We start from the raw sequence: 144,179 nt of genomic DNA, 5'->3' as shown, positions 1-144,179 counted from the left end.
ATCTTCCAATATTCTTGCATACGAAAATATCTTTACCATTTAACCTACTGCACTGTTATCTATTTTTATGAATGGTTAGTTTGTCATTACATTCATAAAGCAGTTGACCTAGACTAAACTTTCATTTTCATTTTTATCTATAACTTCAGGCAAATCATCAAAAGAAATGTTCATCAGTTCTTCAATTTCTGGAGAGATCTCAGCAGCAGCAGCAGTTTCCTCAATCAAGTCCGGCCTAATCAACCGAATTCTACCAAAACGATCTTTAAACCAGTCGAAATCTGACCTGTCAGATTACCGCCATGTTTACTCTGTGCTTCACACACGCTTTCAGCGTCCAGTTCTCCGCAATCCATTTACTGTCATTAATAATAAAACATAAAACCAGATCGATATTTTCAAAGTTTTATTGTTCAGTCGTTGCTTTAACCCCAATAAATATAAGCTTTACTACAGAAGAGCATTAATGGCGTTGTGTAACCTATTTTCTAATACCTGCGGAAGATCCACTAATGCATATGACCTACAAAGCCCGTTTCTGGAAAATTAATTTCTGATTCAATTTGGAGTAATGTCAAGCAAGGGACAATATTTTGAAAAACTATTCCGAATTCTCACAAGTTGTATTATTTTATTTTCTTAAAACAGTGCTATATTTTTATTCATTTATTTTAGATTTGATTAAGCCTATGCTCATGAGACGCTGCGGAAATCTTCACTCTCGTAATCAAAAAATAATTCAAACATCTGCTTAAGGTGTAACATTTCTCTCTTTCTGCTCTGTTAGGGAATTCGCGCAGACTAAAGGCTTTAACTCTTCATTTATTAGTTACTAGCTATTTTGCTAATTCTTTTCTCCTATGGCCTACCCGTCCATATATATTTGCTAAATGACTGTTATGTTGATACTGAATTTAATTTGAGACTTCAAGATTTCATAAATGATTTGTATTCAAATATTAGACAAACCATGAATTAAACTCAAATCATCAAATGCTTACTATGTCTATTTTTTATTGACTACAAATACACTAATGACGGGTCATCTCAACTATGAAGCTACAACGGACTTAACACAATCAAATATTACTTAACTGGCCCTAACCGTCCGACCCAAGCTAGTTAAACTTCACCGTAGAAGTTCATGTAACCATTTACACTTCTCTGTACAGTACACTAGCTTTTTTCAGCTCGCCAACTAGTAATCACATAAGAGCAGAGACGCACAAACCTTCGGCTTTGTTATCCTGCGATCTCCTAGGAGCTCTGGTGCAGTAACGCTACTTTTGGTTAGATATCCCTTCAAAAACAAGCAACAACAGAAGAAAAATTTGATCAGCTACCTCCCGATCTTCAAAAAAGTGATAGCTGTGTTAGCTGTTTCATAAATATTTCAGACGAGGTGGACAGCTTGACATCCTGCGCAAGAATGAATGTATAAATATGGATGATTGAGGCGATTCCATCATTTGATGCATCGTCTGTTATTTATCTACTTTATTGTGTGTTTTTTTTATTCTTTTCAAACAAAAATCCGATTTAAAACAACAATAAAACTATGTAATCAATATGCGTCCAGTTATCTTATAATACTATTCAATATCAAAACATATTCCCTTTCTAACATCATTGATAAAGAACAACGCATTATTTTGATTACTAAAATAACTTTAATTCAATTTCTAAATGAAATGAGCCATTACGACTTACAGAAAAGTGTTGCCAATAAGTTAATATTTTGGAAAATATCGTTTATTTTAAAATGACGGAATAAGTGAATACTTATCAATAATAGAAGTGACTTTCAGTGACCAAAGGATTTGTAGGTCAACGAGCATTATATTTGTCGCAAAGGGTGATATATATAATTAAATGATGCACACATGTGTTTTCGATTGTCTGCCAAATTCTAACTTTCAAAGCCACAATCTATAAAAATGCACTTTTATTAAGTCTTTGGGTTTTTGGCTAGACACATATCACTTTGATCAAATAGTTTTTAAGTATTTTCTAATATATCATTAAAGAATTGTCGTGCATTGTAAATTTTAAAAGTGTAACAAAATAATTCACACATTATTCACCCAGTGTTAAAAGGATTGATCTTATTGATGTTTATTGATAAACAGATTATTTAAACCTTACAAGAAGACATATGTTTAAAATGTTAACCAAGCTTTAATTAAGACCTCCTTTATTTTAGCAGAATCATCATTAACGTGACCAAATACTACTTATAAAATAGTAAAACATGTAGCTATAATATTCAATAAGCATCATTTCGATAGACTTCTTTAAATCTTTTCTATGAAAAAAACGTAAATTAAAAATATCGTTAGAATCGATCTAAATGTTCATCATTTTTCAAGGAAATTCAAAAGCTTTAATGCAATCTTGTTGTTACTCGGCACGAGAATTTTGTGCATCCATATATAATAATCCATATGCATATCAATATAAAATATAAATATTTAATTTTGGATAATTAGTGCTATATTTGTGTCATAGTCAGCGGAGAGATTTTCAGCCATAATTGCCGTTAGATTAAAATAAATATGACAATTATTACCAAAATTAGGGTTTAAAAAGACTTGCTTCATTTAAAAACTATTTTTCCCACCCGGCATTGCATCTGAAAACACATATATTGCAATTACTTTACTGTTTAAACCCAAAATTGCAAAACAAATTAAATGCGGAATCATTGGAAGAGGTTTCTAGTTATTTAAAGAGTTCTCTTATTATTTGAAGAGTTCTTTAAATATTTAAGCTGACGTTGATTTGGCATTTGATACGTACGCTCTCTAAAATAAACATATACACGATTATTAAATATTTAAGTGTTTAGGTGGTGCATTTCGATAGGAACATAGGTATGGTGTTTGAAGCTCAGTATGCCCTGTCCATTTGATGACGGCTGGATACCTCTTAATCTTCCCCATCCATCTCTACGCCAATGATACTGGAAACATAACAATTAAAAAAAATGATCGTAATAAATGACACAATAAGGACATATCTGAAGGCCAAGTAGGATTGCGATCGACGTCTGGATGTATTTAGTCCAGCAAGGGGTACAACTCAATCAGTATTTAAGCAAAGTATGAAATCCTTGCTAAATATGTGCATGTTGTCCCTGGTTACATATTCACTGGTTCACTTGAACATTTCTTAAATCATTACAAAGGCCTTGATCAACGACGCCGACGACACCAAGCTATGTCAATAATTCAATTTTTATTTGAAAACCAGAAAGTCCTATGTTCACCCCCCCCCCCCCGCCCCGTCGACAAGCGACAAAACATGTTTCAGCCAGAGTTATGTGCTTTATTGTGCACATGCGTTTTATCCCTTGCAAAAATTATTTTATAGATTATACAAAAATGTCAAAACTACAATAGCTGTGGTCTACTACCATTTGGAAACTAACGCAATACGCTTCAATTACTCATCGTATAGTCAATTAAGTTTGTATATGACTTTTGGTTATGACCTTAAGTTAAGCTTTTGTATGCTGACTTATAATGATACGATCTCAGGTGGACAATGGCACAGTTTCGTGTTGTATGATCATAGGTTAAACTGTGCCCTCAATGTGTGCAGATAGAGGTGTTCATCAAATAAAATCCGTAGCCCTTTAACATGCCCTTAATCTTAAAAACAAAATGGGTCATCCTTTACCAAGAAGTTCTCAAATATTAAAAGGCAATCAACTACTGATCAAAACCGTTTGTACGAATATTATGTGTAGTGGCAGATCAGTGTGGTGGTAAAACGCTTGACATTGTCACCTACAAATCCCGTTTCTTGAGAATTAATTCCTAATTGAAGTTATGTGTCGCAAGGACAATACTTTTACATTTTTCTGATTTTTTACACGTTGAGTTGCATATTTTGAACGCGACGCTTTTAGCTCTTTTGGATTGGATTGCGACACTACGAAAATCTTCACACTCGTTATTCAAACACAATTAATATATTTGATGAAGTGAACCTATTCAAAACTTAAAAAATGAACAGTTTTATAATGAGTCCGCAGTTGTTCATATAGTCAATGGGTTGATTTTCATTATTATTGCGTTTAGTTTCCACACAGAATATTACAATAACTGTTTATCTCATTCGCAATAACATTCAAATCCATTCTCATTTCAACTTTCTGTCAAGAGAAGTTTAAAGACTGGCTTCTAAATGCTTTCCTGCAATGTTGATGACAAGACGCCGGTACAAATCGTCAAGAGAATCATTGCTAGCCATCCAATGCTTAAGAAGTATGAGCAACATCGTGTAGGTTCACATATTGCTTTTCTTATAAGAAATACTTGCAATTAACAGAGGGATAGCTAGCTGGATATATATAATACCTGCTCATCTATTCATTTCTTTTCACTCAATGTTATCTTTCACATACACCGTTGTCATTCTATACTTATCAAATGATAATTATGATGCTGTTTCTAACCATTGATTAAAAAGTATTGACAAGGAGGGGAAGTCGAAGAGTCAAAAAATGATTATTAAGTCAATTATGTTGAATTCAATCAATCATTAGGTATCTGGACAACCCGCTGAATTAATTGAAAGTATTATAGGCATAGTAAAAAGGAAGTATGCTTAAATTATTACCCAAACAATGCTCTAGATCGTGTTGTTATTGTTCAAAACTCATGATATAGGTCTCCATTTTGCAGAAGTTATGGACTAACGATAATGATACAATGCAAAAAGGCCGTTTCAACTGATTTGTTTTCAAGATTTTTTACCAGAAATTCACTCAAATGAGTTCATCACTTCATTTTACCATGGGCAATAACTAAAATACTACAAACGTAATTGTTATAAAACTGCAATGCTTAGTTTTACAAATCCAAAATTATGAGGCAAAAGAAATACTGTTACCTTAATTATGTTTATCGTTTCAGTTATTGAATGTTGTTATTTAGTATTTGAAATGCGCAATGCATGTCTTACTGTTGAACATATATCAATTTCAGAGATAGCATCATGGCATTTTAGTATGTTTTCCAGAAATATCAATACATTAAAATTCTCAATTAAAAATAAGAGCAAAAAGAACGACTCAATGCGGATCATATGTCGTTATTATCACAGACTAACCTAACAGATGTAGATTTCCGGAGCACGATTTATGCTGTGATTGACCTATGTAAGTCATACACACACTGGTCAGACTTGTTGTAGTTGTAAATGTTGTCTGAAATATGATGCAAAGGTAAATATTCCTTGCTGACAATTGCAAAAGTTCAAAACTATCGACCAAATATTGTGTTTCTTGTGAACGTTAACTTGGCGTCTCTCGAAAGTAATGTTTGACCTGTCAGAAGCAAAATTGTTTTAATGAAACAGCCGATAGCTACATGTATGTATGTATGTGTCGTTAACGTTGTCCCTCTATTGACCTGCATAAAGGCAATTGTCCGGGTTTTTTTCGTTGTGTTGAAATATCTTTAAAATCAAGAAACTAAAAGTTAGCGACTTCAAAAGAAAACATAATGCACTAATGATCACATTAATGATGGAAAATAAAATACAGTGACAGTAGCCAGACAAACGACGAGGATCAAAAGCGAGAAGAAAAACACCATTAGGAATGAAACTAGACAAAACAAGCAATCTACATAAAAGATGGCCGCTAATTTTGGTGTTTCAACTTGGAGAGCGGCAGTGTTAAAAGAATACAATGGACATATAAAACACATTTTGGCATGATCTTATATTTACGAGCGGTCAACGGTAAAACGTGGAAAATAGCCAATAGAAAAGTACAAGTATCATCTCAAATCATAGCTTCGCATGAAAATAACGAATCCATGGTAATCGTTGTATCCGTTGCAGTCTTTGCATTCATAAATATTTTCACAGTATCTTGCTGAACGTTTGTGATAGTGCAAGACACGGGTGCACGCTAAAAAGGAGTAGCTCCACCCATTGTTATATTACGTCGGTACACTATACTAGCAACCAAGAAAAGACTGATACTCCCACTGGGGCCGACGCCCAAAGATGAGCCCGGTGTCGTCATTAAGCAAACGTACAGCCACACTCCCCACTGCTCAGTCAACGTAGCAAAATATCTACACTTTTTCATATACTCTTACCATTAGGGATAGCTGCATTTCATCACCCTTCATCACCTCACCGTAATTGGGATCGCGTGTCTTTGATATTTAATTTCCTCGCATCTTTGTTATGAAAAGTGTGAGGGATTTTAAAAATCCTTTTGAACAAACAATAATTAAATCTCAGGAAATTTTATGAACGCGGAATTCGTGAGCGCTTTAGTATAAAAGAAAAAATCGAAAAATGATCATCCGTCATGATATTTCCCGATTTCCATATGGAACATTCTGTCCTAAAGGAGGAGCATATGGAGAGCTGTAAAACAGTGTGATTCTTCACGAAAAACATAATATTGACAAAACAACTTGGTGAGACCACCACACAGGTTGCATTGAATTCCCTTTGGCAATCGTGGACGTTTTATTAGAAAGGAGGGAATTCATAATACATTTTGCAAAAGTGTTATTTGCCTCTCATCTTCACATTTGTAATGTTAGTATAAGACCAATACAATGTTACAAGCTGCTTTGCAGTTTTTGGTCCTAAATTGTTGGACACCATCGTGCGCATTCATAATAGAAATATCCATCAAAGTTAAATACGTTAAAGTGGAAACACTGAAGTTGCATGGTCAAAGTATCGGTTATATAGTTTTTTAAGCAATCAAAACAGTTTCAAAATGATATCGATATTGCATTGGGTTACTAGGTACCAGAACATAGTATCAGGATCAGTAGGTCTCAAAATGTAAAATGCACGCCATTTGAGTGCCGCATTGTCCGATGCATGTTTTAGTCTGCATTAATAAATATATATATAAAATTCAAGCAATGTTCATTTGATGACCTTGTGACCCTATAATCAATCAAGGTAACCTTTTGTTCCACTACACTTTATCTAGTAATCAATATCAATGTCCTAGATCAAGCGGTTATCGAGTTGTTGATCAGAAGAATTTGCCCAAACTACATTGGCTGTATCCTTATACATTATGCTACCAATTGCAACAGGCGTCATCTACTGAATGCTTAAGTTGCTTTCCCTTGACCAAATTATCAATTATTATTATGTACAAATTATGGACAAGTAAGTTGACATTCAATACCGCTAAGCGCCTAGACATATTCAATTATGCTCGATATATAGAATATCAGCCTTTCATCATTTTGAGCTACAGTATGGTTTCAGTCATTTATTATTTTAAGTGATTGTTAAAGTTTTTTCGACAGCTATGTCATTATGTTTGGGAAAATTAAAATGCCTTCTAACAGAGCTTTATCTCATTTCTGAATGAGTGTAGTAGAATATGTCTTATGTGAAACACCACACACACAAAAAAAAACATCTCTCGTCATTTGCAGCCACTTGAGGATATAAGAGGATATACGAGTTAAAATCCCTTTTCTAAATTATTAATTTGTTGACTGCTAACCGCTTGATCAGGGATGTTTCGAGAAGCAATCTGTTTGTCTAAATATTCGTATCGTCAACTTCTTTCTTCTTTTTTTATGTTTTGGTATGTATTGTTGTTTTTTGTTGTTGTTTTTGTTTATGTTTTCTAATGTTTTATTTATATTTTTGTTTTGTTTTGTTTTGTTTTTTGACTCGGTCTAATCATAACATTCACTACATTAAAACTTTACTTAAAGAGAGTTAATGCGATGGAAGTTAAATTTGTGTAAATGGTTAAGGGCAAATTCAGTGACTATAACGGAGTTTATGAATTGGAGAGATAATTGATTGTATATTTTAATTGTATATAGGTTGTTACAATCTATTACATGACGAAAGGATAGTCTCTTGCATTAACCGTATTTACGCATCTATGACATAAATAGTTGAGGCCCTTATAACTAATTAACCATTATATATTTTACTCACTGGACACAACGTATTGCATATGATCTTCAAACAAGTTAATTTAAAACTATATTTTAAAACGACCTCACAAAGATTGTTACAATTATGAAGCATAACACTTGTGCATATAACAGTGAACACTTTCAATACTCAGTTCCGTTAGACATAAAGAGAACATCAATATCAGAGACGTTTGTCTTTCAATTATAAAAAATGCTGAATTCATCGAGCAAATTTCATAACCGGTAGCTATTCCACTTTTATTGCAATTGAAACAGTTTTGTTGTTGCTTCAAATGATTAAAGACCAAAACCTGATTTTAACTAAAACAATAATTACAATTTCTATACACTGGATACGCATTTCTTACTGCTGTTCAATAAACCACCACTTGGTTGAAGTATTTGAATTTCAAATGCTTTTCAGACAAAATTGGAAATGCCAATCAAATGTTTTTCTAACAGTTTCCATATTTAAACAGGAATCTCTTTATATTTACAAACATGGATATTTAAATGATGCAATCAGTATTAGATTAGATAATATCGTTATAGTTTAAGATAAGGAACTCAAATACATTATCCGTTATAACTTCAAACCTCAGTCGAGAGTTGGGTATGCTGATTCGCAAAAAATGAACAACATAATAGGAAAATACATTAAATAAAAAAACACAAATGCGAAACCATTAGGAAGACTTTTAGAGTTTTTCCCTTGCGTCACATTACACTCAACATGAATATCTCAAATAATGTGTATGTTGGTCATAAACCTTGATGGAACGTCCGGAGCCGTTAGAACAATTGAACAGAGCAATTTACGACGTCATTAAAACCATGAACAAAGAAATTGAAATACACTTCCGATATCATGTGTATAAGCAAAGCAGCTCCATGGAAATAGTTTAAGGACATTGTTGATTTAACAACATTGGAGGGGGCAAACAAGTATTAAAACAAGTCTTTGTAAGGAGGGGAAATGGTACCGATCTGTAAAGGTGATACAAGTTTAAAATATGCAATTGTTCATTCTATAACATTACTGGATTTCGTTCGTTCACAAATGACTGCTGCCTTGTAATGACAATCTTACTCTGACCGTTCAAAGGTAGTGACAAACATTTACCTCTAAATATATACGTGTTGTTTTGGTGTTTTTATTGTATGTTTCGTTTTCGAAATTTGTTTTTCGATCCTTTTAACATTAACCAAATTTAAAGTAAGGTTTTGCAATATGTCATGTTTCTAAAACTTCTATGCATTATTTACTGGGCCACCTGATAATGTATTGCTTTTAGGATAAAGCATAAAATGATTCCATGTTTCAGACTTAATCAACATAATGTACTAGATTAATTTCATCTCCGAAAATATATTATATTTTACGCCCCTCTTTAGGATGGCCGCAAGCCAAACATGATCTTCTATTGTCCTTAATGCTTCCAAAGATAATCTGTTCATTTCTCCCTTGCTTCTTACATTAATAGACATGATTTATTACTACGAAACAATTTTGCAGATCATAAATACACCGAATGAAAAGTGTATTTGTTTAATGCACCAGTATAACTTGTCGAAACTTCACTCGATTCTTTTCAAGTGGTCATTTTGAAAAAAACAAACACTTTTGGTAGAACAAGGAATGCAGTTTTGATTCAACACCAACATAAATAGCATGCTACTGTTTTCAGATGAAGATAGCAGTTCAAGTATGTGATGCATTTAATGATCGTGGCTTTAAAAATTTCCAAACCGGACAAGTACATTTCAAATCATGGGCAAGATCTATAGCCTGTCGATCGACTATCCACATCAAAGGATACCGACTGCAGTCTTAAGAGTTTGGCACCCACAAAAGTAACTTGATGTTAACAATATCACGCGAAATTTGGAGTAACTTGAGGTTATACAACTGATAATCCGTACTGTAGATAATTTATTTGTTAGCTGCTTAACTCTTGAACCAAGGTGTCTTGAGAAGCATTCTGATTGCTTAAATTTTCGAATCGACAGCTGTTTGTTGGGGATTTTTTTTAACATTTACCTTATTCAAAGGTTATATTTTAGCTAAGGTGTATAGCACCTCACCAAGCTTGTCACGATAAACCATTTTACATAGTTTTCTTTCAATATATCATCATTAAATGTATTTTCGTAGTGGTCGTGTATTATTGAGTATTCTATTAAATGTCATACTCCCGAGTTACTTTCCCTTTTGTACCAACATTCCATGTGAAAAATGTGTTACACTCATCAACTTAAAAATAATTTTCATCTGATCAACAATCGTTTTGCAAAAACTCGTAGCAATTTAAACAAAAACTGAGTCAAATTTTACGAAAAACTTAAATGTTTAATCACTTTCCTTTATAATGAAAATAGAAGAAAATTACCATTTTAATAGAAAATGTCAGTCAGATTATTGCAACGTTCCTCAAAATATTTGTGGACCATTAATGTTATTGATTTTCCGAAATTCCGAATTCCTTTCAATTTAAACGTTTCGAAAGCTAATTCATTTCCAATTGCACTCATTTTACTTGAAAAGCAAATCTGTTAAATTTCCTAGAAGTGTTAACCAATTCTTAACAAATGCAAAACATGTATCTGTTCTACGCTTAAAATATGCTTCATTTGCAAAATATGTATTGTTTTTACTAAAATTATATGAAGCTCTATTTGAGGTTATCAAATTATCTTAAAAGCTTAAAAATAACAATCATAATGAGACGTCAGCAATCTGTTGTGCAGACATATCTTATACGTATACACGTGAATACCTGCATTACAGTTATATGGATTATTTCAGTTTCAGAATAACAACATGTTGCGAAGATTGTTTGGTGAAAATATAATACAAAAATGAACGTGAGTAACACAGACATGTATAAGAAGTAAATATAAACGCATTACAAATAATTTATTAATAATACAATATTCAAGACTTTGTCCCCCCAAAAGTCGATCAAACAACTTTATCAGTTCACCGGTATTAGTGCTTCCTAGAGCCTCGTTACTCTAGAGACGTTGAAAAGGAAATTTATAGGATCTATAATATTTTAATCACATATAACTTTGCATACAAACATACAACCATTACCCCTTCTCTCCGTAACAGAATAGTTTTATATAAATAAATTCAGGATAGTTGATGCATATATGGTATGGCTGTGTTTGTTTTGTATGTTGAATGACTGTGTTGGTTTGTACGTTCTGTGTTTCTCATTTAGTGTATGTTGGGTTTCGACCTTGTGCCTTTAAACAGGGTCATTTGTAAATGCTTTGATACTGAGCTTGTCCCTGTAACTTGCATTTCATTATTATTTCAACCCTAAATACCATCCCCTTTGTCAACCTGAGAGTACAGACAGCGCTGAATGGAAGGCTTTTCCCGCAGGATAGCATGTGAAGAGTTTGAATATAAGCTTTACTCAAGAAGAGTATTATTGCCGTTGTGTAACCTATTTTCTAATGCTTGCTGAAGATCTATCAATGTTTATGACCTACAAAGCCCGTTTCTGGAAAATTAATTTCTGATTCAATATGGAGTAATGTCAAGCAAGGGACAATATTTTGAAAACTATTCCAAATTCTCACACGTTGTATTATTTTATGTTAAGCTTATGAAAGCTTATCTCCATTCTTATTTTCTATGTATTTAAATGATATTGAAGAGTATTACATGTTAAATGGTTTTGATGGTATTGATATAGGTATGCTGAAACTGTTTCTGTTATTATATGCAGATGATATTGTTATTATGGCTGACTCTGAAGACCAGTTAAAAAAGGGTTTATTGTTACTAGAGCAGTATTGTAATAGATGGAAATTAAGTGTTAATTCTACCAAGACTAAAGTTATGATTTTTAAAAAGGGAGGCAGGTTAAGGAAAAATATTGTTTTTTCTTATAAGGGGGTCAATTTAGAAATAGTTAAACATTTTACATATTTAGGTATTATTTTTACCTGTGGTGGTTCCTTCACCACCACCTTTAGCAGGACAGGCATCCAAGGCTATTTTCAAGTTAAACTCATATTTAGCTAAGTTTCCATATATGTCTATTAGTAATAAGTTAGATTTGTTTGATAAATTAATCTTACCAATTTTAAATTATGGATCAGAAGTATGGGGATTAAAGGATTCTATTGTTTTAGAAAGAGTACATTTAAATTTTTGCAAAAGATTATTAGGTGTTAAAATTCAAACTCAGAATAACTTTGTATATGGCGAACTTGGTAGAACTACATTGTACACTAGGAGAGTTGTTAATGTTATAAGATATTGGTTGAAAGTTATAAAATTAGATGCTCATGAATATGTTAAAGGTATGTATTCTCATATGTGTAGTTATATTGCAACAAGACCTAATTGTAAATCTTGGGCAAATGATGTGTGTTCTTTATTGCAATCTCTAGGCTTTCATTATGTATGGTTAAACCTAGGAGTTGGTGATGAAAATATGTTTATATCATTGTTAAAAACAAGACTAAATGATATGTTTATTCAGAATTGGATGTCAGAATTAAATAACTCATCTCGTGCAAGATCGTATACAATGTTTAGTAATTTTATGTTACAACCTTATCTGACAAATGTTAATATGTACAAATTTAGAAAAGACATGTGTAGATTGAGAGTTTCTTCGCATAGACTGTCAATAGAGTCAGGCAGATGGCACAAACCTGACCCAATACCATATATTGATAGAAAATGTTTGTGTTGTTATGTATTAGAAGATGAATTTCATTTTATTTTAGAATGCTTATTGTAAAGTGATTTAAGAAAAACTTATATTAGTAAATATTATTGGACTAGACCAAATGTACCAAAGTTTGTTGAGTTAATGCAATCGGACAATGTTAAAGTGAATAGAAATTTAGCTATGTATATACATAAGGCATTAAATGTTAGAAACCAATACCATTATTACTATGAATAATATGTGTTTTTCATGTACACAATGATCTCTCGCTGTCATATACATGTACATAATGCTATATTGTGTCTCTATTATGACATGAAACATGAATATTTATTTAGATGATCATTGGTGATTCATTTGACCATTTGATTACTTACATGCATATAATTCTCTATTTGTAAATGTATACTCATGGACATAGTGTCTATTGTATTTGTTAATAAACTAAAAAAACTAAAAAAAAAACTATGTTTTGTACACGAAGCTTCTTAAAACAGTGCTATATTTGTATTCATTTATTTTAGATTTGATTAAGCCTATGCTCATGAGACGCTACGGAAATCTTCACTCTCGTAATCAAAATATAATTCAAACATCTACTTAAAGTGTAACATTTCTCTCTTTCTGCTCTAGTAGGAAATTTGCGCAGACTAAAGAGTTTAACACTTCAGTTATTAGTTACTTGCTATTTTGCTATTTTTTTACTTTCTTTGGCACACCCGGCCATATATATTTGCTAAATGACTGTTATGTTGATACTTAATTTAATTATATTTAATACTTAGGCAATGATTTCATAAATGATTTATATTCAAATATTAGACAAACCATGAATTAAACTCAAATCATCAAATGCTTACTATGTCTATTTATTAGTGACTACAAATACACTAATGACGGGTCACCGCAACTATCAAGCTACACCCTAGCTCACCTATACTAAAATATCTTCGGCGACCGGACTTAACACAATCAAGTATAACTTAACTGGCCGACCCAAGCTAGTTAAACTTCACGGTAGCAGTTCATTAACACTTCTCTGTACAGTACACTAGCTTTTTTTCAGCTCGCCAACAAGTAATCACAAACGAGCAGAGACGCACAAACCTTCGGCTTTGTTATCCTGCGATCTCTTAGGAGCTCTGGTACAGTAACGATACTTTTGGTATCCCTTCAAAAACTCGTAAGCAACAAAGAAACTCTCAACTTTTGATCAGCTACCTCCCGATCTTCAAAGAGCAATGATACAGTTACTTTAAAAAATGTTGGCTGTTTCTTTAATATTTCAGACGATGTGGACAGCTTGACATCCAGCGCAAGAATGAATGTATAAATATGGATGATTGAGGCGATTCCATCATTTGATGCATCGTCTTTTATTTATCTATTTCATTGCGTTTTTTTTTATTCTTTTCAAACAAGGAACCGATTTAAAACAACAATAAAACTATGTAATCAATTTGCGTCCAGTTATCTTATAATACTATTCAATAACAAAACTTATTTCCTTTCTTACTTCATTGATAAAGAACAACGCATTATTTGATTACTTAAACAACTATAATTCAATTTCTAAATAAAATGAGCCATTACGACTTACAGAAAAGTAATGCCAATAAGATAATATTTTAGGAAAATATCGTTTATTTTAAAATGACTGAATAAGTGATTACTTATGAATAATGGAATTGACTTTCAGTGACCAAAGGATTTGTAGGTTAACGAGCATTATATTTGTCGCAAAGGGTGATATATATAATTAAATGATGCACATATGTGTTTTCGATTGTCTGCCAAATTTTAACTTTCAAAGCTACAATCTATAACAATTAAAGTTTCAAAAGGATAAAATTGCACTTTTATTAAGTCTTTGGGTTTTTGGCTAGACACATATAACTTTGATCAAATAGTTTAAGTATTTTGTAATATATTATAACAGAATTGTCGTGCATTGTAAATTTTAAATTGTTACAAGTGTAACAGAATAATTCACACATTATTCACCCAGTGTTAAAAGGATTGATCTTATTGATATTTATTGATAAACAGATGATTTAAACCTCACAAGAAAACATATGTTAAAAATATTAACACTTGCAAGACTCTTTTTTTCGGGCACCAAGCTTTAATTATGACCTCCTTTATTTTAGCTGAATCATCATTTACGTGACCAAATACTACTTTTAAAATAGTTAAACATGTAGCTATAATATTCAATAAGCATCATTTCGATAGACTTCTTTAAATATTTTCTATGAAAAAAAAAACTTAAAAATTAAAAACACGAAAATATCGTTAGAATCGATCTAAATTTTCATCATTTTTCCAGGAAATTCAAAAGCTTTAATGCAATCTTGTTGTTACTCGGCACGAGAATTTTGTGTGTAGAGTTATGTTTGTTTGTTGGATTATCAAGACTTTAAGATTAACATTTTTTAATCATCCATATGCATATCCATATAAAATATAAATATTTAATTTTGGATAATTAGTGCTACATTTGTGTCATAGTCAGCGGAGAGATGTTCAGCCATAATTGCCGTTAGATTAAAATAAATATGACAATTACTGCCAAAATTAGGGTTTAAAAAGACTCCTCGCTTCATTGAAAAACTATTTTTCCCGCCCGGTATTGCATCTGAAAACACATATATTGCAATTACTTTACTGTTTAAAACCAAAATTGCAGAAAAAAATTAAATGCGGAATCATTGGAAGAGGTTTCTAGATATTTAAAGAGTTCTCTTATTATTTGAAGAGTTCTTCAAATATTTAAGCTGACGTTGATTTGTCATTTGATACGTACGCTCTCTAAAATAAACATATACACGATTATTAGATATTAAATAAGTGTTTAGGTGGTGCATTTCGATAGGAACATAGGCAGGGTGTGTGAAGGTCAGTATGCCCTGTCCATTTGATGACGGCTGGATATCTCTTAACCTTCCCCATCCATCTCTACGCCAATGATACTGGAAACATAACGTTTAAGAAAAAAAATCGTAATAAATGGCACATTAAGGACATATCTAAAGGCCAAGTAGGATTGCGTTCGACGTCTAGATTTCTTTAGTTCCAGCAAGGGGTACAACTCAATCAGTATTTAGCAAACTATAAAATCCTTGCTAAATATGTGCATGTTGTCCCTGGTAACATGTACACTGGTCCACTTGAACATTTCTTTAATCATTACAAAGTCCAAAGCTATGCCAACAATTCAACTTTGTTTCTTTGAAAACCAGAAGGTCCGTATATGCCCCTCCCCTGTCGACAATCGGCATAACATGTTTCAGCCAGAGTTATGTGCTTTATTGTGCACATGCGTTTCGTCCCTTGAAAAAAATATTTTGTAGATTATACAATGTCAAAACTACAATAGCTGTGGTCTACTACTATATGGAAACTAACGCAATAGGCTTCAAATGTTCATCGTATAGACTAATTAAGTTTGCATAAGACTTTTGATTATGACCTTAATTTAAACTTTTGTCTTCTGACTTATAATGATACGCTCATATGTAGACAATGGTACAGTTTCGTGTTGTATGATCCTAGGTTAAACTGTGCCCTCAATGTTGTGCAGATAAAGGTGTTCATCAAAAAATTTCCGTAGCCATTTAACATGCCCTTAATCTTAAAAAATGGGTCATCCTTTACCAAGAAGTTCTCAAATATTAAAAGGCAACCAACTTCTGATCTTACTTCAAGCCATTCTCAAGTTATTGTGACCGATCGACCGACGGACCAACCAACCTACAGGCATTTGCAAACGCACTTGCTTTTACGAAGAGGGCGTAATAAGATGGTTACTATTCCTTCAAGCGCTTAAAATAGTTCGATGTCTTAGTAAATGTGATTGATTATGTAAAGCAGAGAATTTTGTTCCATTCCCCCTAGAGAAATTTAGACAGAACCGTTTGTACGAGTACTATGTGTTTAGTGGCAGATCAGTGTGGTGGTAAAATGCATAACATTGTCAATGGTGTCAGATTCAATCCTCGCTACAACAATTATATTATTTCCCGAAGGAGTGATGTTACCGAGATAGCGCTAACAAAATATGCATAATCCCTGTGCATCTGTACCTCAAAGACTAACACGACGGAACAACTTACTAGGATCGGCGCTCAATGGATAATATAGTAGCGTCGTAAAATGTGCATAACCATGTGATTTTAAGAAATATTTAAGCATAGAATAACCTTTATATTGTGCCTGTATATAGTATCTTTGCTTCATGTTAAATGCACATAATCTAATTGATGATTAGGATGCGCAATGCGATCGGGGATATACAAGGCAATATAATTGAGGGTATATCAGATCCTTCTTACGCTGACCGCGTTTAAGGGATTGCCTGAACTGCTCTAGCTTCATAACAAATCTCAGATGGTTCTAGGCAATGGAAAGCTCAAACTGACACTAATTGTTGTTCTCAAGTATGCAACTTATAAAATCATTGCCAATTGTCTGTAAACATGCAAAATATTACGTGTTTGACATTTTCCATGTTAAGATAATTGATAATATAGTCGTTCTATAAAAACTCACTAGGATTGACATATCTATTGTGGCATACATACACCCTAAAAACTGACAAAAAAGACGTTGGTTACAAATAATTTACATGGAAGAACGATTAACAATGGATTTGACCTTGAGGTTGCACATCTACGGGCGGTATAATTGTCTTTGTTAAGCACACCATAATAGTACTTAATGTGCACATTTTGTTAATTGAATTATGTAGTATTGTATGATTAATAATAAAACATATAATACCAAAATGATTGTGAGGACAACAGACATGTTCAAGAAGTAGATAACTAAAATGATGAGTATAATTATATATATATCTTTACAAACCAATATACTGCAATCACCCCTTTTCTCCGCTTTCTTCGAATTTCATGTGAAAATATGATGCATGTGTCGTATGACTGTGTTGTTTTGTATGTTGTTTGTCTGTGTTGGTTTGTGCGTGTCTCGTTTAGCGTCGATAAGGCTGTGGCCGTTAGCTATAAAACAGGGACATCAATAAATATTTGGTTACTGGCCTGGGTCCTGTTATTTGCATTTCATTATTAGAGCTCCCTTACACTGGCAGTTGAGACACAATTGTATGGGAAGCTGTTCCCGCACGATAGCAGTATGTTAACGAGGATGGACATACATTTTGCAAAAGATAATCATTATTTACTCGGTTAAACCTTAAATATTTACACTCGTAATTCAAACACAATAAATATATTTGCTGAAGTGTACCTATTCAAAACTTAAAAAATGAACAGTTTTATAATGAGTCCGCAGTTGTTCATATAGTCAGTGGGGTGATTTTCATTATTATTGCGTTAAGTTTCCACTCTGAATAATACAATAACTGCCAATCTCATTCGCAAAAACATTCAAACCCATTGTCATTTCCACTTTCTGTCAAGAGAAGTTTAAAGACTGGCTTCTAAATGCTTTCCTGCAATGTTGACGACAAGACGCCGGTACAAATTGTCAAGAGAAGCATTGCTAGCCATCCAATGCTTAAGAAGTATGTGCAACATCGTGTGGGTTCACATATTGCTTTTCTTATTAGAAACACTTGATATGAACAGAGAGATAGCTAGCTGGATATGTATAATACCTGCTCATCTATTCATTTCTTTTCACTCAATGTTATCTTTCACATACACCGTTGTCATTCTATACTTATCAAATGATAATTATGATGCTGTTTCTAACCATTGATTAGAGGAGTATTGACAAGGAGGGGAAGTCAAAGAGTCAAAAACAGATTATGATGATCATTTTGTTGAATTCAATCAATCATTAGGTTTCCAGTATAGGCATAGGAAAAGGAAGTATGATTAAATTATTACCCAAACAATGCTCTAAATCGTGTTGTTATTGTTCACGATTTATGATATAGGTCTTCATTTTGTTGAAGATATGGACTGATGATAATGATACAATGCAAAAATGCCGTTTCAACTGATTTTTTTCAAGATCTTTTTACCAGAAATTCCCTCAAATGAGTTCATCACTTCAAGTTGCCATGGGTAATAACTCAAATAAGACAAACGTAATTGTTATAAGACTGCAATGCTTAGTTTTACAAATCCAAAATTATGAGGCAAAAGAAATACTGTTACTTTAATTATGTTTATCGTTTCAGTTATTGAATGTTGTTATTTAGTATTTGAAATACGCAATGCATGTCTTACTGTTGAACACATATCAATTTCAGAGATAGCATCATGGCATTTTAGTATATCTTCCTGAAATTTCTATACATTAAAATTCGCAATTAAAAATAAGAGAAAATATACGACTCAATGCGGATAATATGATGATTGTCGTGATTATCACAGACAAACGGAACATATGTAGATTTCCGGAGCACGATTTATGCTGCGATTGACCTATGTGAGTCATACACACACTGGTCAGACTTCATGAAGTTGTAAAAGAAAACCAGTTTACAAATTCTTTTTGTGAAAAACGTTTTGTGTTTATTTGTTAATTCTCTGAAAAATGATGAAAAGGTAAATATTCTTTGCTGACAATTGCAAAAGTTCAAAACTATCTACCGAATATTGTGTTTCTCGTGAACGGTAAGTTGGCGTCTCTCGGTAGTAATGTTTGACCTGTCTAAAGCAAAATTGTTTTAATGAAACACCTGCATAAAAGCACTTGTCCGTTTTGTTCGTTGTGCTGAAATATCTTTCAAATCATGAAACTAAAAGTTAGTGACTTCACAAGGAAACATAATGCATTAATGATCACATTAATGATGGAAAATGAAATACAGTGACAGTAGCCAGACAAACGACGAGGATCACAAGCGAGAAGAAAAACACCATAAGGAATGAAACTAGACAAAACAAGCAATCTACATAGAAGATGGCCGCTAATTTTGGTGTTTCAACTTGGAGAGTTGTAGTGTTGAAAGAATACAATGAACATACGAAACACATTTTGGCATGATCTTATATTTACGAGCGGTCAACGGTAAAACGTGGAAAATAGCCAATATAAAAGTACCAGTATCATCTCAAAACATAACTACGCATGAAAATTACGAATCGGGATAGCTGCATTTCATCACCCTTTGTCGTTATTGGGTTCAAGTGTCTTTAAGATTTAATTTTAGAAAAAAAAGTATTCCTCGCATCTATGTTATGAAAAATGTGAGGGATTTGAAAAATGCTTTTGAACAAACAATAATTAAATCTCAGGAAATTTTATGAAGGCGGAATTCGTGAGCGCTTAAGTATAAAAGAAGAAATAGGAAAATGATAATCTGTCATGATATTTCCCGATTTCCATATGGGACATTTTGTCCTAAAAGAAGAGCATATGGCGAGCTGTAAAACAGTATGGTACTTCACGCAAAATATAATATCGACAAAACAACTTCGTGAGACCACCACACAGGTTGCATTGAATTCCCTTTGGCAATCGTGGACGTTTTATTAGAAAGGAGGGAATTCATAATACATTTTGCAAAAGTGTTATGTGCTTCTCGTCTTCACATTTTTATTTGTTAGTATAAGACCAATACAATGTTACAAGCTGCTTTGCAGTTTTTGGTCCTAAATTGTTGAACACCATCGTGCGCATTCATAATAGAAATATCCATCAAAGTTAAATACGTTAAAGTGGAAACACTGAAGTTGCATGGTCAAAGTATCGGTTATATAGTTTTTTAAGCAATCAAAACAGTTTCAAAATGATATCGATATTGCATTGGGTTACTAGGTACCAGAACATAGTATCAGGATCAGTAGGTCTCAAAATGTAAAATGCACGCCATTTGAGTGCCGCATTGTCCGATGCATGTTTTAGTCTGCATTAATAAATATATATATAAAATTCAAGCAATGTTCATTTGATGACCTTGTGACCTTAAAAACAATCAAGGTAACCTTTTGTTCCACTACACTTTACCTAGTAAACATAATCAATGTCATAGATCAAGCGGTTATCGAGCTGTTGATCAGAAGAATTGCACAAACTACATTAGCTGTATCCTTATACCTTATGCCACCATTCGCAACTTGCGTCATCTACTGAATGCTTAAGTTTCTTTCTCTTGATTTAATTATCAATTATTATTATATACACATTATGGACAAGTTGTCATTCAACACCGCAAAGCGACTAGACATATTCAGTAATGCTCGGTATTTAGGATATCAGCCTTTCATCATTTTGAGCTAGAGTATGATTTCAGTCATCTGTAAATTTTAAGCGATTGTAACAAGTTTTTCGACAGCTATGTCATTATGTTGGGGGAATTTGGAATGCTCTCTAACAGAGCTTTATCTGATTTCTCGTCATTTGCAGCCACTTGAGGATATAAGAGGATATAAGAGTAAAACTCTCTATTCTAAATTATTAATTTTTTGACTGCTAACCGCTTGATCCGGGATGTTTCGAGAAGCAATCTGTTTGTCTTAATATTCGTATCGTCAACCTTTCTCTTCTTTTTTATGTTTTTGTATTTAATGTTGTTTTTGTTGATGTTTTTTTTTACTATTGTTTTATTTGTATTTTTGTTTTGCTTTGTTTTGTTTTTGGTGTGGGTCTAATCATAACATTCAATACATCCAAACTTTAATATTTACATCCGTACTTAATTTTCTGAACGATAAAATTTGAGTTCATTTTGCATGAACCGGTCGACCTTTGATGACCTTTGTAGGCGGAGTTTGGCAAGAAAGCAACGCTCTGATTGGGCGCTCGTGAATCGCCGGTCGTAGTGATCTAACTACGATCTATTTTATTTCTAAATATAGCAGGGCATATTTTCTGTTGAATGCCGGCTTGTTTACATGTTTCTTTTGATGTTTTACGAAGAATTTAAATATTAAAAGACATCATTTGAAAAATGCTTGATTTTGCATTTGATAACAAAAAAACACGCATTGAACAGATAATAAAAACAAATTAAAATTGACGCGTCGTTTTACTACAGTTCGTCTACATCAACTGTCTGATGATTCTGAGTTCGGCGATTTCTTTCTAGAACAAATGTATGATCCATTTTCGGATTCAGACAATGAATATCTTTCTAGGATAGAATTAGGCGATATCTTCGTCTTGATTAAAAAACATGAAATGACTGGAGACTGTAAAGGTTTCGTGTATTTTCGCGAGTTCGAACAAACGTCTTAATGTGGACAATTCGAGAAGACTAGCACATCACAACACTTCAATATCTTCGCAAAAGTTAAAAGACAACAAAAAATGAAATTATGACGTTATAATAACCTTAAACTGGAAGTTATCCATTAAATCACCATGACCACTTTTTTATGCCCACTCACATGAGTCATGCATATGTAAAACAGGAGTTAAAATGAATCGAATGTTCTCTTGATTAAAATGAACATATTACAAAAAAATCATTATTACCTCCACATATTTAACAGAAACTACCAAATTATTACAAAAAATCTTTGACTATTTATTTTTTTCTGCATATTACTTATGGACTATTTATTATGCGGAGGATAAAATAACACAAGTGCTCTTACCATTTACCTTCGCTCTACACGTTTTGTTGACTTGTTCGCAAACACTATTACAGCGAAAAAAATAAACAAATAAAAAGGAAAAATATAAATATAAAAGGATTGATTCTTACTTTTGGTGCGTTCATGCAATATGAACGCTCGGCCGCGATTTTGCATATCGCTAGCGCGAATCATGGATATGCAAAATCGCGGCCGAGCGTTCATATTGCATGAACGCATAAAAAATAAGAATCAATTCTTAACTAAGGTGAGTGTTAATGCAAAGAAAGTTAAATTTGTGTAGAATTAAGGGCAAATTCAGTGACTATAAAGGAGGGTATGAATTGGATGATGCAAATATTTGAGGCCCTTGTAATTAGTTTACCAATATACGAGTATATTTAACTCAATGGACAGAACTTATTGCCTATGACCGTCAAACAAGTTAATTTAAAACTATGTTTTAAAATACGCCTGATATTGTATTGCTTTTTAAGTTAAAGCATAAAATGGATCCATGTTTCAGACTTAATCAACATAATGTAGATTAATTTCATTTCCGAAAAGAGATTATATTTTACGCCCTTTTTTGGATGGCCGCAGGCCAAACATGATCTTCTATTATCCTTAATGCTTCCGAAGATAATCTGTATTCATTTCTCCATTGCTTCGAACATTAATAATTTAGACATGATTTATTTCTACGAAACCATTTTGCAGATCATAAATACACCGAATGAAAAATGTATTTGTTTAATGCACCAGTATAACTTGTCGAAACTTCACTCGATTCTTTTCAAGTGGTCATTTTGAAAAAAACAAACACTTTTGGTAGAACAAGGAATGCAGTTTTGATTCAACACCAACATAAATAGCATGCTACTGTTTTCAGATGAAGATAGCAGTTCAAGTTTTTGATGCATTTAATGATCGTGGCTTTAAATATACTCAAATTGTACAAGTTCATTTCAAATCATGGGCAAAATCAAATAGTCTGTCGAACGACAATCCACATAAACGGAAACTGCAGTCATAAGGGTTTGGCCAATACTTGGACGTATCCCCTTGAACTAACGACTAAAGAGTCCCACATCCCAAGAATCCCCAACCACACCCCCGACCCCAAATCTAAACGTGTAAAGTTTGGACTGCATCAACCGAAAAATTAATCATAGCTTTTTATTACGCTCACAAAAAATCAGGGTCAAAAATGAATGCCTTTGAGGTGCAGAATAACATTGTTAACGTGTTTTATAAACTGACTGCGTTGGTTGTTATGTGCACTACAAAACAAAATAAGTAAACCTTAAGTATACCGAAATAAACTAACGCGACATTATACCGTGGGTAAAACCATGGTTATGCAAAGAATTACAACGGTGACATAAAGGAAACATACCATCACGCGGTAAAACCATGGTCATGCTAATACATGAATTAATAGTAGTGAAACAAAAATGAAACATGGCGTCGCGGCCTTATACTTTTTGTGTATTCTGTTTATGCGAAAAAAAACAGCAGTATAAACAGTTGATAACGGCATTCAGTGTGCTGGGCGATGAAAATGATACGAGTAGATCAGCTGCTATTAACCGTCAGATCCAGATCAAGACGGATATAAAAATAGAGGTTGGATGATCTGCTGCTTTTCATTGACATATCCAAACCTTACAAATGGGACAAAATGGTAAAATATAAGGTTGATAACGGTTAAACAGGAGTACGAAAGTTGCTTTTGCATGCGGTTGATTTCGCCGGCCATGTTTTGGATAGTGGAAAGGACATGTTTTTGTTGTTCACTTATGCGCAACACAATTGGATGTTGGCTTGTGTGGATAAAGGTGACATGCTAATAGACATATGCAACCAGAATAGTGGTGTGGTGACCGATTGGCCAGAACAGTGCACGAAATGGTGGCCGTTGCAATGCGAGGACTAATGTAAATACTACAATGGGGTTACAGGGCCTGATATGGGCATTGATAAGTGATTTCCTGACGGCTTATTTCTGGATGTTTTTTAAAGAATAACAACGTATTGAGTATCATGCCTTATGTGAAACACCATTAACAATAGTAACTTGATGTAAAATAATATAACGCTTTGGAGCAACTTAAGGATATACGACTGAAAATCCGTATTCTAGATATCTTGTTTGTTAGTTGCTAAACGCTTAAACTTAGGTGTTTTAAGAAGCATTCTTTTTGCTAAAATTTCGAAACGACACCTGTTTTGTTTTTAATTTACTTCATTAAAACGTTATGTTTTAGTTGAGGTGTATAGCACCTCACTAAGCTTGTCTCGATAAACTATTTTACATAGTTTTTTTTCAATTTATAATTATTAAATGTATTTTCGTAGTGGTTTTGTATTATTGAGTAGTCTGTTAAATGTCATACTGCCGAGTTACTTTCCCTTTTGTACCAACATTCCATGTGAAAAATGTTTTACACTGATAAACTTCAAAATAATTTTCATCTGATCAACAATCGTTTTGCAAAAATTCGAAGCAATTTGAACAAAAACTGAGTCAAATTTTACGAAAAACTAAAATGTTTAATCACTTTCCTTTAAAAAGAAAATAGAGCCATTACCATATTTATAAAAAATGTCAGTCAGCTCAATGCAAATTTGCTCGTAATAGTCTTGCACAATTATTGTTATTGATTCTCTGGAATACCGAATTTCTTTCAATTTAAATGTTTCGAAAGTTAATTCATTTCCAAGTGTAATTGCACTCATTTTACTTGAAAAACAAATTTGTTACATATCCTGGAATTGTAACCACCAATTCTAAACAATTGCAAAACATGTATCTGTACTACGCTTAAAATATGCTTTATTTGCAAATTATTATTTTTAATTAAAATTCTATCCTGCTCTTTTGAAAATTATCAAATTGTCTTATAAGCTTAAGAATAATAATCATAATGAAACATCAGTTATATGTTGTGCAGACATATCTTGTACGTAGAAACGTGATTACCTGCATTAAATTTAAATGGATTATTTCTAGTAGTAACAAAATGTTGCGAAGATTGTTTTGTGACAAGATAATACAAAAACGAAAATGAGAACCACAGAAATGTACACGAAGTAAATACGTATGCATTACAAATAATTTATTACGAATACAATATTTCAGTCGTTGTCCCCAAAAAAGTCGTTCAAACATCCTTTTACCAGTATTAGTGCTCCCTAGACCCTCAGCCTCTGCTCTTTAGACGTTGAAAAGGAATTTTATAGGATCTACAACAGTTTAATCACAGATAACTTTGCATAGTAATATACCACCAGCACCCCTTTTCACTGTGACCAAAGTCCTGTATATAAACATATGTTGATGCATATGTGTTATGGCTGTTTTGTATGTTTTGTTTCTGTGTTGGTTTGTACGTTACAGTTTCTCATTTAGTGTATGCTGAGTTTTGACCTCGTACCTTTAAAAAGGGCCATATGAAAATGTTTTCATACTGGGCTTGTCCCTGTAACTTGTATTTTAGTATTATTTCAACCAAACACCCCATCATCTTTGCAAACCTGAGAGTTAAGACAGCGCTGTATGGGGGGCTTTTCCCGCAAGAAAGCATTTGAAGAGGTTGAATATAAGCTTTACTACAGAAAAGCATTAATGGCGTCGTTAAACCTACTTGCTAATGCCTACGGAAGTTCCATCAATGTTTATGACCTACAAATCCTGTTTCAGGAAAATTAATTCCTGATTCGAGTAATGTCACGCGAGGGACAATATTCTGAACTTTTTTTTCGAATTTTCATACGTTGTCAGTTATGTTTTGTGCCCGAATCTTCTTAAAATAGTGTTCCAATTTTATTTGATTCTTTTAGATTTGATTAAGCCTATTCATGAGACGCTACTTAAATCGTTCTCGAAATTAAAACATAATTCAAACATCTGCTTAAGGTGTAACGTTTCTCTCGTTCTGTACTAGTAGGGAATTCGCGCGGTCTAAATGCGTTTACTGTTCAGTTATAAGTATATATATTTTGCTTATATATAAAATTTATCCCCTTGCGCCTAACTGGCCATAGTATCTTTCTGCGTGACTGTTATGTTGATATTTAAATTAATTTTTAACAATGATTTCATAATGATTTGTATTCATATGATAAATTAACATGAATTTAACTCAAATAATCAAATGATTGCTATGACTATTACTTATAGACTACAAATGCACTAATCACGGTTCACCTTTATGGCAACCGGACTCCACACAGTCAAATATAACTCAACTGGGACTAACCGTCCGACGCAAGCTAGTTAAACCTCACAGTAACAGTTCATGTAACCATTTACACTTCTCTGTACAGTACACTAGCTTTTTTCAGCACGCCAACTATTAATCACATAGGAGCAGAGACGCACAAACCTTCGGTTGTGTTATCCCCGATCTCCAAAGAGCTATGGTACAACATCGCAATCTTTGGTTATATATCCGTTTAAAAACTCATAAGCAGCAACAGAAATAACTCTCAATCTTTGATCAGATATCCCCCACCCTCCGTTCTCCGAAGAGCCAAAATGTGTTCGCTGTTTCATTAATATTTAATACGATGTGGACAGCTTGATATCCAGCCCGAGAATGAATAATATTTACTTGATATTACTTGATCATGTGACCCAACGGCACGCACATTCTGATAAGATAAAAAAAATGGAACAATCCATTAATAACATTACGAAAAGTAAAATTCAGCTTACCCCTCTTTACATGTTTGTATAAAAATGGATGATTTAGGCGGGTCCATCATTTGATGCACGGTCTATTATTTATCTACTTTTTTCATTTCAAACAGGAAACCGATTTATAACACCAATAAAATATGATATCAATATGCGTCCAGTTATCGTATAATACTACACAATGTTTTTTTTTTATTTCAGCACTAACTTCATTGATGCATAGGCTCTCTCAGAAAAAAAACGTATACACGATTACCAGGTGTATAAGTGTTTAGGTGGTGCATTTCGATTGGAACATAGGCAGGGAAATATAGAACTTCAGTATGCCCTCCTCTTTTGATGAGAAGTGATATTTCTGAAGCTTCCTCATCCTCCTCTACGCCAGTAATATCAAAAAACAACATTTAAGAAAAGTGATCGTAATTAATTGCACAATAAGGACAATTTTGAAGGCCAAGTAGCGGTGCGAACGACGTCTGATTTTCTTTAGTCCAGCAAGGGGTACAACTCAATCATTATTTAAGCCAATTTTAAAACCCTTGCTAAATGTGTGCATATTTTCCCTGGCAACACGTTCACTGGTTCACTTGAATGTTTCTTTAATCATAACAAACCCCTTGCTCAAAGACGCCGAAGACACTAAAGTTATGCCAATAATTCGACTTTGTTTATTTGAAAACCAGGAGGTCCGTATTCCGCCCCCTTTCAACAAGCGGCATAACTTGATATATATTTAAGAATTATAGGCGTTATTGTACATATGCGTTTTGTCCCTTGCAAAGATTTATTTTGTAGACTAAAATGCCATAACTACAATAGCTGTGTCCTTAGACCATCTGGAACAAAACGCAATACGCTTCAAATACTTTTCCTATTAACAAGGAAGTTTGCATGATATTTCTCGTTATGACCTTAAGGTAAGCTTTTATCATCTGACTTAAACTGATACGATCTAAGGTAGACACTGGCATCGCTTAGTATAGTTCGTGTTGTATGATCCCAGGTTAAAATGTGCCCTTAGTGTTGTGCAGATAAAGGTGTGTATCCGAAATTGTCCGTAGCCTTTACCTTTGACCAACCCACAAAACTATGGGGGTCATATGCTGATCAAAAGTATTATCTTACGTATAATAAGTCAAACCGTACATGCATTGATCAAGTTATTTGGCAGAAAAAGATTTTAAAACACAGTTGAACATGCCCTTGACCTTTAAAACCAAAATGGGTCATCCTTGACCAAGTTTTCTAATCAAGGGCAACCAACCACTGATTATACTTTAAGCCATTCTCAAGTTATTGTGACCGACCGACCAACCAACATACAGGCATTTGCAAACGTACTTGCTTTAACGAATAGGGCATAATAAGATGGTTACTTTTCCTTCAAGGGATTGAAAGAGTTTGATGCCTTAGAAAATGTGATTGATGTTGTGAGTCAGAGAGTTTTGGTTTCACTCCCTATAAAGAAATGTTAGACAGAATAGTTTGTACGAGTATTATGTGTTAAGTGGAAGATGTGTTTGGTCGTAAAACGCTCGACATTGTTAAGGGATCAGATTCAATCCTCGCGTAAGAATTTAATGAATATTAAAGCATAACATTACCGCTACATTGTGCCTTAATATAGTAGTTTTGCTTCATGCCAAATGCCCAAATTTCAATTTATGCTTAGGGTGCCCAATGCGATGGTGGATATACAAGGCAATATAATAGAAGGTATATCAGATCCTTTTCGGTGACCGTGTTTAAGACATTGCCTGAACTGCTATACATTATTCCTTACAAATCCCAGACAATTCTAGGCAGTGAAAAGCCTATTATGGGCATTGATTGTTGTTCTTAAGTGTACAACTGATAAATTACTTGAAAATTGTCTGTAAACGTGCCACGTATGACGTGTTTGACATTTTCCATGTTATTATAATTGATAACATAGTCGTTCTAAAGAAGCTTAAAAGGATTGGCATATCTATTGTGGCGTACACACACCTGAAAGCTGACCAAAAAGACGTTGGTTACAAATAAGTTATATGGAAGACCGATTGACAATGACTTTGACCTATCACATCTACGGGCGTTATTTTTGTCTTGTTAAGCACACCACGTACAGTTTCACTCTAGCATTACATAAGTCAATGTAGTACTTATGTGCACATATAATTAATAAGTAAATAGGTGAATGTATACTACAAAAAAGATTGTAAGTACAACAGACATGTTCAAGAAGTTCATATCCTCGACATTTTTCTTGTAGAGTACTTTGCAAACAATAAAATGCCATCACCCTTTTCTATTTTTACCAAAGTCGAATTCTTAATAAAAAAAACATTTTATGATGCATGTGTCGTATGGCTGTGTTGTTTTGTATAGGTCTGTCTGGGTTGGTTTGTGCGTGTCTCGTTGAGCGTCGATAAGGCTGTGACCGTGTTCGAACAAAAAGGGTCATCAATAAATGTTTTGCAACTCGGCTAAGCCCTGTTATTTGGATGGTATTATAAGAACACCCCTACACTGGTAGTTGAGAAACAATTGTATGGGAAGCTGTCCCCACATGATAAAAGTATGTTAACGAAGATACACATACATTTTGCAAGAGATTATCATTATTGACGTCGTTAAACGTTCTGTCATATTTTCGAATGACTGCGAAGAGTCCATAAAATGAATGTTAACGACCTACAAATCCTGTTTTATGATATTTAATTTCTAATTGGAGCAATGTGACGCCAAGAAAAATACTTACACTAAAAAACACTATTCTGAATTTTCACACGTTCAGTTGAATGTTAAGAACACGACACTTTTAGATTTGATTGGGACGCTACGAAAATCTTCACACTCGTAGCTCAAATACAATAAATATATTTGCTTAAGTGCATCTATACAAAATTTTAAACATAAAATGTTATTTAATGTGTCCTCATTTTTTTATAGTCAGCCGGGTGGTTTCCAGCAATGATGGCCGTTTAGTTTGTACTTAGTTTGTACAATTACTGCAAATCTCATTCCAATTTGCAAGAACATTCAAATTCATTGTCATTTCCACTTTTTGTCAAAATAATTTTAAAATCAGGCTACTATATGCTTTCCTGCAATGTTGACGAGAAGACGCCGGTACTAATCGTCAAGAGAATCATTTTTAGCCATCCAACGCCTAATAAGTATACGCAACATCGTGTAGGTTCACATGCTGCTTTTCTAATTAGAAACATTTGCAATGAACAGAGGGAAAGGTAGCTGGACATGCATAATACCCGTTCATCTATTTACTTCTTTTCACTCAATTTTATCTTTAACATACACTGTTGTCTTCCTTTACTTATCAAATGATAATAATGATGATGTTTCTAATTATAGATTGAAGGGGTATTAAAAAAGGAGGGGACGTCGAATAGTCAAAAATGATTATGAAGACCATTTTGTTGAATTTCATCTATCATTAGGTTGGTTTTCTGGTAACCCCGTTGAATTAATTGAAAGTGTTATAGGCATAGGAAAGGAGTATTTTTAAATTAAAACCCAAACAACGCTCTAGATTTTGTTGTTATTGTTTATAATTCATGATATAAGTCTCCATTTTGAGTTCACGACTAACGATAAATGATACAATGAAAAAATGCCGTTTCAACTGATTCATTTTCAAGATCTTTTTCCAGAAATTCACTCAAATAAGTTCATCACCTGATTTTCCCATGGGCAATAATTCAAAAACGACAAACGTAAGTGAAATTATACTGCAATGCTTAGTTAAACAAATCAAAAATTATGAAGTAGAAGAAATGCTTTTACCTTTATTATGCCGATCGTTTCAGGTACGTACTATTTACTATTTGAAATGCGCAATGCATGGTCTTTCTTTCGAACATGTATCTAAGCAATTTCAGGGATAGCATCAGGGCAATTTTAGTATTTTTTTCCTGAAATATCAGTTTATTGATATTCTTAATAAGAATAGGAGAAAATGTACGACTGAATGTGGATCATATTTTGTGATTATCACAGACTAACGGCACAGATGTAGATTTCTGAAACTCGATTTATATTGCGGTTGGCCTACTTGAGTCAGACAGACAGACAGCATGAAGTGGTAGAAGAAAACCAGTTTATTTTGTGTGCAACGTTTGTTTATTTGTTAATTCTTTGGAATATGATGCAAATGTGAATATTCTTTGCTCACAATTGCAAAATGCAAAAGTATAGACCGAATATTGTGGTTCTCGTTATCTGCAAGTTGGTGTTTCTCGAAAGTAATGTTTGAGCTGTCAGAAGCAGAATTGTTTTAATGAAACAGCCGGTAGCTACATGTAATTATGTGTCGTTGTCCCTCTATTGACCTGCACACAGAGAAACGTGTCTAAGTTAACTGGGTTTTTTTCTTTGTGCTAAAATATCGTTCTAAGCATAAAACTAAGAGTGTGCCACTTTAAAGGAATACGCAATGCATCTGCTGACCAAATTAATGATATATAAAATACAGTGACAGTATCCAGTCAAACGACGAGGATCAAAAATGAGCAGAAAACACCTTTAGGAATCAAACTAGACAAAACAAGCAATGTACATAAAAGACGGCCGCTAATTGTGGTGTTTCAACTTGGAGAGCGGCAGTGTTTAAATTATACGATGATCATATGAAACAAATTTTAGCATTCTCGAATGTTTACGAGTGGTCTACAGTTAAACGTGGAAAATGGCCTATGGAAAAGTACAAGAATCATCTTATATCTCATGCAAATTACGAATCAAAGATAATCGTTGTATCTGTTACTGCCTTTGTTTCATACATAATTTCTCAGTATCTCAGTGGCGGGTCCATGGTCAGGTGATAAGACTGTTGATGGACAACAGAGGTGTAGCAGGTTCAATCTCGCACGTCACCACTTAACAAATACTAACTTTTTGCTGAAAGTTTGTGAAAGTGCTAGACACTGATACATGCTTAAATAAGAGCAGCTCCAACCAGTGTTATATTATGTATGTATACTATGCTAGCAACCTAGCAAACACTGATACTCCCACTGGGGCCGACGCCCAAAGATGAGCTCGGTGAAGTCGGAAAATGAATGTACATCCACACTCACTATTTCTCAGTCAAGATAGCAAATTATCTACACATTTTTATATACTCCTTTCATTTGGGATAGCAGCATTTCGCCACCCTTTATGGTAAATGGGTTCAGGTGTCTTTGATATTTATTTAAATATATGTTTATAGTATTTCCTCGCATCAATGTTAATATGAAAAGTATGACGGATTTTAAAAATGCTTTTAAACAAACAGCAATTAAATATCAGAAGATTTAATGAAGGCGGAATTCGTGCGCCCTTAGTATAATAAGGAAAATCACATTGTCAGATGCATATTCTAGTATGCATTCTCTAATATATTTAAGGTTCAAGGAAAGGTTTTTTGAAATCAGACCTACTGATTTTAAAAGAAATCATGATCCCAGATCAAGCGGTTTTTGAGTGGTTAACCAGATGAAGTTTCCCAAACTACATTGACAGTATCCTTATACCTTATGTCACCAAACATAACCGGCGTCATCTACCGACTGCTAATGTTCCATTTACCTTGATCAAATAATTCCTAAATTCATGAATGGACAAGTAAGTTGACATGACACTTTCGACTATGACCTCGATTTAAAAACATATTTGTGCTTACCAATGACATCATTTAGTACGTTTCATGACCCTCAGTTAAAGTATCATCACATTGTTGTGCAGTCAAAGTCATCAATAAAGTTCTCAGTAAGTTTAACCTTTTATCCTTTTACCCACACAACGATAGTGATCATCTGCTGGTCAGAGACAACCTAAGCAGAAAGGTATCTTGGTCCTAAGTCAAACCGTTTAAGAGTTATCGGGCGAACAAAGTTTCAAAGTAAGGTCGAACATGATATTAACCTTTCTATTAAAAGGGACCGTCTTAGGCCAAGTTGTGATAATGTGGTCAAGGGTAACCTTACACTTAGGTTTCATCCCACATTAGACTGCCAAATTACAGTTACCGACGACTGTAGTGTCGTCAACGTAGCATCATCATCTTTTAATACAGGGTTTTTAAGATATAAAAGTGTTTCTTCTGCGGGTTCGGGTTGATAAATTGTTTCAAAGTTATTTCTACAAGATATGAACGAACTTTTGTAATGAAGGCAAATCAAACGTTTGTGAGTACTATAGTTATTGTTTTCTACAACACACTCATCGCTTTGTCAAACAAGAATTTATGTCCCTAACCGCCGCATATAGGTTGTCTTGATACGAAAAATATAATAACATGTTATAAGTTTGTAGCGAACTGTATGGAATGACGAACTGTATGCGGCAGTATAATCAACCGACCGACTTGACTGGTCCTTTAATATCTACCACAAACAACGAGTAATTGCAGTATGAGATACTTTATTGTCAATAGGAACTCCATGGAAATTTTCCATCGCAAACAACTCTGATGTATACCGGTACATTAGTATATATAGGTTTGATTATTCAATATTATAAATAATTACATTAATTAATTCCAGTATTTAAGCGTATAATTTGTATAACGATGTTCAAATTTATTCCCAGAGAAGTTTGTTATTTCATAAATAATTAGTTCTCGTAAGATTAAAGTCCTTAGTTGTAACTGTAAATTGAAATTGGAATAACAATTCGATCTACTTGCCGTGTAGTTCAATGTAAAGAATTCTGACATTGTAAACCTGCCATAAACATTTGTTGCTGTTTTCGATAGAAACTGGACAAAGAGTTCCAATTGGCTTTATGGTATGTAATCACATAATAAAACAACATATCTAATAGTTTTGTCATCTAAGAGCTTTTATTCAAACTTATTTAATTTCTCTGATTACTTCTCTTAAAATTCAAAACGTTTAGGCAACTAAATAGTAAACATAAGTTAATCACTACGCATTTTATTCTCAGATGTAAAATACATCTTTATAACTTATCATTATCAATCGTGTCAGACACTCGCATACAAATCGGTCCAATAACAAGGTGCCGTGAAAAGTTTATTAGTTTACAACGATGTCTATCTACAGAAAGTTGGTTATGTGACGGCAAAAACTTCTTTTCTAATCTGAATCAGAAAATCTGCATGTGTACTTACCCCACCCGCAAATGCTGAAATGTGCAGCATTCATTCAAAATTAGTCAATTTCATTTCTGTGGAGAATGACAAAATGTCACTTACAACAATAATGAATTCTCTCTTTGCCGGCGTTGTTCTGAACATCCAACACTTAATCTTTAACAGCAACATCAACATGAATTAAATCCATTGAACATGTGGTGATTGTTTGTAAACTCTCGTGATCTTGAACTGTGTAGTCTGCGTCTTCTGCCTTGCCAGATAAACTTCCTCCACCCACAGCACTTACTTAGTATTGTCTTTGTCCAAACATACTATTGGACACCTGCAACTGGGCTTGTTTTTTGGAAATTGACAAAGACTTGAGGGTGAATATTTCCTCTGGCAATAGCATTCTAATTATCAAATGGTGGTCGTCCCCTTGGAGCATAAAAAATAAAATATAGAAATGTTTTTATTCGTCAAAACAAGATTTCTTTACATGGAAAAGATTATTACATTTCTATGTCGATTTCGTTCTTTGCCAAGCTTTTATTTATATATGTTAACAGCATTTCGGCTATAAAAAATGTATTTTGATGTGCCTTGTTTAGAGGCAATAAACTTCAAACGCCCAATGAAAAATGTCCTAAAGCAAAAGTCCAGTGTTGCAAAGCAATACTCTGTGTGTTGGTCCCATGAAATCTGCAACTACCCAAACAGGCCTTGTAGTCAAAACACAACTATGAACTTGTCTGTTGCCAATAATAAACACAGACCTGAGACTGTTCATAAATACGGCCCGATATTTGATGAACTATCATGGCAGAAATTAAGAGTCTTATTGGTGGTTGGTAAATGATTTTTATCATCATGTGCGTATGAGTGAAAAAAGATCAACAACTTAATAAATTGAACCTATCACATGATTCTTTACATATAAGCACTCAAATCATAAAGGTACAAGTATAATAGTTTACGAGTGGCATTTCTCTATGTTTTCTTATATATTATATTTGATATATTCAATATTTCATTCAACACAGAAACACAACTAGACATATTGAATTAGTTTCGTTGTTTGGTATAGCAGCCTTTCATCATTCAGTACTAAAATTGGGCTTCAGGCTTCTGTGAATATGAAGCGATTGTAAAATGGCTTTACATCAGCTATGTAATTAGATTGGGGGATTTGAAATGCCTTTTAACTGAACTCAATCTATTTTCTGCATACTTTAAAAGAAAACAAATATTGTCAGAAAATGTAGTTCATGTCTAGAAACAAAAAAGAAAAGGAAATAAATGTAAAATTTCTCACTTCTCAATTAAAAAAGAAGGCGTCATTTGGAGCTACGTTTGTCGTAATATTCGAAACGTTACTTGCTTGTTTTTGTCCGTTTTTAAATTGTTTTTTATTGTTTGTTTGTTGTTGTTGTTGTTGTTATTTTGTTGTTGTTGTTTTTTGTTTGTTATTTTTTTTTTGGTCTTAATAATAACATTTATTAATTAAAACGATACTTGGCTGATTTGTATTGAACCTGAACAAGTCTCAGAAAAGCATCTTACCAAGCTTCCTTAAATATATCGTATATTTTTCTTAAAAGAATGTATTGGTCTGACGATTTTCTGAGTGTTCTTGTATTTATATAATGTTCTGTTCAATGTACTTTTTCCCGAATATATGCCGCTTTCGTACCAAAAAAGTCTGTCAAAGTATCGACATTAGTAGGGTTTCAGCTAAGCAGGTGAGGTGCTGCACAATTTAACAATATCTAGTCCGAAAGGTGTCCAGTGATCGTATTTCGTTGTTGTTTTTCTCCTATTTTGAGTAAACGATATTGGGGGGGGGGGCATAATTCTATTAGCTTTCAACGTTCGTCAAAAGGTCGGGCTGAATAAATTTAAAAACATATCTCTGGCCCTAATGTATTTTATTGACAATGTGACCTTAGAATTCATACATAAAATGAACTATATACCATACCTCCTTTGCCTTGAAGAGATTCAGTTGCAGTTGATTTTGTAAGTCCACTAATTGAATCTTAACTTATAATTTGTGCAATGCACATACGCCCTGTTGACGTAGTGAACTTTACGTAGTCCATACTTACATGTTCCTGTACCAGTAGAGTTTCGAAGACTCTCTACGCTGAATAAGCTCCTTGTATACAGTATCCACAATTTCCATTATGGTCTGCAATTAGCTGTCGGGGCCACGCGAAAAGTAATAAACATAAAATCTACTTAGGATTCACGTTGATGTATGACTGGGAGTAATTTGATAAAAATGGTGTTATATTCCTGTCTTAAATAAGTATCTTGGTTTGATTGATGATGTAAGGGTTGTTGGTTCCCTGGTTGGTTCTGCAGAGGCGGTTATAAATCTGTCTTTTTAAATAAGTTAGTTCGATGGATGTTGTAAGGGATTGTCGGTTTAAAATGCTGTACATGAAACAAGTTGTCTGAAATGAACAGCAAAAAGCAGAAATTGGTCATGGATTTTCTTACACATACACATTTTAGGGGATTGGGCCGAAAACATATTCGTTTTAAGAGTTCGTGCCTTGGCAGTTTTAACATTAAGATTAGCCATTAGAAATACTATAATTTATAAGGAGATGTTTAAGAAAAATAAACGTTCGCCTAGCTGTATTAGGCTGGAATGTTTAAATTGTCCATAATGGAGGTTCGCTGAAAAAGCCTCGAAAATATAAATACTGGCGGGACTGACCTTAACTTGATGAAGATCTAACCATACCTTAATCTTGTCCGTGTTGTATGCACCTAAACCTCTCGCTGGGACCGAATCACACCTTAAATCTCCAGCGGCGCTCTAAGATAATATATACACGATTATTAAGTATAAAAGTATAAAATTTAAAAGGCCTCGCTTATGTTTTGGCACTAAAACTAGTTTTCCTGGTAATGCATCCGAAAACACTTACATTATAATCATTTTACTCTTTGATACCGAAATGGCAGACAAAAAACAACAAACAACCTGGTTGAAGATGGGTGCGAACCGACTCCAGTACAGTGGGAACACAATAGGTAACTGACCTTTATCCACACGACCACGTGGACTCATACTGAGTTGATGGATAATTTAACCTGTATAAAATACATTGGTTTCACCACGGGCTAATGTCAATCAACCAATCACACTATGTGCAGCCTTTTGTTGAATTGCTTTAATAACGCATTTCAATGTTGTTGACTTTAACGACAATATTTGAGCATATATCAACATTTGTTGATGGGTTTCAGCCTTCTTATCTTATTTTAACAAAACTAATGATTTGCGACACATTTATTTGTAATACGAAAGTGCATTTTATTAAGAATTGAACATTATTGTTCTGCGTTTCATTGATGTATGAAGTGTCTGAAAAATTACACCTAATCCAATACTTATAATTAAAACTATAATAAAACAAAAGATCTTTTTTTTCTATAATCCAAGAACCGTAATTCATCACTTGATAATTACAAGTAGTTTGTAACCTTCCCACGCGTATGTATATATCATCGTGTTGGAGACACGTTGAGCTTAATGTAGTAACAATAAGACCAGTAATGGCTCACGACTCCTCATTTTTCCCATTTCGATGCGGATTTATAGCACTTTTAAGGTAAGATATTTACGTAAAGGCGACTTGTTTAAGCTCTGAAATGTTCATTTTCACTTTCATTTTTATTTGTAACTTCAGGCAAATCATCAAATAAAAAGTTCATCAGTTTTTCAATTTCTGGAGAAATCACAGCTACAGCAGCAGTTTTCTCGCACAATTCCGGCACAAACAACTCGAAACTACCAAAACGATCTTTAAACAAATCGTAATCTGACAAATCATCCACCATGTGTACTGTGTGCTGCAGAACTTTCAGCTTCCAGTTCTCAGCAATCAATTTATTGTCATTTATAATAAAAATAATAAAAGATCAATATTTTTAAAAGGTTTATTGTTCCATTGTTTCTTTATTTTAACCCCAAGGAAAATGCACATCTTTATTAATCAACTATTACGTATTTGACGAGATACAGAGACAATTGCTGTACCAATACCAGACAATTGAAGACAATATATGCCAGAACTCGCTCAATATCGACCAAACTCGGCCAATATCAACAAAACTCTAATATGAGTTTTCTCCGTTTTGATTGGCTACAAAACTCGCCTAGTATAGGATTTAAGAAATGGGCCATTTTCATTGGCCGTCGAAACTTGCTTAATATGAATAATATGAAAGAAATTATTTTTAAAGGTAGCCGTTTTGTTTTCCGTCTTCCGACTGTTTTGAAAATGTTGTGCTTCGTATAATTCTATGTGGAATACTTCAACCTAGTAAATACTTAAACCACGTTGTATGGTTTGATATTACAGTTGTATTTAACCCGTTGGTGGATTTCACGACTATTATTATTTTGTACACCGACAAATGGATGCAGAAGGTAAAACTTTTGACGTTTGAGCAAACGATTTACGAAATAAAGACGAAAAGACATGCTTCCTTACACTGTACAGTGCTTTATTTACAAGTATGTGCAATGTCAATTTAAGGATGCATGTAAAAACAGCAAAGTCAAGTCTAGAAAAGCAGACTGACACCATGAATGGATAAGGGATAAATACGGCTTCAATGTGAACTGAAGGTAAGTTATAAGAATGTTTTCAACTGAAATGGTAATAGTTAATTAATAAAATACTTATTAATTAGGTGATTTCATATTGGCCCAGTTAAAGCTGGGTAAGGGCAAATGATGATGCAACAGGAACAAGCTGTAAGCAGAACCTCTCAATGCCCTTGTTTAGAGGCAGCAAAGGTCAAACATCCATAGCATAATTAAAATTGGCAAAGACATTCATCATCCTGCGTGTTTGAGTGACAGTGGGTCAACAACGCTATTCGATGAAAAATATCCAGTGCACCTATACAAATACGCTTTTAAATCATAAAGGAAAAATTATAATTGTTTACGAGTGGCATTTCTGTATGTTTTCTTTCATATTGTATTTGATATATTCAATCTCTCATTCAACACAGCACACAACTAGACATGTTGAATTAGTTTTGTAATTTAGTATAGCAGCCTTTTATCATTCTGTACTATAATTGGGTTTCAGGCTTCTGTGAATATGAAGCGATTGTACAGGGCTTTTCTGGCAGCTATGTAATAAGATTGGGTTTTGAGTTTTGAAATGCCTTTAAACAGACATTAATCTCATTTCTGTATATTTTGAAAAGGAACACAATGTCGATTGTCAGAAAGGTATGTCGTGTCTTATGAGAAACATCATACAGAAAAAAAGGAAATTGAGGTTAAACTGTCTCACTCCTCAGTTCGAAAAGAACGCTTTATTTGTAGCAAGTTCAGCCCATGAGACTTACAATCTCTATTCTGAATAACTTATTTGTTGGCTGCTAAACGACTGACCGGAGGTGTTTCGAGAAGCCTTCTGTTTATCTTAATTATCGTTTTGTCACTTGTTTTTCTTTGTTCTTAATTGTAAAATTTATTCAAATAACGATACTTGGTTACTTTAAAAGGCACCTCGCCAAGCCCCGGGAAAGCACATTTCATAACTTCTTTAAATATAATGTATACCACTTTTAAAAGAATGTATTTGTTTGACGATGTTCAAAGTGTTTGTTTATCCATATAATATCTTGATCAATGTATTATTTACCGAATGCTTTCCGCTTTTGTACCAAAGAAGATTTTCGTTCTTTATATGTGGAATGTTTTACACTTATATAATTGAAGTATATTTTTTCGTACTTTTCATTTTGCCAAAAAAGACACCAGAACAATGTGAACACCAGCTGCGTCAAATTAAGATCAGTTTTACAGAAAACTTAATTGTAAACTTACTTTCCAATTGCATAAGAATAACATTTAACCCTTAAAACAAGTTAATTAGTGAATGTCTGACCAGTGAAACTTTATTAAATCTATATGATGGCGATTATTGTTACTTTAATAAATCCAATATTACTTTCCGTTTAAACTTTTAGGGAGCAAATAATCTCATTTCGTTGCTACATACATTCTACTTGAAATGCATTTTTTTAATTATGGTGTGTTGTTTTTTGTCCATCTGATCGTTAAAATGTTGTCTTTTAAGGACAGCACTTACAGTTTCAATCCAGAGTTAAATTAAATTTACATCACTTAATGCTCGCCTTTTATAAATTGCACACTGTAATGTTGTATACTTAATGAATGAGAAAATGTTTATAATACAAAACATGACTGTGGGTGACATAGACTTGTAAGAGATTAATATAATGATCAGTTTAATATTTTTAAAATCTAATACTTCATAATTTTACAAAAATATCTTAATTCTAGACTTTCAATCACTGCTTTATAGACGTGTTTTTAAAGTAACTATGACAGTTGAATTGTAGAGAACTGTGTGTACAAATATACGGCCATCAACCCTTGTTTCTGTCACCGTAGTCGAGTGTTATAATTTGATAGAAATATCTTTCGATTTAATGAACGGTATGTCTGTGTTGTTTTGTATATTAGGTGTCTCTCGTTAAGTGTCTGTCGCGTTAATGTCACATGCCTTTACACTTGGGTAGCGTTTAATGTTTGGCTTCTGTGCTTGTCCCTGTAGAATTGTAGCATCCGTAGCCCACACCACTTTGACAAACTGACAGTGAATTCACCTTTGTAAGGGAATATGTCCCTGCATGATAACATTTTAAGAGGCTGCACACTAATTTTGCCGGAGAAGATTATTGATGATGTCGCTAAATCTTATTTCCTATTTGCTAATGCCTGCGGAAGTTCCATCAATGTTTATGACCTACAACTCGTTACTTAAGACTAAATTCCTAATTTGAGTAATGTGAAGCCAGAGAAAATACTTTGAGTACTCTTCTGATCTTCACACGTTGTGTTTTATGTTTAGTGCTCGTAGCTTCTTAAATTATTGCTTTAATTTCTTTTTTTTTCTTGTAGATTTTTCATAGAATATTCTCATGAAATATTGCGACAATCTTCATTCTCGTTATTCCAAAATAATTCTAATTCTGCTTTAATTTAGAAATCTAAAATAAAAATAAATTTTGGTTTTGGTAGTTTCCTACATTTTTGTTACAGTCGGGAGATGATTTAGGGGCATAATTGCAGTTCGACTTCTAATCGGAACATGACAGTGATGCCAATTGTATTCAATTTTACAAAGCATTTACCATTTCCACCTAAATTTGAGGATTTAAAAGTCTGAATATTGAAAGGCGATTACTAAATGATTTCGTGAGAAGTTCATTACAAAACGCCAATACAAATTGTCAAGAAAATCATTGCCAGTCCTCAAGTGCATAAAATTGACACACAAAATCACGAAGGTTCGCAGTCAGAAATCGAATTCCACAGCAGCAGAAACATCATTATTACAACAACAGAAACACTTGCAATGCACAGATGGATAGCTGGCTTGCCATGCAGCACCTCCTCATATTCGTACTTCCTTTCACTTAGTTGTATCTGTTGTGGCGGATCCGTGGTCTAGTGGTTCCACACTTGACTATCAATCCAGGGGTCGCAGGTTCGATTCCCCGTCGCATCACTAAAAAATATTAATCGTCTCTGGGAGAGACGTTAAATGGAGGTCCCGTGTGAGAGTGTTATACACTGGTGCACGTTAAAGAACCAGGGTAGGTCTAACCTGGGTTACATTCTGTCTGTGCTCCAAAAACCAAAATTACTAACACTCTTAACGGAGCACTCGCCGAATGAGCAAGGCCCGAGTGCGAGTATAAATAAGCTTACACACACACACACCGTTGTATCTGTCAATCACACTTGGGTCTTTCTGTACTTATTGCGAATGAATCAAATAAACAATATTTTGAGGGATTGAAAGGGAGTGACGCGCCCGAAAGGATTACGACCAGCAGTTGTAAGGTACTCATCCATGTTAAGTTTCATTTTAATGTAGTCAATGTGTAAGAAAAGGAAAATTTGAGTTTTTTATGACCCAAATGCTGAAGATTGTTGTTTTGTGTGTATGTGTTTTCGTGTTTTCTTTTTCGATGGAGGGCGGTTTAGTTTAATTTAATAGTATTGACAATTTCCCAATGATAACCAACAGCTTCGACTTACATCTCATCTACAGAGGTACTTCATTTTTTGTAGTTGATATTGACTAGAAACACTGATGCAACGTTTATTACTTCGTTTAAAAATAACTTGTCACAAATGTTTTACTAGAAATTCAATTGTGAATATCACGTGATAATGCAATGGACCATTAATCAAATATGACTTACGTTAGATTCATGAAACCGCAGTGTTAATTATTATTTTTGTCGTGTATATATGTGTGACTAACGATAATAAAAATTCATTTGCTTCTTTTTGATATGTTGCAGTGGTAATTATTAATTTTATCTTGACATTACTTAAGCAGTCATTTCTCTTGCTATACGTAATCGTTATAGACAAAACAATTATTTTGTTTGAAAATAATTGACTTATTTCTTTTATTAACGAACAGACTGGTAGTTAATATTGCCTATAACATATATATAATTTGAAGCAAAATAATTATAGATAATGCTTAGCAAACTTTGAGAATTTAAAAAAACTATCGAAACTTAAGGACAAACCTGGTACCTCCAAAGTTTGACAAGGATCTCATTTAAAGGCAGAGCTATTAAGGCCACACAAACACATAACAAGAGACACGACGCCATAAAACAAAACAAAGCATGCCAAAATATCGTCCTAAGTAAGATGTCTTTTTTCAGAAGCACACTCATTACCAGCATGTGTAACATCCTGTATTCACAGAAATACCCAACAATAATATGATGAATATCATCAAATATATTTATTGTGTTTTTATGAAGCAAACTGATACAAACTTGACATATTTGGCAATTGAAACCAACCTAGTATTATTTCAATTTAGCACAATTCCTAACATGTTCTAAATTCTTAAGTCCGAATTTGTCGCAGCACGACACAATGTGCACTTTGCCCCTTAGCATCATGTCCTTTTTTACAGCACCCAGTCCTTTTTAAAACCTGGTTAACACTCTAGTCATATGTAAATGTTTGGTTAACCCCCTTGGCACGGTAGGTGAAAGCTAAGTTAAAACTCACTATGGGCGGTTATTGGGGGGTGGGGATTTAAACCAAATAACGAGCACTCAACCTTACACTTGTGTCACCATTTATATCGACATTGAATTTTGATTGTAGCGTGAAATATATTAATGGGCGGTTCCAGGATTTTTGTTGGGGGTGGGTGGGTAAATTAGGGGTTTGTGGTTTAAAGTGTTAAGAGGGTGGTTTTGGGGGTACTTCAAGGGTAAGAAAAATTAAACAATTTCTAGTCCTATACCTCCTATATTGAAACAAAAATAGAGTTGGACGATTTCTTTTTTTTTTCTTCTTTTTTTTTGGGGGGGGGTGTGCACGCGCCGATGCGCCGCGCAGCCTAGATCCGCTCATGTATATTTTATTATTAATAAGCACTAAAACAATAATATTATATATAAGCAACAAAACACTATATTTTTAACTACGAAATTATCGATGTTCACATGCCCTGATGACGTAGTGCACAAAAGGAGCACATACAACAGGTGATTTGCAAATTCTCTATTATATATAAGTTCCTTGTATACATGTTACCACGGTTTGCATAATGGTCTGTAATTAGCTGTCGGGGCCAGGCGAGAAGTAAAAGATATAAAATCCATTTAGGATTGACGTTGATGTATGACTGGACGTAATGTTCTGCAAATGGGGTTATATTCCTGTCTTGATTTAGTATCTTGGTTTGATGGATGTTGCCAGGAGTTTTTGGTTGCCTGGTTGGTTCTGCCGCGGCGGTTTTAACTCTTTCTTTTTAAATAAGTTAGTTTGATAGATGTCGTAAGGAATTGTCAGTCTCCAAGTTGAGGAAAATTAGAGGTCACAAATGGCTGTACAAATAACATGTTGTCTGAAATGAACAGCAACAAGCAGTGATGGGTCATACAGTTTCTTACGCGAATACATTTCAGGGGTAGGGGCGAAAACATGTTCGTTTGAAAGGGGCGTGCTTTAATTTATTAGGAGTTGTTTAGCAAAATTAAACGTTCGTTTAGCTGCGCAAGGCTGGAATGTTTAAATTTTCCATGAGGACCTCAAAATAAAATAATCAGTTAAGACATCATATCAGACATGTTTTAAATTATATAAAAAGCATGTACATTTCTTTATTTAAAAAATATCTATAAGTGGTATATCCGTAATCTAGCGGTTTTGTAAATCATCACTTGTTAACCCAGTGGTACGCAGAAACAACCTTGAACGGGAGGGATGTTAATCAAAGGAAGTTCTAACCAGGGCTTAATCATGTTCCGTGTTTTATGCGCCTAAATTTCTCACTGGGATCGAATCACTCAAGTCCACTCTGCTCGCGTTTAAAATAAATGTATAATATGTTTTACAATTATTAAATATGAAATGTAAAGGGACTTAATCGCTCATGTTTTGGCACCAAAAATATTGTCCCAGAAATGCATCGGGAAACACTTTTTTAGTATTTTCTTCTCTTTGCTACAGAAATTGCAGAAAATTACAATTAAATTATAAAACAACCAGCCTGGTTGTAGTGGGGAGCAAACCCACGCCGGTAAAGTCAAAAACAAAACAGGTAACCGTACCTTTATCCACTCGGCCACGGGAGCTCATACTTGGATGGTTTTACCTTTATTAAACACATTGGTAACGCCCTGAAAAACTTCGAAAGATTATAAGTATCTTCCATGGCCGAGAGTGTAAGATAGGTTCATTCCGACCCGAGCGTAGGGTGTACTTAATTTTGCTTAAATGAGGTGGGAGAAAAGGCATCTTCCATAGCCACTCGTGTAAGATAGTTTCATCCAGACCCTCGCGCAGGGTGTTTTGCGGAAACTCGGTAAACCTCGTTTCCGCAAAACACCCTACGCTCGGGTCGGAATGAACCTATCTTACACTCTCGGCCATGGAAGATACTTATAATCTTTCGAAGTTTTTCAGGGCGTTACCAATGTGTTTAATAAAGGTAAAACCATCCAAGTATGAGCTCCCGTGGCCGAGTGGATAAAGGTACGGTTACCTGTTTTGTTTTTGACTTTACCGGCGTGGGTTTGCTCCCCACTACAACCAGGCTGGTTGTTTTATAATTTAATTGTAATTTTCTGCAATTTCTGTAGCAAAGAGAAGAAAATACTAAAAAAGTGTTTCCCGATGCATTTCTGGGACAATATTTTTGGTGCCAAAACATGAGCGATTAAGTCCCTTTACATTTCATATTTAATAATTGTAAAACATATTATACATTTATTTTAAACGCGAGCAGAGTGGACTTGAGTGATTCGATCCCAGTGAGAAATTTAGGCGCATAAAACACGGAACATGATTAAGCCCTGGTTAGAACTTCCTTTGATTAACATCCCTCCCGTTCAAGGTTGTTTCTGCGTACCACTGGGTTAACAAGTGATGATTTACAAAACCGCTAGATTACGGATATACCACTTATAGATATTTTTTAAATAAAGAAATGTACATGCTTTTTATATAATTTAAAACATGTCTGATATGATGTCTTAACTGATTATTTTATTTTGAGGTCCTCATGGAAAATTTAAACATTCCAGCCTTGCGCAGCTAAACGAACGTTTAATTTTGCTAAACAACTCCTAATAAATTAAAGCACGCCCCTTTCAAACGAAAATGTTTTCGCCCCTACCCCTGAAATGTATTCGCGTAAGAAACTGTATGACCCATCACTGCTTGTTGCTGTTCATTTCAGACAACATGTTATTTGTACAGCCATTTGTGACCTCTAATTTTCCTCAACTTGGAGACTGACAATTCCTTACGACATCCATCAAACTAACTTATTTAAAAAGATAGAGTTATAACCGCCGCGGCAGAACCAACCAGGGAACCAACCACTCCTGGCAACATCCATCAAACCAAGATACAAAATCAAGACAGGAATATAACCCCCTTTGCAGAACATTACGTCCAGTCATACATCAACGTCAATCCTAAATGGATTTTATATCTTTTACTTCTCGCCTAGCCCCGACAGCTAATTACAGACCATTATGCAAACCGTGGTAACATGTATACAAGGAACTTATATATAATAGAGAATTTGCAAATCACCTGTTGTATGTGCTCCTTTTGTGCACTACGTCATCAGGACATGTGAACATCGATAATTTCGTAGTTAAAAATATAGTGTTTTGTTGCTTATATATATAATATTATTGTTTTAGTGCTTATTAACAATATAATATACATGAGCGCTCTAGGCTGCGCGGCGCATCGGCGCGTGCTACCCCACCTCCCCCCACCCCCCAAAATAAAACAACTAAAAAGAAAAGAAATCGTCCAACTCTATTTTTGTTTCAATATAGGAGGTAAAGAATCATGAAATACGTTACCGATGCACCATTTAGGACTAGAAATTGTTTAATTTTTCTTACCCTTGAAGTACCCCAAAACCACCCTCTTAACACTTTAAACCAAATAAATTATAACTTTAAGATTCTTGGGGCTGTTTCAATAAAGGGTTTTAGTCGTAACTTCAATTATCTTAAACCTGTATAAAGATTATCAATATTTGTACATCAATTATTTTTATTTACTCAATTGGTGTTCATTTTCAATGCTGACTAGAGTTCAATTCACTCAAATATGTAACAAAATAATGAAACTATGACACTAAGATAATTTCAATTTACGATAAAAATCTTGATTGAAACGCGACCCTGAGGTAGAGACAGAAGTAAAAAGGTCACAAACTCCTTATTTACCCCCCCCCCCCAACAAAAATCCTGGAACCGCCCATTAATATATATCACGCTACAATCAAAATTCAATGTCGATATAAATGGTGAGACAAGTGTGAGGTTGAGTGCTCGTTATTTGGTTTACCCCCCCCCCCTTCCCCGCCCCCAGTGAGTTTTTACTTAGTTTTCACCTACCGTGCCAGGGGGGTTAACCAAACATTTACATATGACTAGAGTGTTAACCAGGTTTTAAAAAGGACTGGGTGCTGTAAAAAAGGACATGATGCTAAGGGGCCAAGTGCACATTGTGTCGGGCTGCGACGTATTTTGACACAAGAATTAAGAACATGTTAGGAATTGTGCTAAATTGAAATACTGCTAGGTTTCAATTGCCAAAAATCTCAAATTTAATTCATTAATAATATTATATTAAGATTTTATAAAAACACAATAAATAAATTTGATGTATTCATTATTGGGTAGTTCTGCGAAGACCGGATGGTACACATGCTGGTCTTCAATAGGACAGGAGTGTGCTTCTGAAAAAGGATACCTTACTTATGACGATATTTTGGCATTTGTGCAATGCTTTGTTTTGTTCTTTAGCGTTCTTCTCTTGTTATATATGTGTTTATGTGACCTTATTAGCTCTGACTTCAAATGAGATCCTTGTCAAATTTTAGGGGTACCAGGCTTGTCCTTAATTTTCGATAGTTTTTTAAACTTCTCAAAGTTTGCTAAGCATTAACTTTAATTATTTTTGCTTCAAATTATATATATGTTATAGGCAATATTAACTACCAGTCTGTTCGTTAATACAAGAAATAAGTCAAATATTTTCAAACAAAATAATTGTTTTATCTAAAATGACTTTGTGCCTAAAGTGAAATGATAGCTTAAATAATGTCAAGATAATATTAAAAATTACAACTGCATCATATCAAAAAGAAGCAATTGGATTTTTATTATCGTTAGTCAGACATATATACATGGCAAAAATAAAAATTAACACTGTTGTTTCATGAATGTAACGTAAGTCGTTTCTGATTAATAGTCCATTGCATTGTCACTTGATATGCACAATTGAATTTCTAGTAAAATATGTGTGACAAGTTCTTTTAAAACGAAGTAATAAGCGTTGTATCAGTATTTCTAGTCAATACCAACTACAAAAATGAAGAACCTGTATAGATGAGATGTAATTGGAAGCTGTTGGTTATCATTTGCAAATTGCCAATACTAATGTATTAAACTAAATCGCCCTCCACCGAAAAAGAAAACACGAACACACTGACACACAAAAACTCAACAAAACAACACCATTTGGGTCATAAATAACTCAAAATTTCCTTTCTTTACACATTGACGACCTTAAAATGAAACTTAACATGGATAAGTGCCATAAACTGCTGTTCATAGTCATTTCGGACGCGTTGCTCCTGTTCAGTGTTTTTTAAAACCAATCACTCAAAATACTGTTATTTTTATCATTCGCAATGAGTACAGAGTGATTGACATATAAAGCTAAGTGAAAGGAAGTACTAACATAAGCAGGTGTTGCAAGCCAACCAGCTATCCCTCTGTGCATTGCAAGTGTTTCTGTTGTTGTAATAATGATGTTTCTGCTGTTGTGGAATTCAATTTCTGACTGCGAACCATCGTGATTTTGTGTGCCAAATTTATGCACTTGATCTCACGAAATTATTTAGTAATCGCCTTTCAATATTCAGACTTTTTAATCCTAAAATTAAAGTGGAAATGGAAAATGCTTTGTGAAATTAAATACAATTGGCATCACTGTCATGTTCAGATTAGAAACGAACAGCAATTATGCCCAAAAATCTCCGCCCGACTGTAGCAACAATGTAGGACACTACCAAAACAAATATTTATTTTTATTTTAGATTTCTGAATTAAAGCAGATTTTGAAATATTTTGGAATAACGAGAATAATGATTGTCGCAATATTTCATCAGAATACTCTATGAACAATCTACAAGAAAACGAAAAGAAATTAAAGCAATAATTTAAGACGCTCCGAGCACTAAACATAAAACACAACGTGTTAAGATCAGACGAGTATTCAAAGTATTTTCCCTGGCTTCACAATACTCCAATCTGTAATTTAGTTTCAAGAAACGGGAGTTGTAGGTCATAAACATTAATGGAACTTCCGTGGGCATTAGGAAGTAGGACAGAAGGTTTAACGACGTCACTAATGATCATCTCTAGACTAGCAAAATTAGTGTGCAGCCTCTTACAATGTTATCGTGCAGGGACAGCTTTCTTTACAAATGTGTATTGACTGTCAGTTTGTCAAAGTGGTGTGGGTTACGGATGCTACAATCATTACACCCTACAGGGACAAGCACAGAAGCCAAACATTAAACGATACCCATGTGTAAACGCGACAGACACTTAACGAGAGACACCTTATATACAAAACAAGACAGGCAAACTTGATCCAAAATAACACCGCCTTACTTGAACCAAAACAACAAAGACATCATTCATTCATGCATCAAAATATATTGATATCAAATTATAACACTCGACTATGGTAACAAAAATAAGGGTTGATGGCAGTATATTTGTACACAAGGTTCTCTACAATTAAACTGTCATAGATACTGTAAAAAACCCAAACTTTTTAACGTCTATCAAGCAGTGATTGAGAGTCTAGAAATAACATATATTTGTAGAACTATGAAGTATTAGTTATTAAAAATATTAAACTTATCCTTATATTAATCTCTTGCACAAGTCTATGTCACTCTAAGTTATGTTTTGTATTATAAACATTTTCTCATTCATTAAGTATACAACATTACAGTATGCAATTTAGAAAAGGCGAGCATTAAGTGCTGTTATTATTATTTAATTCTAGATTAAAAATGTAAGTGGTTAACATTTTAACGATCAGATGGAACAAAAAAACAACAGACAATAATCCAACAACGGATCCAATGCACTTCTACAAAATAAAAACAGATTTGCGTTTCAAGTAAAATATATAAAATTACAATATGAAATTAATTGCTCCCTAAAAGTTAAAACGGGAAGTAATTTTGGAATTATTTAAATAGCAAGAATCGCCTTTATATTAATTTAATAAAGCTTCATTGGACTAACATACACTTATAAACCCGTTTTAAGGGTTTAATGTTATTCTCTTGCATTTGTAAAGTAAGTTAACTAATCAGTTATTTGTAAAACTGATCAAAATTTGATACAGCTGTTGTTCGAATGGTTTCAGTGATGTTTTACATAATGAAAAGTAAAAAAGATGCACCTCAAGTGTATGAGAGTAAAACCCATTTCACATATAATGATTGAAAATCTTTGGTACAAAAGCGAAAATAATTTGGGAAAAAGTGCATTGAATATTATAGTATACAAATACACGAACACTCAGAAAATTGTCAAACAAATACAATCTTTTAATAATGATTTATTACAATATATTTAAGGGAGCTATGTAAGGTGCTTTCCCGAGGCTTGGCAATGTGCCTTTCAAGTCAACCAAGTATCGTTTTAATTGTATAAATTTTACCATTAAGAAACAAAGAAAAATAAAACATGTGACGAATGATAATTAAAACAAGCGGTACACTTCTCGAAACACCTCGAGTCAAGCGTTTAGCAGCCAACAAATGAGTTGTTCTGAATAGTGTAAGTCTTATGCGCTAAACATGCTCCAAATGATGCGTTCTTTGCGCACTGAGAAGTGAGAAAGTTTAACATCTAGTTCCTTTTCCTTTTGTGTAGTGTTTCTTATAAGACATTGACTTCTCTACTGACAATCAATATGTTTTCGTTTTAAAACATACAAAATGAGATTAAGGTCGGTTAAAAGGCATTTCAAAACTCCCTAATCTAATTTCATAGCTGCTGGAAAAGCATTTTTACATCTGCTTCAAGTTCACAGATGCCTGAAACCCAATTATAGTACAGACTGTTAAAAGGCTGCTATCCCAAATAGCGAGGATAATTCAATATGTCTAGTTATTTGTTGTATTGAATGAGAAATATATCAAATATAATGTGAAAGAAAACATACAGAAATTCCACTCATAAACTAATATACTTGTTCCTTTATGATTTCAGAGCCTTTTCGAAAAGGTGCATCGATATTTTTATCGTTTAACGTTTAACGATCTTCTATCACTCAAACACGCATGATGATGAGAAATGTTTTTTCAAACCACCAATAAAACTTAATTTATGCCATGATAGTTCATCATATCTCGGGCCATATTTATGAACAGTCTCCTGTCTGGGTCTACTTATGCCATTAGACAACTTTATAGTTGGGTTTTGACTACGTGGCCTGTTTTGGTAGTTGCATTATTCATGGAACCAAACTACAGAGTATTGCTTTGCACCAAACATTTCGCACTGGGCGTTTGACTTTTGCTGCCTCTAAACAAGTTCATTGAGAGGTTCTGCATAAAGGGCAAGTTCCGGTAGTTTCTATTGCATCATCCTTTGCCCTTGCCTAGCCTTAACCACTATGAATTAATGCTTAAATATCTAAACTTCGGGTTCTATGTTGCAAAAGATTGCTTGGTACATCAAAAATGATTTATATAAAATAACCTTTATTGGGAATCAAAAATGAAAATACACTATAAAACACTTCAATAATTAATATCAGTGTTATTAATTTTACTTTTACTGATGAACCGGCATACATCCGAGGTTGTATTCAACAGCCAATGGTCGAGGAGTTTTGATTAATTGTTATGTCACAAATGCAGCCATTAATTCTGCTGTTTCTAAATTCGTTTCAAAGGAAGGGTACGCGCAAGGCAAGCATTTTAAGAATTTTCCGAAATATGATTGTATAATAAGGACAATAAAATGATCTGGCAATGAATCTGGCATCTGTTTTGTATAGCAGGACTGTTCAATTTCATATTATCCTAGCATGGAAAATGTCAAACAAGAAATATATTGTATGCTTAATGACAACTGTCCTGGGATATTCATTGAGCAGGTTGTATACTGCAGACATCCGAACAACATGTTAAGCCCCATTGGCATATCTCTGGCGACGTTAGCAAGGTCATTATTGAAGAAACGTATAAGATGGAAGGGGACACTTACCGCTTTTTGAGTAAGTTTTCGAAAGTTGGTATACAAATTAAACAGCATATACCCCATTCGGGACCGTTTTTACATTTTCAATATTCAAAACATATTGAGATGTCTTTCATTTTTTTGCTTTAAAGTTGCATAAGCTGATATGTTATTATTGAAATAAACTTTGCAAATAAACACGTTGCCAGAGACAATATGCGCATATTTAGCAAGGCTTATAACTTTGGCTTCAATAAGTGTCGAGTTATATTTAAAACATTCCAAACGGACGTTCGTACCGTTGCATTAGCCAATTGCTAGCCATGTTTTACGAGTATTTTTCTAGAACCAGTATTATTGGTGTAATAACGGATGGGGAAAGTTCAGAAATATTTAGTCCTTTTCTAAATAAGGTAGGGCTCCACTATTTTGTCTTGATTCTTTTCATCGTAGTGCAACACCTACAACTTTAAAAGGAATCGTTCATGGTTTGTAAGATGCGCTTTCTTATTACGAATTAAAGTGTGGCAAATCATAAGTGTTAAAACTAAGATAAAAATCATTTCCTGTTCTTGGAGGACAAAAAGAAACCGACAATCCCGTACAATATCCATCAAACTAACTTATTAAAAAAGACATTGTTATTACCACCGCTGCTTAACCAAACAGGGAACCAACAACCCCAAACAACATCCATCAAACTAAGATTCTAAATTAAGACAGGAATATAACCCCCTTTGCAGAGCATAATCCATTGCACTGGATTGCACTTCGGCGGCATTCGTCAATTACTTTGACAGTTCTTGTTCGATTTTCTTTACGGTAAGTTTACTTCCTATGATGTAAACAAAAAACGAAAAAAATCTAACCAATCGGAGCACCTCGACCATTTTCCATCGAAAACAACCACGGATGTATATGGACGATTTACCATGTCAGAATTCTTTACCTTTAACTACGCTGCAACAAGATCGGGTAGTAATTTCAATTTAGCAAGTAGGCATAAAGACTTAAGTCTAAAAAATCTTAATTCTTTATGCAATTTACCTTTCAGTAGGAATCAATTTGAACTGAGTTAAACATTTTAACGCGTTAAGATATTACAATTAATTAATTTAATTAGTATTAATTGTACGTACTACTTTTACGAGGGGTGATTCAGAATTACGTGGACTTCTTACATATTTTCTATATTTTTCGTCTAAATCATTTAAAAATTGAAGAATATCTTATTCAAAGTGTTCTGCATTACCGATACTCGGATGTTGTTTTCGATGAGATGTTCCGATTAAAGTACAACCCTTAACACAGGGAACAGTGTGAATACCACGTGATAAATTGCGTCATAAATGCTACGTCGGAAGACAATATTTGAAAAAAAAGACTTTAAATAAAGATAACTTTACTATTTGTTCACCATTTTAAATGAAACATAGCACAGTCAACGCCGCTTACGGAGCCTCGCCTTCCGTCTTTTACTAGAGGTTGATTGAGAGTTTAGCTTCATAAAACACTTCGACAAACCTTTTCACAGTACGGCCGTCTGACGGAGCACTGCCAAAACATTCTTTTGGAAACAGATTTGTAGAAGGTTTTGATGAAATTAATGACCTTATCAAACTTCGGTAATAAAGCAAATGCGGGGCTCTTTAAGCGTTTTAGACTGCCCTTTGTTTCATTTAAAATGGTGTAGTAAAAGAAAAGTTAGCTTTGATTTAAGTCTTCATTTTAAAATAAGCAAAATGTTGCATTCCGACGTAGCATATAGAACGTAATTTATACTGGGGAACACCAAACAAACATTCAAAAACACGATGTTCCATGATGCATAACCTACAGAATTTGAAGATATTTTTCACAACATTATATGCATTATTTAATCGTCTTTCGAACGCCTGTACACATTTAAATGTTTTATTTTCAGATTTCAAGGTCATTGAAAACCATACTCCCATAGATCTTTCTTTAAAATAGGTTTGTCAGTTTATGATTGTATAATTAGGACAATAAAATGATCTGACAATGAATCTGCCATTGTTTTATATAGCAGAAATATTCAATTACGTATTATCCTTGCATGGAAAATGTCTAACAAGACATTTATTGCATGCGTAAAGATGATTGGCATGTGATTAGCATTTAGCAGACAAGTTGTATATTGCAGACGCTGGGCAAATCATTCGGAGCTCCTCGGCCATTTTTATCGAAAACAATGTATGCCAGTACATCAGTTGAAGTAGTTCGTAAACTTTTGAATTACATCATTATTTAAATTTAGTGTTTTATAGTTGTATTCATTGATCTAAGTTTAAATTGAATACCAGTGAATTGTATTATTGCAAACATAATAAAGATTCCCAAGAGTTAAGTCATTAAGTTTAACTGCTAAATAAAATTACTACGCGAACTACTTGCAGCGGACTTAAACGTACCTCTTTTTGAGTTTGTAAACCGTCCAAATACATCCGAGGTTGTTTTCGATAAAAATGACCGAGGAGTTCCGAATGTGTGCAAATACGCGGTCATAACTGAAAAACGTTTAAGTTATTGAAATGAGCCTTGGCCTGTATAGTGCACACGTTGCCAGAGACAATATGCGCATATTAAAGGCTTAGTTTAATCCATCTTTAAGTGACCCCCCCCCCCCAAAAAAAAAAAAAAAAAAAAAAAAAAAAAAAAGTAAACGAACAAAAAAATAACAACAAAACTGTGTATAGTGCACAACCTCTGTGTATTGATCTTAATCTAAATGCCTAATTGTCTTATCAGATCTCTGATCCGAGTATCCTGCTGTGCAGTTTTGAAGGTTTTTATTATAGAAATGGACCCTTAATGGCCCTGAGCCAATAAACAAATACACAGGAAATTGGCCCCTACTGTGACAACAGTGCAATTAGTAGGAGATGCACAGCAGGGGATTGTCATGCCAAACATTCCTTAAACTAGGCCTTTAAGCAAGGCTTCTAACTTTAGCTTCAATAAGTGTCGAGTTATATCCTTTCCTGGTCTAAACCATCCCAGACGGGCGTTCGCACCGTTGCGCTAGCCTATTGCACAATTTATTACTAGTATTTTTCTGGAATGTTCTGGACCCAATATATTTAGCGTAGATACGAAAGACGTTAAAAGTTGGTACAAGTAGCTCCCTTGCCTGGCGCTCGGCATTTAAAGGGTATTGCTAGGAAATGTGGTGTACTCAGTACTGGTTCAACCCAGGAAAGTTGTATCCCGTGTATCGGTGCTTTACACCGAGCACGTTAAAGAACCAAGAGGTATCTTCGCAAAGAGCTAGGGAATCGCACCCAGATCTCTTGTATCTCACTATGTTTCTTCAAGTCTTCCAGTGTCTGGATTTGACTGCGAATTTCTGTCTATCTCATGACACTTATGACATTTAAACACAATTTAAGACGTGATGGCGTCACGGCGTGGTCAAGCCATAATGCAGTTGTATCCCGTGTATCGGTGCTTTACACCGTGCACGTTAAAGAACCAAGAGGTCTCTTGGCAAAGAGCTAGGGAATCGCATCCGGATCTCTTGTATCTCACTATGTTTCAAATGCTGATATATGCTCAAACATTGTCTTTAAAGTCTACAATGTTTAAATGCGTTACTAATGCAATTCAACAAAAGGTTGTATATAGTGTGATTGTTTGATTGACATTAGCACGTCGGTTCAAGAAATATCATTTGAGTCCCAATTAAAATGAACAATTTTAACGGTATTTTTTACTGAGAGGTCCAGTGATCGTGCGCCGATGATGATGATGATGATGATGATGATATAGTCGATGATATTACTACATTGCTCCTGAAATTTGGACTTCGGTTCCGGCCAGTCCAACCATTATTTTTGTCTAGCGATTGAGTTTTATTTTGTCCTACATTTCCCTAAAAAATCAATCGCTAAACTGTCCGAACCAAGTCCAACATTTAGGTAACTTTGTGCCTAGGTTTGAGCGATAGCTTGCGCCTGACACAAAGGTAAGTGAATTATAAAGCTGTCTTTCATAGATAGAAATGTTTATTATGTATTTAATGAATGGAATTAAAAAGTCTGAGTGGCAGGATGCACTCCTCCCGCTCACACCCCATGTTACATACGGAGACTGAGCTATTGGAAGATTTCCACATATCCATAGCTCGCTCTTGTGTGCGTTCGTACGGCGTTCAAAAATTAAATGCTTCAAGTACGCCCTGTTATAAATCTGTACTTATTTATTTATAAATGCATTTATTTGCTCACTAATATATGCAATACACTTATCGTCGTGTACTAGTATGTCAATACACAGATTATTGTTATTTTTTTGTTCGTTTTCTTTCTTTCTTTTTTTTTTTTTTTGGGGGGGGGGGTCACTTAAAGATGGATTAAACTAGGCCTTTAATATGCGCATATTGTCTCTGGCAACGTGTGCACTATACAGGCCAAGGCTCATTTCAATCACTTAAACGTTTTTCAGTTATGACCGCGTATCTGCACACATTCGGAACTCCTCGGTCATTTTTATCGAAAACGACCTCGGGTGTATTTGGACGGTTTACATACTCAAAAAGTGGTACGTTTAAGATCGCTGCAAGTAGATCGCTTAGTAATTTTATTTAGCAGTTAAACTTTATGACTTATCTCTAGGGAATCTTTATTATGTTTGCAATAATACAATTCACTGGTATTCAATTTAAACTTAGATCAATGAATACAACTCTAAAACACTAAATTTAAATAATGATATAATTCAAAAGTTTGCGAACTACTTCAACTGATGTACTGACATACATTGTTTTCGATAAAAATGGCCGAGGAGCTCCGAATGATTTGCCCAGCGTTTGCAATATACAACTTGTCTGCTAAATGCTAATCACATGCCAATCATCTTTACGCATGCAATAAATTTCTTGTTAGACATTTTCCATGCAAGGATAATACGTAATTGAATATTTCTGCTATATAAAACAATGGCAGATTCATTGTCAGATCATTTTATTGTCCTAATTATACAATCATAAACTGACAAACCTATTTTAAAGAAAGATCTATGGGAGTATGGTTTTCAATGACCTTGAAATCTGAAAGTAAAACATTTAAATGTGTACAGGCGTTCGAAAGACGATTAAATAATGCATATAATGTTGTGAAAAATATCTTCAAATTCTGTAGGTTATGCATCATGGAACATCGTGTTTTTGAATGTTTGTTTGGTGTTCCCCAGTATAAATTACGTTCTATATGCTACGTCGGAATGCAACATTTTGCTTATTTTAAAATGAAGACTTAAATCAAAGCTAACTTTTCTTTTACTACACCATTTTAAATGAAACAAAGGGCAGTCTAAAACGCTTAAAGAGCCCCGCATTTGCTTTATTATCGAAGTTTGATAAGATCATTAATTTCATCAAACACTTCGACAAACCTGTTTCCAAAATAATGTTTTGACAGTGCTCCGTCAGACGGCCGTACTGTGTGAAAAGGTTTGTCGAAGTGCTTTATGAAACTAAACTCTCAATCAAACTCTGGTAAAAAGACTGAAGGCATGGCTCCGTAAGCGGCGTAGACTGTGCTATGTTTCATTTAAAATGCTGAACGAATAGTAAAGTTATCTTTGTTTTTTTCCCAAATATTACCTTCCGACGCAGCATTTATGACGCAATTTATCACGTGGTATTCACACACTGTTCCCTGTGTATGGGTTGTACTTTAATCGGAACACCTCATCGACAACAACATCGGAGTATCGGCAATGCAGAACACTTTGAATAAGATATTCTTCAATTTTTAAATGATTTAGACGAAAAATATAGAAAATATGTAAGAAGTCCACGTAATTCTGAATCACCCCTCGTAAAAGAAATACGTACAATTAATACTAATTAAATTAATTAATTGTAATATCTTAACGCGTTAAAATGTTTAACTCAGTTCAAATTGATTCCTACTGAAAGGTAAATTGCATAAAGAATTAAGATTTTTTAGACTTAAGTCTTTATGCCTACTTGCTAAATTGAAATTACTGGTCGAGGTGCTCCGATTGGTTAGCTTTTTTTCGTTTTTTGTTTACATCATACGAAGTAAACTTACCGTAAAGAAAATCGAACAAGAACTGTCACAGTAATTGACGAATACCCCCGAAGTGCAATCCAGTGCAATGGATTATGCCATTAAATATACACCTACATTCTGGAAACGGAGTCATAAACTATATTAAAGCATGTGCTAGCCGCTTTAATTGATGGTTCACGTCCAAGTGTGGAAGAGTGATTCAGTAAGATGTAGAGACAATGGTCTTGCACCCGACACATCGTCCTTATGTACCAAACAAATATGCAAAGTAATCTTAAAATATATGCGTGAAAGACAAAGGTACTGCCCGGACAGACCAGCTATATTCTATGTATGTGTATATAATATATATGAAGCATTCCATAATGATTAAACTCTAAGTGAGTCCTTGAACTTTTTGGTCTTGCAAGCGACACGTTATGTACCATATAAATGTGCCAAGTAATTTTAAAATCCTTCCATGCGTGACTTAGTTATTGCCCACACACGAGCAACAATACTTTACTGTCTACTAGGCAGAATTCAAACATGATTAAACTTTAAGTGAGTCCTTGAACTTTTTGGTAGGGTCTTGCACGCGCCACATTTTCATTACCAGATAAATTTGCTAAGTAATTTTAAAATCCCGCCATGCATGACAAAGTCTCTCATCAAGCTCTTAGTGTGACCTTGAACTTTGAGGAAGGGTCATGAGTCTTGCCATAGGTCCGTGGTCTTGCACTCGACATATCGCCGTTATATACCGAACACATGGGTAAATTTATTTTAAAATCCCACTGTGCCAAACAAAGTTGGATACGACGAACTACATTGTATATGCATATATGCAGCATTCCATGACGATAAACCAGTGGCCATGACCTTTGTGGTAGGGACGTGGGTCTTGCATACGACACACCTTCTTTATTTTTTAAACACATGTGCATAGTAATCTTAAAATCCTTCCCTGGATGACAGAACTGAAAGTTACAGAACTGACATGGAAAAATTAAATGGGCCTAAAAACCTTGGTTTATTAACACAAATTTAGAAACACAAACTGTAGAAGACGTATCATATATTACTGTATACGTAAGATATTAACAATGTAGTTTCTCAATAGCATAAACGCAGTTAAGATACCTTAGTGATAGCCGTAAATAAATCAAGACTGCCATGGAGCGAACTTTGGTCAACGTTCACCAGTTTTTAACCCTTGGAACAAGAGACATAACCCAACAATTATTAAAGCCAGAGATAAAGGCTTTGCTATACATGCATGTGTAATGTGTTACATTTTGGCATATATGTGTGTCATTTTTATACCTATGGATAACGTTAAAAGTTTTGCATTACAGCACCTAAAACGCTGTCACTCAAACCTGGCTACAATTATCACAAAAATACCTATGTCAAATCTAAATCTCAACTCATTTTAACGCAAAACATCAAAGGTTTATAATTTAAAAATATCATATGTTATTTTCGCTTTTTAAAAGCAAAATCTCTCAAAGAATATGTTGATTAAAATCTTAGATGAAAATTCCAAAGAAAACATATTCTACAGCAAAAATATAACTGATGTGGTTATATCAATTACTCAAGTATATCTTTTGCTCTAGACTAGTTTCCTTTGAACATTGACAAAAGTCTCCAATCATCACATCTTATGAGAAAATACATGATTAAAAATAGCTAGAACATACATAAATTTTAATCATACTATGCATTTATGTGGAAAAATTAGTTAAGATTTGAATTAAGTATTTATGTGATATTTGGGCTGGGACTTTTTCCTTGAAAACAGACGAGCTAATAACACATATATGGAATAACTTTTTTATTTCTTAGATATTTCATACCAAAACAAATATTTTACTTCTTCAACTACATCTTTCAAAATCAGAAACTTGCATATCAACCAAATTATTCATGAGTGCAAATGATCTGTTTCTATATATATAATGACTCTTAAAATGCTTGCTGTGCACTAAGACAAAGCATCCTCTCAAATGAACTATAAATCCATTCACCTTTAAACAATTGCATTAAATTTCTCCTTTAAAGTTGACAACTTTTATAAATGTAGTTGAACACATAGCATAAATTCCATCGCCAAACTACAAATCTCCCATTAAAATCATTTTCTCGCAAGCAAACTATATGAATGAAGACACTCTTCAATTAATTCTTTCATCTAATCAAAGCGCGTTCACATCAGTTTTCTTTCTCCTCAGTGAACTGTATAGTAGTATCACCAAAATTAAACAGCTCGTCATCATAGATGTTTTCGGGAATATCCTCCTTTATATCGTCCTTATAGAATGTTGGCATGACAACGGGCCCGAGTCTCTCTTCCCGTGTTTCCTGGCGATGGCGAAGTCCGGTGTCGTAGATTCGCATATAACCATGGTGAGGTCCAGGACAACCCGTGCCCAGGTACAGAATGTTCAGCTTTGTATTGATACGCCAAATCTGAAAACGAGATATATATTGAAAGGGACATGTTTTGCCAATTTTTTTAATCTTTGGTACCAAAATTGGCGAAAAAAAATCACTGAAGTATAAAAATATCAACCTGGTTTTAAATAGTGAAAACACACACCGGTACAGTCAAGAAAATATAAGAAAAACAACTGACTCTCCCACAGGGAATCATACTAAGCTGACAGAAACCTAAACTTTATTGAAAACATTGCTAGCATCCGGTGTTAATCAACTAATCACACAACAGCCTTTTGTTGAATGGTGTTTAGTAATGCATTTCAAAATTGTGGACTTCAAAGACAAAATTTGAGCATATATCAACATCATCAACAACAATTATCCTCCATGTTAATCTACACTACCTTAATCCCCTTGGTGATTCTCCACCGGTTCCCCATCAGCCCCGGCATCTTGGTTCCCTTCCACATACCGGTCTGCTTCTGTAAACAGGATAAAAGGAGATTACGTTTAAGGTTCGTGGTGTCATATGATTGAAGGCCAGATATAAAAACATCTAATTTTCATTCCCGCCTGTGAGTGCCACATAATGAATTGATTTCTTTACAAGCAAATGAAGCAATATCAAATACAATATCCAATAAACATTGCCTTTGAATTTACCAATAAAGTTATTAGTATTAAAATAGATATTACAACTACTCAGAAATACCACTTCCTGTTCGAAAGGGCAATTGAACAATATGTGCATTGATAAGCTGGCCGCATTGAGTCTTAAATTCCTGTGAAACTAGGATGCATTGTGTGAGGCTGGTCCGCCCTTTTAACCTCATATATTCATGATTCTTTAAACTTAGGGTCACCCTAGGATCATAATAACGATGTCATGAAAGTAAGAGTTACAGTCGACTACCCCTGCGGACATTGACCTGGGTTTCTGGTGGAAATTGGTTCCACCGTGTGAGGCTAAAACCCTTTTGAAACTCAATCTCTTCATGACTCCTTGAACTAAGTAAAAATCACAAGTCACCTACTCGGCTGACACTGACCCGTGTTCACAGTGAAATTTAGGATGCACTGCGTGAGGTTAGACCACCCTTGCAACTCAATCTCTTCATCACTCTTTGAGCTTAGGGCTACTCCAGGATCATATTAACAATGTCATGAGAGTAAAACTATAGTCACATACCCCTGCGGACATTGACCCGGGTTTCCGGTGGAACTTGGTTGCACCGTGTGAAGCGGGACCGCCCTTGTACCCCCATCTCTTTACGACTCCTTGGAAGCCTCGAGCCACACTGAAAATATATAAAAAATAGTCCTAAAGACCGTGTGAAAAATAAAATGTCAGCACCTCAAGCCATTGTCAATGTTTGTCTTTTATCTGTAAAGTAAGTAGCAATTTATAGGTGAAATTGAAGTGAAAATGTCGCTGTCAAAAGTTGTCAAGTGGTTTTGAAAATAGGCTGGCAATCCAGCAACACTGGTTCAATCCCTTGCAAAGATAGCTTATTTTTCACAGACTATAAATATACATAGTGCGTTTTGAGTAACAGCAAAATTCAAACTATTGATACAAGGGTTGCACATTTAATTGCAAGAAACTGGAATGACATAGAATTGAAGCAGGTGCCCGATGCTACTTTTTCCAGTTAATTATACTAAAAAATATATATCTTGATTGTGACCATAGCTCTCAGCTGAAATGAACAACTCTCAGGTCCTAAACCAGTACTGGTTCATTTGTGAGAGGCTAAGAGAGCATTCTTCTGGTTGAGATTGAACCCATGGCCTCTTGGAAGAGAGCCGGATGGCTAAGCCACAAGACCACTCTATAGAAGTCTAACCTGTGTATTTTTCCTTTTCAAACAATTACTACTAATTCTTTATGTAAAAAAAACATGTCATTTTTTTATATTTTATAGACAAAATTGTTTTCTTTTAAAGGGACTAGACACCAGATGATATAATATGCACGAAAGAATAAGAAATTGTCAAAAAACTACATAAAATTAATATCGTTGTTTACAACACATTAAATCTTACTTACTGATGTATCCCGTCGCTTACGACACATGAGTGCATCTTTTGCAATTTTTAGGCATTTTATCAATTGGAAATTTACTGTGGTTGTCTACCACTAAAATCCATTAAGTTAAAAAATAGCGTCGGTTTATTTATTTGAACTCATAATGGGACTTTCACATGCTTAATATACACATTTCATGGCTTCTTGGAAGAACAGACATTGCAAGGAAGGGGAATACTGCAGCTGCTAAACTATGTAGACACAGAGCACAACAGATCAACATCAGAGATGACATTGATGATTTAAACCTTTGAAAGAGGTTAAATCTGCTGAATATGACAGTGAGTGGCTAAAATGCTTATTGGCAGTTTTGTGTATGAATTAATCACATGACTCAGACTTCAAGGTGTTTGGAAAAAACATTCTGTGCTTTTTTAAACTTGAAAACCATTATTGGCTACATTTAACAGGGAAATTAAGCTGAGACAGCAACATGATTGTTGCATTTATTCTTTTAAACATGTCAAATGATGTATCAGCCTTATACTAGCTCATATTGACAGTGCTATGCTTGTGTTTAGGAAATACTGTATTTGCCGATTTTAGCACCATCTGGTGTGTAGTCCCTTTAATATCAAACTACAGTGTAAAACTGCATTCAAAACCATGTGTTTCAATAAAGAATGCTCAATGGTAAATCAAACACAAGACATACGTTTTCGCCGACACATCCACATAATCTCCAGGTTTGAAATGCATCACAGATAAAGGTGTACCTGAAACATTAACATGTGTAGCATTTAAACCGTAACAAATACAGGCTCTTACATGAGTTGCTATTGAAAACACAAAAGTTATGAAAGTTTAGGAAACTTCATTATGGGAGTCTTTGATATTTTTTACGGTAATCATAGACACATTGATTTTAAAAATTAAGATTTTTTCAGTTTCGACAGTTTGACGCTAAATTAGTAGGATGAAATAATGCAACGTCAAAATGAAAATATATAATGGTTGTAATACACTCAACACAAGGTACAATATATAATGAATTAAACAATACAGATACTAAAGCCTATTTGAGCATGTATGATGTATTGTAATCATTAGACCTTGATGCTCCAAGTAGGTGATGATCAAGTCAGAGACACCAACTGGACTTTTTTCAGTTACTCCAAGGTTGCTTTCAAGTAAAAATCTTTAATCATCTTAAATGGCTCTAATTAATGTCATTATGTAGGGTTTTGCATGATGAAACCAAAACAATAAAAACCATCAGTGTTACACAATATTTTTGTATGGACCAGCAGTGGGGTGGGGACAAGGGACCCACTAGAGCTAATATCTGCCTCCTCCCCCCATCCCCATCCCTAAATCCTCTGAACAAAATGAGGTTATCAATATAGACGCGCGCTTGTAATATAGACTTATTCTTTACCTGGTTGAACAGCTGCGTCTGGTGTGATCCAGAATCTGGACATGATCCTCTTAGGAGGAACACCGGCCTCTAGGAACAGGTTTGTGTACGCTTTTGTGAACTGTGAAAGAAAGGTTAACAAATGCTAGGACATGACCTTCTATCCTTGTGTGTTGATTGGACTCTTGCCTCCTCATACAGGTTTGTATATGGTTTCATAAATTGTGCTTTACAAAAAAAAAATGTATTGAGGATAAGGCTTGTGTACGCAGCTCTTAAAGATGCACTCTTACTCCCAAATAAGATTTACCACAATTAATAATATTGTTTTAATATTCCAAAAAGGATTAATAAATGTCGAGAACAATGGTTCTTATGAAGGATACCAAGTTTCATTTGAAAGAAATGTGCACAAAACACGGTATTTCTACCTTAGGAGACTATAGCAGATCACAGTAAATCTTTTAGCATTCACCAATCATTTAATATTTTAGCGCTTTCTGCTATTAAATTCACGGTTACAATCTTTTGATCAGTAATTATTTTTTCCATAAATGCATTATTTAGTAAGAAGTAAAAGGTTTATCAGTCAAAATTGATTTTCGATTTACATGTTTATGTATTGATTTTAAATAAGAGTGTCACTTTAAAACAAACTGTAGAACACAACCATGATGCACATGTCCACAAACGTTGAACAGAAAAAGTGTTACCACAATATTATGTACTCAAAATAAAGCTGAGAGAGGTGCAGAGCTTACACCATATCAGTCCTGCTGTTTTTTTGGAAAAGCAACAATCATTTAGGACAGAATTAGGGGGTTTGCTGTACATGTGCATATTGTATCTGGCAACATGTGAACCAAGTATCATTTAAATATCGTGAATTGTTTTGGATAAGTGATAATGTTAATGTTTTTGCACAACAGCAATGACGCAGAAACCATTGACAATTACAATGACACCCAAGATATGACAAGACATTGTACCTTGACCTTTTTTTCTCTTTAAATATACACCAGCTAAAGATTTAAAATTATCTTTGTCAAGGAATATGCACTTTCATATACAAACAAGATTGATTTAAGAAATTCCATAATTTAAGGATGATAACTCTCTAGTGAATTGAGCAATGTGGCTGGTAATTGAACTTGTCTGAGATATTATGCCCATACACATTTGACCGAATTTAGTAATGAATGAACAATTTGCATCTAAAGTTAATGATTGCCGCAGGAGTATTAAAATATTATTAAAGTATTAAATATGCCCCTTCTATAAACGGGCATTTAAAAATGAAATTCACTTACATTGAAGGGTGTACAGCTTAAGGCTCCCACGACAACAGAACCAAATCCTTTCCCTCGCCAGTGGGGGTTGAAACCAAGGGATTTCTCATATTGCTCCGGAGGTGTGTATCGTATCACATGGTTATCAACAACCTTAAATAAATGTTAACACAGAAGATATAGAAAGAGTTTACAGTGGTAGCATTAATGCTCAGGGGTTGTCATTTCTTCATAACAAGGGCTCTAAAACAAGCATTTGTCAGTTCAAACATATTTATTTGCAATTTTCAATTTATGCCAGGGGATTGGGCAATAAGTTATTAATGCTCTAACCATGAGAGGCAACAGCATTTGAAAAAAACCTTATCTGATCCAGCCAGTGTGACTGGTAACGTTTTTGCCAAATTTACTCCCGCCAAACAACAAGTGTTATACTGAGTTTCCCAGCTGGTAAGGCTGCGAGTCTTTTTTAATGTCTGATAAATGCACCACATATGTTACAAATGCCAAAAATCACTGATTTAATGAAGGTGGCAAAGACATGACTGAATCATCATTTTAACCAGACAATCTTATAATATGAATAATGAACATGTGTACCAAGTTTCAAATCTTCATTTACTCTTGCTAATGACAATACTTATATCAGTTAATCCTTACTTATTTGTAAAGATAACGATTTATTTCATATTCTGCTACTCAAAAATTAAGTTTTTTCTGTGAGGGATATAAAAAGAAAATTCTCAAAAAGAAACAGATTATTTTATAATTTATTTGTCACGTAATAGAAATCTTGCCACAGTTAACCTACAATGACCATTTTGATAAACTTCCAAGAAAATAATGCAAATTATTCATACTTGAACTAGCTGGCACAGTATCTTTGTTCCATCTCTCTTCCACTGTGGAATGACTCCAATTTTTATTCCTATCACCCCTGTCCGTCTCGTACTGAAAGAAGTGAAAGGACATCAAACTTGCATTTGAAGATTGTAACAGAAATATTCTATAATTATAATGGAAAACAATTACTGTTAAGAAAAAAATCAAGCCCTTCTCAATTTTTGACAAAAAAACAATACCATAGGTGCACAATATAGGTTGATGTAAAAATATATAATTTCAACTGTCTTTCACTAAGCTGACAATTTATGTTACTTTTATTGTAAAAGCTGCACTCTCACAGATATACCATTTATACAACTTTTTTATATTTTGTCTTGGAAAGACCAATTTTTTTGTGTAAATATCTGAAAAACAATGATAAAAGATTGCTGACAAATGATCAGATCGCAGATTTTCATATTTCCATTTGAAAATCAATGTTTTATGGCTTAAACTGTTACTAATGGTTTAAGAAAAATGCATAAAACATCAATTTTTTAACTTAAATATATAAATCTGCAATATAATGTTTTGTCAGCAGTCTTTTATTACTGGTTTCCATGGATTTTTGCTAAAATTGGCTTGTTCCAAGACAATAAATAAAAAAGTTGTCAAACCGTTCAATCTGTGAGAGTGCAGATTTAAGAACACTTTAGGCTTAATTCCGTTCAAACAACAAGTAAATAAATAAAAATGTACTACCGGGTATAAATGGTAAAACAAAGGGGCTAAACTCAACAATTACTAAAGCAAGAGTTGTTGGCCTTGCTGTGCATGTACATATTGTCCCAGGCAACATGTACATATTGTCCCAGGCAACATGTGTACCAAGTTTCCTTTGATTATATTGCTTTGAATGTTTTGATTTTTTTTTTAGCTATTGCCATGGTTAAAGCTTGTGCAAGATAATAACAAAACCTAGTAATTGTAATATGGTGAACTAACTTTGGTGTGAACGAATTTCTCTCCCATGGTTCATCTCTGAGCGGACTCGGAGTTGTGTTTTTGTACTTAAACAATGCCGCCTGCCTCAGAAACGCCTTGCTTTCCGGGGTTAAGTCATGCTCTAGTGGACTCGTTTTCTTCTTCACAAGCCAGGGGGCTTTGTTGTGACGTGGGGGTGTACGACTGTGCCCATGACGAACTTGTGCAAAACAAACTGAGGGTCTGAAATACATTTAACAAAATTAAAACAAGACTGTTGAAAGATAACTAAAAAAATAACTTCATTGAGATCAATTTTCAGTACCAGTAATACAGTAATTTGGTAAATCCCATTAGCTGTCTTCTGATTGCTATTATAACAGCTATTTTAATGTGATTTTATATTTTTCCGAAAATATTTCTTATTTGGAAGACAAGGACAAGGGGCAATGATATTTTGGTTCCAATAATTACTGTATAACTGAAGTGAAGTAAGATCATTACCTTAGTAATAAGTCAAACACATTGTGTAAAATCTGAATAATAAAGAGGTGAGCGTGACTTGGATTTATTGGACCAAATTGTGATGTCTTGACATATAACAGCACTTAATAACCACAAGGCTTTTTCTGCCAATTTTGGGAAAAAGACCCTAGATATTTTGTGAAAAATTTGCGTCACGAAATATGCCTAAATTTGGAAATTTTACAATTATAGAACAAGCTTTTTAGTCACCTGCATATAAGGAAATTATTAAATATTAGTTCATTTCCCTTTCAAAAGACCTAAAATACCTGAAATATCAATCCTTGGGGTGTAAATATCTATTGCAATAAATCTGTTATTAAAATCATGACAGATAATATTTCATATTGATCTCTGAATGTGATGGAAATCAATGATCTCTGAATGCAATTACTCCCATCACAGAATTTATTAGGATGTTAAATGAACCAGCACAGGTAAAAAGATTTGCATAAAAAAATCATAATTTTGGTACTATAGAAAAAAGCCCTGAACCATAAAGACAATAATGCATGGTACTTCTTTGAAATTATATGATTTCTTTGACTGTAAATGTAGGTTATAATCTAATCATCATAAGTGTCATTAAAAACATTATGTAATATTGCATAACAATGTCTGGCACCAGTGGCTGCTTAGGCCTAAATAAATAAAATGTGTGGTTCGGGTAACATGGTCCCAAAGAAAAGGTAGGGTAGGTCGGGAATTTTTTATTTTTTTTTAGTTTGGTACAGGTTTGTTTGCTTTTGTTTGGTCCTTTTTCAACATAATTTCAGTTATATAAGGACATTGCTGAGCATCGCTGCAGTTAGGTGGTGTGTCATTGCTAGTTTTGTTGTCATTCGTCACACACCTTCCGAAAGCAAAACATATTGATAATTAAATGTGACAATACTGACCTGCTTCAGCATCTCAAAAACATTTCTCTGCCATTATCCAAGAAGTAAAGTTAGGAATAATTTATAAACTGTACAAATGGCAACAGACCCAGGTTTCAGTCCCAGTTTAAAAGAAAGTCACAATTTGTCAGGCACCAGCCCATGTCAGAACTCCCAGTATTTTATATTTCCTATCTATACTAGTAATATGTTTGCCCTGCTGCTATTTTATTTAAACTGTTTTTTATGATTGCATCTGACAACATGACAAGAGAAAAGGGTCATGCCTTGTCCTGCAGTGGTGGGTGGGTTATATCAAAATTAGACCGGCATTCAATCTTATGTGTGGGAAAACTTATACTATTATCTAAGAGACATTTTGTTCCATTGTATATACGTTACTCTGAAGAGCGAAAAGTCGGAGAATTTCTTGATAAATTGTTCGACTGGAATATCATACAGCTGTTCTTTATACAAACGGGTCCATGGCCCCTTGTCGGATGTTGACATGTCAATCTCGGATACAGATCCCGGCTCGAACAAAAAAATGATCTCTACATCTTCGAAACTCATCTTGGGTGTTATGAGCTTAAACTCCCGGCCCCAATTTCTCGAAACTTCTTAAGTCTCCTATAACAGGATTAAGCTTATCTCGGTATTTTTGTTGTTCTATAAAATGTGTGATATTAAGTTCTTCAATTATTTTTAGAAATTATGTAGTAATAACCTGTATAATTATCAGAATAAACCAATTGTTATTTATCTAAATCCATTTGCAGTATGTATTTTGGCTAACTGAAATAAGCGACTTAAGCCTGTTTAGCTTAAGAAGTTTTGAGAAATTGGGGCCCAACGTTCTGGAGTGGTTTTTTTTCGCAAGTCGCACCAAAAAAAACACAGTAGGGTCGGCGATATTTTCCAGGTAGGGTCGGGTGACCCGAACCACACAATTTATTTTTTTAGGCCTTATCAGCACAGACACCACAAGAATGCAAAAACTCAATAAATGTGTCTATTAATCATTGGCATTTATTGGGTTCTAGCACCAAAGGAATCAGATATATAAATTTACCATTACTGCTTGCTGCAACAGAAACTGGTGTTGATAAAATAAGAAACATTAAAGACCTGACCTGGGATTGAGCCACACAAATTGACAGTATTGGTAAGAGCCTCTTTTTGTTTTGTTTGGCTTATATTCTGCTATTTAAGATTTTATATTCTTAAACAAATTTAAAATTTCAAGTCAACTATAAAAACATAGCTTTGTCAAGGTTTACTGATAATAAAATAGTTTTTGGCATGCTCTGGCTGCATTATGCATAAATTTAACATGTGGATATATATTAAAATATTTGGTAACTGTCTGACATGAGATCCGTTCAAATTAATGAATTTCAGACTAGCAAGTTTATAAACTGCCAAGGAAATACATGTTATACATGTAAACTGAGCCTAAAAAAAGGGAAAATATACCATGTAGGTCTTTTATTGATATACTATTCCTTTAACCAACATGTTAAAATTGTGATGGGTATTATCTTAAGACAATATTTTTATATAAACAATACTGATTTCTTTAAGATGCACTTTAACTCCCAAATAGATTTACCACAATTAATACAATTGTTTTAAAATTCCAAAAAGGATGAATAAATGTCGAAAACAATGGTTCTTATGAAGAATACCAAGTTAAATTGAAGGAAATGTGGATAAAACAAGGTATTTCTACCTTATGTGACTATAGTAGACCACAGAAAATCTTTTAGCATTCACCAATCATTTATATTTTTGTGTTTTCAGCTATTAAATACACTTACAATATTGTTATCAGTAATTCATATTTTCCATAAATACATTATTTAGTAAGAAGTTAAAAAAAGTCTATCAGTCAAAATTGAGGTTTATTATATGTGTATGTATCCATTTTAAATAAGAGTGTCAACTGTCTGACACAATAGCTTAAGCAGTCCTGTGACAAATCAGTTGCAGCGAACCTTTTTGCAATCAGTAAATTATGTCTGGCTTCAAAACATGTGCAATGCTTGCATGCCCCTGCCAACTACAAATAACCTGAAATTTGGCTATCAAGAAATTGTACATAAAGGACACTAAAATCGACTTAAGTTATCTGATTACATTAGTAGGTGACTTTTCAATGACTGCATGGTGACCTTATATCATTTTGGTATCATTTGATGTGTACATAAAAAAAATATGTAAACACTTTACCAAAACAATTATACAAAAAGCTTTTATGGCCTTGAAAGATTATTTTACTTCCAATTATATTTCAACTGACAAAGAACAAAAAACTTAAAATTATGTGGGGTTACAAGGCAGTTAAACTCTGCATAATGGCCAATGGTGCGTATTTTGAAAAATGTTCAGAGTAAGCATTCTTTTTTTAATACCCACATTTTATAAGTGATTTCCCATTTAAGAAATGATTGGATAAAATTACTCAAAGAAGATTAATTTCAATTTGTTTTGATTATTTTGCTGTTATGCAAAGTGACTTTATTCATGTTAATAAACCATCCAAACTCATATTTCAAAAAATCAACAACAAAAACAAAAAATCAACAAAATAATATATTATAATTATAATTTTGCTTTACTATGTCCGATTTGTTTGTCCGAAATATAATCTACTTTGCAAAAATTAAAACCATTTGGAAAAAGTGCAAGCGGTATTACAAACAATTTCAATCACAATCATGAAATAAAAGTTTTATATATCGTTACCGTGGTAGTCTAAGCGTTATATTTGCAGTAAAACATTGATTTTGAGAAAATATTTGAAGGACATGTTTTGCCAGTGACATTTTCGTAGCAATCAACAGTTTCTTGCTCGGAGCACACATTATAGACACTAGCTTTTAACGTTACTCTTCATTTGGGAGATACGGCTCATATATTTGACAGACAAGTAAGTAAAAAATGGATCGATTTAATTATTAATTTGCAACGATTTGAATTAGACAGTGTCATTTCCTAATTATGAAATACATACTGTACTAAATGCATTTTTCTTTAAGGTTAAACAGATCTTTGTAGTTGACATGCTCTTTTGACTAAATTGATTAATAAATTTAATAAATGGTACGTGACTATTCATCTGTTTACTACTACCAGCTCGATATGCAAATGCACATACTATCTAAAATAGCGGAGGTCGCTCAGAGTTCATTAAACTTCAAGTAAGGTAAAATAAAAAAAAATATGTGATGTCTCTTTCAGGTATGATTTTGTCTATCTAAACTTCCATTTATATATTTGACATAAGAGATTAATTATTGAGTTTAACACTGAATCCATTTCTTATATATGCATATATTTATATATGGCTGATCGATAAGAACCTTGTTAAAGGTTGACAGCAACATCATTTATAACTTTTAAACATGAAATATAAAATGATGTGCTCACATATTTATAATTCAAATATTAATTGAGTACAGCTGAAATAGTTTTCTCAAATCTGGTTAGTAATACAGCAGATCACAAATGTATCCATTTAACTTCCAGAGCAGTAACTACTTGAATGTTATCAATGATGAAGTAATGCACCAGTCAATTGTAACCAAGGTCCCCCCGGTCAGGGGGTTTACTGGGGATAGCAAGGGAAAAGGGCCCATGTTTTTACTTTCCAGGTGTCTCCACAGTGCCAAGAGAATGCGGTGGTTTTGTTTTTGCACAGAATATAGTGGGGAATGGGCCTTACCTAAGATGTCCCGGGGTAGCAGGGGCATTTGGCGGGGATTTTACCAGCAATTTGTCCCCGCAGGACAGGGATTTTACTCGGGACTGGCTCGACCGAAAGTCGAAGTCCCCGCTATTCCCCAGAGCTAGGGGGGCCGTGGTTACAATTGACTGGTGCAGCTAACACCAGCATTAAATGGGCTGCTTTAACAGTTTAAATGATTGTAAAAGAAAAACCCTGCCAGCTCTTGAGCGGTAAATAGTGATCAGTCAAATCCCTAAGCCTGGTTGTCATGGAAGCCTTCCAGAAATATTGCATGGCACAAATGATATATCACCCAAGTGTTTGTAACATAAAACTGTTTTCATACAATTTTTGTTCTTGATGCCATACATTTCTGCTTCAGAATTCTAAATGACCATGTCAGAATGTCAAAAGTTCCGTTTTGCGATTGACAGAGGAGGCACGTTCACTGACATCTGGGCACAGTGTCCATCTGGCGGAGTAAAGGTGCTGAAACTGTTGTCTGAGGACCCGCAAAACTATTCTGATGCCCCCAGGGAAGGCATTAGAAGAATTTTAGAGCAGGTAGGTTATAAGGAACAGAGTGAGATGGGTATAATTTTTGGACATTGTTCAAGTCGTTATTAGGCTGTAATCCCAATGCCAAAAAGTATGTTTTCTGTGTTGAATAAGAATTTGCTATCAGAAATTCTAAAAAAAATACAAATTCTGTTTAAAAAACTGGAGTTTATTGTTGTTTAAGTTATAAAAGACCACCAATAAATGGTTAAAAAGAGTATTTGAATATACAATGTATTCAACTCACCTAAATATTCATAACACATTCTGAATGGTGTGAAAAAGCTATGCAAGAATTCCCAATTTCATGTGTACAATTAAGGGTATAGGTAAATTCCAAAAATACTATAAAATAAGTCTGATTGATGTAGTCATCCATTTTTGGCCCCACCAAGGAGGTGGAAGGCATTTAGGAGACTTAAAGGGCCACCATGCAGATGTACTCATGAGATGCAAACAAGTTTCATTTTTATTTTATTGCATTATATTTTACTTCTTTTGACTTTAGTGATCAAAACAAAAAGAGTATGATTTTATTGTGTGAAGTTAAAAAGCACGTTCTCAAAATATGGCGACATGGCCACAAACTACCCTGTCCCAGTTTAAAAAGCACCAAAATATCACTTATTAATAGCTTCAGCTTTAAAGCTGCTCTTTCACAGATTGACCGTTTTGACAACTTTTTGATCTTTTGTTTTGGAATGAACCAGTTTTTGCGTAACCAGTTAAATAAGATTGCTGACAAAAGATCAGATTGCAGTTTTTTTATATTTATGTTTGAAAATCATTGTTATATGGCTAAAAGCAATACTAACACTCTAAGAATTTATTTTTTTGGCATTTTTTTTTTTTTTTTGAAGTATTTGTTATCTTGTAACTGAAATAAATTAAGTCAAAAATAGCAGATTTTGAGACAATTTTGATTATGGTATGTCTATAAACTAGATCAGGTTTTTCACCCCCTATTCCTACAGTGCCAGGAACATCCCTCTGAGGTACCCGGGCTTATTTAAATGTGTTTTGTTGCATTTGTTAATCCTTTATAAGTATAAGATTAAAGTTTGATTAACAATAGTATCATGTTCTTTATTATGTTCTAATTTCTGTTTCTATTTCATGCTCTTCATCTGTCAACTATAGATTTATGTTCTTATTGTTTGCATATTGCAGTTCAACTGAGAATGCCTTTTTTGTAGGCTGTCCTTATCATCAATGAAGGAAAGTTCATGTAAAGTTGCCATTACTAGCAGATTAAAGGGAGGGAAGGGGTATCATGACCTTATGGCACACCCAGGCACAATCCTTCCTTTAAACAGAACAGATTATCTACAGGTTATCATCATCATCATCATAATCATAATCATCATCATCATCATCATCATCATCGTCGTCGTCGTCGTCATCATCATCATCATCATCATCATCATCATCATCATCATCATCATCATCATCATCATCATCATCATCATCATCATCATCATTTTCATCGTCGTCGTCATTGTCATCGTTGTCGTCGTTGTCATAATCATCATCATCATCATCATGAAATGATTTCTCTAATCTGCATGAAATCATTTTAGCGTAATTTTTACACAATTTTACCCCTCTCACATCAAACTTGAAGATGAATTTTTCATTTTTTCAGTTAGGGTATTTTTCAATTTGCCCACAAACATCAAATAATTTACAATTAATAAAAATATGATTGGGCCTAATTTAGCACAGAATTGGGGAGGGTTGAGAAATCAAAATCATTCTCTGGACTTATACTCAATATGTATCATATGATAACGTTTTACAGGAGCTTGGCCACCCAGTCCAGGCTGATAAGCCGATTGATGTGTCGCAAATAGAATGGATCCGCATGGGAACCACTGTGGCAACCAATGCCCTTCTTGAGAGAAAGGGAACCAAAATGGCGCTTCTCATTACTGAAGGGTTTAAGGATCTATTGCATATCGGGAACCAAGCGAGGCCAAGCATATTTGACTTGGTTAGTGTATGATTTAAGGATTAATTGTCATTAAGATCTGTCCCCAATTTTTCGAAACATCAAAAGCTTAATGCACCAGTCCATTGTAACCTCGTCCCCAAGGTCCAGGGATAGCCGGGGAAATGGGGGCCTGGTCAAAGTTACTGGAACAAGCTCACTAATAACAGGATTGAGATGAGCTCACTATTTTTGCTTTAATTTAGAACCACAATAATGTGACCTGACTTTACCATGATTTCAAACCATACTAATATTTAGCATACCGGGGTAATGTCCACACATTTCAAGGAAAGGTATGAAAGTGGTTTGAGGTTTTGATATGAGTTGAATTTTGAAATCAATTCTGTGTTTTAATTGCATGCATGAACTTAACACCAATTAATTCTTTTTAACAGACTTACTGTAACTAGTTTCTATTAAGAATGACCTTATGATTTAAAGCGTGGGTGAGAATATAAAAGTTTCATGATTTAATTCAGCCTAAGAGTATTAAAATTGGAGGCACTTGAAGTCATGTTTGTAAATTAAATTTTGTTTTCAACAGGAGATCAGCACACCGTCACAGTTGTACGAGCGAGTGGTAGAAGTACGTGAAAGACTTGTTCTCCACCAGGACCGATGTCAGATACAAAAACAAGTGCCTATTGTGCAGGGAAAAACCAAAGAACAGGTAGCCTAAAACTGTTACTCCTGACTAAATACCGTGCCTGAGTGTTTCATACCTCCTGCCTTCCTTAAATCTGCTTGTCATGGAAACTAGACATTAATGTTCCTGGATTAACAAACAAAGTCATATCCATTCGCAAGAGTGTTTAGTATTTTTATTGATTAGGTTTAAAATTAAAGCACATATTCAGTATGGCCTTTTTTAAAGTATTTATTATTTTCCCCATCTAAGATGAGGGGTGAATTGCCCTGCACTTGTTAGCCGGTCGGTTTGTTGGTCTGTCAATTGATCTGTCGATAGGTCGATAGACAAAAGCTTGTTTGAGTGATAACTAAAAATTGCCTGGATCTATGGTTCTCAACTTGTCTTGGTGGTTGGGTGGACGAGTAGAAGACCCCTTGATTTTGAGGTCATCTGGTCAAAGGTCAAGGTCACAGTGACCTTGAACGGGTAAAGCTTGTTGGATTGATGACTCGACAATCAGCTTGGTTCCTAAAACTTGACTTGAAGTTCAGGCATGACCAGTAGTTGACCCCTATTGATTTTGAGGTCATCAGGTCAAAGGTCATGGTCACAGTGACCATGAATGGGAAAAGCTTTTGCAAAGGATAATTTGACAATGCCTGCATCCATGGCCCTCAAACTTGACATGAAGGTTGTGGGTGTGAGCAGTAGATGATCCCTATTTTTTATGTCTTAAGGTCGAAGTTCAAGGTAACAGTGATCTTGGATGTGAAATGGTTGCTTGAGTGATAGCTAGACACTGCATAAACCCATGGTCATCAAACATGACATGGAGGTCAGATGTAAACACTATTTGATCCTTTTTGATAAGGGGTCATTAGGTCAAAAAGTTCATAATGACCTTGATGACCACTATTGATTTTGAGGACATCAGGTTAAATCAGCTGGCATTTCAGTTCATGCATAATTTCATAATTTATTAAATTGTCCAAATACTCCTGTCTACATGGTGCTCAGGGGGTCATAATGTTTGACAAACATCTCATGTTCCATTTTAGTTTGCAATTCAAAAATAAATATCATTTATTTTAGCCTTGGTGGTCGGCATTAATTAGTGTTAACCAGTACATAATACTGAACATTAGACCACAGTGAAGCTTGGTTATGAGAATGACGAATGCCGTTGTTCAGGCGGGAGGGTGGGGCGGGCACTCAGCAGGGCGGCCGGGCGGCGTCAAACTCACCTATGAAACTGAATAATTTCAGGAAGGGTTGATATATCTTGACCAAACTTGGTCTATAGGAAAAAGTTTATGGATGCTTTTCACGGCAATGTGTTTGGGATCCCTAGGGTCAAGGTCAAGGTCACTGTTACTAAAAATAGAAAAACAGTTGAAACTGAATAACTTTAGTTAGGGTTGACATATCTTGACCAAACTTGGTCTATAGGAAGAGTTAATGGAGACCTGTCATTGGATAGTGTTTGGGGTCCATACATGTAGTTTGTCTTACATTTAGTATTGTATACATGTGTAAAACAAACACAAAGAAATATCAAACGATCAATTGTTTTTTAATAATCAGTCAGTAACAAGTACAACAGGCAGTTGAATATTCTACATGTTTTATAAGAACATTTTCTTTCAGCAAACTGAGAAAACTAAATTCTTACATGGTAAGAAGTAAACGGTAGCATGTTTTAAAAACCATTTTTAAACGACAAACATTAGATGTTAGAACCAATCCTTTAGAAGTTGAATTACAAAGAAAATTTGTAATAAAGTAGTGACAAACTGTCTTGATAAGAATATGACTAGATACCTTTATATAGCAACACATTAACACTTTATCATTCACTAGTATTAACCAGAAAAGAAAATTATACTGTAGCGTTTATATCCCTTGTTTCTATAATTCTATTTTACAAATTTTACAATCGATTGTGGCCGTTGTAGGCCTTTCCGATCAATTGTCGATTATTATCAATTTATCGGCACATCACTACAACAGATGAAAACCTGCAGCCCACTGACACCAGGGTAACAAACTGCAAAATGAAGAAATAATCTTATAAATTCATTATAATTACTGCGTCAAAAATATATAAAATAGCAAAATATTTTTTTCTTCATAAAAATGGCCCTGGTACTAGATACCTATAATTATATTTCATTACTTTATCTTTTAAATATTTTGCAGTTTGTTACTAAGGTGCCAGTGGTGAAGCCAAGTTTTGTGAAGACGTACACATATTGTCCTGGTTTTTACACACTAACATAATTCTAAGCTCACAATGCTGTATATTTACATACATGTAAATTTTGTCACATAGCTTGAGGTTTGGACAGAAATCGATGAGGGCAAGTTACGTGACGACCTCCAAGTGCTCAGGAATGACGGGTTTACCAGTATCGCTGTGGTTCTCATGCACTCTTACACGTAGGTCATCTTGGTTCGACATTCTCTAGGTTCCGTTTCATATTGTCGTGTAAAACTGTTAAAATGAATTTAGTTAGCTTAATTGTGATAACAGTTGAAAGCAGATAAGAATCACTCTAGAGTTCGCTTTGTGAGTAGAAAGTACTGGGTCCTTTTTAAAGCTGCATTCTCACAGATTAAACGTTTTTACAACTTTTTTTATTTTTTGTCTTGAAACAAGCCAATTTTTGTGAAAATGCATGGAAAACAGTTATATAAGACTTCTGACAAAAACTTATATTGCAGATTTTTAGCTTGACTATTCGAATAATAAGGAGAGCTATACTACTCACCCAAGCATCAGTGTTGGGGTTGGCAAACACCTTGGTTAAGGTTTTGCATGCAAGCACACATAGGTTAATATCTCAGCAACTACTTGAGGTATTGCATTAAGACTTTATATAATGGTACTAAACCAGCCAATCTACTTAAATAACCTAGTAAGATAACTCTGGTTTGCATTAAATTCAAATAATGGCCCCTTTTTTATTCAACATAGAAATTCTGGTTAAGGTTTTGCATGTAACCACTTTTAAGTCAATAACTCAGCGAATACATCATGTATTGCATTGAAACTTTACACACAGGCTCCCAACCATTTAACTTTCTTTTTTAATCAACTAAGATAACTCTATCTTTCATATTATATCATTTTTGCGCCTTTATTATGCGACTTAGAAATTCTGGTTAAGGTGATGCATGTTAGCACACATAGGATAATATCTCAGCAACTACTTGATGTATTGCATTGAGACTTTATACAATGGTATTCAACCACCCAATCTAGTTGAATAACCAAGTTAGATAACTGTATTTTGCAAATAATGGCCCTTTATTATTCAACTTAAAAATTCTGGTTAAAATTTTGCATGAAACCACATTTATGTTAATAACCCAGCACATCATGTTTTGCATTGAAATCTAATCTAACAGTGATCAATGCATGTTTCGCCAAAACTTTTCAATCCTTACACTGAAAAGCGGCAGAATAGTCAAGGGGCTGTCTCTGTGACAGCTCTTGTCTCTTGTTATATTTAAGTACAAAAATTGATGTTTTATGCATTTTTCTTAAACCGTTAGTAATGGTTTAAGCCATAAAACATTAATATTCGAATGGATATATGAAAATCTGCAATGTGATTTTTTGTCAGCAATTTTATATCATTGGTTTGCAGATATGTATGCATTTGCTCTTTTCAAGACAAAAAAATAAAAAATAGCTGTTAAAATGGTATATTTGTGAGAGTGCAGCTTTAAGAGGCCATGAGAAAGTACACCTGGAGGTGATTGAACCCGCAATCTCTTGGGTGAGTGTCAGACACCTATAACACCAGATCGCTCCACACGTGTTATATTTTGACAATCAAATTTGTTCTTTCCCTTATCTTTTTTCAATGACATTGTCATGATCTTGGTGTCAGTGTCACTATTGGTGTGATTGATGTTTCAAAAAGATATAAAAAATAAGAGTTCCTCTTAGATAAAGCCAACATTCCTTTTTTATCCTGAGCTGAAAGACAACAGGGATATAGAAATGGTAGGTGTGCTTGTAGGCGTGTGAGCACATGCATGTATTTTCGTCTGTAGCATAAATCCAAAAGTCTTTGAGGCATTGATTTCAAACATCATAAACAGTAACAAATACATTATATTGAGGAGAAGTGCGCTGCCCTGAAACCATAACTCTGGCTATGATATTGTTTTCAAAACTGCCCTTTGTTCATTTTCTTACTGAATTTTTGTTCAGAGATTAGCTACAATTAAAGTTTTTTTGAGGTTTTCAGTTCAATTTATAGATAAAAAAATCTTATTATGGAGTACAGTCAAACCCCGTTGCCTGGAACTCCTAGGAACTGGCAAAAATACTTTGAGCCTCAGAAAATTTGACCCAAGTGGGAATGCTTATATCCTGTATAAAGAAATCAGTTTGAACCAACAAATAATCTGAGTCATTCAAGTTTGAGCCATTAGGGTTCAACTGTAGTGCAGTGCTTAGGAACCATTACTCTAGCTGCAGTAAGTTATTGCCCTTTGTACATACTCTACGTCATTTGGCGGTGGATATGGCAGTCTGTCATTGCTTTTTTTTTTTTAATTGTCACTAAATGTTAAACATTTTGTATTCTCTATTATTTTTGTCAGCTATGACGGCCATGAAAAGCAAGTGGGGCAGATTGCCCGTGAGATGGGCTTTACCCAGGTGTCCCTCTCCTCTGATGTGATGCCCATGGTTCGTATTGTGCCCAGGGGCTATACAGGTATACAAATGGATTGGATATGTTTCTTGATTATAAACATGAGATACAAGAAGTGCAAGCAGCAATTTCTTTTGTTTTTTTTGGCTGCAGTTTTTACTTGATGGGATAAGTTGCATGTGAGGTGAAACATAGTTATAATGGAGTGTAAGACAAAATGCCCCTGGACAAAATCACCCCCACCAATTTACACAGACAGACAAATAATATCTTTGCCTCAGTGTAAACATGTTGTAAAATGTTTTAAAATCATATATTGAATCTTTTAAAAATGGCAAGAAAAGACTGGATTATTTTGTATATGGCAAGAAAAGATTGGGTTATTTTATCTGCCTGTGCAAAATTTGGTGAAAGGGATAAGGATTTTGTATTTTAACAGGAAATGAGGTGGGAGGGTGGAGATTTTGTCTGTCTCCAGCTATAATGTGTTAACGCTTGAAATTGAACCTGGTATACTTAGGTGAGAAGTAAGTGCCCTAATGGCTGTGCTAATTGGACAACCAACACTTTTTAACTGCAGCCTGTGCAGATGCCTACCTGACTCCGTGCATCAAGACGTATGTGGCCGGCTTTGCATCTGGCTTTAAGGGTGGACTTGAGGTACAAATTGAGGGTTCAGCTCATTTTAAAGGAGAACGAGTTACTCTTAACTCCTACAATGCTTCATACCATATTACCATTGCTGTTTTTGCATGGCTTGTGAAGCATGGCAGACATAAAGGGATAATTTTGTTGTGCATCATTGTTGCTGCATCATCAGCTTCACCCTATCATTTCCAATCAATATCTTTTGAATAACTTGTTATAGTTTTTAAACTTGGTATGCAAATTGATCAAGGTCAGTAGATGATATTATTGTTTCTCATGACAGATGACACATCCAATTCACATAATTTTCGTTTTGATAAAAAAGAATTGTAACAGCCTTGACCCATATATTTTTTTTCAACCTATATTAGACCAAATGCTTAATAAAATGTTTAAAAGTACAAAAACTAGCAACAGTGTATTCAGCTAGGTTCTTTTTTCAGAAGATGCATGTGCTTTTTATGCAGTCTGATGGTGGATTGACTCCAGTAGAATCGTATGTTTTGTTTTCGTATTGAATAACTGTTAAACAAAACAAAAAAATAAAAGCACCTTATGCTTGGCATGACACTTCTGAAGCAAAAGGTTGACATATGAAGGTAAAGGGATTTTGTATTCCGATGAAAGCACTCAATTTTCACTTCTGTAACTAAGGGTTAATATCATTTATCAGAATTCGTCTTTTAAATACACCCTTTTTTCAGGTTTATTGGATCTCGAGCCATTTTGTCAGGCCCTGCTGGGGGTGTTGTGGGATATGCTCTCACCACCTATAACAGGGCCTCAACTATGCCTGTTATTGGATTCGACATGGGAGGTTGGTGAATGAACTGATTGTTTTGTACAAATGATGTATCAAATTTCACAGTAACTTTCCTAAAAATTACATCAAAACATTTCCATATATAACTTTAGTATTGAATTTTTTTGTGTCACCTGCACAAGGATTACTTTTAGTCATTGTTGTCCAGGATGTCGTGGACGTTACACTTAAATTTGATTTCCATTTGATTTAATGTAAAGCCTTTAAACTATGTATGCACTTTGGTAATTAATGATCAGTATATGACCTTTATTAAGTATGGGGTCATTAAGTCAATGTCATGGTGACCTATAAAATTCTAGTTTTTGTCTTTTAGCCATTCAAATTTTAGGAAACTAGTCAAAATGTTCCCTTACAAAAAGGTAGTCATGACCATTTCCACAAGGCAGGAAGAATACCGGTACTGTTATATTTGAAAAAAAAAAGTGACCACTGGAGAGGTTCAAAATTGGTTGAGAAAGGCTAAACAAACTACTTGTACATTTATTCAGGAGAAAGTGCATTTTTAGGATGACCTAATTGTTTGCAATGTATTGTAGGTACTTCCACGGATGTGAGTCGATATGCTGGCCAGTATGAGCATGTGTTTGAAACCACCACTGCTGGGGTCACTATACAGGCACCTCAGGTAGACATATCTAAATTGATGCCCTTAATCAAAGAAGTTGAACTAGCAAACAATCTAATAATCAAATCATTTTGGCTCTTTGGTTTTTTGAAGAAAGTTGATGTATTTTGATAGCCTTGGTGTTTTTTTTTAGCATAGTCATTCAAAAACTAATGCACTGGCCAGAACTTAAAATAGTTCAAGATATGCAAATGAACAACTGTACAGCAAAGCCCATTACTCTGGCTTAAATGATTGTTTTGTATGAATGAAAAACATGAGCATTGGGGTATAAGCCATGGTGCTCGTGTAAATGTATGTGTTCTCTCTATTATATACGTCTATTAAAATACTTACAGACTTTACAAATAGCTTCTTCATCAGAATAAAAAATATGAACATTGAATGTTATAGGTAATCTTTTGTTGCTTTTTTGTCAAATTTATATTCAATAAAACTGTTCATATCTATAATTTTGATTCGAACATAATGTAAGCGTCATTTAAAATAATTTTGAAATTTCTCCTTCTGTCAAACATTAGTTGGACATTAACACAGTGGCTGCAGGAGGAGGGTCAATGCTGTTCTTCCGCTCTGGAATGTTTGTTGTGGGGCCGGAGTCAGCAGGGGCCAATCCGGGGCCTGTCTGTTATATGAAAGGTTGGTCAATAAGTTTTGACTTAATTTTAGTCTTTAAGCATTATTCAAGGCATACCATATGGATCAATGAAGCATATGCTAATATAAATATTTGTTGAAATGAAAAAAACAACCCAATGGCAATATGTCTGCTTTTAATACATTTAGCATGGAAAACAATTTTTTTTTGAAGTTAACAACCTGGGGTCATAATCAATATAATGCTTATTTGTATAATGAGACAAGCCCCACTGAATCCATTCACTCCATTGGCCAGTTAATTTTACTGTCCAATCAAAAGACTTGGATTCTAATCTTAAAATAAAGTTAAATCTAAGTTGGATATAAAATACAGCCCAAGAAATCACCTAGCCACTTGTCTACAATCTTTTAACTTGATTTATTTTTAAATCAGTATTAACCAATTTACACTTGTTTTTAAGGTGGACCACTGACAGTGACAGATGCCAACCTGTGCCTTTCTCGACTTCTTCCTCAGTATTTCCCAAAGATCTTCGGTAAAACTCAGGACCAGCCGTTAGATGTCACCGCCACCAATAAAGCATTCCTCAAACTTACTCAAGAGGTTACTGATGCTATTTGATTTAATAAAACAATCTTTTGAACTAAAATTCTTGGTCTAAAAAAGTCCAACCGGATGTATTTTAGGGGTATAGACTAAGGCTACATATAAGCCTTAAAAAAATTTGGTCAAGTTACCCGACTCTACCTACGAAATAGGCGCCGACCCTACTGTTTTTATAGTCAGTTTTTTTTGTTGTTTTTTAAGTGTGATCTCATATATAGTTTTAAACATTAAACGCTTTACACCATTTTCTAAAAGTTCTGTTTTAATGACAAAAACTATGTTAATCTTTCTTGAAAATGTTTGAAAAAGCCTATGCTAAGAATTCATTTTATAAGGCCTAAAAAAAAAATTGTTTGGTTAGGGTTACATCCTTTTCAAAAATAGGTAGGGTAGGTAGGCTTTTTTTTATTTTTTTTATTAGGCTTTATATAAGAATGTCATTTTCATCATTGGAGAATGGTGTTAAAGAGTTGTCTTCTATATAAGCAATTAAGGTTTTAAACTACATATTGAAAAGCAAAAAAAAAAAAGAATTTTTTTTTTTTTTTTTTTTTTAGTTTTTCATTATTTTTTTTCAAACTGACTATAAAAACGTTAGGGTCGGCGCCTATTCCGTGGGTAGGGTCGGGTAACCCGAACCAAATGTATTTTTTTTTAGGCCTAAAAGAACGGTTTATGTGCTTTTCTCATATGAGTGCATGTATTGTCAACATAGATTGTACTACCTAACTATTTATAATATTTTCAAGATATGCAGTCTTACATTTCATATGCAATGTTCATAAATCAAATCAACTTGCCTGTCAAATCCTCAGGTAAATGAGTTTCTGGCCAGCCAATCAGCAAGTGCGAAGAAAGTGCCAATGTCGGTGGAGGAAGTTGCTATGGGATTCATCAAGGTGGCCAATGAAACCATGTGCCGGCCTATTAGGGCACTCACTCAGGTAACATTTGACAGGATAAGACAGTGACATGATTAATTGTATTTCCAGTCAATGGTCATGTTTTATATGATATGTAAGCATACATGCCATATCCCCCGGCGGGGGGATAATCCCCCGGAATTCCGATCCATCCCCCGGTCTCCCGGCGGGAGAAAAAAATCCCCCGGAATTAAAAAAATACAATTTTTTTTTTTTTTTTTTTTTTTTTTTCGAAATTTTACATCAGGCAATAATGACAAAGTAAGTTAAACCACAGTATGTGAGTGAAACTGAATGTAAAGAAACAACTCCACAAGGGTGAAATGCCAAAAGGAAACTTTTACAACAAGACAGTGATCAATTAACTTGTAGTAATTATCAAAGGCAAAGAAATATTACTATTTTGGAAGGAAGAAATTAATAATATTTATTCTATTCTCTTGTTGTCTGAAAGTCATCAAGCTGATAGAATTAAGCACAATTTTTTAAAAGACTGGAGGAAGGTAAATTAAATTTAATTGTCGCGAAAACATTTTTCCAATGACATATTTTGTTCTGCAAGTGCATTACAGTATAACATGACAGTGTATCATAAGAATATGATAAATCATGACATAAAATAATTCTGTATAATGAAAAAGTTAAGAGGTTTTCAAAGCAAACTATATGTGAATACATTTTTTCGTACTTGCGTCTAAAAATTCTTTAAAATTTCGCCAACTTAGACCTGCTAAAAAAATCCCCCTGAATACAACAAAAATCCCCCTGAATTTTCAGCCTTTTGAACAAATCCCCCTGAATGGTCTCCAGAAAATATGGCATGTATGTGTAAGAATCAAATCAAATCAGTAAGGTGGGTTATAATGCAAATAAATGTTATTTCTGATTGTTTGAACCCAAGTAATAAAACATTACGTATCTATACAATGATTCAGTTTTAGTTTTATATTGACTGCTAACATGGCATTTGTAGGTAGTCATGTTTGCAACTTATTTGTGAATGAATTTTAACCCAATATGAATGACTGTACCATGAATAGGGTGACCTATCAAAAGGTGCCTAGATATAGCCTTAAATTATTTGCCAACAAAACCATGTGTAAGGCCATTTGTGTGCTTTTAATTCAGGGATATTTAAGGAATGAATTGCGGGGTTGATGTCATTATCGGGGTATGAACGCAATTGGGTTGCGTACTTTGACCAACCCAATTGCGTTCATAACCCTGATAATGACATCAACCCTGCAATTCATTCCTTATATTTACACCAATAGTTCATTATTTCATTCAAGAATTGTTAAAAAAATTCTTCATTTCATTTAAGAAAACCTTTAAGTAATCCGTTCTTACCCATTCTGTAAATAGAACGACCCGACTATAACCGGAAACATTTTTTTCAAATGACGTCACAAAAACGCGGGAAAAGATCAACCACTTGAAATCACTTTAAAACGTAAAATTGAAACACTTCTGATACCATTATATTTAAAATATAATAAACTAACACTTTTAAAAATGTTGATCTATATTTTACGGGACCTGCAGACACAATTCAACCAATAACAAGATCAATAGCTTTCATGTATATTGTTATGCAATGAATTACGATCCGAACATATCCGAAGATGTTGCGTTCATCAATTGATGAACTTGCGTTCATCGATTGATGAACGCAATTGCCGAAAGGCAGTTCATTTAAGGAATGGAAGTTGAGGTGTAAATATTGTATATTTAGACCTACTACAAATTAAATTTTGAATTAGTCGTGGGCTTCATCAAGTTGCTAAGTGAAATCATATGGGCACTCTTCAGGTAATGTGTCTTTGACTAATGAATAGAGGAAAGAGATCTTGAATTGACTGGTTTATCATGTCAGATTTCGTACAGGGATAAGTGGTAATTTGGATATGTGGTTAAAATTTATGAGTTTATTGCTCAGTGTTTGATTATGCTAAATGGTTTGACCCATTTAAAAATATCCTGGCATGTTTTGGAGGGGCAGGGGGATCAGGTTTGTTCTATAATATTTAGGGCCAGAAATCAGGGCATGACTCATTTTATGAACATGTTTCTATGTGTTTTGTAGGCAAACAATCATGACACATTGCAACACATTTTAGCATGTTTTTGAGGGGCTAGGGACCACATGACAGTGTTATTGCAAGAAGTCAGGGAATGACACATAGTACCCGTAAAATATATTGACATGCTTTGCCTGGTCAGAAGTGCAGCTTGCCTTTCTTATTTCAAGAAGTTTGGGCAGGACACTGTTTCATATATACATGTTATTTTGTGTTTTGCAGGCCAAGGGTCATGCAACATGACGACATCCTGGCATGCTTTGGCAGGAGATCATCATGCTTGTGCTATGCAATGGCAGAATACATTGTGAGGCCAAAAGCTATTAGACATTCAGACATATTGTAGCATGTTTCAATGGGAACTGGGTTCAACATGCTTTACATATGGCAAAATGTCATGGCATGAAACAGTTTAATGTACGTGTACATATGTATTTGCAGGCCAAGGGTCATGACACATCAAGACATATCCTGGCGTATTTTAGAGGAGCAGGTGGACAGCATGCTTGTGCTTTAGCTAGAAGTCTGGGCATGACATAGTATGATATACATGTATTTGCAGGCCAAGGGTCATGACACATCAAGACATATCCTGGCGTGTTTTGGAGGAGCAAATGGTGTGGCCGTGTTTTTATTTTAGCCACATTAGATTTTAGGTCTTAACTTTATGAAAGACCACAAACACAATTTTTCACTGTTTCTTTCTTTATTTATACAGTTTTAACAATTTTAATTCCAATAACAATTCACAGTTAATGTCCTAAATAGTGAATAGTAAGTAATGAATTTATTTCCAGATGTTAACACTTTCTAACTATTATAATCCAACTATTTGTCATATATCCAATTTATAATTGATGTACTTAAACAATTAAACTGTTATATTGTAAAAAAGCTTAAGGTAATACAAATTAAAGTTTAAACAAATGATAACCATATAACATCTGTATAACATAAGAATCAATCTCAAAAGTATTGTATATTTAACTAACTCATATTAAAATACAAGTCTGGTATTTCGCGATGTTCGCGACAGGTCGACAGCATGCTTGTGCTATAGCTAGAAGTCCGGACATGACATAGTTTGATATACATGTATTTGCAGGCCAAGGGTCATGATACATCAAGACATATCCTGGCATGTTTTGGAGGAGCAGGAGAGCAGCATGCTTGTGCTATAGCTAGAAGTCTCGGCAAGACACACTATAATGTACATTGTTTTATGTAATTTCAGGCCAAGGGTCATGACACATCAAGACATATCCTGGCATGTTTTGGAGGAGCAGGAGGACAGCATGCTTGTGCTATAGCTAGAAGTCTCGGCAAGAGACACTATAATGTACATTGTTTTATGTAATTTCAGGCCAAGGGTCATGACACATCAAGACATATCCTGGCATGTTTTGGAGGAGCAGGAGGGCAGCATGCTTGTGCTATAGCTAGAAGTCTCGGCATGACAGAAGTGTTTGTGCACAGGTAACAGAGGATGATTTGAAACATGCTATTTACTGAGATATATGCAAAATAAAATGGCACACAGCTTCTGATCAATGAAACTTCTTTGGAACAAGAAATATTTTTGGCTTCATGTTTTGATTGAGTCAAGAAACCTAGGATATTCAACTGTATGGCCTGATACCAATAAAGTTAAAAAACTGTTTAAAACAGATATCTCTCATGCATGAAGTTAGAGAATAATATATTTCCCTTTAATGGTAGATATTTTAAAAAGAGAGGGAAAATATTTATTGTTTCTTCAAGAAAATAAACTATAAACTTAAAAATATTATAACACTATAATAATAGAATTGAAGAGTTTTCTTTATAAACAATCAATGTTGTAGATACAGCATATATGTGAATCAAATGTTTACATATAACAGTTTGCACTTAATTACATACACGTTCATGTTCAGGTATGCAGGTATCCTGTCTGCCTATGGGATGGCCCTGGCTGATGTGGTGTCTGAGTGTCAGGAACCATGTGCAGATGATTACAAACCGGGTAGACATATTAATGTTGTTTTGTTGATTTTGTTTGTTTTAAGTTAGGTACCCTTGCCCGTAGATTGCCCACGATGTTTTGGGATTTTTTAGGTCAAAAGTCAAGGTAATAATGAAAGCTGCTTAAAATTTTGATCTGCACACTATAAGACTTACAGGTTTTTCTACAGATTTAAGGATCAAACTTGATAAAATTCATTTGAAGGCCTTGGCCTCCATTGCATATATTAAGCTAAACTAGTGTGAACTGAAATGCAAAGAAAATTTGACCTTGCCGGGAAGACACTTTATTGTAAAAAAGAAAGTTTTATAAAAAAGCTTTAAAAACATGCTTAAGCTGACATACTTTTTCTCCAAACAGCCTTGCTGACCTAGATGAGAGAATCAGGGACCTGTCAGCCCAGTGTTGAGAGGAAGTGCTAGGCACTTTATTTTTATATGAAAAAAGCTTCATAAAAAACTTAATTAACATGCTATCATACTTTTCTCCAGAGAGCCTTGCCTACCTAGATGAGAGAATCAGGGTTTTGTCAGCCCAGTGCCGAGAGGAACTGAGAAAACAGGGATTCAAGGAGTAAGTTAAGCCTTCAGAACATATAAATTTCTGTAATTAAATTTGTTTGGCTCATCTGTTTATCAGAGAATGTAGTTGTGGTATTGTGTTTTCCTTTGTGTTATCTTTAACCTAGGTCATTATGAACTAAAGAAAGCATTCACATGTTCACAAGTTATTCACATGAAACTTGATAAGCATGTTGCAAGAGAAAATAGCTATGGCTTTGATAATTTTCGAATTTTTGTAAAGCCAATTTGTTACTAAGAAAAGAGAAAAAATAAATGAAAATATGTTTTCAAGACAGCACAAAATCACATTACAGATGTAGAATAAGAGGCAGTGATGTTTATCAATGTATTTATGGTAACTGCTGAAGCTTGGAGGGTATTTAAAATGATGCAAAAGTTACCTTCTAAATACATAAACTGTTTAAAGTTGACCATCACTACTGAAGATATTATTTAACTTCATAAAAACATTTTGACACTTTTTTCATGTTTCCAATTTAAAAAAAAAGTGTTATATACAATTTACATTTTTGATTAATGAAAAAATAACAGATACAATTTTTTGAATCAACCTCACAAAGTTAGACCAGTAATTTGAAAATTTGCTTGGCAAAAATCTGGCAATCTACAGTATGAGTTTTTCTGTAGAGACCAAATTGAGATGATTCCCTTCCTGCACATGAGATACAAGGGCACAGACTGTGCGCTCATGTGTTCCACTGAAAACAACCCTCCTGCAGAGGGAACCAGTCAATATGGAGACTTCCTCGCTTCTTTTAATGACAGGTTGGTTTATGTCAAGTTACATGTATTTGTAACAAGATTTTCCAAGTTGTTTGTAACAAGATTTTCCAAGTTATTTGTAACAAAATTTTCCAAGGAAATTGTAACAAGAATTTCCAAGTAATCTGTAACAGGTTCTTCCAAGTAATTGATAACAAGATTTTCCATGATTGTAATATGTATGAAGATTTTCTAAGATTTTTTAATTGGTCAGAAGATTTTGTAACAAGTTTTCAAAGTAATTTGTATTAAACAAGATTTTCCAAAAAAAATGTTGTAAGATTTTGTCAGAAGACTTTCCAAGTAATTTGTAAGATGATTTTATCATAAGGTATTTTTTAGTATAACTTTTAAGAAGATTTCTTAGTAATTTGTAACAAGATTTTTCATGCTTTCTCATGAACCACATAAATACATGTATGCAGAATGATAAATTGTCCTGGTCCAAATGGGTTCCTAGAATCAACATTACCTAAAACACAGTTTTCAGGATTTAAATATCTTTCACCCTTGTTATCCCCCGCCTATGAAATAGGGAGGGGGATATTGAAATGGCGTTGTCCGTCCGTCCTTCCGTCTTTCCTTCCGTCCGTCCTTCCTTCCGTCCATCACCTGCATTTTCTCAGTAACTAGCCGGTATAATTTCATGAAACTTAAAATAGATATGAACCACTGTACTGGAATGATGCCCGTCCAAAAAAAAATTTGATTGGTCAATTGTCCTTGGAGTTATTGCCCTTGATTTTTTGAAAAATGCACATTCACAGCCATTTCTCAGTCACTAGCTGGCAGAATTTCATGAAACTTAAAATAAATATGAAATACTATACTGGGATGATGCCTGTTCATTTTTTGTTTGGATTGGTCAATTGTACTTGGAGTTATTGCCCTTGATTTTTTGAAAAACTCTCATTTACAGCCATTTCTCAGTAACTAGTTGGTAGAAATTCTTGAAACTTGAAATAAATATGAACCAACATACTGCGATGATGCCTGTTTATTTATATTTTGGATTGTGTAATTTCTATATGAGTTATTTGCCCTTGATTTATTAAAAGATCCATGTTTGCAGCCTTTTCTATGCAACTAGCTGGTAGAATTTCAAAACACTTGGAATAAATAAGAACCAACATACTGTGATGATGCCTGTCTATTTTTCTTTTGGATTGGTCAATTTTCCTTAGAGTTATTGCCCTTGATTTATTAAAAAATCATTGTTTGCAGCCGTTTCTCAGTAAAACCAATGTGCTTATCTTATTCTTTCTGAGATTTTTTTAACCTTCAAGCACAAACAAGCCATCAAGCACAAACAAGCCATCGTTGGCGGGGGATATCTTTTCACTGAAAATGCTTGTTGTATATTAATCTGATCTACCTATTATATACATGCGTGTACCTTCCATGCAGGTATTACACAGAGTTTGGGTTCACCCTACCCTCACGTGCCATAATTGTTGACGATATCCGGATCAGAGGTGTGGGGAAAGCCATCAGTGGAGAAAATCTAGACATACCACCAGCAAAAGGCTCTCCTCCAGTAGAAATGGTCAGTAGTTTATGTACATTGTGAAACATGTTGTAGTAGGAACTGTATTTACTGAACTTTTTTGACTGGTTTAAAATTCATAAAAAAAGATGCAAGAACTGTATTTAATAAACATTTTTGTCAGGTTTAAAATTCATCAAAAAAGATGGCTTCCTCAAAAGATAAAGAACTGTAACTTAATTAAATCTATAAATTGGATGATTTATCCACAGGCTGTATTTTGGCTAGTTTGCATACAAAATTAATTTGATTGGTAAAGAGTTATAATTGGATAAATATTGACCAATCAAACTTGTTTTTGCAAACTTTACCAAACCAAAGACTTTACCAGTTTCATTTAATTGGATAGAGGAAGACAATTTTATGAAAATAATGTTTTTCCATCAGGTCCATGTATTTAAGCAATTAGGGGGAAATATCTTTCCTTGTGTGTTTTTGTTCTATTCAGCAAACTAAACATCAATGTAACTAGATATTCTTCTTTGCTAGGAGACAGAATGCTTCTTTGATGATGGCTGGCGGAAAACTTCAGTATACTTACTGAACAACCTCTCAGCTGGACATGTCCTAGAAGGTCCTGCAATTGTCATGAATGGAAACAGGTAGGAAAATGTATAATAATTGTTGTGTGCCTCATAAGGTTATTTATTTTTCTTTATATCAAAATGTGTACAATATACAGTCAAAACCCATTGGCTCAATATCCAAGGGACCGGCCAAAATACCTCCAGCCTCGCGAATATTGAGCCAAGAGGTATTACTTACGTAGAGTTAAAACAAATAAATAAATCAGTCCTTTACAACTTGTTCGAGCCAACGAGGAAATCGAGCCAAGGGATATCTTGCCAAATGGTAGCAAAAAAACATCCTACATGCCTTTGCTACATTCCAAGTTTGATTGTTTAAAAGTTATCTGAAAAGTCATCTTTTTAGCTCGACTATTTGAAGAATAGGTGGGTGCAAGTTGGGATTTTCACTTAAAACTCCAATACCATTCATTCAATTGACTTAATACTTCACACAGATGTTCAGAGCCATCACATAATGAGGTTAGATAACTCCATATTATCTTTTATACAAATTATGGCCCCTGATTGACTATGGAACTTCGGTTAAAGTTTTAGGGCAGGTTGGGATATTTATTTAATAACTTCTCTACCCTTCATTCAATTGACTTAATACTTCACACAAGTGTTCAAGACCATTACATTGTTATTGTATTCACTTCTAAGTCAAAGCGGTGAAGTCGAGCGCGCTGTCTTACGACAGCTCTTGTTTTTCTAACAATTACCTTTAATTGAAATAGAAGGTGCAATGACGGTGTTACTGCTTCAGTACATTAAGCGATTAATTGAAATAGAAGGTGCAATGATGGTGTTAATGCTTCGGTACATTAAGCAATTGCTTAAAGGGGCACAATATAGGATTATGCAAAAAAAGTGTGTGTTTTTTAAAATTTAAATGCATTATTATGTTTATTTCATTTGACTGTAATGATCAGAACATAACAATGCATATGATTTGTGTACAAAATAAAAAGTATTAGTCATATGCTGGTGCTTTTTAAAATGGGGAATTTGTGGCCATGTAGTTATCTATGAAAACACCTGTTTTCAAAGGCAAATATTTGTTGAACTGTACATAAATTATATGCCTTTTGTTTTTATCATTAATGCCATAGTAATGGAATAAAAAAATTAAAAAAAAGGGCAACTTTTTTTGCATCAACCTTTATTGTGCCAATTTAAAGAGTGCTATTTGATATAAATAGCCACCTCACTTTCTCTATTCTTTCATCATCCTTTCAGTACAATTCTTGTGGAGCCCACATGTCAGGCCACAGTCACAAAGCAGGGAGACATCAAGATAAAGGTAAAAAGCCAACAAATCTACATACAATACTCTCTAAACGGATATTTGCTGAAATGTGTTTTACAGATTATAATTCTAACCTGTCGTTATAAACCGTGATTTACTGTTACAAAGCAGGGAAACATCCAGATTAAGGTAAAAAGCCAAAAAGGATATATATACAAAACTCTCACAACAGTTATCATGCCGGTATTTGTTTTCAAGGATAAAACTTTAACCTGTTTTTGTAGCCATGATTTACTGTTAAGAAGCAGAGAGACATCCAGATTAAGTCACAAAAGCCTACACATCCACATTCAATACTTTTTTCTGCACATTTTTTTTTTTTATTTATTTTGAAGAATAATTTTTTTACCTATTGTTGTAGCCATGATTTTATCAGCAATGCCATGAAAGTCATGCAAAAAATTAAATCAGATTTTAATTCAGAACCATTCAAGATATTCACATGAAGTTTTGGACAAAAATTTGTTTTCTTGGCAGTACCCATAAGCCTTAAAACCTCTTTGAAAACTGTGGAACTGTCAAAGAAATGAAGACTCAGTGTACATATGATGCTTGACTGTATCTTAGAAGATCTATATAAGGAATTGATCAATCATGTTTTATTTTGTGCTTTTAAATAGGTATATGTGGGCATATTGCTGAATAGATGGGCATGTCTATTTCAAGATTTAATACTGACTACTCTTATAACACCCCTCTTGTCTCTCTAGATTTGTACAGGGGTCGATGGAGAAATAGAGAAGGAGTAAGGCATGTTCCAGTTATCTATGTCTATACAGTTTATTATATTGCTGAACAGATGAGCCAGGTTATACTATAAGTTCATACTGACCACTTCTGTAACATCCTACATTTCTTTCTCTAGATTGGTACAGAGGTTGTTGTCAAGAGCTTTGTCTGGTAATATCATAAATAAATACTAAATACTTCTGTATCAGCCCTTGTTTGTTTCTGTAGATTGGTACAGGGGTCGTTGAAGAAGTTGGGAAGGAGTTAGACATGATCCAGCTGTCCATCTTCTCCCACAGATTCATGAGCATTGCTGAACAGATGGGGAGGTAGGTGAAACATGTCAGAGTCTTGAATAGCATATCTATGGATGACTTATAGAATAATGGGTAAAAGTGAAAACATTTTATCTGATTCTTTACTCAATGACTCTTAAAATATTAACACTTTTACGCCCAGATTGTAAATAAGCCCAGCTTCATTTAAAAAAAAAAGAATAGAAAAATAGTAAACATTACAGTTACTATGCTTTATGACTAGAAGAATATGTGAAGGTGTCCCAGCTCCATATGGAATTTTGACCTCTTAAAAATACCAGTAATCCAACTCACCATACTAAAGTTAACTTCTGCTTCGGTTTTTATCTCTTATTGCTATGAACTTTTCCTTGATGGTGTCCCATTTAATTATCACATTTTTTTTCATTTAAGCATAGACATCAGTTTTGTTGTTTTCTTATTTGTATAAAATTCAGTCAGAAAAATGTACTGTAATATCCTTCTAACATAATGGCATGAAGTCCTGTGGTCCTGGGATCTGATCTTGGGCATCTTACTGTTAGAGTTTAACACCTCTATTACTATGCCTTACCAAACACTTATAATTCCAGAGTTCTTCAAAGAACCTCCATTTCCACAAACATCAAGGAACGGCTGGATTTTTCCTGTGCAATGTTTGGTCCCGATGGAGGACTGGTAGCCAATGCTCCCCATATTCCCGTACACTTGGGCGCCATGCAAGAAACTGTCCAGTATCAGGTCAGTGTGCAGGAAATCATGTATGATAAGGTTAGCAAGAAGTTGTGCAGCAATTGTGTTTTCCTGTGTAATGTTTGGTTCTGATTGAGGATTGGTGGCCAATGCTCCCCATATTTCTGATACGCCATGCAGGAAACTGTTGAGTATCAGTTATATGTGCAGGAAATCATGTTGTTAAAGTTAGCATGCAAGAAATTGTACAGCAATTTGATTTTTCTGTGTAATGTTTGGTTCAAATGGATGACTGTTGGCCTTTACCCCTTATATTACTGTACACCTGGGCGCTATGAAGTGAACTGCCAAGTATCAGGTCGGCGTGCAGGAAATCATGTAGTATAAGGTTAACATGCAGGAAATTGTGCAGCAATTAAATTTTCCTGTGTAATGTTTGGTTCTGATTGAGGACTGGTGGCCAATGCTCCCCATATTTCTGATACGCCATGCAGGAAACTGTTGAGTATCAGTTATATGTGCAGGAAATCATGTTGTTAAAGTTAGCATGCAAGAAATTGTACAGCAGTTTGATTTTTCTGTGTAATGTTTGGTTCAAATGGATGACTGTTGGCCTTTACCCCTTATATTACTGTACACCTGGGCGCTATGAAGTGAACTGCCAAGTATCAGGTCAGCGTGCAGGAAATCATGTAGTATAAGGTTAACATGCAGGAAATTGTGCAGCAATTAAATTTTCCTGTGTTGTGTTTGGTTCTGATGAGGACTGGTGGCCAATGCTGTCCATATTACTGTACATCACACTTTAGAAAACTGCCCAGCATAAGGTCAGTGCGCAGGAAATCATGGAGTATAAAGTAAGCTCACATTTTAATTGTAGAGCAAGTGGAATTTCCTGTGCAATGAGGGTTGGTAGCAAATGCTCATCATAGTCCTATACTTTTTGGTGTCTTAGCAATGAAATCAGTCTGATGATTGAGCTTGTTATTGAGTAAACAACGTAATTGATTTAAGTAATTTAAGTTATTTTCCTCTCAACATTGCCATCCTGATAAGGAATGGCCCTGGGCTTGGTTCTATCCTGGAAACTAAATTAAGTATTATTCTGTACTCCACACAACTGTTGATTCCCTTTGTAGAACGGTTATCACTGTTGTCAGGCATTTTTTTCTGATAATATTAAAAATCATGGCACATTCTTTTTCTTAATTTAATGTATATTTTTTCTGTTATGGTGGCACAAATCTTTCATATAAAGGGTGATCACTGTGTAGCAGATTAGCATGATTCATGAACATCGGGTTATGAAATTGTAGCTAGACTATTTCTGGTGTAAAGCAATAAACACAGAATTACATGTAGCCTCTTATTTTCATCCTTTTCTATTGCAATTTGCAGATGCGTGTTCTTGGTGATAAAATATTTGAGGGTGACGTGATTTTGTCCAACCATCCCCAAGCCGGAGGCAGTCATCTTCCTGATCTCACAGTAATCACTCCTGTAAGTAATAAACAATTATATCATATACAGCTGATCGATTTTGGATAGTCTTTTTATTATCTCTACTGGCCAAAGGTGTAGCCCTAGCAAAAGTGTTCTCTAAGGGAGACAACTTGTACAGAGAGTAGTGTATTATTGTTTTGTTAGTCTCCTCTTGCCCTTTCTTTACAAAAAAGCAGTGAAATAGATTGCTTCCCTTTGTATGTGGGTTGTACATGCTTTGGATAAAAAGGCACTCATGGGCCTCTTGTTTGTTAAGTAATAAATCAAAAATATATCTAATGAGCATTCGTGATCCCTCAGGCAGAGGCAACTATAGGTTTACCCACCCCGTTCTTCTGTCCGTCATGGTTGCTATGTCAACGAAAATATGAAAATAACCTTTTTGACACGGTCCTGGTAAAACTTGAAAAGTATCTAAGCTACAATCTTGCAACAATGTAGAATGAAAATAATGAAAAGATTATGCACGTTGTTGATTTTGTTGTCGGTTAAAAATCTGGCTGCTATGGCAGCACAAATAGACATAACTCAAATAATTATAAAAGCTACATTTGTGAAACATTGTATGTAGTTTAAAGGCCATTAGGACATAATGCATGTTATTCTATTTTTTTTGTCAGACAGACTAAAAAAAGAGTGTGAATGTCCAACCAAAAAAGAATGATCTTGTAATAAATCTTGTAATAACTCAAGAAGTGAAAGCTAGGTTTATAAAAGCTATTATTTACAAGTGCTCATTGGCCAGTGCTCAAATTATGCAAAACATTCAAAGAATTGTTGCTATGTCAACAAAACTGTCAGGGGACTGTTGAATTGTTTGTGATACCACCTGTGAGTTGCTGACGTGATTATGGACGAAAAAACTATTTCATAACATGTGGCAAAATTAAAGATATTTGGCCACAAAGTCTGTGACGGTTTAATGCAGTTAAAAAAATAATGACCAATTAACCTTGTTTCCACACAATAAACAATATGTCTCATTCTCTCAGATGTTTTATTGGATAGGTTTTCTACCCAGGCCAGTCCCGACCAGTGTTTTTCGTTGCTAGTCGGGGTCACCATGCGGACATAGGGGGTATAACTCCAGGGTCCATGCCTCCTCACTCCAGATATCTACATGAAGAGGGGGCAGTCTTCAAGTCCTTCAAGCTTGTTGATAATGGGGTCTTTCAGGAGGATGGTGAGATTTAAATTTTGATGAATGTTAACTGAGGTACCATAGATATATGCTATTAAAAGTTTCGAGTTTGTGGGACAAAATAAATAATCGCAAAGAATCGTCATTGATGGCAAGGTGTTGTTGTTATAATCTTGCCATTCTTTGAAGGGGTATTATCATAGCATTGGTGTTGTTTGTCCTTTCAGCTTAGTACAAACACTTTAATCTTGGTCTTAACTTAAGGATCAAGATATTCAGATAACCTTGTACACATATTGCCAATGACAATTCACACATATACAGCAAGGGCCATAACTCTGACTTAAGTATTTTTTTAGTGATGCCCCTTTTTGACAGAAAACAACAACACACTAGATGAGCTCTGGCATTTGCCCTGTGGCACTGTTGATTTTTGTGGCGGATGTGTTTTGAAAAATTTAGAGTAAGGCATGACTTTGATAGTGTATGTGATATTGACATGAAACTTTGTATTCTTGCTCACAATGATAATACGCTGAACTTGTGTGAAGCAATAATCATTGTTCCATAATTCAGGCTGAAAAATTTAACTCAATGATCTTTAACTGGGACTCAAGGCATTCATGAACATGGGCCCATATTCCTTTTTGAGTACCTCTGAGACTTGCTTATTAGAAAGTATAAATGTTAAAAGAATCTTAATGTTATCTTTTTTTTAGTTTAAACATATTTATTATGCAAAAAAAACAACAATACAGCATTTGTTACAAACATATATTTTTTTTGTAAACAGCCTTGAAGCAAGCCCTGAACGACCCCGCCCAGTACCCTGGCAGCAGTGGAACCCGTAATCTTCATGACAACCTTAGCGACCTTAAAGCCCAGGTGGCAGCCAATCAGAAGGGCATACGGCTCATTAAGGGCTTGATTGACGAGTACGGGTTGGAGGTTGTGCAGGCTTACATGGCACATATACAGGTATGTTTTTTGGTATTGAATCGTAAGGCTTATTATACATTTTATTATGAAAAACATATTAAGGTATGTAATGAATAAGGCTCATGTGACAATAAAAAAGGGAAGAAGCAGAGAACCTTTTCTCTTGCAGCTTTTGACATCAGGGGTTCTGAAATACAGGATTGATCCTGAAATCAGGATAGAGAGCAACGGCAGACTATTCAACAGTTTTAAAGAAGAATTGCATTGACTTTTGCAATGAAAAACATTTGGAAATTAATATAAATGTTGTTGTTTTTAAAAAAGGGTCTTCTCCCTTTACCATGCAATGGTCACATGATTAATCTCTCCTTATAACTCCCCCCCCCCTTTGAACAGTTTCAAATTGGGGTCTTTTCCCTTTACCATGCATTGGTTCCCTTTACCATGCATTGGTTCCCTTTACCATGCATTGGTTCCCTTTACCATGCATTGGTTCCCTTTACCATGCATTGGTTCCCTTTACCATGCATTGGTTCCCTTTACCATGCATTGGTTGGTCACATGAATCCCCAATACCCCCCCAATTATTATCAACTGTTCAACTTTAAGAACCCCTGATCAACTATGTATTTTTATGTTAAATGTCATCGACACTTGCATGTAGTTTCCAAGTGCTATCTCTGTACTAAATGAGTTATTAAGATACTCATTATGCTGATATGATTGGCATATAGACTGAAGCATATGAGTTGAAGAAAGCGCTGTTTATGTATAATCATTAAAATATGTGTACATCAGATTATTTAACTTTTCTTCTGGGAATATTTCCATTGTTTAACATAAAATATGACAAAACGAAATATATCTTTATCATTCATATCATTGTGTTTAATTAGAACTTTTTATAAAACTACCATACTTCATAACCAGGACAATGCAGAGATAGCTGTCAGGGACATGTTACGAGAAATTGCCCGCAAGACCAGAGCCCGTACTGGGACCACTCATCTGTACGCCCAGGATTTCATGGACAATGGGGCCGAGATTAATCTCAAGATAAATATTGATGAACAACAGGTAAACATTTTTTCCCTTCAGATTTACATTGTAAAATGATGCTAATTTATAGGTATTAAGAGGGATCACCAAAAACATTCATTAATGTTCCTGTTTATTATCAGTTTTAATTCATGTAACTATAAAACTATACATATTAAAAATTAAAGCACACATAAGTTGTGGCTTAAATAATTACTTAGCTATGCACCTTTATAAACTATGAAAAAGAGAAAAAACATTTTTTATTTTAATAGTTCACTAGGGTTCAGAAAAAAACCTTAACAAGATTCATGTTCTTTAGTTATTGTTTGTATATATGTAGATTGCCTGGTTGTCAAGACCTTATTAATCACTGTTTTAAATAGAAGAATATCAGTTTAAACAATAATTGTTTCTTTTCTAGATGGTAAATTTAGCACCATGTAAGGTTTAGAGGTTTTTATGCATGAAAACAGATCATGAAAATCTTATTATAATTTCAGGGTACTGCAGTCTGTGATTTCACAGGCTCCTCCTATGAGGTTTATGGCAACCTTAATGCTCCAAGGGCAGTAACTCTGTCTGCACTCATTTACTGCCTTAGATGCATGGTCGGGCATGATGTCCCTTTGAACCAGGTAAGCCATTTCTTGTTTGTGTTATTTATTGTAAACATGTATGCTACAAGCGCAGTAGGTCTGTCAGCTAAGATGCATGGTCGGGTATGATGTCCCTTTGGACCAGATAAGCCATTTCCCATTTGTTTGATTTATTGCAATCCTATCTGCTACAAGGTCAGTAACTCTGTCAGCTAAGATGCATGGTCAGGCATGACGTCCCTTTGAACCATGTAAGTCATTTATTTTTTATGTGATTTGTTGTGATTCTAAATGACCCAAGGGCAGTTACTCTGTCTGCGCTAATATACTGCCTTCAATGCATGGTCAGGCATGACGTCCCTTTGAACCAGGGAATATCGTTGAAGATTTTAGGATAAAAGAAAAACAACAGATAAAAAGCAGCATTGTCCATGACTATCAAAGTCCATTTTACAAAAACAAAAGCAACTTCTGCATGTTTTTACAATTTGTGGAACCAATGCCTCTGGCTATGAAATATTCAATTCTTTATTCAAGTACAGTAAAAACTGGCTATGTGGAAGTTGTTGGGGCCTTTATAATACTGTGTGATAATGAATATTTTATACAACCCAAATATAAAACATGTCTAATTAAACCCAAAACATTTGAAAAAAGCTGGACATAACTGGATCATCGAGATAACAGAGTTCGACATACCAAGTTTCAACAATAAAATAACAATAACCTGAAATGAGTAAAACTTCTTTGGCAAAAATCATGCATGTTAAGTTTGAGTTAATGTACAAATTGAATTATCTTTCATTTCTATTGATGTAAAAAGAAGTGTTACATTTGGAAATTTATTCAAATGTTTTACATACCATATTGGCAGGGTTGCCTAAAGCCGGTGCAAGTGGTGATTCCCAAAGGCAGCATCCTTGACCCTTCAGAGAATGCTGCAGTTGTTGGCGGGAATGTGCTCACATCTCAGAGAATTGTTGATGTGATTCTCAAGGCCTTCGGTGTGTGTGCAGCATCTCAGGTCAGTCCATAAAGGTTAGATTGTTAAAGTAAACAACGTTGTTAACTGGATCATTGTTAACTTTGAAATATTTACTATTCAAAAATTACTCAAGTACTAAAGTTTTCAGTGACACACATGTGTTCTGCAGTACTTACAGCAATGGGTGTTTTATTCAAATATATCAGCTTATATCAAAAAAGTTATCTTTCAAAAGTTCATAATGATGCCATTAACAATGTTGAAGTTGAAGTATTGGCAAAGCCTTGATGCTGACTTCATCATCCTTGTCTTCGTTGCAAAATCTTCAACCTTGCAATTGGCCATAACTGATTCAACCATTCAAGATATATATATTTGTTTGAAACTTAGTGCAGGTGTTCATATTAACAACATGTAAAGGCTTCTGAAAATTCATATAATATTTTTGTTATTCACATGAAATTTGTTACAGGTGTTCATAATGACAACATGCACTGCCAACTGAAAATTAATATCATATTTGCAACAATTTTTGCAGGGTTGTATGAATAACATCACATTTGGAGATGCAGAGTTTGGCCATTACGAGACGGTGGCAGGAGGAGCAGGGGCAGTAAGTATGAAGGGAAAAATCTGTTATAAATGTGAGAGTTCTCTATCTTGAGATAAGGAATCCATGGTTGCATTGTAAACTCCTACGCAACATAACATCACATCTGAGTAGATTCTCAATGGCAAAATTTTGGCTGCCTTGTAGAAATATTTTTTCACAACATGATGCCACATACAAAGTTTTTATCAAAAAGGCATACCGGTAGTTGACTTCCTGGCTCTTGAAAAGTGGGTGGTTGCAGAAGTGCCGTTTTGTGATAATGTCTCGAATAACATTTCTACGCAACTTGCGAAAAATGTTTTTGTTTGGCAATAATGGAGCTATTGATTAATGTGTTGCAGATATTAGACATTATAAAGATATTCAAAAGATATTTTGATTTCTGATATTCATTTATGTGCATTTTATCATGCTCAATCATTGAACCCAATTTAAATGTGCTTAAAGGAAGACAGATATTCTTTAATCAATGTGCAATTGCCTTCCATACATTTATCAATTTGATCTGAATGATCATTCATTAAACAGCGAAAAAACAGTCCATTAACAGATTGCTCATAAGAAATATCTAATACACAGAGATTGTGTAACAGAATAAACATAATTTCATCTTCAATACTATTCCTCCTTTAAGGGCCCCAGCTGGGATGGAAGAAGTGGTGTGCATACCCATATGACCAACACCCGCATAACAGACCCTGAGATTCTTGAGAGAAGGTAAAATCTTTGTTTGTCTTGGAAGCCCGACCATTCAGTGACATTTAACTTGCACTTGTATTGAAAGGCATGCAGTGACTCATTAACATACCTCTTCTTCAAAAGTAGTTCTAAACATTGATTGACATTTAACATGTGAACATGAATTTGTCAAATCATTTGGTGACCTTTAACATGCATTTGTCCAATCATTTGGTGACCTTTAACATGCATTTGTCCAATCATTTGGTGACCTTTAACATACATTTGTCCAACCATTTGATGACCTTTAACATGCATTTGTCCAACCATTTGGTGACCTTTAACATGCATTTTTCCAACCAGTTGATGACCTTTAACATGCATTTGTCCAACCATTTGGTGACCTTTAACATGCATTTGTCCAATCATTTGGTGACCTGTAACATGCATTTTTCCAACCATTTTGTGACATTTAACATGCATTTGTTTAACTATTTAGTGACCTTTTACATGCATTTCCTTTATAGCGGCACCACTCTCACTGATTTATCTTTTGACCACTTTTTTAGTGTTTGTCTTTGAATGAGCAAATTTTTTTGCCTAAATGTCTGGAAACCAGTGATATAAGACTGCTGGAAAAAGATCAGATCTCAGTTGAAAATTGATGTGTTATAGCTTAATGGAATACTAACGCTTTAAGAAAAATGAAAATTTCTGCAGTTACCCAATCAATTAAAATCTGTTCTATTTTGAGTTATCTAAATTAAATATGAATGAATAAAAGGCATTGATGCCATATTAAGCTGATTCAGAGACAATTGTTTTCAAAAGTGTCAAAACTGACAATCTTTGAGAGTGCAGCTTTAAGGCACGTATACTCAACCCAATTCACAAACTAAGTTCTATGGGATATTAACTTCTTCAGCGAAAGATTTTAGGGTTATTTTTGTCTGTTCAAAACACAAGCTGAGCCATGAGCAGTGTAATTAAAAAGATTTGTTGCCTTCAGATAAATGACTTTTTGACAGTTTACACAATATATTTAAATGTGCTGATAGATATTCAAGTTTGCTTGTAGATTTCTTACCCACCTGGATAAATAAAAGTACAAGGTTTATTTAAAATATCCTGGGAATTGTTGGTTTTATGATGCCTTAGTGCTAAGTTGCATGCTCTTACAAACTAATTAATGTTTTTTCGTTATCCAGCTCTTTGTTACAATGTGGGCAATAAATGTTATACACTTATCATTTATTATTTCAAATAACTCAAAACAATGTACACATCTCAACACATCTGTGTGAAACATGTCATACACTTTATAATTACAATACATTAAGACGTCCACATGGATTTGCTTCTTTTTTCATTTCACTGAATTTCACATATTGAGGCCCGGATTTTTTTGAGATTTCTTTTATTAGTCAATGGATAAGTCATTAAATGTGGTTTATCAACAAAGAAATATCAAAGGGGCCTTACGAATTTTGCCAAAATTATGATCTTAAAGGGACTTACTCATGGTTTTTGGACCAAAAATTTGTTTTCTGGGAAGTGCATCTGAAAGCACTTATTTTATCAATATTTTACTCTATGATATTGAAATTGCAGAAAAAATACAGTTCTAGTATAAAAAAGTGTTTTGGTCTTAGTGGGGTGTGAATCCATGCTGGTCAAGTCAAGAAAAAATAGTAATCAGTCACCTAAACTACAAGGCCATCGGGTCTTTTAGAAAAGTGGTGGATATTTTGACCTTTTAGAAATACATTGACAACATCACATGATAATGTCAATTTACCAATCAGCAAACAACAAAGCTTTAATAGAATGAACATTAGCGTTGTTAACGCTTATGAAAATTGTGGTCTTCAAAGAAGATATTTGAGCAAGGTTTTCCAGTGTTAAGTATTTTAGTTTAAACACTCCCATTGAATAATGATTTGCCACACTTAATTTAGTCATACAAAAAATGTGCATTTTACAAAAACATGAGTGAGTACCTTTAAAACTATGCATACTCTGTGTTCATTATATATATATTAGAAGAAACACCAATCTTTTCTAATCAAGAGTTACATTTCTAGCCAATCTAAATAGTAGTGTTTTTTATTATATTGAAATGGCTTAAGTTGTGATGTTATGTGCTGCTGCAGTGCATATAAACTTGTTTCAAACCCCATTAATTTTTTTTTATTGATGTTTCAAGGCCGTAATCCATTATTTAATTGATTAAGCCTGTGTGGTCTGTTTTTGGTGTTCTTATGTTTGTGTATCTCGTTCAGTGTTGTCTGGGCCCAATTATCTTGTATCTCTAAACATAATTTTTATTTGATATTTTGTAATTTTAGAACATTTTTGTTTGTTTTGGCTTGCAATTATACATGTTCTACTTATTGTTTTACGCACAACTTTAACTTTACAGCTAGCATGATTCTGTCTTAGTTGCCATTTTGTTTCTGTCTTAGCAAAATTAAGAATGATCGATAGCTCATCAACAGCTCATGTTAATTTTCAAAAATTGGTTTGGTTTTAGAAACTTTAGAAATAGTAAGAAATATGAACAGACATGTTAGACAATTTACAGGGGATTTTTTCACAGGTTTCTGACAGAAAAAAAAACACATGCCGTCTGATTTGGGCTACAGAGTGTATCATTTTTAATCGAAATAAATAGAGATGTATTCAAGAGAGATTTTTAATCAAAACACACAATTAGCCTTTGAAGTATTTTAAGACCGATAATGAAGCCACAAATGTGTATTTTAGGAGATTATTTTAGTCTAACAGAAATATGTTCCAGAGTTTTTTTTAGAAATTATCAGACATATTAAAACTGCGTTTGTTTTTGCTGAATCAAAAAAATATGAGAATCATTTGCCTCTTGATTATTGGTTTATTGATATGATTTGTAGAAAGAACATGTTTAAAGTTGTAAAACTTGAAAAAAATTCAGTCTTTTTTTCATTGAGTGAAAATTATTCATGTCCTTTGTCAGTGCTTGAGCCAGGATTTGAATAGGGCAGAGTGCTAGGTCAGAAAGGGCTCTTTTGATCTGCATTAAATGAGCCTTAATGGGGCACTTGCAAGGGTCAATGTTCAATTCGAATTGTAATTGTGTTGTAACCACTTTAAATAATACCTAAGCGTTTGTTATGAATACCTTAGCTGTTATATTTACTTTAGTGTCAGAATTATTTTCATACTTTTTTCTGAAAATTGATTCTGTCAAACAAAAGGGCACAATTTTTATTCCAAGGAATATACCCATGTACGTAAATATTCCATTTTGGTGAGAGGTGAAATATATTGCTATCTCACACTGAAACTAACAATTTTTCTTTTTATTATATGTCTAAAATTGGAATTAAAAGTCATTCAATTACACTATGTAAGAAAACACACACCATTAACACACACACACACAAAGTCGTTTGAAGTGTTTCTCAGCCTTGTGCGTCCTGATGTTTGATTTGGAACCAAGAGCTGAATCAGTGAAATGTAAAATTTATTTCACTGATAAATCTCTATTATTTACCATAAAGAATATAATAAATATATACATATATGGTATATATATCATGGCACTTTAATATCTACACTGCAGGTACCCAGTAATGTTGCGTCAGTTTCACCTCATGCCGGGGACTGGGGGTGGTGGGCAGTTTCGTGGAGGTGATGGTGTTATCAGGGAATACATGTGGAGGAAGAACCTCACCCTTTCTGTCCTCACTGAGAGAAGAGTATTTGCTCCATATGGTTTGAAAGGTGGGTGCTCATCAGTACTTTTTACAATAAAAGTTGTGGTATTGTGATAGTCTTGGTGTCATTGATGTCAGCCCTTGTGTCATTGATGTTAGTCTTTGGTGTCATTGATGTGGGTCTTTGGTTTCATTCATGTTAGCCTTTGGTGTCATTGATGGCAGCCTTTGGTTACATTGATAGTAGCCTTTGGTGTCATTGATGTGGGTCTTTGGTGTCATTGATGTGGGTCTTTGGTGTCATTCATGTTAGCCTTTGGTGTCATTGATGGCAGCCTTTGGTTACATTGATGGTAGCCTTTTGTGTCATTAATGTGGGTCTTTTGTGTCAATGATGTCAGCCTTTGGTGTCATTGATGTTTGCCTTTGGTGTCATTGATGGTAGCCTTTTGTGGCATTAATGTGGGTCTTTGGTGTCATTGATGGCAGTCTTTAGTGTCATTGATGGCAGCCTTTAGTGCCATTGATGTCAGCCTTTGGTGTCATTGATGTTACCCTTTGGTGTCATTGATGTCAGCCTTTGATGTCATTGATGGCAGCCTTTGGTGTCATTGATGGCAGCCTTTAGTGTCATTGATGGCAGCCTTTGGTGTCATTGATGTTAGCCTTTTGTGTCATTGATGTTAGCCTTTTGTGTCATTGATGTTAGCCTTTGGTGTCATTGATGTTAGCCTTTGGTGCCATTGATCATAGCCTTTAGTGTCATTGATGTCAGCTTTGGTGTTATTGATGTCAGCCTTTGGTGTCATTGATGTCCGTCTTTGGTGTCATTGATGGCATCCTTTAGTGTCGTTGATGGCAGCCTTTAGTGTCATCGATGTCAGCCTTTGGTGTCATTGATTTAGGCCTTTGGTGTCATTGATGTCAGCCTTTGGTGTAATTGATTTAGGCCTTAAGTGTCATTGATGGCAGCCTTTGGTGTCATTGATTTAGGCCTTTGGTGTCATTGATGTTGGTCAGTGTTGTCATTGATGTTAGCCTTTGGTGTCATTGATGTCATCCTTTGGTGTCATTAATGTTGGTCTTTGGTGTCATTGATTTCAGCATTTGGTGTCATTTATGTCGGCTTTTGATATCATTGATGTTGGTCTTTAAAATGGTTAAGGATATTCAAGTGAAATCTGTATAGATGATACCAGACAGTTTATGCACATATATAGCAAGGCAACTCTTGCTTAAGTAATGAAAGAGTTAAGCACCTTGTTTGACTGATTTTTTTATACAAAAAACAAACATTGAAGTTGGCTCCGTAGTGCTCTTTAGTATAATGTTCAAACTGAACATTGCCTACAGAGTGAACATTTTAAGTGCTGCAACATGATAATAGAACAATTACTGTACTTCAATTACAGCTGAAAGGTAGTTACCAAGTGAAGTGTTATATTATTGGTTTCAACTTTTCTTTTTAAAAATGGCTCTTCAGATGAGACTTTCGAGCTTATGAACATCATAATTAGATATTAAAATACACTTTTCTGTGATTGTTTCCATGATTACAGTCTTAGAAACACAGAGAAATTAAGTGAACAGCAATAACAGTACATGATACAGTCATTTCCTTGAACATTCACTTTTAATGATCTCCAAATGCAAACACTCCTTTAGAATATTTTTGTCAAGCAATGCCATTTAAAAGAAAATATTCTATAAAACTACATGGAAAATCCCCCAAAGCCTAGGATTTTATTGTTATGCTGTTCACAAAAACAATGATCAACCAAGACCTAAAATACACTCAATGAGAGGCACACAATGGGCGATTGTTCAGAACTTTGTTACAGTTAACAACGTGTTAAACATCATCATTGTTAACTCTCAAGTCTTTAAGACTGCTCCATATATCTTAATGAACACACATATGATCTGCAGTTTTCGAAATCTTTGGAAAGATTTGCGACAACTGTTTCTGCAGTACTTGTGTTATTTGACTGTATTTGTACATCATCAAATGTTTCAAATTTTAAAGTTAACAACGATCTCGCTTATCAAGTTGTTAACTTTAACAAAGTTCTGAACAGTCGGCCAATTGTCAATAGACGAGGCATTTGTAGCCATATACAGCTATTGTTCTCCATTAAATTTGCAGTTGCTAACATTTTATGTCCAGTAAATCCAGTAAATTGTAACTAAAATATGTCTTAAGTATGTTCATTTGTTGTTGTTTTTTTATTCAAATTAATCACTTTTAGGAGGCCTACCCGGGGAGAAGGGTTTGAACCTGATGATCTACAAAGATGGCCGGGTTGTGAATGTTGGGGGCAAGACATCTGTTGACTGTAACGCAGGGGTAGGTTTAACACAACATATTAACTTGCTCTTCAGTCCGAATTTGAAGCTGATTACTCCAAACAGTGAATACATCAATTCACAGCAATGTTAGGGTAGGTGCATCCCTGAAGGTTTGTACTCTTAATATCATTTGAATAACCCAGTTGCCACTGGTGCAAGTCACTGCGACATCACAACTCGTATGCAAACTAACCGCTTCAGTGCGGATGTTAAAATATTGCCTCTCGGGTCCTGTAAGTGCTATGTGATGCTCACGTTGAAGATCCATACACAAAATGGCTTTTGTCATGGCCACAGCTGCAAGTCACTGCAACATCACAACTCGTATGCAAACCAACTGCTTAAGGGGGGATTAAAATATTGCCTTTTGCGTCGTGTAATTGCTATCAGCTAATCACGTTGAAGATCCATACTGTACACAACATGGGTCTAGTCATGGCCACAGCTGCAAGTCACTGCAACATCACAACTTGTATGCAAACCAACCGCTTAAGGGGGGATTAAAATATTGCCTCTTGCGGCATGTAAGTGCTATCAGCTGATCACGTTGAAGATCCATACTGTACACAACATGGCTCTAGTCATGAGTATAACTGTCATGTACTACAACATAGCGTTATTGAACCTGGCAATGGGACGGGTGCTCCAATAGGTACGTGTAGTTCTGTGATAATGTTAAAGTATTACCTACCATAAACTCAAGTGTGATCGGTGCTCTAATAGGTAGTTGTGTGGTGTAGTAAAATAGTATTTCATGACATACACACTAATGATATAGGTAGTAATGTGGCGTAGTAAAATATAATTATATACCGTTCACACCCATGGGATCAACGCGCAAATATGTATAGTTCAGTGCCATAGTAGTAAAATAGTATTACATGACATACCTATACACACTAATGGAATAGGTATATATGGCGTAGTAAAACATTATTAAATACCATTCACATCGATGGGATCGATGCGCAAATAGCCAGTTACATGTATGTGTCATAGTAAAATAGTATTACATACCGTACACACCGATGGGATCACACCAATTGGATCAGTGCACAAATAGTAGTTGTGTGGCATGGTAATAAAATATAATTACATAGGTTTTACCCTACACAACATCCTTTCTGCACACCAAAGACACAGTGTTCCTTGTAGAAAAACTGCAAATTGTCTGTCAGGAAATTGTAAAAACGTTCTGTATAAATAATAGCCAAGTTATTTTTCAAAATTAACGCTATTAAAGAACTTACCAGAATACTGCTAGATGGCATTTAAATTATAACTGCCATCATGAAAACATAACTGATTATATCATGGCATGTCGATGGAAATGAGTGTCACACTTACCCATGAAGTGGTTGGCAATGCTTTGAGATAGTCTACACAAGCAAATATACGTTTTATGACAGCTTCTAGCATGTCAATACACATTCAATTATAATGAACATTCATCTTTGCTAGAATGTCATTTCTGACATGAATTACCGGTTATACAATCACCATGAGATATCACCGTTTCTGACATATTTTACAAGCTTGTAAATCATAACCGCTGTTCAGTTGCATTTTAAGCTATAACTGAAACTTCACAGTAATGACATTCCATGAATTCAGCTAGCTATTTAACAAGCAATTATAACGTTTCAAGTTTCACTTCACATGTCAGATTTGCATAATTATTTATGACTATTAATGTGCAAAATATCTGCTCCTGTCATTTTAAAACAGAAACAGCCATTTTTCAAAATCTCAGTTACATCATTTCATTAGCCTTATCTTTCAAGGGCTGTATATTTAGTTGCCAATTAGTAGGAACTGAAGCTGAAAGCTCGTATAATTTTCTTGAAGAGCTCAAGTTGTTACCAAATATTAAAATCTGTGGGAGAATGCGCATCTTTCGTCAGAAACATTAGAAACAAACGATGACAAGTGTTGAATGTTCCGAGAAAAGGGTTGCCCCATTTGTGAGCAATTTGTACAATTTGTTTGAGACAAGTACAAACAGATTACATTGGTGTTATGTATATGTTTTCCTGTCTTTAATTGCAAATTAACAACTTGGAAAATATTAAAACTGAATTGCTTAAAAAAGCTGAAACATCAACAGTACAAACAGATTATATGGGTGTTATGTATATGTTTTCCTGCCTTAAATTGCAAATTTACAATGTGGAAGTTATTAAAAATGCATTTCTTAAAATTGTGCATACAGCTTTCAGAATTGTACAAACAAATTTCATTGGTGTTATGTTGATGTTTTGCTGCCTTTAATTGCAAATTTTAAATGTGGAAATGTGGAAATTATTAAAAATTCATTTCTTAAAATAGTACATACAGCTTTCAGAATGGGTACGAGTTTATGTGGATGTTTTTTTCTGTCTTGACTGACTTCTATTGCTAGTGTACAATTTTTAAAACTATTAAAATGCATTATCAAAATAAGATATAGGGCTTGCAGAACAAAACAAAACGAGTATATGATGTTGTACCGGGGTATGTTGACTGTCTTTAATCAGCGAATAAACCATTTGGAATAATTTAAAACCACCCTCTTATATAGTGAACACCGCTAACAGAACTAAATATAATGAAATATAATTTGTATTGTCCTCTATAAGACCATGGCAAATATTAAATAGTCAGGATTCTAATACCATCCAGCAGCAACACAATTGAATATGTTTGTTGCTTTGGAAATATATATGTATGAATGGATACAACACGTTGTATTCAAACTCCCTGATGATTCAATATGTGAAACCGTTCGGAGATGATCAATTGTTTTCTTCTCGATCACGCTGAAACATTCAAAATAAAACAACATTCACTTTTAAAAGATTTTAACATTTTAATTCCCTATGTGGTGGTCAAACACTTTTATTACACAGTTTAAAACAATATATAGTATATATAAGATAAATAAACTGAAAGCATCAGAATGTGTTAAGTTTTTTTTTTATCCTGCATTAAGATTATTTAACATCGAAATACAATTAAAAATACAATAAAAATATGGCATACCTTTGCATTATATTGCGTAATTAATTTACTTAGATAATTGGCAAAATGTGTTTTTGCACTTACGAATTTTGCTTACAACACCCAGAGGACATCAGCATGTTCAATGTTTATTAGGAGGAAATGTGCACAATGACATCGTATATATACAAAATTAACAAGTGAATTAAGGAAAAATCATCAACATTCCGGGGCCATTTTAGATTTCTGATCTACAGGTTTGTGTTACGCAGTGTTATATAATGGAACTGCAATTAATGTCGGATATTTGCTGCGTCAGCATTTTTTGAAGCTTCGTGGGATTCATTGCAATTACTAATAGAGCGTCTCTGGGCATATGCCATATGAACCTATCTACCAATCGTACATTGGTAATGCATTTTTAAAGCAAAAAGAATAGGATAGCAAAAATCCATACGCAAATGTTAAAAATGCTAATTTCTTTTCTTTTTTTCATTTAAGTTGACATACTCCAAAGCATTAAACAGCTCATGTAATACAGATTGATATTTAAGGAATCTGTTTCAAGTACAGTGTGCATATCACTACCTAACTGCTGGATACAGGTGATAAACAAAATGTCTTTGTCGGCCGGTGGTCGACAGATGTATATACACGTGGATAATTAAGAAACCTCATATTTTGTCACAGAAGCAATATGATATTACATGATAGTTTTAATTTAAGTGTGATGTTGGTCATCTTATACTCTTATTGAAAACAGTCGTTTCCCATGGTTTTGGTATTTGTTCTGAATTCATACTGTTCTGCTGGGTATGTTTTTCTAAAAATAATTTTCTTAGCTTTTCATCTATGAATTGCAATTAACAAACTGGTGAAGCAAAGCAAGGTTGTGATTATATCGTTCTTAATAATAACTTGAGCATTGAAGAGCAAATATTAATATGCAATAGTTTGCAATATGTTTTCGTGAGTGTTAAACATTTTTTTCACCAAGGAGTCTATTTCTAGTAACCGCTTTTTCCTAAATATCTCAACAATTGTTCAGAAAATTACACTGACGATTCTAAGGAGAGAAAAAAAGATTTGTTTTAATTACCGGAATTCTGTAAGATAAGTGGTAATTTGCAGGGACTCAACAGACTCCGCAATTGAAGAGTATTTGTAGGAGTTTTAGCAGACTCTATCATTGAAGAGTACTTGGGTATTTGTTAATGTGGTGGAAACAAATTATGTTCTCTGACACTTTCCAGTTGGTTCACTTTAAAATTAGTCGTAATTGGAATTCAGCTTCCATGGGCACTTCTAGGTTATTACACACTAAACTTAAATCTGCACTCTCACATGTTTACTGTTTGATTGCTTTTAAAAAAATGTCTCGGAATCAGCCATTTTTGTTTCAATGTGTGGAAACCAGTGATATAAGACTGCTGACAAAATATCAAATCGCATCTTTTCATGTTGATGTTCAAATTTTGAGGATTTATGTTTAGCGTTTCTAACCCGTTTAGAAAAATGAAATGATCGGCAGTTTTTCGAACATTTGAGATCTGTTCTATTGCGAGTTATCTTTTATGACTAAATTGAAGGCATTGATGCCAAAATGAACTGATTCTTGGACAATTTCTTTAAAAATAAAAATGTCAAAACTTTCAATATGTGGGAATGCAGCTTTAAGACAAGTTACCAACTATAGTTTCTTAGTTCTTAGTCCAAATAATTGTACGTTGAAGGATTTTTTTTCGATATTTGATATGGCAAATGCTTCACGTACATATTGTTTTGTACGAAAAGCGGGTAGTTATTCCGATCGGGATTCCGGGTTTACGCGTCTATAAAATATCATAAAAAAACAAGAAATATTACCAGACAATGTTATTTTATATTAGTTCCGTTCACAAAAATAAATATCCAACGAAAAATTATGAGTTTGACGGGGTTTTCTTCATTTTATTCTGTCAAAACATAACGTAATATACATGAAGGGCACCTGCAAGGCTTCAGTTCACAATTTTAAAACAATCGGAACATTTCGGTCATGGCCGAGTTGTTACGATTTTATTTACGAGGTCTATCTCGAAGCTTGTCGGAGGTGGCCGAGTTATTACGATTGGGTCGAGTTGTTCCGCTTGGCATAATTGTTGTCTCTGTCAGTCAACTTTCGTTTTATTGGAAAGGTAAATACATATGTGTTTTAATGCAAACACCCCCGGTTTTTGCACAAACCCGTTTAGACGTTAAGGATTGAAAGAATCCCGTATAACACGTCTAATATTTAAGACTATTTAGTTCTCAGTGCATAAAGGCAAAGGATATTTTGTAGACATTTAAATACCATGCCTGACTGTTAAATTTAGCATGTGATATGTTTCTGATTAAGTGTATATGTGGTGTGTTTTAACCTGAATAAACATCAATTAATAAATCAATCAATCAATCAATCAATCAATCAATTGATCCATTGATCAATCAATCACGCACGCACTGTTACGCATGTTATATAAATATTATTTGATAAAAACGTTTGAGGCATACCATTATCTGAATATAAAATAAATGCAAAATGTACCGTAAAATCAACAATAGCTGATTCTTTTTGCGTCCGTCTTTTGTTTTTTATTTATTTATTCTTTTGTTACTTTGCACATACACGTTTACATACTTGACATAATTGATATATTGCAAGTGTTGTTGCGATGCACAATGTACAAGTCAGAAATAAACTTTCTGTCTGTCTGTCTGTCTACTATGTGCGACCACATGGCATTAAACCATCATGAAGTTATTTTACAAAAAGGTCAAACATTTATTAACAAAACATAGTGAAGACACGTACCGTTTTCGGAAATTATACAGTTAAACAATGTTCCAACGTTCCAGTTCATGTTGTCACCTTAATGCAATACGTATCTGCCTCTATTTGTATGCACTTATTAAATTCTTTCTCTATTAATGTGACGGTATTTGTAACGGGTTTTAGTTATTGCTTAGGAAATGGTTTATTACGTCAACAATGACAATATCAAGGCAATGAAACTACCTCATGTTCTCTTCTTCGAAAAACAAACAAGCAAAAAATGTCGTTCACAAATACAGGTATTTTATAAAATGCAATTGATTCCACACTATGTCAGCGCATCGCTGGAATCCAGTAAATGAGATGGCTTTGACAGACGCTTTCAATCCGGGCCTCATTATACACAAAGACCCCCGGGAGTGGGGTATGCCCTTCCCCCTCGGGGGACACCACCCAACGCACCGGGATATGGAAACCAATGTACACTTGTTTTCATCAGAGGGACTGGCTAACTCATTAATTATAACTGTTTAAGCCATCGTTCAGTGTGAAACAAATGTGAAAAAAAATCAGATTTGATAAAGACCATATGCATTTTCTATTAAAAAACGCGAGTGTGTATTTAATTTAATTTTCCTGTGTTCTGCATTAGCGAACCACGCGAACCGAGGTTTGTGGATGTTTTAAGGTTTTTTGAATTTGCTCTGTTTTTAGATGCGGTATCTGGGATCTATCAGAAATAATTAACACTCTTGCAGACGTCTCCCTCTGCTTACATTTGTAGATTGAACATACACAGGCTCGCTGATTGATCTATGTTTTTGTTTTCTGCCACTGATACTCTCCCCGCGTGTATACATAAAGACTAGTAACAGAAACAAATATTTTATTAACGTTTTACACACTATACCATTAGCAAATCCCAAAGAGAATACTACTAAAATATTGTAGTTCTGAAATATTGTACGAGATTGCAAAATATTTGTGCATGTGGGCAAAGATACTGCTATCTAAACCTATCACTATTATCTGACACGCATAACAACCCTAGCAAATCCCATTGAACATACGCGTAAAATGATGTACATGTAGTACTGTATTGAAATAGTAAACGGGATTGCAAAATATTTGTGCATGCTGGGCTAAGATACTGCTTTGTAAACCTATCACTATTATCTGACATGCATAACTACCCTTAGCAAATCCTATTGAAAATACGCGTAAAATGATGTACATGTAATATTGAAATAGTAAACGAGATTGCAAAATATGTGCGCATGTTGGGCAAAATCACTTCTCTGAGTAAACCTATGACTATTATCTGGCATGAATAACTAACCTTAGCAAATCCCATCGGACATACGCGTACTACTAAAATGATGTACTGAAATATTGTACGATATGACATACTATTTGCGCATGTTTGGAAAAAATACTGCTATGTAAACCAATCACTATTATCAGGAGTGGTATTCAATAACTGAATATAAGATTGATGTATCTTATCGGATTGTGTGTTATAAATAACCAACCAATACAATGAATAAAGTCAATGATGTTTGACCATAAGATTGACTTAACTCGCATATTGAATACCAACCCAGCAGGCTGGCATGTATTACTAATGTAATAATGTACATACAATTACCAGGTACTCTGCGCAATCTTTTTTGTCAAAGAATTCGTGATTTTCCTCGTCGCCCGTCATGCGAAATCGTTGTACAAGTTTGTGCTCAATTTTTGCGATCTACAGAAAATAGGATGAGTGTACCTCGGCCGCAAACGCACGCTCTATTTACTGGAGATCGTCAAATTTGGACTCTAACTTACAGGTGTTTGCTGGTGCATTCTTCAGAATCGATCAAACAACAAATTAAATTTGTTTATATATATATGTGTGTATATATATTATTGCCGAATCAAAGGAGACAACTTACCCAAATAAAATATTCTCTATAGATATATATATAACAAAGAAAAACGGAGAATAAGAGAAAAAGAAAAAAAGTTTTTAGTCGGCAGCAGGACTCGAAATCTGTAGTCAGCGACCTTGTTGACTGCAACACTGGAAAAAAGTGTTTTATAGAACAAAATGCTGTCATTTTTGCCGACAATTTTCGTTAACAGCTAGCTGGATAATAATACAATCTGTCATTCATTTTGTTCATTCCTGGATATAAACAAATGAACTTATTCCAGACGCGTAAATTCCTTTTTACCAATTCTGAGATTCTGCCTCTTGCTTTCCTGGTATTCGAGGCAGAGGCAGACTAGGAAGTGAACAATTCATGTCAATTACATAGATAAATAATGCATGAATTACACCAAATGTGCACCATTTTAATCGAAAATTGGCCATATATTGTGTAGGGGTCCGGACTTCCAAACATGCCTTGCCTTGTTAAGAGCCTATTCTGAGGGTTTCTGTTAAAGGGGGCGCACGCCGAAAGGTGCGTCCCTTTAGTGCACCCCGCCCCCCTACGTCAAATTCTGGATCCGCCCTAAACTAGACGAAAACCATATAGAGCATATTGAACAAATAGCAACAAATACACTTCTTAAAAATTACAGGTACCGCTGATATTTAATATGCGAGTAATCATTACGTGTTGAATACCTATCATAGTGGAAGGCAAAACCGCTAATGTTGTTTTATCAAGTAAACGTACCATTGTAACATCGGAATTGAGTGATACTCACAAATATCAAAGAAAGGAAAACATACCAGTCAAGACTGAAACTCATCCCAAGCTATGTCAATCATCGAACCAAACCGCCCATAATTCGTTGTGTTGTCAGATTGCCTGGTGCTTTAACCATTACTATGTTTTGTCGCAAATATCTTAAGGGTTTAGTCCGATGTTTTATATGTACTTATCTTATTTTCGCATTTCTCTTCTGTATAGTCACTTGAATTTTTGATACTATGTTTATGTTTTATTTCTTATACCAAGCCTGGCATTCTCCGAAATAGATTGATGGTACGAGAGTTAACTCCTTTATAATTAAGATTTTTGAAGCAAAAAATGCAAATGATAACCAAGTTGACATACAAAGGAGCTCATGCGAACGTTTTTACGTCAAGTTTGTAAAGCTGCCTGATATCAAAGAAAAAAGTTGGAAGTCATTGAATAGTCTGCAAGACCAGTGATATAGAATAGACATAGATGATAGGATTTGTCTTTTGTTTAGAATTCTACACGCAATACGATGTTATTTGGAAGTTTTTCGCAGAATTAAGGACACGCTTCCAAGCCAGTAACTGTTATTTGGCAGTTTTATGCACAACAATGGTAAAGCTTTCTACCCACCCGTTTACTGGTATTTAGCTGATCTGTGCAGAATTATGGGAACTTATTTTACCACGCTAATAAACCATTATCCGATATTGTGTACGTCTGTGTAGACTTATGGACACGCTTCACAACGCATATATTATGCTCTTGTTCTACATGCTGCCACACATTCTTATAAGCAAATATTTATAATTCAAATAACAATTTAGTGAAAATTGTTTGAGGCACCACACATGAGGACAATAGAAACATATCTTATGATTATATAATCAAAAAAGGTCATTGAGTTTTCAAAACAAATGTTCATTTTAATAATTATAAACGCGAAATAACGTTCTCGTAAAAAACTGCTTGACAATTCATTTCATAGTATGGGAATGACCAAAACGGATTAAACCAGAGAGTCTTTGGTATAAGAGTTTTAAACTTCTTGTAAAGTCGTAATAATGGTTACCCATAAACAAATAATTACCTGCACAGAAAACATTGATTTCGAAGAACAGAGAAGGTTTTTTGATGTTATTATGATAATTATCTCCAGTTGATCAGCTTTGCTCTTGAAATATCATATGCCTTATCATACGTTTTATGAATGAGGATACGGTTTAACATTTAAACTTGTCTCTTGGCACCGAAGTCTTATCACACCATTATCTATATTCAAATCCTTTGAGCATCAATTATGTCGATACAAACCTGTTTTTACCTAATACTGTGATTTCCCCTAATAATTCTTACCAAACACCGGCGCGAGTTATGTAAGCTCAACAAACTTAAGCACTCCTGCTATTTAGATTGATATAGTTGCAGGATTTAATTATACCTAAATCCGGCTTGAGCTTTGTAGCAGCGGTTGGTACTGTTTTTCTGTAGTTTATAATGCTTACAAATTATTTTGTTGCATTCTGTACAACTTATTCACGATGCATTTGTGTGATATTTTATGTTTGTTTTGTGTTGTTGTTTTGTTTTCGAAAAACAAAACAACAACACAAAACAAAAACACAATATCACAACGGTCTGTTGCATTTCGATAACGAGTATGGCTGCTATTTCGAAGCGGTTAATTCTACTTTAATTGATAAAGAATTGGTGAGTTCATGTTGATTTTGTGTTTCCTGTTTGCATGTCAATATATACTCATTTGAGTACTGATACAAATAGAATGTTAATATGGTAACATGAGACCGAAATCAATGGATTTTTTTATGTTTTTTAAGTATGAAGTATGACTTGAAAATCTGACAATGAAATACAGGTCTCAATGGTAAGAAAACATAACTACACACACGTCTACTTATAACTGTTTTAGTTATCATTAAATCAGTCTTCATATTTAAAGTTAAGTAAATCATGAGCTTGCGGAGTAATTTATAAAGTAAACGAATTGAAAATTGAAAATTGTCAGGGTTTATGATGAGTTTCTAGCTCATTAAGAAATACCCGATGACTCATTAGTGATCGAAATTTTGAGCTTTGAAGATTTCAGATAATTAACGAATCCTACAATCATCATTGTAATTTTCAGAACAATTATTTAGGTATTAAAGATAAAACAGATGCTATTAGTGTCAAACTTGCTGAAGTGTTTTTTTCTAAATTAAAATGAGTTTTTACTCTCATGAACACATTTGCAAGTAATTAATTTTTCATCAATTTAAGGTATTTAAGGTTTCGCATGTAACATAACTACATGTTGCCCATCTGATTTGTAATTTCATGAAGTAAAAAGTATATTGTTTGCTTTCGATGCGTGTGTTTTAAGTCTTGGGTGGTATTCAATATTGGTTTTAATTGTATCTAAGAGCGATGTAGCTAATCGGATAAGTTGTTATTACCAACTGATCAAAAGAGTGAATTAGTCAATAATGTATGACCTAGGATTGAGTTGCATATTGAATACCACCCGTGGTTCATTTTTCCTCTGAACAAGGTCATCGGTAGATAGGGATTTGCTACTCGATTGCCTCGGTATTTTCCATTGTATTATTAATTGTATGAAAAACACTATTATGTTCTTTGAATAACGAGAACAGGTAAGAAACAGTTATGATAGGTTAATAAAATTTAGTCATTAGGTAAAAACCTTTTTATAATTTACAAGTGATACATTCTACGTGGATTGCTGAACTGCACGTACTTCAGCAAATTTCTGAAAAGCAGTATTTACTCGATCAAATTTACATCTAGTAAAAATTGTAGTCTTTCGTCTGTCGTGAATGTTAGAGCCTGCTTGTTCATACGTCAGTTTTGAGTGTATAACTACATTATAAAACAATTAGAGGGCAATCTTTTCTATGAAACCATATCAAAGTGCAATTATTCGAATCGTTCACAGTGGCATCATATAATGACCTAAAGTCTTCTCTGGCTGCGGCGGCGTTGTTGTTGTCATCGAACACATTGATATTGGCTTTAACTTGGGACTATTTATAGTTATGTACATTTCTCCTTGTGCTTAAATTTCCATTTGAAATACGCACATCCCAACAGGGGTCAATCTGACTAAAATAATAACCGAGTTATGTCCCTTGTTTAACTATAAAAACGCCGAAAAAGACGCTATATGTCTGAGTTGTCGAAACTGAGATTTGGAAATAAAGACAGGGGTAAATAAAACCATTGACAAAACCACAACTATTTTCACTTAGAAAACAGCTACAAGTTAATTGTTGCGTATTTAATACCCAGCAGTATGATAGGCGATAAACCTTAATGTAACTAGCATGGACGCAACGGAGATTGGATTTCATTTCACCAGAAATATCAAAAACAGAAAAACTTACCAGCGTAGACAGGAACGCCTCCTCGAGTTATGTCAATCATGCAACATAACCGGCTATCAATTTGTAACCTTGTCATTCACTTTGTTGATTACCTAATGTATTTACAATTAACGTAAAGTGAGGGTATTTTTTTCGTTTCTCTTTTACCTGTTGTAAAGATTAACTCTTCGTTTTGAGCAATATTATAAGTTACGGGGTCACCTATTAAGCCCGTAACGTATATATCACGTCGACAACCAGTTAACATGTTTAAATGTTTCATTTATTCATGGGAATATTCATCGGAATCGGAAAATAGACGCCATTTTTAAAAGATATTATTTTGGTGACCCAAAAAATGGGGTCACCGATTGACCAGTCCTGGACCAATGGCGTTGCGTCATTTATGTTGGAGGCATGATATTGTTTATTATTATTACTTATCGCATGCTCTAAGATTAAATCGTATTACAGCAACAGCACACTGTAAAATGATTATCGAGATATTAAGTCACCCATTACATATTTAGGTTTAGGTTGCAACTGTGCTTTGAAACTGAAGAAAAATTCCATGTTTATAGGGTTTTTCTGCTGGACCAAGTGATATACTTTAGATATTAAAGGTATATATTATCTTTTGCTTAGATTTCTGCCTAGCATAAATCTTTTTTTGGCATCTCAGCAACTTCTTCAGCGCAGTTGTTATATATTTCAACGCACATTTCAATTAGCAGAGAACTACTGTAAAACGTGCTTTTTGCAGGACATTATTTGTTATTTGGCATTTTGGATTCGTAAACGTTCATCTTAAAGAAAACAAATTAGGTCGGCAAAGCATAAAGTCTTCATTAAAGATCGATGAGTCGTATGATGATTTGAATTAGTATCAGTAAATCTTTTATATTTTCGTAATAAATGTGTTATTGTTGATAGTTTCCCGCAAAGAAGTCAGAACTGTAAAACCCATTGGATGTATTTATGATAAAATATCCTCAGATTGATAGGCCGTGTACTGATATCACGTGTATATGGATAAGGCATTATTACACAATGTTTGTTTGTTTGTTTTTCTAATTATTTCTAATTATTTGAAACTTGTAAAAATGATAATATCCCATAAAACGAGAGTAATTTTCAAAGAAATCATTGTCAACTGTTAACAAGAAACCATTTGATGTATTTATGAAGAATTATTCTTAGGTCAATAAGCCTTTTTCTTATCACGTGTTTTATGAATTAGGCATCAATAACAATACGGTTCAAAATTTGAACCTAACCCTTGACAATGAAGTATGAAGTATTATCACAAAACTATCTATGCAAATCCTGTGAGTATCAATTAAATTGAAGCAAACCGAAAACTAGGTTTCCGCATAATTCTTAGCTTACACAGACGCGAGGTATGTAAGTGCAACATACAAAAAATGTAACTGACGCATGCAGGATTTAATTATACATTAAATATGTTTGAGCTTTTTAGCAGAGATTGATTCTGTTGTTTTGTAGTTTGTATCACTAATAAAATTTGTTAACAAAAACACGTTTAATTGGGTACTTGATAATCAGTATCGCTGATTTTCAAAAGCGGTCAATTCTCTTTTTTAAAGATAAAGAATTGTTGAGTTCATCTATGTAAATTTAAAAATTGTCCATGTAATCATCCGTGTACGATAGACGTTTTTTCTTTCGTTTACATTTTGGAAAGAATTGCAAGTAGTTACTTGCTCGTCTGTTTAAGGTATCCGCTCTCAAATAACTGAACTACAAGCTCCACATCTGCTTGGTAAATACATGTATTAAAGTATGTTGTGTGTCTCTCGGTAAATACGTGCTACACCTTGAACATTGTTCGTATAAGCTACGGGATTTGCCTCTGTAGGTTGGTTTAAACAGTATTTATTTTTATATAACAAATAAACATTTACAACATACACATATAATATATAGAATTGAGGAGAAAGCCATAGGCTTGTATGAAACCTCTTTCCTATTTTCTGTAAACAATACTATAAATAAATAAATTAATTCCAGCAAAACACGTATATACTGTGTAAATTGGTATATCGATAGTTAGAGAAAATGAAATAATGAATTATTAAATATGTTTAACATATGAGAAACTATATATGTCAGTATAAATCTGGTTGGAGAGATAATCAGTCAAATTTAAGAAGCTAATCCATTGACAAAGATAGTTGCGGATACAGAAGGTTACTAGTGCAATTGAAGTCAGATTATCATGTTACAAAATTACATATTTATTATACAAAATGTATGTGATCGCGTTGCAAATGCACTGTAGTGAACTGCTGAAGTATTTCAAGTTGAAGTAACATGATGGGGCTCTGTTTGTTATTGTAGTCAAATATTGAGACAATAGGTAAAAAGGGAAAGTGAGAAGAAGGTAGAAAGTAAGGTAGTAAGGTCGCCGAGCCCAAGGAATCGGTGTAGGCCTTGATGGAAATTCAAGTCGCAGTAGTAATTCAGTAACATATGGGGTGAAACGATCAGTTGCTTTAATAAAACGATGCATCTTTTGTTCAGCGTAGTTAGGACAATACATAAGGAAATGTGCAGTTGTCTCAATTTCGCCACATGTAACATGTGCCTCTGTAGGTCCAATTGTATTATTGGTTTTCGTTGAAAACTTATATTTTCTTTCAGTTACAAGCATATAAGCCAGTTAAGTTAAAAAAATTCATAAAAATTATTTTTCTAGTGATACATTTGACGTGGATGGTTGAATTAAAAATAATTTAACAAAAACGTCATAATACTTGAATTATAAAACATGAATTATAAAACATTTAGAGAGCATTGTAACCGAGGAAGGCACATTAAGGTGAAGTACAATGGTTTTGTTCATTCAATGTCGATAGGAACAAGTGGCAATATTAGAAGAACCCTTAGTTATCGCTTGTAGTGGCGTCATTGTTGTCTTAGACCAGTTTGCTATTGGCAATAACTTACTATTGAGAGATTTGTGCGTGGCACCTTGGGCTCCTTGGGCTTAATTTATATTGAAAATACACCCATTCCACTAGGGATCACTCTGACCAGAATTCTCCCTGAGTTTTGTCCCCAGTTCAACTACGAAAAACACTGAAAAGAATTGCGGTTACCGGTAAATCTAAAAGCGGGAATAATGGTTGCGTTGAAAATCTTTGAAAGTGAAAGGCGTAAAATTGTTCGGTCAATTGAGCTATATTCATTGACAAATCGGGGGTTTCATTGAGTGAAAGCTGAAAATTCAATGACAGAAAATAACATACCAGCAAGACAGTGAGACTATCTTGGATTATCATCCAACACAATATTATCTATCAATTTGTACAATGTCAATCACTTGTTGATTTCCTTAATGCATTTACACTCACCTGGAAGTTTTGTTTCTTATTTCTCTTTTCCTTATTGTAACTATAAATAAAAACATTTTGATCTATTTTTTTTTTATCTTTTTAAAATATCCTGCCTTTGTTGTTTCATTTTTGTGGGCCAATGTCAATCAAGAATTGCTCACATTTTTGGTAAATCGATTCTAACGAATGCACCAAAACTACAAATATAGAATATATTTCAGTACGTCTATTATTCCACCAAGGCTTACTTTTTAACCTTGTGTAAGTAAAACAATATACCATATACTTGGTGTTTGCATTTTTATGTGAGCCAATGACATTCAAGGATTTTTAAAAGTGTCTGTTCATTAATTTTACGCAGATCGATTCTGACAAATTCACCAAAAAATCAAAATAAGTTAGAGTCCATTTTTGACGATATACAGAAAATGGATCCGGCTTACGGCCATGGTACGGCCGCTCTTTCTTCTGTATATCGCCAAAATTAAACGCTAACATATACCTAGAGTCTAAAATCCATCATATAACAACAAAAACACACGATTAAATGAAATCGAGATACTAAGTCACCCGTAAGAAACAATTTGCGTCAGAGTTGCAGGTTTGCTTTGAAACCAAAGAAAATTCCCTTGTTCATAGATTTGCTGTACCAAGTGATAAACCTTAGCTATAAAATGTATGATTTATCTTTTATTTAAATTTCTGCCAAGCGTTAATCTTTATTTTGGCATTTCGTTGCAGAATTATACACAACTCATTCCGTACAATGATTTGATTCTATATTTCAACCGACATTTCAATTAGCCGATAACTAATGTTCAATACTGTTTTTGCACGGCATAATCTGTAAATTGGCATTTGGATTTCTAAGAAAACAAACAAGATCCGTATCGAGTTGATTCTTCATTTTAGTCATACCATTTAAACAAAATGAATAATATATTTTGTTTCTGTTCATGAATTTAAAGTATTTTAGTTGATATCAGTCGTACCTTTTATTGACATCAATAATGTGTTATTACCATACCGAAATAGTCCATATCGATAGCCCACAGAATCATTACCCATTTGATGCACGTATGGTTATTTATTCTCTGATTGATCAGCCTTGTACTTATCACATGATTTGCGAATTAGGCAAGATCAGACAAAGCCATTTTTTATTATTATCTTAATTTAAAAAAACAAACATTTTAAATAATGCAACGGGTAGCAACGATTTCTGAAAACTGCTAGTCTGTACATTTCATACTAGATACAGACATAACTTACTTTCACTATCAACGGTTTTATATGTCTGAACTAAAAATGGAAAGTTGTAAGAATGGTAATTTTCCGTAACGCAATAGTAACCTGCAAGGAAATCCTTAATAACGAAGAACTTATGCATTTATTTATATTAGGTCATTAATTCTTTTCTTATCACGTGTTTTGTGAACTCACACCAATAACAATACAGTTCAACATTTAAACCGGCCTATTGACCCTCAAGTCTTATAACATAAATATTTATGTACAAATCTTTTGAACATCAATTATCTTAAAGTAAGCCAGTTTTTACCGAAAACATTTTAGAGTTTCCCCATAATTCTTAGGCGGCGCAAGTTATATTAGTACAACATACATTAAGAGCTATTGCAATTGAAATTGACATGCGTGCAGGATTTAATTATACCTACAATCTGTGTGAGCTTTGTAGCAGGCGTTGTTTCTGTTTTGTAGTTTATATTACAAACAAATTGTGTTGAAGTATTTTTATTTTGAAACATGTGTGGCTGTACGTTTTTTTTTTAAAAAACACACACAAAACACACGTTGCAATGGGTATTCGATAGACAGTATTGATGATTGCACAAAGCGGTTAATTACACTTAGATAAAAAATTTAATATATTGAAGGTTTTGAGTTGTCTTATAAACTTTTCCTGTTTGCTTGTTGTTGCATATATTTATTCTTCATTCCAGTACTGATATAAGTGTGTGTATATGGTACTTAAACTGTTTGAAGTCAGTTGGTTTGTCAACTATTGAAAAAGAACGTACGAGCCATTACTTGAAATTTTGACAAACTTTACTGGTTTCAGTGACAAGGGAACATATGATAGCTGTTTTAATTAGAAGCAATTTAGTCTTGTATATATGAAGTTGTGTGTTATGCACGAATAGACAATGGCATAGTTAAATAAGTCTTTTTTACTCGGCTTGTCTCTGTAGACTCTTTTGTATAATTAGTTTTCTTAGAATACTGTGATTTTCTTTGGTAACGAGTACAAAAACCAGGTTTATCAATTAATCTTATTTTTAAATGGATATACTGAAGTCATAAGATAAGGACTTTTTTCTTCTTCAAGGGAAAGATCCAACGTTGATTGTTGATTTTTAAATCAATTAACAAAATGCTATGAAGTTGTATTTATTCTATCATATTTAGATTTAGTCATATGATATTAGTTGTACGGTCTTTAATGCTAGAAACTTCTTGTTTCAGACGTCATTATTTGAGTGTTTGAATGAGTTTCTTCGTAAAAAAATGTCATGATACTTGAATAATAAATGTCATAATACTTGAATTATAAAACATTTAATGAGCACTGCAATCAATGAAGCCACAAAAACGTGCAGTGCAATGATTCAGATCATTTAATGTCGATAGAAACAAGTGGCAATATTAAAATGGCCCTAAGTTATCTTTTGTGGTGGTGTCGTTGCTGTCGCACAACGCTGTTATTGGTTATATCTATTTAAAATCATGTATGTTACTCCTGGTGCTTATATTTCCATTGGAATGCGCCCATTCCATCAGGGGTCACTGGTCATTCTTATTAGAACACTAACTGAGTTATGTCCCTTGTTCTACTAAGAAAAGCGCCGAAGAGGATGCTCTATGTTTGAGCTGTCGCAATTGAGCTCTTTTGAATAGAATTAGGGGTATTTATATATTTAGTCATTGATAAAAACACTTTAGAACTACTGGTACTGATTGATATGAAAGTATTTGTCGTGTATTGAATTATTATGAAAGGTCAAGGTTAATGTGTTAAGTAAACGTTCATGGATACATCGGGAAGTTCATTGAGTGATAATCAGAATAATCAAAGAGAGCAAAACACACCAGCAAAGACAGTGACCTATATCCGGATTATGTCATTCATCCAACAATATCAGCTATTAATTTGTTATAGTGTCAGGCATTTGTTGTTAATTACCTAATGTGAACAAACAACTGCATAAGGGGTTCAAGGGAGCTTTATTACATAAACTTAACTATTGCTCCAAACTACAGAAGCGCGCGAACAATACATATATAAAGCACAGGCAAAATATAAATATGGCAAACAATTACATAATATGATAAGCGCATTACAATGTGAACAAAAATATAAACACTCAATAATCAAAATTGCATCTGTTGATAAAATATAAACTAATCGTCATACACATAAGCGGAAGAAAATTAAAAGAATAAAAATGGTACCTAGAAATTGGGAATGGGTGGGATGGTAATTTAAACATATGGCAAGCGTCCAGTCTGATAAGCGTGCATGTAATGACTAGCATGGAGCGAGGAATTGGCTTCAAGAAAATCCATCAGAGGTCACATGACCAGAAGGTGTGAAAAAGGGGGCACCAGCAGTAGTTTGTCTAAATACAATTAAATAGTTTAATTAAAGGCATTTACTTTTACCTGAAAGCTAGTTTTTGATTCTCTTTTACCTGTCTTCAATATATATAGTTTTTTTTTTCATTTTGAACAATATTGTTCATCATTTTTCCATTCGAAAAACCTTATCACAAATGTTTAAACCTTGCATCACATTACAACAAAGCACACCGTAAAATGATCATCCAAATACTTAGTCACCCATTACAAACGACCAACGTCAGGGTTGCAATTTTGCCTCTGAACCAAAGAAACATCCCATGTTCATAAAATGTTCTGCAAGGGAAAATGATATACTTTATATTATTTATGATCTGTTTAAATTTCTTCTTAGCATTAATCTTTGTTTTGGCAGCTCGATGCAGAATTATGCTCATCTTATTCAACGCAGTTTTTATGTGGTTCTATATATTTCTCCACTAATTTTATTGATCAGTGAACATCTGTTTTAATACACCTTTTTTCCAATATACCATAAATGTTAACAATTGGATTGGAAAGCTTTCCTTACTAAGAAAACTAGCAAGATACGAGAGGCGTTGGGTCTGAATTAAGATACTTCATTTAAAAAATGGTTCGTTTGTTATATTTTTTTTTCATCAATTCAAAGATTTTGTATTTATATGTGTGAACTTATTTATTTTCTTAAATAAAAATAATTGTCAACAAACTGTGTTTATAACTGAAAAATAAAATGGTTATTATCGGACGCGTTTTGAAGAAAATCCCCAGCGCGTTGAGGTTTTTTTTTGGAGGAAATGTCATTTAAACAAAAAAAAGTCGTATGTCGGTTGGATGTTTTTTACGTCCTATTTTTCAACTGGTGTATATTTTCTTAAATAGTGTCTAGTTGTCAAAATCCTCATCTTCAATACTGAAAGATAATTACAAAGGAATCGGAATAACTGTATAGCTCGTATTTTTTATTTATGATGAAGTATTCTCGGGCTTATAACCTTTGTTTCTAGGACTACCTGTTACCTTATCACATGTTTAGTGAAGTAGGCATCAATAAAACTAGCATTCAACTTTAAAACCTGTCCCTTGACACTGAAGTATTATCACTGTATTATCTATATTCAAAACCTTTGAGCATCAATTATCGAGAAGCAAGCCTGTTTTTACCGAATGCTGAGGTGTTTCCCATAATTGTTAGCAAATACCGAGGAGAGTTATATTAGTGCAATGTTGCATACATTTAGTACACCAGCGATTGAACTTGACATATTCACAGGATTTATTTATACCTAAAACCTATCAGAGAGCTTAGTAGCATCGTCTGTTACTGTTTTTTGCGTAAATAAGATTGTAATCATTGTTTTATTCTTTAAAGAACTCGTTTATACTGCAGTGAATCTTGTGCTTTGAAACGTATTTGGAATTTCGTTTTTCTAGGTACTCAATAACCAGTATCGTTGTTATTTTATTTAGACTAAGTGTTGTTGAGTAAATGCTTCCTGACTGTATGTCATTTACCTTAGATATTTGACTCCAGCCTTGACTGATGTGAGTATAGTGCTCTGACAGTTTGAAATAATTTAATTTGGGTATTAAAAGTTGTGAGACATAACTCGAAATCCTGAAATAAAGGTTTAAATGAGCATCAAAAATACCTACATTGAAATGAGTATTGTACCTGAATACATATATTATGTGAAGTAATGTATCGTCATATATAAAGTAATGTGTATATATATAAACTATATGAAGAAATTAACAGTATTATATAAGGTATTGTAATTTGATAAAATAAGCTAATTTGATAAAATAAGCATATTAAATGAACCAACTGTCGAGTGTCCTGGACTGAAATGAGTTATTTTCAGTAAACAGCCCAAAATTCAATGGCGAAGTCTTTTACGTCTCTGAATATTGCATCTAAGGTAATTTAAACATTTATGTTCTGTCTTTTGGAACATCAATGTTATTAACGCAACATTTATTTAGAAATTACCGATGAAACAGTTGCTGGAAGCATTCCACTTCCTGATTTTTTTTTAAGTGATCGATTTGTTCTCTCTCGCTCTCAAACAGTTTGTTAACAAATTCAACTATTTATTTGCTTAAAATTATTGTTTTGCATGTTGTATTAATGTAAACTCTCCATAAACTTGGTAATTGCATGCAGTTTATTCAGATTTTTTTCTTCAAGTTAACTTTACCTTGTGAGGAAGAATTTGATGATTTGTTACCATTTAATCATAGCATCTTAAAGCTTGACATTGGAAGGTATTTTTGAATTCAACATGATTTAGCAATGTAGAATATCTATATATTTACCTCCAATCCAGTTAATGATATTTTCCTTCGGTCAAGTGTGAAACGTCTTTATCTTTGCATACGTGATTGTAAGAGTATATGACTGCAAAAAAGATGGGTTTCGATCCCCCCCCCCACACACACACACCTGCATCAATTTAAATTGACGATGTCACTGTAAGGTTGTCAGTTGTAGGCTCTGGGTATAAAATACTGGAACAGTAAAATAGAGCCACTGATAACCAATTAAGTTAACACTTTTCAGGATTACAGGTATCTGTTTTTCGAAAAACGTGATTAATTGTTTCGTGTTGAATACCTATCAAAGTGGGAAGCGAAACCTTTACCTTCTGTTCCTTTGTCATATAAAGTATTTCGGTAATATCGGGTTATTCATTGAGTGACAACCAGAAACAAAAATCAAAGAAAGAAAAACATAGCAACTCATATCCATGGAACTCATAACCGATTTACGTCTTTCTTCGAACAAAAACAACTATCGATTCGTTAGTGTCAGTAAAAGTTTGGTTACCTAATGTATTTACAACTACTTGGTGTTCGCACATATTTGTGGACCAATTGCAATTTACATTTTACTGCATATCCATATTGTGTAGAGATTTGACGGTGGATAACATCTATTTTCTTAGAGAGTATTTTGTCGATCTAAATGCTGCGCTCTCTCCATTTTCTGTTGAACGCCAAAATGACACAAATGTCACAAATGTTAATATAGCAAAATCTAAAAAACTGAAAACTATAAAGTCATATGCACACCGAAATTTGACCATCAAAACCTCTTAATGTCTGTGTTGCAGGTTCGTAAAAAACAACAAAGATACCCAATGTCCGTAGAATATTCTGCAAGACCAAATGATATTCTTTAGATATTAAAGAAATGATTTATCTTTTGATTAGATGTTTTCCAAGTTTTAATGTTTATTTCGTGAGCTCTGTGCAGATAAGAGTATATTTCGCCGGACTTTTCAGAGCTACTGTTCAACATAATTTTTGTAAGATATACTCTTCATTTTGATAGTTGGATTTAAAACCACTCGACCCTTAGGAAAATACAGCTTTCTTATTTGAAGAATACTGTGATTATAAATGAAACTAAAAATACATGATTGTTATGGGACAAGTCTGTTTTTACCGAGATGTTTCCCATAATTGTTAGCAAATACCGATAAGAGTTACATTAGTGCAACATACATTTAGTACACCAGCGATTGAAATTGACATATTCGCAAGATTTATTTATACCTAAAACCTATCAGAGAGCTTAGTTGGAGCGGTTGTAACTGTTTTTGCATAGTTGATATTGCTATCAATCTATTTTATGGTATTCTGTAAAAGACTGACTCGTTCATACTGTGGTGAATGTTGTACTTTGAAAAGTATTTGGAAATTCGTTAGATATGGTACTCATAAACCAGTATCGTAGTGTTTTATTTTTACTTGGTGTCTATTTGTTTTGTAAATGTGTCCTGTTGGCATATCAATTACCTCATGTACTTGATTACGGCCTTGACTGGTGTGAATATGGTACTGTGACAGTTTAAACATATTGCATTTTTATAAGACGTTGTGAGACATTACTTGAAATCTTGACATAAAAGTACTGGTTTTATTTTTTAATACTGAGGTAATATATAACTGTTGAAATGAGCAGCGAATATACCTATATGGTTAAAGCATTACACCTTAATATATAACAATAATGTTTATCTTAATATTTAACGTAGTGTATCTTAATATATAAAGTAATGTATCCCCATATATAAACGAGTATTTTATGTTCCTGAAAATTGTATCTCGCAGATTTAAGACAATTTAAACATTTATGTTCTGTCCTTCGAAACATCAATGTTATTTACGCATCATTGTTTATATATTACCGATGGAACAGTTGTTTGAAGCATTCCACTTCCGGATTTTTTAAGTGATCATTTTGTTCTCTCTCAGAAACATTATGTAAACAAATGCAAGTAATTTGAAGGTGTTTTTTTTTTAATTTCAAATGATTGAGCAATATACCATAGCTTAATTAAACTCAAATCCAGTTGATAATGTGTTTTCTTCGGTCAAGTTTATGTGATAATTAGATTATAGGATTGCAAAAAGGACCTTAAAATGTTAGGCAGCAAGAAATATTTGGTTAGAATTGCGATATTGGTAAAGGTCTGAAAACGTATTACAATTATAGCTGAACTCGATTGGGTTTTACCCTCCCCCCACCCCCACCTGCACGATGCCATTATATTTGCAAGTTATGGGTCAACATTACTGGAACAGTGATATAAAGGCACTGATTACCAATTACTTTTAAGGATAACAGGTACCTGTTTATCTAAAACTTGATTAATTGTTGCGTGTTGAATACCTATGCAAGTGGAAAGCGAAACCTTAAATGATGTGTTATCAAGTTAACTATCTGGATAATATCGGAGGATTCATTGAGTGACAACAAGAAACAAAAATCAAAGAAAAAAACATACCAACCAAGACGAGGAACTCGTATCCGATTTACGTCTTTCGTTCAACATGAACAACTATCAATTTGTTACAGTGTCGGTAACATGTTGGTTACCTTATGCATTTACAACTACTTGTATGACAAAAATATCACAAATGTTAAAATGGTAAACATGTGTTGTATATTATTATATGTTTTCCTTTCCCTTTTCAGATTAAGCTGTTGCCAGATATCGAGTTTTTCACTCATTCCTCTTTACCTTTAGTAAATTATTTTTTTGTCTTTTTAAGCAATATTTCACCATTGGATTTAACATATCACATATTTAAATAAAATATTAAAGCATACTGCAAATGATAATCTACAAACTAAGTCACCCGTTAAAACGTTTTACGACAGGGTTGCAATTATGCTTTGAGACCAAAGAAGCATGCCTATGTCCGTATAATGTTCTTCAATACAAAGAGATATACTTAAGATATTAACGATATGATTTATCTTTCGTTAAGATTTCTACTCAGCATTAATCTTTGTTTTGGCAGCTTGATGCATAATTATGCACATCTTTTTCAGGGTAGTTACGATTTGGATTTATATTTCGCCCAAAATTTAATTGAGCAGTTAGCTTCTGTTTTCACGCTTTTTATACAATATACTCTATATGTTGGCAATAGGATTAGAAAGCTTTCCTTTTTATACGCCCGAAGGGTCGTATTATGTTATGGCCTCCATCGTCTGTCCGTCTGTCTGTCCGTCTGTCCGTCTGTTAGCAATTCCGTGTCCGGGCCATAACTTGGTAACTAATAAAGCGATTTTCAAATAACTTTATACAAATCATCACTACATTAAAAGGATGTGTCGCGCGCAATTTCCAGGTCCATACCTCAAAGACTAGAATCACCATGGGGGTGCGTTAGCAAATCCGTGTCCGGGCCACAATTTGGTCACTAATAAAGTCATTTTCAAATAACTTTATACAAAGCATCATTACATTAAAAGGATGTGTCGCGCGCAATTTCCAGGTCCATACCTCAAACACTAGAATCACCATGGGGGGACGCTAGCAATTCCATGTCCAGGCCATAACTGGGTTACTACTAAAGCAATTTTCAAATAACTTTATACAAATCATCTCTACATTAAAAGGATTTGTCAAGCATGCTTTCCAGGTCCGTACCTCAAAGGCTAATTTCACTGGGGGGCGTTAGCAATTCCGTTAGCAATTCCGTGTCCAGGCCACAACTTTGTGTTACTACTAATAAAGGAATTTTTAGAAAACGTGTCCTAGCCACAACTTTGTAACCAATAAAGCAATTTTTAGATAACTTTATACAAATTATTGCTACATTAAAAGGATGTGTTGTGAGCACTTTCCAAGTCCTGCTACTTTTAAACTTGTATTCTCAGCTAAATGTTTATTAAAGACCTCAAGCCGAATCTTCTTCGGATGTATAATGCTCCGTTTCGCGGTGCTCTTGTTAAGAAAACAAGCAAGATACGCAAGGCGTTGAGTCTTCATTAAAAATACGTCATTTTAAACATAGTTCGTATTTTTTTTAATTTCTTTTCATTAATTTGAAATGATGTGCAATTGTCAAAAACATTGTGATTTCAAATGAGAAATGAAATGATTATTATCGGACGCGTTTAGCGGAAGATCCGCAATGCGATGTGTTATCTTTGGACAAAATGTGTCAACTATTTGTCGGTTGGAGATTTTCACGCTCCGTCAACCGTTTCTTAAATAATGTTTAGTTGTCAAAACCCCCATCTTCCATACTGAAAGTTAATGACTAAGGAATCAGAAGAAATGTAAAATGTGTATAATTTATTTTTGATGAAGTATTCTTAGTTTGATCAGCTTTGTTCTATCGGTTATCTTATCACGTGTTTTGGGAATAAGGCACCAATAAAAGTTCAACTTTAAAACCTGTCCCTTGACACTGAATTATTGTCACTATATTGCCTATTTTCAAATCCTTTGTGAATCATTTACCTCGAAGCAAGCCTGTTTTTTACCGAATGCTGAGATGTTTCCCATAATTGTTAGTCAATATCGACGCGAGTTTTATAAGTGCAACATACAATTAGCACAACTGGGATTAAAATTGACATATTCGCAGGATTTATTTAAACCTAAAACCTATAATGGAGCTTAGTAGCAGCGGTTGTTACTGTTTTTGCGTAGTTTAGATTGATATTAAATTATATTGTGGTTTTCCGTAAAAGGCTAACAGGTTTATATTGTATTAATATATTATATGTTGAGCTTTGAAACGTGTTTTAATTAAAAATTCGTTAGATTAGGTACTCGATAACCAGTACCGTTGTTACTTCATGAAGACTAGGTGTTTTTGTCAAAGTTTCCTGTTGGTATGTCAATACCTTATGTACTTGATTCCGGCCTTGACTGATGTGATTATGTTACTATGATGGTTTAAACACATTCTTATGACACGTTGTGAGACATTACATGGAACTCTGATATAAATGTACTTATTTTATACTGAAGAAATATATAACTGTTTTAATGAGCAGCAAATATACCTATATCATGGTTAAAGCATTGTACCCTAATATATAAAAAAAATGTTCCTTAATGTTTAAAAGAAAGGTTCTTCATATATAAACGAGTGTATTATTTTATATTATATATCAATCTTAACATATAAGGTAGTGTAACATTATAAAATTAGCATTAAAATGATCCAACTTGTTCTGGACTGAAATAACTTTGTTTCACTAAATAACCCATTAAAATTATTCAATGGCGAAGTATTTTATTTTCCTGAAAATTGTATCTCGCAGATTTAAGACAATTAAAACATTAATGTTCTGTCTTTGAAACAATATTGTTATTTACTTAACATTTGTTTAGATATTACCGATGAAACAGTTGTTGGAAGCATTCCACTTCCTGATTTATTTTCAAAGTGATCGTTCTGTTCTCTCTGGAAAACATTCTGTAAACAAATGCAAGTAATTATTTGCTTAAAATTATTGTTTTGCATGTTATATTAATATAAACTCTTCATAAACATGGTAATTGAATGCAGTTAATTCAGATAACATTGTTTTCCTCAAGTTGTGTTTACCTGGTGAGAAACAATTTGATTGTTGGCAAACATTTAATCATAGCATCTTCAAGCTAAACATTTGAAGGTCTTGCATAATTTCAAATGACTTAACAATCTACCATGGATTTATTAAACTCCAAATCATGTTGATGATGTGTTTTCTTCGGTCATTTTTACAACGTCCTTATCTTGCACACGTGATTGGTAAAAGTTTATCACTGCAAAAAGGATATCAGGATCAACGCATTGCGATATTGGTAGTATATCTAAAAATTTACTGCAATTATAGCTCAGCTCAATTTGGTTTTGACCCTCCCCCCCCCCAACTTATCTTGATGTTGTCACTATACTTTTAAGTTGTCGGGATAGGGTTGTGGGTCGAAATTACTGGAACAGTAATACAGGGGCACTGATAACCAATAAGTTAACACTTTTCATGATAACAGGTACCTGTTTATGTAAAAGCGTGATTAATTGCTGCGTGTTCAATACCTCAAAGTGGAAAGCGAAACTTAAATGTTGTTTTATTATTTAAAGTATCTCGGTAATATCGGAGGTTTCAATGAGTGACACAAAGGTCAAAGAAAGAAAAGCATAGCAACCAAGACGAAGCACTCATATTCGATTTACGCCTTTCATCGAACAAAAACAACTATTAATATGTTACAGTGTCAGTAACATGTTGGTTACCAAATGCATTTACAACTACTTTTATGACACAAACATATCAAATCTTAAAATAGTCAACATGTGCATAAGTTCGTATATTTCTATATGTTAACATTTCCCTTAAAGCTATTTTCAATTATCGAGTGTTTTGTTTTGAACAATACTGTTAATCGTTTCTCCGTTGGTATGAACTTATCCAATTGTCTTAAAAACTGAAAACTATAAAGACATTTGCACACTGAAATCCGACCATTAAAACCTCTTTATGTCAGGGTTGCATTTTCCTTTGAAATAAAAGAAACAACCTAATGTCCGGAGAATGTTCTGCAAGACCAAATGGTTTTCTTCAGATATTAAAGATATGATTTATCTTTTGATTAGATGTCTGCCAAGTGTTAATTTTAACTTCGTCAGCTCTGTGCAGATTTGTATATATCGCCACACATTTTAGACCTCCTGTTTTTCCTGAGTTTTGTAAGACAAACTCTTTATTTTGGCGGTTGTATTTAAAAGCACTCGTTTCTAAGAAAACACTTCTTTCTTATCATAAGAACACTGTGTTTAGAAATTAAACTTTAAATATTTTTTTTTTATTATCGGACGCGTTTTGATAAATATCCGGAAAAAGCCCTGTCTTCATTAAAGGAGATATCGGTTAAACGAAAGAGTCGTACAATGTCATTCCCTTCAAAATTTGTAGGGTTTTCTTTTTCTATCAGTAAACCGTTTTCTATTGTCTTAGACAATATGTTGTCAAAAATCCATCTTCTACAGTGATTCCAATCTGTAAAGAAAATCATTCTAAGAATTAGGAACCCCATTTGATGTATTTTTGATAAATTAAACTCAGTTTGATAAGACTTTTTTATCAGGTGTTTTGTGGATAAAGCATCAATAATAATAAGAGTTCAGCATTAAAATCAGTCCCTTGACACTGAAGTCTTATCACAACACTATCTACATTTAAATCCTTTGAGCATCAATTATCTCGAAACATATTTTTTACCGAATGTTGATTTGTATCCCATAATTCTTAGCAAACACATGCTCGGGGTATATTAGTGCAACATTATTCAGTACTCCTGCGTTTGAAATGTACATGTTTTAAGGATTTCTTAAAACCTAACATTCACTATGCGCTTTGTAGCGGAGGGTGTTTCTATTTTTATGTTGTTTATGTTGCTAATTAATCATTTCGTCGCATTCTGTGCAGCCCAAGCTTGCATGTGGTGCATTATGTGTGATAAAAGATATTTAGGTATGTGTGAGTTCCAACCTGGTTACTTGAATATCGGTGTCAGATTTTTTTAAACGGCAATCACGAGTTGTATTGATAAAAAATATATTGATTTTATGAATGTCGTGTTGTCCTGTTTTGTAGTACAACATCATCTGATTAACTTGATTGTATTTTTCGAAACAATTGGTCATAAATGGAAGATAAAACATTTATTGGAATTATCAAACTTGCTGAAAGAACAAAATTGCTCGTGTTTCTCACTCACTCTCTCCCCCTCTCTCTACTACTACTCCATATGCGTCCTTCAGTATGTACATATTTAAAGAGCATAACGAAAAGTGAACAACAGTCAAATTGTTATGCGTCGTTGTAGAATACCCCACAAGGGGGGCCGGTCTGGATACAAAACTAATTGAATTAGGTCCCCTCTTTAACTATAGATAAACAACAAGGACACCGTGTTTGTGCTGTCGTGGATTAAACTACTGAAAACTATTGAGTCATTATTAAAACAGAAAACTTCTTCACTCCTCTTTAGAATAACAGGAACCGAATAATCTAAAAACATGATTAGTTGTTGCATATTGAATACCTATCGAAGCGAAATGCGAATCCTTTTGTCGCACGAGTATGTGAACTATCATAATTGTATTATATCATTGGAGGTTTCATTGAGTTATAACCAGAAAAAAAGAGAGAAAAACATACCAGGAAAATCTGGAACTCATACTCGATTTATGGTAACAAAACCACCTCTCAATTAAATACATTGACTGTCACTTGTTGTTGATTACCTAATGCATTTACAATTACCTTGAAGCGAGCTTTTCTCATTTCTCTTTTTCCTGTAGTAAATATTATTTTTCTACTTTTTGAACAATATTTCACCATTGGATTTACCATGTACTAGATTCAGGCTTTCAAGGCCCTTCTTTTCTTACTTTTCCCTACTGTTTTGTTATGCTCAAATTTTCCCTACTTTTTCTTAAAAAGCCCTACTATCCGCACCTTTTTACAAAAATAGTTCGAGAGTTTTAGTAAGAAGACATTTCTAGTATTTTGTAGGATTATTTTGATGCAGTAGGTCTCCATTGCTGAAATAGTGGTTCTATGATGAGAATTGGTGCAGTGACGGAGACACCCATTTCAGGTTCATCTCCACATCCTGTGACTGAATCCCTCTTGAAGCAATGGTTTCCAAGCAAAGATAACTACATGTATATCACAATTGATGAACAGTTTTAATAGTTATTTATTTGCATCCAAAAGGATAAGTAAGAGCCCTACAATTCCTACAGTATGCCCTTAATATTCCTATTTTACCCTACGTTTTAAAAAAGAATCCTCCTACTTTTATCCCTGCTTTTTTGTTATTGAAAGCCGCAGATTTAAATAAGATAAAAAGCAAACTGCATATGATTATCTAAAAATTAAGTCACTCATTGTAACGTTTTACGACAGGGTTGCAATTATGCTTTGAAGCCAAAGAAACATGCTCATGTCCGTATAATGTTCTGCAAGATCAAGTGATATCCATTAGATATTAAAGATATGATTTATCTTCTATTTAGATTTCTGCTGAGCATTTATCTTTGTTTTGGCATCTCTATGCATAATTATGCACATCTTCTCCACCGCAGTTACGATTTGGATCTATAATTTGCCCCTAACTTAATCAAGCGGTGAGCTTCTGTTAAACACGCTTTTTGTAGTATATGCTCTTTAGTTTTGCAATTGGATTTGAGAGCTTTCGTTCCTAAGCAAATACTTCTTTCTTATCATATGAACACTTTTATAAATGAGAAGAAATTTGCTTATTATCGGACAAGTTTTGAGCATATTCTGCAATGAGTTGAGTTTTCCTTGTAGGAGATATCGTTCAATCAAAATGAGTTGTATAATTTTATTTATTTTCAATGTCTATCCGTCAACCGTTTTTAGTTTTTTTTACTGAAGTATAATTATCAAAATCCTCCCGTTACATGCTAGAGTCATTTCCACAAGAATCGGAAAAACTGTTAAAATCGTTTGAAGTATTTGTGACGAATTATTCTTAGGTTGATAAGCTTTGTTCTTGAAATACCAGATACCTTATCGCGTGTTTTGTGAAATAGGCATCAATAATAAAACAGTTCAACATTAAAACTTGTCTCTTGACACTGACATCTTATCACAGAATATCTATTTTCAAATCCGCTGAGCATCAATTATCTTGAAGCAAACCTGGTTTTCCGACTGCTTAGATGTTTTCTCATAATTCTAAGACGGTAAAAGCGCGAACTATATTAGTGCAAAATACATGAAGTATTTTGTAAGTGAAATTGACATGTTTGTGGGATTCATTTAGACCTGAATTCTGGCATATGCTCTCTTACACATTCAGGATTGTTTTTTATGCATATGTATATATCTTGCAAATGATGTGCCGGTAGTTCTCGAATGAATATGTTGTGTCTTACGCATTTGCTTTGTGTTTTAGCAATATATATTTTGGTATATAAATTGAAGCTGTGATGATACCGAAATGATATTATGTTTTAAAAAGAAAACAGTATTGTTTCTAAAACTCTTAATCTTTTTAACGGTGAAAAACACAAAAGCAAAACTTCTTCTGGAACTTATTGATTAGTCTGAAAATATTTCCACCATACTGCAAATACAAGCGCTTTTGCGGTTTGTTCGATGCAAGGTTATCTAAATAAAACAAAACCTTTAAGACATGATTTTACAGAGAAAAAAAAATCATATTCCAATTTAAGATAATTAAAGTACTCTTATCGATTTTCCAAGCCTTTAATGATTATGTTTATCATGGTTACATTATGTGTTCTGTTTTAAATGTACTAGTATATATTTACTATGGTTACAGGATTTGTTCTCTTTTGAATGCATATCTTTATCATGGTTAAAAGATTTGTTCTGTTTTAAATGTATTTGTTTGCCATGGTTATAGGATTAATTCGGTTTTAAAAGTATATGTTTTCCACGGTTACATGATGTATAAAGCTTTACATGTATATATTTACAGGATGTATTCAAACTACAAACGCCAGGGGGAGGAGGATATGGTCAGCAAGAAAATGAGCCCAGTAAAAATGATGACGGGCAAGTCGGGGAACCAGATCGAAAGAAAAGGAAGGTGCAGGGAACCAGTAGAACAATGGTTGGAACTGGAAGTGTGTTTGAGTATCAGAGGGCACAGGAATCAGTTTAACTGTTAAGGAGAATAAACTTTTTCTTTACTTCAAAGAACTATGTGAATTCTGCTGATTAACATAAAGTGTATCTCTCATAATACCTTTTTTAAGCCTTTTTTCAAGGTCGTCTTACCTTCTTTTGAAAAGTAAGTCCGAAACTCGGTCTACACCTCAACTAAAAAGGGTATACTTTAAGACTTTTGTTTTACAAATGTTGTTTTTGTTTCTGATTGAATGTCATTTTGCGTTATTGTGTTATTCACAAAATAAAGGCCTGGCTTCTTCCCTCGTTCCGTTGGATAAGCCATGTTTTATGGTTTAATGTTCGGCTTCCAGGCGTGTCGCTGTAGCTGTCGATTCTATTATTTGTCTTTTGATATGTAACATACCTAACATACCTTGCGTTTTGCATAGTGTATTCCACCAAATGCAGAGAATTGACAAAATGAGTTGCCATGTTAATAGCTTCAGGGAATGAAGTTTGATGACTAAAGTCTTCCACAAATCGTTCGATGTTGTTTTTTTTCGGTTTGAGTTTTAGCCATTGATCTATGAATATTCACTACAAATCGGAAACTTGTAGAAAATAACATATATATATGTGTGTGTGTGTGTGTGTGTGTGTGTGTGTGTGTGTGTGTGATATATTATGTAAGAATGAGATATTATGTACTTCAAATTACTTTATTTTTCATCTTTGTTAGTTATCCAAATGTTTTATTGCATTATTCTAGACTTATATTTTGCTTCTTTTTAAGACATGTTTTAAATATTGTCCACTTTAAATTATTTTGTAATATTTTTAGAAAAATGCCTGCTACTGAATTGTCAATACGTCTTTTTAATGCATAGCTTTATTTTCTCTTAAAATATATTACTTAGTAACAGTATATATAAAGTTATGTTTGTAGAAACAGAGACACTTTTATTTTTATTAGTAATATGATTTATCATACAATTTATCGTTTAACCATGGTTTTCGAGTATTGATAAACTTTCAATAGGAATTGTCAATGTACACGTCTGTTGACCATTAGAACAACAACTACATTTCCAGATCGGTAAAATGTTACTTGTATAAACCTCTTAAAAGGAAACAAACATACTCACCATTTTATTCCATTTCCAACTAATTGGCACCGCAATGACATATTTGTTGGAGCCTTTTCAATGCATAGCAAGCGACTATGCTACAATGAAAAAAATGACAATTCAAATTAAACGTACATCACAACTATATATCACTTTCGTTTTTCTGGGTTATTTAACTATGTAAATCGTTCATATGTGTATGTGTTTTCATTTTTTAATATCGTTTATTTTATAAAGCGTACTTTTATAATTAAACAGTATAGTATATCTCATAACAAGCATATTTACTCAATAAATTACCAGAAATCTGTATTTGTCGTCAATAAATGTTGAGATGGATAGATCGCTGTCAACTTCCCTATATTGAATGCATTTTACTGGTTACAACGCTCGGGATTTCGCATACCATGCATCCTTTCAGAAACCAAACAAACACTACATGCACAATAGACCATACACAAACATATAATAGAAAACCATAAACACAATGCAGTTAAAAGAAGATTTACAGAATGCTAGAATGTGATTCTATATGTTACACGTAATGATCTTGCAAGATTGGAGTCATATGTATTGCTTTAAGTATATTTTGCCATTCAAAAGTCCTTATTAGAATGTTCTTATTAGAATGTCCTGATGAAATAATACAATACATACGAAGTTCCAATGTTTGTCATGGGTCTGTCTGTCTGTCTGTCTTTCTGTCTGCCTGTTTGTCAGTCTGTCTTTCCGTCCGTCTGGCTGACTGGCTGTCTGTGTTATGTCTTGTCTGTCCGTCTGTCTTTCCGCCCGTCCGTCCGTCTGGCTGACTGACTGTCCCTCTTGTCTGTTGTGTATGTCTGTCTCTCTGCTTTTCGGTTATGGAGAGGGCGCTTCGAAGGGGAATTTAAATTCAAAATACAAGTTACGCAACCTATTCCATACTATTTACTAATACTTGTAGTGTTGTTATCACAAACATATAAAACTATTTTAACTAGTGACAGTATATTACAAAAGAAGCTGCCGATATCTTGAAAATAACATGTTGTGTTTGGAGAGGAATTTTAACGCAAAGAAATGAGAGGAAATCTTTAAATTCAATGGCCGCACTTCGGCCCCGTAATTGCTCGATAGGGAACCCTAGGATGTCGACATTTTTGAAGTGATTAAACATTATATTATTTCACCTAGCATACAAATCGATGTGCAATAAAGTAAAAACAAATAAACAAAAAGTAAAAATAAACTTTCAGAGCAAAACGTGTCTTTCTTATAAATATTGTTTACTTTCAACATCCTTCTTGTTTACATGCTTCCGGAAGTTGAAATATGGCGTTTGAAAACATTTAAGACATAATCTGTCAATCGCTGATAAAAAAGAAAATATAAACATGAAATGAAACTTATTTCCCCTCATCCACGGAGGTCGACTTTTTGTCTGTTATAGATGTTTCGCATGTGATTCTTATTGAAACTGTTGCAATCTGTTCACGGTGATATATACTACTCTGACCAGCCTACTGAATATTTACTGTAGTCGAGCTTTAGATTATTATTAAAAAGAATCTTCATTTTACATGAATCAGTTTCTATTATAATGATCGATAAATTATCCAAATCACCTTACGATTTTGTCCAATAATTGATTGTGTTTTTTTACTGATTTCCAATGCCTACTTTTCGAAAGGTGAGCTACGAGTGGTTCTTCTTCCGTACCCTGTGAGCGAATATATTTTGCTCCGCATAGCGGCGCTCGTTTTTACATTGATTAATCCAACAGATGTACGATTTTGATAACCTGTTAAAATCCAGCTGCGGAATAAGTACGTATTATATCCACAAGGGAAAATGAATATTTTCTATGTTTAATAGTTTGTAAACTGATCCATTTTATGTTTCGTGCGATTCGATTAAATTTCCTTGTGAGAAATCATGATTAAATGTTTCATTACAACAAAATTGAATGCTCAGAAATATTAAGTTATCTCAAATAATGAGAAATTTCGAACTCAGAAAAAAAATTAAATACAATTTGCTCTAATAAACATGGTGACAATTTCTGAGAATATTTTTTTTCTGAAATAAAGTGAGTTTTATGCGAGTCTCACATTCTGCGATACCATGTTGTGTACGGAATGGGAATACTATCAAGCAAAATGATATTTTATTGCCAAAAAAACATCCACGAACAAATTGGTTCTATAAGCATCGAAGAGGAAAAGTAAGACCTCATAGCATTATCTTACAACAAACAAAAACAACTCTTATGTCGTTCTTTTGATTGCTTAGTGGGCTACAATTAAAATATCCTTTACAAATATGTGTGAGGTAATTCCTAATCATTAGCGGTTTTTGGAGTTAGGGGTTCGGTAAGTTTGTAACGAAATGTTTTTTTATGTAAATATCATACATGTAGATTTCCTTTTTACGCAAAAACAATCCGTTATTTACTTAATATTGCTCAAACTCCCCTTTTGACCACATGTTTACGATTGTTTTTAAATTATCGCAGGTGAAGGAGGGACTCATGTTCCATCTAACGCGAATACTTTGATCTGATACAGGTAATGTTTAGATCTCTAGCTACTTTTTGCTGCTTTGTAATTAATACAAAAAACACAAATGATAACATCTGCATGTCAACCGAAATGATAACATCTGCATGTCAACCGAAATGATAACCCTCCTAATTGGTCAACCATAGGAATCCAGATCAAACGATTCCAGATAAGGTAAGCCACCATGTATTAAGCTCAAGTACCAGTGGTATGTTATAAGATATTAAAGATATGATTTATCACTTTTTTCAGATAACCACCTTGCTTTTATCTGTTATTTGGCACCTGTGTGCACAATAATGCACATGTTCTTGTACAACAGGTGATGCAGGATGCCTTTTAATTGCAAAACATATTTTATTAGGAAATTGCTTTTGTTAATACTGTTCAGGGGCATTTGCGTGGAATAGGGCAAGCTGTAACAAGGCGGGCGGTACAGGTGGGGCAGTGCGAAATATATTCGTCGCTTATAAAGCATAACTTGCATGCCCAATTTTACATTGTGTTTCCACCCTTGTTCGAAGGTGAAAAATTGCAGCAACCTCATTCGCTATCTCTCAGCGAGAATCATGTGGTCACTTTTTAAAT

The 144,179-nt window shown here is 34.0% G+C and overlaps 3 protein-coding genes across 6 annotated transcripts in view; 1 reads left to right on the top strand and 2 right to left on the bottom strand.

The window, feature by feature from the left end:
- Positions 1-356, bottom strand: part of LOC128244080 (involucrin-like) — a 3,152-nt gene extending 2,796 nt beyond the window's left edge. Inside the window, exon 1 of the mRNA XM_052962097.1 lies at positions 287-356. Coding sequence (XP_052818057.1) covers positions 287-356 — 70 coding nt within the window. The remainder of the gene's footprint in view (positions 1-286) is intronic.
- Positions 357-59,695: 59,339 nt separating this feature from the next.
- LOC128243681 (39S ribosomal protein L3, mitochondrial-like) lies at positions 59,696-71,092 on the bottom strand. The gene is made up of 9 exons (XM_052961580.1): positions 71,003-71,092; positions 66,873-67,094; positions 65,903-65,993; positions 65,064-65,195; positions 63,775-63,874; positions 63,052-63,112; positions 61,497-61,605; positions 60,712-60,789; positions 59,696-60,337 (listed from the first exon to the last, which is right to left on the bottom strand). Exons 1-9 carry the CDS (start codon positions 71,080-71,082, stop codon positions 60,080-60,082), a joined length of 1,131 nt encoding a protein of 376 aa, XP_052817540.1. The 5' UTR covers positions 71,083-71,092; the 3' UTR covers positions 59,696-60,079.
- A 46-nt stretch (positions 71,093-71,138) lies between these two features.
- On the top strand, positions 71,139-141,361 carry LOC128243741 (5-oxoprolinase-like). Of its 4 annotated transcripts, none has more exons than XM_052961664.1 (33): positions 71,139-71,186; positions 72,367-72,548; positions 74,344-74,535; positions 75,080-75,205; positions 77,499-77,605; positions 79,787-79,902; positions 80,420-80,499; positions 80,931-80,983; positions 81,192-81,304; positions 81,850-81,938; positions 82,460-82,577; positions 83,000-83,142; positions 83,961-84,089; positions 87,513-87,625; positions 88,066-88,154; positions 88,646-88,727; positions 89,366-89,503; positions 90,908-91,046; positions 91,536-91,648; positions 92,855-92,918; positions 93,882-93,982; positions 94,543-94,690; positions 96,041-96,142; positions 97,154-97,328; positions 98,080-98,264; positions 99,156-99,302; positions 99,767-99,901; positions 100,737-100,886; positions 101,386-101,460; positions 102,095-102,177; positions 105,743-105,903; positions 108,086-108,183; positions 139,791-141,361. In XM_052961664.1, the coding sequence occupies exons 2-33, from the start codon at positions 72,375-72,377 to the stop codon at positions 139,974-139,976; spliced, it is 3,924 nt and encodes a 1,307-aa protein (XP_052817624.1). In that variant the 5' UTR covers positions 71,139-71,186; positions 72,367-72,374; the 3' UTR covers positions 139,977-141,361. The 4 variants fall into 4 exon arrangements, with proteins under 4 accessions (XP_052817624.1, XP_052817623.1, XP_052817626.1 ...); XM_052961663.1 differs by lacking the exon at positions 71,139-71,186 and adding an exon at positions 71,254-71,462; XM_052961666.1 differs by lacking the exon at positions 71,139-71,186 and adding an exon at positions 71,436-71,457.
- Positions 141,362-144,179: the final 2,818 nt, after the last annotated feature.

The sequence above is a fragment of the Mya arenaria genome, chromosome 8, assembly GCF_026914265.1.
Source record: "Mya arenaria isolate MELC-2E11 chromosome 8, ASM2691426v1".
Classification (NCBI taxonomy): Eukaryota; Metazoa; Mollusca; class Bivalvia; order Myida; family Myidae; genus Mya; species Mya arenaria.
This window is presented reverse-complemented; position numbering and strand designations above follow the sequence as displayed.

Excerpts from the sequence above, each read along its gene's own strand:
- LOC128243681 (XM_052961580.1), bottom strand. The coding sequence starts at position 71,082 with ATGTCACTGGCAAAACATGTCCTTCAAATATTTTCTCAAAATCAATGT. Across the intron at positions 63,113-63,774 it reads AGACGCAGCTGTTCAACCAG|GTACACCTTTATCTGTGATG; the intron begins GTAAAGAATAAG and ends TTAATGTTTCAG. Across the intron at positions 60,790-61,496 it reads CCGGGTCAATGTCCGCAGGG|AAGCAGACCGGTATGTGGAA; the intron begins GTATGTGACTAT and ends TCCTGTTTACAG.
- LOC128243741 (XM_052961664.1), top strand. The coding sequence starts at position 72,375 with ATGACCATGTCAGAATGTCAAAAGTTCCGTTTTGCGATTGACAGAGGA. Across the intron at positions 81,305-81,849 it reads TATTGGATTCGACATGGGAG|GTACTTCCACGGATGTGAGT; the intron begins GTTGGTGAATGA and ends AATGTATTGTAG. Across the intron at positions 99,303-99,766 it reads TAAATATTGATGAACAACAG|GGTACTGCAGTCTGTGATTT; the intron begins GTAAACATTTTT and ends TTATAATTTCAG.